The sequence below is a fragment of the Anolis carolinensis genome, chromosome 5 (assembly GCF_035594765.1).
Source record: "Anolis carolinensis isolate JA03-04 chromosome 5, rAnoCar3.1.pri, whole genome shotgun sequence".
Taxonomy (NCBI): domain Eukaryota; kingdom Metazoa; phylum Chordata; class Lepidosauria; order Squamata; family Dactyloidae; genus Anolis; species Anolis carolinensis.
The window spans coordinates 995,254-1,127,959 of NC_085845.1; the positions used below are offsets into that span (position 1 = coordinate 995,254).

General features: G+C 45.4%; 2 protein-coding genes across 2 annotated transcripts; one reads left to right on the plus strand and one right to left on the minus strand.

Moving 5' to 3' along the window:
* Nucleotides 1–578: 578 nt before the first annotated feature.
* hspa12b (heat shock protein family A (Hsp70) member 12B) lies at nucleotides 579–57,033 on the plus strand. The gene is made up of 13 exons (XM_062983550.1): nucleotides 579–890; nucleotides 10,223–10,284; nucleotides 17,835–17,935; nucleotides 19,198–19,322; nucleotides 21,446–21,632; nucleotides 22,932–23,036; nucleotides 24,509–24,625; nucleotides 28,913–29,090; nucleotides 33,829–33,915; nucleotides 41,475–41,579; nucleotides 45,988–46,246; nucleotides 48,433–48,536; nucleotides 52,672–57,033. Exons 2-13 carry the CDS (start codon nucleotides 10,242–10,244, stop codon nucleotides 53,322–53,324), a joined length of 2,064 nt encoding a protein of 687 aa, XP_062839620.1. The 5' UTR covers nucleotides 579–890; nucleotides 10,223–10,241; the 3' UTR covers nucleotides 53,325–57,033.
* Nucleotides 57,034–59,129: 2,096 nt separating this feature from the next.
* adissp (adipose secreted signaling protein) lies at nucleotides 59,130–119,541 on the minus strand. Its single transcript, XM_062983551.1, has 6 exons — nucleotides 119,402–119,541; nucleotides 92,458–92,536; nucleotides 86,725–86,867; nucleotides 74,046–74,184; nucleotides 65,344–65,466; nucleotides 59,130–61,073 (listed from the first exon to the last, which is right to left on the minus strand). The coding sequence occupies exons 2-6, from the start codon at nucleotides 92,474–92,476 to the stop codon at nucleotides 60,973–60,975; spliced, it is 525 nt and encodes a 174-aa protein (XP_062839621.1). The 5' UTR covers nucleotides 92,477–92,536; nucleotides 119,402–119,541; the 3' UTR covers nucleotides 59,130–60,972.
* Nucleotides 119,542–132,706: the final 13,165 nt, after the last annotated feature.

Sequence of the window (132,706 nt, forward strand, 5' to 3'; positions counted from 1 at the left end):
TGTTGTAATTAATCGCCTTTGTTAGCATTAAATGGCCTTCCCAGCCTCGCATCCTGGCCTGGGGTTAAGGTTAGGGTTCAGAGTTCAGAGTCGTTAGCTGCCCCTGATTGATTCCTGTCTGGAATTCTTCTGTTTTCAGAGTGCTGCTCCTTATTTACTGTTCTGATTTTGGATTTTTTTTAATACAGGTAGCCAGATTTTGTTCATTTTCAGGGTTTACACCTTTCTGTTGAAGTTGTCCACATGCTTGTGGATTTCTGTGGCTTCTCTGTGGAGTCTGACATGGTAGTCGTTGGAGTGCTCGAGCATTTCTGTCTTCTCAAATATAGTGCAAGTGTGTACAAACTAATGGTGATGGCTATGTCGAATGATAGTTTTGTGTAGAGGATAGTTCGGGCGATGATGATCTGGAGCAACTTCTGCTGTTCTAGGTTTTTGATGACACAGGAGGCAAAGCTTTTTGGCCCACCCACATATATCTGTGTGTGTGTGGAAGGGAAGGGGGGTTGCAGGCGCTCCTGGAGAAAGTCTCCTTCCTTCTGGAGTGTGTCTGCCTGCCCCAGAGCCGGGCCCCTTCCTCCTCCTCCTCCTCCTCCTCCTCCTCCTCGCATTCCCCTTCCCCAACCCCGGCACATCTGCAGCTGAGCTTGCAAAGGTTTGACAAAGAGCCAGGGCTGGGCCGGGCCGGGCCGAAGGGGTGGGTGGGCCGCGGAGAGAAGGCAGGCGCCGGAGGAAGAGGCCGAGGGGAAAGGCAGGGGCACGGCCGGGCTGGCCGGACAACGGACGGCCGCGGGACAAGAGGAGGAAGGCCCACCGCAGAGCCCTTGCCTCGCCCCAGGCCCCCGAGCTGAGCCCATTCCTTGACCCAACAAGAAGGTGGGCACAGAGAGGTAGGTACGAAGAAGGACAAGGCTCCGGCCAAAGGAGGTTCTTCTTGCGGCCACCTAGAGCAGGCATGGGCAAACCTCGGCCCTCCCTCCAGGTGTTTGGGACTCCAACTCCCACCATTCCTAGCAGCCAGTAGGATGGCTTACTGTGAATTTTCCAGGCTCACAGCAATCAGTAGGCTGTTAGGAATGGTGGACGTTGGAGTCCAAAACACCTGGAAGGCCCAAGTTGACCCATGCCTGCACTAGAGCATAAGGTAAAGGTCAAGGTTTTCCTCTGACGTTAATCCAGTCGTGACCGACTCTGGGGGTTGGTGCTCATCTCCATTTCTAAGCTGAAGAGCCAGCATTGTCCATAGACACCTCCAAGGTCACTGGCATGACTGCATGGAGCACCGTTACCTTCCTGCCAGAGCAGTACCTATTCATCTACTCACACTCTGGGGGTTGGTGCTCATCTCCATTTCTAAGCCAAAGAGCCGGCGTTGTCTGTAGACACCTCCAAGGTCACTGGCATGACTTCATGGAGCACCGTTACCTTCCTGCCAGAGCAGTACCTATTCATCTACTCACACTCTGGGGGTTGGTGCTCATCTCCATTTCTAAGCTGAAGAGCCGGCGTTGTCCATAGACACCTCCAAGGTCACTGGCATGACTGCATGGAGCACCGTTACCTTCCTGCCAGAGCAGTACCTATTCATCTACTCACACTCTGGGGGTTGGTGCTCATCTCCATTTCTAAGCTGAAGAGCCAGCGTTGTCCATAGACACCTCCAAGGTCACTGGCATGACTGCATGGAGCGCCGTTACCTTCCTGCCAGAGCAGTACCTATTCATCTACCCACACTCTGGGGGTTGGTGCTCATCTCCATTTCTAAGCCAAAGAGCCGGCGTTGTCTGTAGACACCTCCAAGGTCACTGGCATGACTTCATGGAGCGCCGTTACCTTCTTGCCAGAGCGGTGCCTATTGATCTACTCACATTTGCATGTTTTCGAACTGCTAGGTTGGCAGAAGCTGGGACTAACAGCGGGCGTTCATTCCACTCCCAAGATTTGAACCTGGGACCTTTTGGTCCACAAGTTCAGCAGCTCAGCACTTTAACACACTGCGCCACCAGGGACCCCGCACTAGAGCATAGGCACACTTTAAATCCAGTTTCTGCCTCCTACAGAATTCTGGGGTTTGTAGTTTAGTGAGGTCCTTGTCCTGAAAGTGGATTTATGCTCTATGTGATGATGCTGTTTTGGGCAAACAAAGGTGGACATTGCATTGAGAAATGTGCCATTGCTGATGGGGAAATCCAGACAGTGTCTAGAGGCAGGTCCACTAAAACCAAGGGAGTTTTTCTTTGGAAAATGGAGGAGGAAATAGCATCAGAAAAGTCCCATTGGAGTTATTATTATTGTCCTCATATTTATTTATATCCCGCCTTCCTGTCTCAAAGGTGAAAGGCTGAGGGATGCCACAGAGCAGTGGTCCTGAACTTGTGGGTTCCTTCCAGATGTTTCTGGCCTTCAGCTCCCAGAAATCCTAACAGCTAAACTGGCTGGGATGTTTGGGAGTTGTAAACCAAAAACATCTGGGGGTCCCATGTTGAGAACCACTTTCATAGAGGAACGTTGTGCTCTTCTCCGATGGGTAGCCACAGCCAAGGCATTCAAGTCCTCCTCTCTCTGTACTTGAGCCTCTCCAGCTGTTAGGAATTGTGGGAGTTGGAGTCCAAGCCTCCTGGAGGGAGGGCCGAAGTTGGCCCATGCCTGCTGTTGTTGAGAAGGCAAGAGGAAGCCTCGGTGACCCATAATTTCTATGAAAAGAGGGGAACCTGAAGCGAGGCCAGAGTGTTGGGGAGATGAAGGGCAGCGGATGTGAGCAAATCTGGATTGGGCGGATAAAGACGGATCCAGATTCCCAGGGGTTGGTGCAAACGGCCTCGCTTGTTTCCCTTTGCAGCCGGAATCCCAGCGACAGGGAATTTCCTGCGTTCGGGGCGGAGGTGCGAGGAAACAATGGGGAATCTGGGTTGTGTCTTTGTGTTCTGCGAGAGGCAACTCCGGGCTTGGAGGAGGGAGGGCAGCAAGGGTTAACCGCGGCCTTTGGGCGCTTCTCCTCCAGACACCGTCCGGCACCGTCTCCATAAGAGTCATTGGGCCGGACTTTGTCTCCAGGTCCAGAAAGGAAGCGGGATCTAATTCTGGGGTCTGATGTTACATGCATGTGGCCTTTGGTTTGCGGCCTGGCAATGGCGCTTCGTTCTGCAAAGTGAGGGAAGGCTTCCTAGGGCGTGTCTGCACTGCAGAACTAATGCAGTTCGGTGGCAGCCCCTTGAACTGTGATGGCTCCATCATGCTATGTTGTTGTTTTCCAAGGGCCTGAGCCTTCTCTGCCAAAGAGGGCTGCTCTCTTACCAAACTACAACTCCCAGGATCCCATCTTGTGTTAATTCCACAATGCAGATGCAGCCCCCGTTGCTGCTCTTATGGCGTTTTCACCTCTCAGGGTCTTTAGCCAGGTCCACAGATCCGCTTTTGGGAATCCAGGCCAAACATGGCTGCCTGGTCTTTCTGCTCCCAAAGCAACTGGCCACGATCCTAGGCTGTGCTTGCATGGCTAACGTTTACGCTTGAGTCTTATGCTTCTCGCCCCATAAGAGTTCAATGGGGAATGCGGCATGGCTGTGTCTGCTCTCCTGCAGCAAAGCGGTTGCGCGCCATCCAAGGACACGGAGCTTCATGTGCAACACATTATACTTCTAGTGCTCTGCTTACAAGGCTGTCAATTCAATACAGATGTTGCAATCGTGCGCTAATAGTACAATCGCACGAATAACGGACTTGTGTCTGTGTGTGTGTCACTACATGCCTCCAAGTTGCCTGGCAACTAAGGTCACCCTATAGATTACATAGGGGTGGTTTTGCCAGTTCCGTCCTTTGAAACATTACCTGGTCTGTGATATTCATGGGTGGTCTCCCACCAAAAGTCCTAACTGGGGTGGACGCTGCTTAGCTTCCAAGGTCAGGCAGGATCCAACGCCTTTTGGGCATTTAGGCCTGATCCATAGAAAGGATTATTATTGCAAAGGCTGGGGGGGCATCTGTTAGGGGGGCTTTGGTTGTGCTTTGCCTGCATGGCAGAAAGAAGGGAGTTGGACAAGATGGCCCCTGGGGTTGCTTCTATTTATTCCTATTATTATTATCATCATCATTATTATTATCATTATTGTTGTTATTGTTGTTATTGTTGTTGTTGTTGTTGTTGCCAAAGCTGGGTGGCCATCTGTTGGGCTGCTTTGATTGTGCTTTCCCTGCATGGCAGAATAAAAGAGGTTGGACTGGCTTGTCCCTGGGGTCTTCCACCAAAATACTGTTCATGTTGGTCCTAAAGGTTACCCATGCCTGATATATATACATTATATATACATACTAGCTGTGCCCAGCCACGCGTGGTGGTGGTATTGGTTAAAAATTGTTGTGTAATTTTTATTTGACTTTATTTGCATTTTTTTTATTAATTTTATTGTAAGTTATATTTTTATTTATTATATTTTATTATTTTCTTGTATTATTTTTAGTTATTTTCTGTTATTATAGTATTTTATTGTATCAATTTTTAGTGTTTTTTATTTTTTTTTATTGGGTTGCTAGGAGACCAAGTTGGAGGAGCTTAGCCTTCTAACTGGCAGCAATTGGATAAAAGCAATTATTCCTCTCTCTCTAATTAGGACTTTATTTTTCTTTTCTTTTTGTTGTATCAACCTAGAGGCGTGGATGATGGGTTGTGTTGTCAAATTTCGAGGTTGGGGGGCCTGTAGTTTTGTTGTTTTGTGGGTCGCCATGATGCCATCACTCTTTTATATATATAGATAACATATAAAGATTTATTGGGTCTCCACAAGTAACTTTTGCTTCAAGAAGGGCTCTGCGGCTGAAAAAGTGTGAGAACCCCTGTTCTAGATGATGGAACAGAGGACATAATTATCATAGAACCATAGAAGAAAGAGTTGGAGGAGTCCACATGGGCCGTCCAGTCCAACCCCCTTCTTCCATGCAAGAAAATCACAATCAAAGCACCCCTGACAGATGGCCATCCAGCCTCTGAGGAAAAGCTTCCACTGAACTTCGAGGTAAAGAGTTCCACCGTTGAACAGCTGGAGTTCCACCTCAAGTTCATGTGGGATCTCCTTTCTGTCATTTGAACCCATGGCTCCATTGAGTCCCAGTCTCCAGGGCAGCAGAGGGAAGCCCTACTCGCACTTCCTTATGGCGTCCAATCCGATTTGCAGATCACAACATTGCTGGTCACCTTTGCTGATCTCTGGAGAGCTCCTGGACACCTCCAGGCACCTGGTGCCCATGGATGGCCTCAGGTTCTCCAGAGCTGGCTGCTCTGGGTGCAAAGAAAGGGCAGCAAAGGCCAGGATGGCCATCCAGGGGGTCAAACTGGGTTCAGCAGGACATTGGTGGACAGTGCCAGGCCAGAGTGTTCTTAGTCCAGACCATTTAATGCAGGGATCCCCAAACTAAGGCCCGGGGGCCAGATGCGGCGCTCCAAGGCCATTTACCTGGCCCCACCCTCAGTTTTAGACTTAAGGTAAAGGTAAACAAGTCCAGTCATGTCTGACTCTGGGGGTTGGTGCTCATCTCTATTTCTAAGCCTAAGAGCCGGCGTTGTCCAGATACACCTCCAAGATCATGTGGTCAGCATGACTGCATGGAGTGCCATTACCTTCCCGCCGGAGCGGTGCCTACTGATCTACTCACATTTGCATGTTTTCAAACGGCTAGGTTGGCAGAAGCTAGGGCTAACAGAGGGAGCTCACTCTGCTCCCCGGATTTGAACCTGCAACTATTCGGTCAGCAAGCTCAGCCGCTCAGCACTTTTAACACACTGTGCCCCAAAAGTCTGAAATGATTTGAAGGCACACAACAACAATCTTAATTAACTTGACTATCTCATTGGCCCACACTTCCCAGTGAAATCCTGACAGGTTTATGTTACGTTAAAATTAGTTTTATTTTTAAATATCGTATTGTTCTTTCATTGTTGTTGGATATTTTTTTGCACTACAAATAAGGCATGTGCAGTGTGCATAGGAATTTGTTCGTGTTTTTTTTTTTTAATGATAATTCGGCCCCTCAGCAGTCTCAAGGATTGTGGACCGGCCCTCTGCTTTAAAAGGTTGAGGACCCCTGATTTAATGGCTTGTGTTGCTGAGTTGTGGGCTTACTTATTGCCAGGGGTCATGGACATTAAGGGAAGGTTGGCATCCTCTGGGCAATGTGCGCATGTGCAACTTCACTTCGGCAAGATACTTCACTTTGGCAGAAAAAATGGAAATCAAAGATACAGAATGGGGGACGATGCCTGGCTTGACAGCAGTGTGTGCGAAAAAGACCTTGGATTCCTCGTGGGGAACAAGTTAAACATGAGCCAACAATGTGATGCAGCAGCTAAAAAAGCCAACGGGATTCTGTCCTGCATCAAGAGGGGAATAGCGTCTAGATCCAGGGAAGTCCTGCTCCCCCTTATTCTATTCTGCCTTGGTCAGACCACGTTACCTGGAATCACACTGTGTCCAACTCTGGGCACCACAGTTGAAGGGAGATGTTGACAATCTGGAAAGCGTCCAGAGGAGGGCGACTAAAATGATGAAGGGTCTGGAGAACAAGCCCTATGAGGAGCGGCTTAAAGAGCTGGGCATGTTTAGCCTGCAGAAGAGAAGGCTGAAAGGAGACATGATAGCCATGTACAAATATGTGAAGGGAAGTCATAGGGAAGAGGGAGGGAGCTTGTTTTCTGCTGCCCTGAAGACTAGGACGCAAGGGAACAATGGCTTCAAACTACAGGAAAGGAGATTCCACCAGAACATCAGGAAGAACTTTCTCACTGTGAGAAGGGCTGTTCAGCAGTGGAACTCTCTGCCCCGGACTGTGGTGGAGGCTCCTTCTTTGGAGGCTTTGGAGCAGAGGCTGGATGGCCATCTGTCGGGGGTGCTTTGAATGCGATTTCCTGCTTCTTGGCAGAATGGGGTTGGACTGGATGGCCCATGAGGTCTCTTCCAACTCTACTATTCTATGATTCTATGATTCCTCAGCAGGGAGACCGACCACTCACTCTCCGAGTTTGAGCAAGCCCAGGCAAACTTCGGCCCTCCAGGATGGAGAGCGAATACCCCAAAGGAGAGGATCAGGATCCAAAAGGACCTTCAGAGACGAGGCAGCTGGTTGGCCAAAATGAACAAAACAATGCGAAAGGCACAGACGTGGGATTGGTGGCACCTGGCTTGGAAAGAGGCCGTGGGAGCGGGACCCAGGCACCTTCAGGACCACGAGCTGAGCATGAGTCAACAATGCGACTCTAGGCTGCACCAAGAGGAGTCAAGGGAAGCCGTGCTCCCTCCCTCTTCTGCTTTGGTCAAATCTCACCTGGAATAATACCCCGGTGTCCAGTTCTGGGCAAAGCAATCCTAGACATGGATACTGACCAGCCGAAAAGTGTCCTGGGAAGGGGGACTGAAATGGGCAAAGGTCTGGAAGCCATGATCCCTCTGAGGAGCGGGAGAGTAGGCTTAGCTTGGGGAAAAGAAGAGTTTTGGCTCTCTGAAAGGAGGTCCCATTGAGGAGGGAAGAAGGTGGTTTCCTGCTGGTCTGGAGACTGGGACACAATGCCGCAATGTTTGTTGTGTGTTTTCCAGGCTGTATGGCCATGTTCGCTCCTGACGTTTCGCCCACATCTAGGGCAGGCATCCTCAGAGGTTGTGAGGTATATGGAGAAAACTAAGCAAGGAAGGTTTATATATCTGTGGAATAATGTCCAGGATGGGAGAAGGAACTCTTGTCTTTTGTAGGCCAGTATGAATGTTGTGAATAATCACCTTGATTAGCATGAATGGCCTTGCCAGCTTCATGTCCTAGCTGCTTTTTGCCTGGGGGAATCTTTTGTTGGGAGGTATTGGCTGGTCCTGATAGTTTCCTTTCTGGAATTCCACAGTTTTCTGAGTGCTGTTTTTTATTTACTGTCCTGATTTTAGAGTTTTTAAATACTGGGAGCCAGATTGTGTTCATTTTCATGGTTTACTCCTTTCTGTTGAAATTGCTCACATGCTTGTGGATCTCAATGATTTTTCTGTGTTGTCTGACATGGCGGTTGTGAGAGTGGCCCAGCCTTTCCCTGTCCTTCAGTAATAATCTGCTGTGTCCAGGCTGGTTCCTCAAGGGCTCGGCCATGGCTGACTTCTCTGGCTGAGTGAGTCTGCAGTGCCTTCCGTGTTCCTTGGTTCATGTCCGGGCAATGCTGCTGACTTTGGGGTTCCCTCCATAGACGTGTCCACAGCTGTATACGGTATACGGTAGACTCCTGCGGAACTGAGAGGATCCCTCTGGTCCTTCGCAGAACATAGCATTTGTTGGATCTGACAATGCCGCAATGGATTCAAATGGCAGGAAAAGACAATTGCACCTAAATGGGAGGAAGAACCGCCTGATGACAAAAGCTGTCCTGCATTGCAATGTGTTCCTTATCTTGGTGGAATTCCCTCCCTTGGGGGCTTTTACTGAATGGACATCTGTTTGGGGTGCTTTGATTGGGCTTTTCCCGCATGACAGAAAGGGGGTTGGACTGGATGACCTTTGGGGGTCTCTTACAACGTTATGATTCTGGTCTTCAGCCTTTGGTTGAGTCAGTCTGCAGGACCTTCCATGTGCCTTGATTTGTGTCTGTGCAATGCTGCTGCGTTGGGGGTCCCTATGTAAACTTCTTGTCCACAGCTGCATGGTGGACGGTAGACTCCTGCAGAGGCGAGAGGTGAGATTCCCCCGGGCAGGAGGCAGCCAAGCTTTGAAGCTGCAAGGCCATTCAATGTTAATCAAGGTGGCCAATTGCAACATTCACACTTGCCTCTAACAGCAAGAGTTCTTTCTTTCTCCCATCCTGGAAATTATTCCACAGATATATAAACCCCACTTGCCTAGTTTCCAATATATCTCACAACCTCTGAGGATGCCTGTGGGCAAAATGTCAGGGGAAAATGCTTCTGGAAAATGGCCAGACAGCCCAAAAAACTCACAGCAAATAATAATAATAATAATAATAATAATAATAATAATAATAATAATAATTTTATTCTTGTATCCCGCCCCATCTCCCCGTAGGGACTCGGGGCGGCTCACATGGGGCCTTGCCCAACATCACAATATAAAAACAAATCAAAACGCATAAATTTACAACAATAAATCAACAATATCAGTAAAACCATCATAAAAACAATATTGCAGGAAAAAGCGTTAAACCAGTGATTCTGGCAATGAAAGGCTTTGACAACACACAAAACTATAACTACTACCCTTATTCTGTCGCCTTGCGCCATTGCAGCTCAGATTGGTCCAAACTGTGTTATTCAAAGAGTATAGACACGGCTCTTGATTTCCTTGGGAAAAACCTTGGAATATTTAGCAACTCTGAGGGATCTGCGAGATTTAGCATCCACAGCAGTGTGTGTGTTTAACTACGACAGTGTGTGTTTTTAATTGTCTCCCAAAGTTGAGTTGCTCCCTTTGCTGGCCTCTTCCCAGCCCTTGAATGCAGACCACAAATAATTTTATGTTTTGGGAAGTCTTATCAGCCAGTTTCTCAGGAGGAAAGGCAACAATAAGTGAGGCGTGCAAAGCACTTTGCCTGCTGCAAATTGCAACAGAAAGAAAAAGGCGGCCAGAGATGGAAGGCTGCTCTCTCTTTCTTTCTTTCCTTCTTTCCTTCTTTCTTTCTTTCCTTCTTTCTCTCTCTTTTTGCAGAGCTGGACAAGGGGGGAGTTTGGGGCGAAAGAAACCCAGTCCTCCTCCTCCTCCTCCTCCTCTTGCTGTGGTTCTGTCTGGAGCCCTGCCCTTTCATCCCACAGATGGAAATTATAATCTAGGCTCGCTTTTGCCTTTTCTTTTTTTACATCATCAGAAACAAAATACTTTCACTTCCAGGGAGTGAGGAGGGAGAGGAAGGAAACCCTCTGCAAGGGAGAGAAATTGAGAGAGGGAGAAACCCAAAATATGGAAGAAGGGGAAACATTGTGAGGAAGGCTTCCCAGGCTAGAATCGCTGGGTTGCTTTGAGTTTTTTGGGCTGCCTGGCCATGTTCCAGAAGCACTCTCTCCTGACGTTTCGCCCACATCTATGGCAGGCATCCTCTGCCTTCCTTTTCCCCCTCAGCCCCCATGGCTCCGTAGCAGTGGGCCATAGCAGTTGAAGTGGTGTCAAACTGTGTTAACCTTATAGAGTAGACGTAGCTGATGTGGTGCTTCTAGTGAGGCACAAACAATGTTGACGAAGTGTTTTCCCTGCCTTTCAGCTCCAGAGGGAATGTGAAGATGTCGACGCTTCTCGTTCCTCCGATGCAGACGCTCCAAATCGGTAAGGACTGGGATTCTTGGATTCCTGCACCAGCAGGTTGGAAAATACTAGTCATTGGTGCAGGAAACTGGCTTTCAGAGAGGAATCAAGTAGCAGGCAATCCATACTCTCCATAGACCACTTATACCATATACCAAAGGAAGAGACGGACAGCAGATTTGGATTTCAGCACTTTACTATTTGCAAAATAGTGGTGACAGTGTCAGCTCATGCTGAGTAAGGAACTACCACACTCCTATTGGGGTGGACTTCCATTATAGCATTTTACAAGCATGCGCAGGAGGCTAATTAACAATGGAATTTTACCGACTAATGCAATCCCTTAACACGTGTAGTTGCCTCCAACTTATATTAATCATTAAGCATTAAATCAGGTGAGATGTCCATGGTCCACGTCATGTAAGTACTATCTAGTAAGCCGAATGTCATAGCTGTTTGCAGAAGCTGTCTCAACGGGTTCACGACTATTTGCATAATCTAGCCTTGTAGTTTTGTCCTAGTCATCTTACGTTGAGCAAATGTCAAGGAGACCCATGTCTGAGTCACCGGTAGGCTGTTAGGAATTGTGGGATTTGAAATCCAAAACACCTGGAAGGCCTGTTGCACTCTAGCCCTGAAACACCTTTCCACCCAGCACCACACCTGAGTCTAGTGATTCTATCTAAAAAGGTTTATTTAAAAAGCAGATTAAAAAGGGGGAAAGGACCATTCCAAAAGGGTCAGTAGACTAGAAAGTACAAAAGAGAAGTAATCCAAAAATGCCAAAGAGCATAAAGTCAAAAGAACCAAAATCCACAGCAGTCCTTCACACATACATCCATAAACATGAAATCAGGAACTTTTCCAGGGGAAACCCTTTCAGAAAACAAAGACATGAACCAGAACACGATACTTGATTCGAGAACTTGAGCAAAAACAAGAAAGCCATCCCTTATGGCAATGTTGTCTCCTCTGAGAGGCCTGAATCCCAAACCACCCATGAAATCATGTCCAAGACACCTGGCCTTCAAGGTCTTGTCTCAGATTCTCTGAGAATATCTCATTTGTCTGTTTTTCACTCCTTGTGTTCTCAGGCCTAATCCCGTTTCTGGAGAACACTTCCCATTGACTCAAGGCCTTTTCTCAAGGGAACTGGAACTTTCCCTTTCCCCTGTTTCCTGGGAATGAGCACAGGAACCCACAAAATTGCTCTCATCTGCTTGCAACTCTCTCTGATCACTTTGAAGCCCATCATCCCCCTCAGACTCAGAAAAATCCTCTGACGCTTGCAGAGCTACAACAGGGCCAAAGTTTCCCCATGCCTGGCTTAGAGTGTATTTATTGACCTGTACCTTTAAACCCTTTAGAGACCTTGGAGCAGGATAAGCGCCATCAAGCAGGTTGGAGGCACCTGTTTCCCATCAACTGCAATGCACTTCTGATTCCTTGCCATCCCACTTTTTGGGTTGGTTTTAAAATGGCCCAGTTTCCCTCTGCGCCTCCCACTTTCCCCATTAGTCCTGTGCTTACTTTGTTTGCTGCAAACTCCGTGAAGCCTTGCCCTTGGGAGGAGGCTCAGGCCAAAGCAAACTGCTGCTTGTTCTTTAGCGGTGTTGTGGTTCAGTCCGATGATGAAGGGGGATTTGAAAGGGGATTTGGGTTTGAGCAGTCTGTTCCAGGAAATGTGGAACAGCAGTTTGTCCCTGGGAATAATAATAATAATAATAATAATAATAATAATAATAATAATAATAATAACTTTATTTTTATACCCCGCCCCATCTCCCCGAAGGGACTCGGGGCGGCTTACATGGGGCCTTGCCCGATAAAACAATCAAATATCAAAACACAGCAATAAAACAGTTATCCAATAAAAACATCAATTACAGTAAAAACAATCGTTAAAATCAACATAAAACATACAATATTAACACTGGAGACTAATTCATAGAACCCAGGCAACGTGCAACATGTGCCGAAATGGGCCGAAATGGGGAATGTTGACATTTCTGAAATGCAGGTGGATTCGGAAAGTGCTGATGGCTTAGAAAGACAGACAAAACAGGGGAATGTGGAAACCTCTGCGTTTAGCAGAGATGCTGCTGAAGTTTGCGATAAGGATGACCTTTCACGGGAATCTGAGAACTGTCAATATCAACAAAGCCCAGATGGGAATGAGGGGGATGAATTTGTGTTATTCAAGGATTCCAGGTTGAAACTGAGATCGGGCACCAGACGCTCTGTGAGAATTGGAGGCAAGCGTGGGGGCTAGAGCTCAGAGGAATGTGTTTCTAGCTTGCAAGGAGGATTTAAAGGAGATGTCATTGGGAAAGATTTCAGTCAGAGCAACATCGCTGTTGGAGATTCAGCTCTTGCTTAGTTTTGGTTCATGCCTCGTCTCATGTTTGGAATCTGTGTTTGGATTATACTTTTGAAGCTCATGTTTTCTGGTTTCTTCGGAATCGCCTTGCTGTTCTTGGGACTCTGTACTTTTATCTACGAACATTCAGAACTGTGTTTTATGGATTGCACTCTCAATTGGATTATTGCTTTCTTTACTGCTTTTCATTAAGGTGAACCAGTGCTAAGGTGCGATAAGCGGCTTTGGCCACCTTGACCACATGGCCTCTATGAAACCTTGGTGGGGATGCAACGTACGCCTTGCCCGGGAATTAGCACCATGCACGCAAGCATGCCCTTGCAATTTGCAGTGCCTTGGCTCCGTGGTGCAACGTTGCCACGCCGGGTGCCTAGAACCATTAATTCACAGCTCGACACGGAACGGTTTACATTCCAGCGCTGTCGGATCTCAGCCAAACCCTTGTCGTCCGATGTATTATTTACACACGCAACGGCCTTGTTTGCTTAGCATGCAAGCATCGTTTTCGTGTTGCGCTTTGTTTGCTCATTTTGCCTTTGTTTCCCTGCTAGAGCCACTATTTGTTCCTTAAAGAGCGACCCTCCTTCCTTCGCCTCCTTCCCTCCCTCGATGATGAAGAGGATGAGGATCGCAGAGGAGCAAGGAATGGCTCTTCCGTGTCGCTTTCCCTTCCGCCTCTTGATCCCCTTTTCTCTCTTTGTCGGCCATGAAATATTCAGGCGACAACCGTCAGAGACAGGGAAACCCTCTCAGGGCGCATGATGCCTTGTCCTTCCGGCCATTGAGCGCCTCTCCGACTAATCCCAGGACACGGAGCCCATTCTCGGGTGGGCTCGTCACCAAAGAAACCTTTTAGCCGGCGCTCACTCACTCGGCCCTGCGATAAAGCCATTAACTCCTCCAAAAGTTGTCTCCTCCTAAAAGTGTTGGGAGTCCAGGCAGGCCTCCCTCCGCCCAAGGGTTCCGCCCGGCCAAGGGTGGGTTTAATGCACGTAACCGGCACAAGGCAGTTTAGTTTGTGGAGTTTGATGCTAATAGAGGTGCAGTGGCAACATGGGGTTGCTGTGAGTTTTTGGGGCTGTGCTCCGGTAGCATTCTCTTCTGACATTTCACCTGCACCTGTGGCTAATGGCATCTTCAGAGGTTCTGTAGGCAGTGAAGCGAGTGGAGTGTCTATATCCCTGTGGAATGATGTACAGGGTGGGAGAAAGAACCCTTGCCTGTTTAAACAAGTGTGAATGTTGCAATGAGCAAGCTTGAATAGCCATGAAGTATGCAATGTCAATCAATGAAGGTATCTGCATAGAGGTAGTGGGGCAAGTGGAGTGTCTATATCCGTGTGGAATGATGTGCAGGGTGGGAGAAAGAACCCTTGCCTGTTTAAACAAGTTTAAACAGTGTGAATGTTGCAATGAGCAAGCTTGAATAGCATTGAGTAGCCATGAAGTTTGCAAAGTCAATCAATGAAGGTATCTGCATAGGGGTAGAGAAGTAAGTAAGTAAGTAACTTTGTTTTTCCATCCCGCCACCATCTCCCGGCTGGGACTCAGGGCAGCTAACACGGGACAAAGGCCCGAAAACAACAACCAAAGTACAAGTAAAACATTACAAAGAGTAAAAACACAATAAAACGACATTATGCAGAACAATACATCAATCCATAAAGCAAGTGGAGTGTCTATATCCGTGTGGAATGATGCCCTTCTCTATGTAAAGCAAGTGTGGATGCTACAATTAGCAAGCTTGAATAGCATTGAATAGCCATGAAACTGCGAAGTCAATCAGTGAGGGTCTCTGCATAGAGATAGCCTGGCCTCTGTTGCCTGGAGGCATCCTGTGCCAGTGTCAACTGGCATTTGATTGTTTGCTGTCTCCTGTTTGATTGTTTGGACTTCTCCTGTTTCTGAAGTCCAAAACACCAGGAGCACCAAAGTTGGCCCATGCCTGATAGAGAGGGAATATCTTTTCCTGCAACGTAAACCTATTTCTCTGGAGCAGGGGGAAACAAGCTGGCTCCATCCTCAATCTGATCTCCCTTCATATCCTTAAACCTGGCTCTCTCGTCCCCATCTCTCAGGCTTCTCTTCTCCAGTTTGCAGACTTTCCCAAAAGGCTCAGGCAAAAGCAAGATGCTGCAGCCCTTCTTCTCTTTGCCATCCCCTGGACACACAGGCCTTTCTTTTAAATGGTCTCCCCCCCCCCCCACCCTACCCCCCAAGGACTGACCAGGGCTGGCCCTGATTGGCTTCCAAAATGGGACCGCTTTGTCCCTCCTTTGCCCCAAATGTGGAGAGTGGAAGCCAGGCCCCCCCCCCTCCTCCTCGTCCTCACTTCAGGAGCCATATGTGGGCTTTCTGGGGGGCTGGGAGGGGGCAAGCAAGGAACTCACGCCCCTTAATGGGGACCAGGTGTGGTCCTGGGAGGCTGTGGGGCTGGAGCTGGAGCGCCGTCCACCACAGAAGGAGGGAAGGGAATGAAAGGGAAGGGAAGAAAGACGGAAAGGAAGGCAAACGAAGGAGGAGGCGGTTCAGGTCCTGAACCGGTGCCTGGCAGCTGTGACGGTCTGGAAGAGGACAAACGGATTGAAATTGAATCCAATGTTATAGAGCAATTTGGAGCAGCATTGGACAGTGAGATCCAAGCTGTGTGTGAAGCCTGGTGAGAATAGGTTAAAGGTCAAGGTTTCCCCTGACGTTAAGTCCAGTCGTGACCGACTCTGGGGTTGGTGCTCACCTCCATTTCTAAGCCAAAGAGCCGGCGTTGTCCATAGACACCTCCAAGGTCATGTGGCCACTGGCATGACTGCATGGAGCGCCGTTACCTTCCTATTGATCTACTCACATTGGCATGTTTTCGAACTGCTAGGTTGGCAGGAGCTGGGGCTAACAGCGGGCGCTCATTCCACTCCCAGGATTTGAACCTGGGACCTTTCGGTCTGCAAGTTCAGCAGCTCAGCCCTTTAACACACTGCGTCACCACCGGGGGCCCAAGTGAGAATAGAAGCCAATAATTTCCAGAATAGAACTCACCAGGTTGAAGCAGACAAGACAGAGGTCCTCCTGGTCAGTCGCAAGGCCAGACAGGGGTTACAGCCTGTGCTGGATGGGGTCACTCTGCCCCGAAGATGCAAGTTCACAGTTTGGGAGTGATCCTGGATTCATCGCTGAGCCTGGAACCTCAAGTTTCAGCAGTGGTCAGAGGAGCTTTTGCACAATTAAAACTTGTGCGCCAGCTGCGCCTGTACCTTGGGAAGTCCGACTTGGCCACAGTGGTCCACGCTCTCGTCACATCTAGGATAGACTACTGCAATGCGCTCTATGTGGGGCTGCCTTTGAAGACTGTTCGGAAGCTTCAAATAGTCCAGCAAAAAGCAGCCAGGTTAATAACTGGGGCGACGTACAGGGAGCACACAACTCCCATGCTGCATCAGCTCCACTGGCTGCCAGTCTGCTACCAAGCATAATCCAAAGTGCTGGCTTTACCCTATGACGCCTAAATGGTTCCAGCTCAGTTTACCTGTCTGAACATATCTCTCCCTATGAACCAGTGAGAGCATGAAGATCTGCCAGGGAGACCCTGCTCTCAGTCCAACCACCTTCGAAAGCACGACAGGTTGGGACAAGAGGCAGGGCCTTCTCAGTGGTGGCCCCTCGTCTGTGGCACTCCCTCCTCAGTGACGCCAGACTGCCCCTCCCTCCTGGTTTTCAGGAAAAAAAGTGGAGACCTGGAGATGGGATCAGGCGTTTGGAGAGTGCAATAGAGAACTAGCATAATTGAAACGGAAGAGATAAAAAACTCAATGATGCAATGGGCAAAAAATATAGGGAGACATATAAAAGGAAGAGAGACGCTTTTGAAGGAAAATCCTGAGCGTGCCTTGGACCTTGGCAAGAAGGTCCACCCAGTCCATCCTCCAGGAAACAATGCCCAATGGCTGCTCACTGGAGGGAAGGAGATGAGAGGCCGAGATGAAGTATTTTGGCCACATCATGAGGAGACAGGAAAGCTTGGAGAAGATGACGATGCTGGGGAAAATGGAAGGAAAAAGGAAGAGAGGCCGACCAAGGGCGAGATGGATGGACGGTATCCTTGAAGGGACTGGCTTGGCCTTGAAGAAACTGGGAGTGGCCACAGCCGACAGGGAGCTCTGGCCTGGACTGGGCCATGTGGTCACAAAGAGTCAGAAACGACTCTGTGATTGAAGAAGAATAAGATAAAAATGGATGAATGGAAGTTAATCTGCAAGAAGAAAATGAAATATACCTATGCCAGTGATCTTAAAGAAAACTGGCTTAAATTAATACACAGATGGTATTTGACCCCAAAAAAGTTAGCTCTAATGTATAAAAATAGTAAAAATAAGTGTTGGAGATGTAAAGAACAAGTGGGCTCATACCTACATATGTGGTGGAGCTGTAAAAAATTAATGAAATATTGGAAAGAGATCCATGTAGAGTGCAACAAAATATTAGAAATTAATTTGGAATTTAAACCAGAAACCCTCCTGTTAGGGCTATATGAACCTCTGGATAAAATGGATCAAAATAAGGATAAGGTTTTTACCCTCTTTATAACAACAGCGAGGATTGTGGTAGCGAAACTATGGAAGACAGAAGAAGTACCAACTAAAGAACAATGGATAGATAAAGTTTTGGAGATTAGAAACATGGACAAATTAACTTTTTTGACCAAGAAATGTACAGGAAGAGTGATGAAAGAAACGGACTGGTCAGCTTTTGAAGCTTTTTTAAAGAAATAAAAAAGCCGGATCGAAGAACTAGCATAATTGTAGCCACTCAGGTGACGACTTCTGGACTAGGTATCATGGTTTGCAAGACTTTTATAACAGAGACCAGGCCACCTCTATGCAGAGACCCTCACTGATTGACTTTGCAGCTGCAAGGCTACTCACTGCTATTCACGCTTGCTCATTGCAACACTCACATTTCAAACACACAAGGTTCCTTTCTCCCACCCTGGCCATCATTCCACAGATCTACTTGCTTCACTGCCAAAGGAAACTCTGAAGATGCCATGAGCCACAAATGCAGGCAAAATGTCAGGAGAGAATGCTGCTGGAACATGGCCACACAGCCTGGGAAACCTACAGCAACGCCAGTGATTCCGGCCAGGAAAGCCTTCGGCAACACAAGCCCCTGAATGTCTCTGCCTTTCTTCTTCTTTTTTCCAGGTGCGAATGGGGAGCGGTCCCACACTCCGTCTCCCCCAAACTCGCCAGGGCTTCACAACGAAAGCTGCAACATCGCTCCTCTCACTCCCTCTCCATCACCGGTGAGTAAAATTATTATTATTTTATTATGACACAGCAAACAAGATAGATATGCTGGATTTCATATCACAAAATCACAAGTCGAACACTTCCCAAGTGTCTAGGACTGTGTGATGTATTTTCAGATGATGCGCGCAGATCCCAGTAGGGTGGCCTTTTGCAGTTGACAGATCGTAATTTTGTCAATGTCTATTGTTTCCAAATGCCAGCTGAGATCTTTTGGCACAGCACCCAGTGTGCCCATCACCACCGGGACCAGCTGCACTGGTCCCTGCCAGAGTCTTTGAGGTTCAATCTTGAGGTCCTGAGAGCAGCTGAGTTTTTCCTGTTGTTTTTCATCAATGTGACTGTCACCTGGGATGGCGACATCATTATTATTATTATTATTATTATTATTATTATTATTATTATTGTGGGGTACAACATCGTTCAGACACATCACCATAAAATATATACAATGCATGGGTTGAAACACATTACCATAAGATACATATATTTAAAAACATGGTGCAAAGATTAAAACACAGTGGAATAGATTTAAAATGTAAAAGCGCTCAAGACTTGGCTGTTTGGTTGTGCATTTAAGTAAATCAGATCTAATTTGCCAAATAGTCACTGTTGAATGTTTTTATGTTGAATGTTTTTATATTGTGGAATGATATTTTAAATTGTATGTCGCTCGGAGCACTCTGGTGCAGAGAGACTAATTAAGAAATGAAGTGAAGTGAAGTGAAGTGAAGTGAAGTGAAGAAATGGCTTTGTGGCTCAAGGAATGGAAGCTGGGTATAATTCAGACAAATGCAGGAGTAGGAGTGTTAGGAGGAGGATGCCATGATAATGGTTGCTGGCCTCTAAAGAGGTCTGGCACCTTGAGAAGCTCCTCTGAAAGTTCGGACTACAACCCGGAGCAGATGAATTGCTCCCTTGCTTAGTGTGCCAGTTCACCCACTCTGGCATCCTTGGCATTTGGTTTGGCTGAGATTTATTTAGCCTCTAGTTAGTCCCAACCAGGGTAGACCCATTGGACCAATGGGATTCGCATACATATATTATTTTGAAATGACATTAATAACCTAGGAACAACAAGCATGTTACGTAGTGATATTCAATCACTGCTGTTTAATCCAGATTTAATGTTAACTGTTTTGTAATTTAAAAGAAAATGTATCCTAGGACTTTGAGCCCTGGTTTGTTTCTGCACCCCTTGGGCTTGGAGAGGCCTCCGTCCATCCACAACCGGACTTTCTGTGCTTTCCGTCCACAGAGGAACGAAGTCCGGACACGCCGACACGCCACCTTCTCTGTGGTGGTGGCCATTGACTTTGGGACCACGTCCAGCGGCTACGCCTTCAGCTTTGCCAGCGACCCAGAGGCCATCCACATGATGAGGTATCTGCTCCCTTTGAAGTGTGGACACAGAGCCAGGATGAGCATCCGTCGGGAGGGCTTGGCTTGTGTCCTTCTGCCCTTGGAGTCTCTTTTGGCTCTATCTATCTATCTATCTATCTATCTATCTATCTATATCTATCTATCTATCTATATCTATCTCCTCTTATAGGATGTCCTGGATGGCCCTTGGGGTCTCTGTGTTGTTGCTCTGCAAGTGGCAGAGGATTTTTCTGACATTTCAGAGGACGAGGGGTTTGATGGGTTTCAAAGTGAGGCGTCTATCAGTGTTAGGAGAGAACTGCAAGCAGATGAGGCCGATGATTTGTGATCATTCCCTGGCAGAAGTAAAGGGTCCGTTTCTCTTGAAAAATGGTCTTCAGTTGATGGGGAGTTTTCTCAAGAAGCCAGATTAGGTTTGAGGACGGAGGGAGTGAAAAATAAACTAATTAGACATTCTGAGAGAATCCGTGATAACACCTTGAAGAACAGGTGCATCCGGCATGATTTTATGGCTACTTGGAAGGGTTTAAATTAAGTGGTGTTGGCTTCACGCCTCTCAGAGGAGACAACGTTGCCACATGGGGTGGATTTCCTGGCTGTCACTGCTCTCAAGTTCATGGTTCAAGTATCCTCGAGTTTCCTGTTCTGGTCCCTGCCTTTGTTTCCTTGAAGCGTTTACCTTGAAAAAGCTCCTGTTGCCGTGTTCATGGATTTATGTTTTAAGTACTGCAGTGGATTTTGGCTCTCTTGACTTTATGTACTTTGTCCTTCTTGGATTATTGCTGTTTTGGAATTGCCCTTTCCTCCCCTTTTACCTGCTTTCTTCAATAAACATTTTTTAGATAGGACGACTGGACTCTGGTGCGGGGTGAAAAGGGGTTTCAGCGCCAGAGTGCAACACTCTAGGACTGACTGTGTGTGTGTGTGTGTGTGTCTTGTAGGGTGGACTAGATGGCCATTGGGGTCCCTTCCAGTCTAGGACTGATTAGATATATGTGTGTGTGTCTGTCTGGCTAGCCATCTCTTAAAGGTTGGACTGGATGGCCCTTGGGGTCTCGTCTGACTGTAGCATTCTATCTCTCTCCCTCTCCCTTTCTCTCTCTCTCTCTCTCTCTCTTTCTCTTTGTGGGTAGGGCTCTTCCAACTCGCTCTCTTCTATGATTCCTTCTCTGGAGGTTATTAAGCAGAACCTGGGTGGCCGTCTGTCAGGAGGCTTGAATGGTTGAACTGGAAGACCCTTGAGATCGCCAGCATTCTATGAGTGTATCTATATGTCAATCTGGAGGTGGTGAAGTGTGTTAAAGCTCTGAGCTGCTGAACTTGTGGACCAAAAGGTCCCAGGTTCAAATCCTAGGAGCGGAGTGAGCGCCCGCTGTTGCTCCAGCTCCTGCCAACCTAGCAGTTCGAAAACATGCCAATGTGAGTAGATCAATAGGTACCGCTCCAGCGGGAAGCTGATGGCACTCCATGCAGTCATGCCAGTGGCCACATGACCTTGGAGGTGTCTACGGACAACGCTGGCTCTTTGGCTTAGAAATGGAGGTGAGCACCAACCCCCAGGGTCGGACACGACTGGACTTAACGTCAGGGGAAACCTTTACCTTTACCTATATGTCTATCTAGCAACATCCATTCTCTCTCTCTCTCTCTCTCTCTCTCTCTCTCTCTCTCTCTCTCTCAGGGTCAGACTGGATGGTCCTTGGGATCTCTTCCAACTGTACAACTTGCCTATGATTCCTTTTCTGGAGGTGTTTAAATAGAGGCGGGATGGCCATCTGTCGGGAGGGGTTGAATTGGTGCCTTTCTGCTTAGCAGAATGGAGATGGATGGATGGCCCCTGGGAGTCCCGTCTTCCAAGTTCTATGAGTCTGTCACTTCTGTCTCTCTCTCTCTGCCTCTGTCTCTCCCGGAGGGGTAAGACTAGATGGCCTTTGGGGCTTCTTCCAACTCCAGGATTTCTCTGTGACCCCTTCTCAGGCCGGGTGGGCATCTTCCGGGAGGGCTCGTCTGGTGCCTTCCGGCCGGGCGGAAGGAAGGGCTTGTTCTGGATGTCCCTTGGGTGCCCCTTGCTGACGGCGCTTCTCCCTCCCTCCCTCCCTCCCTCCCTCCCTCCGTCCCTGCAGGAAGTGGGAAGGGGGGGACCCGGGGGTGGCGCACCAGAAGACCCCCACCTGCCTGCTGCTGACCCCCGAGGGCGCCTTCCACAGCTTCGGCTACACGGCCAGGGACTCCTTCCACGACCTGGACCCCGAGGAGGCGCGCGAGTGGCTCTACTTCGAGAAGTTCAAGATGAAGATCCACAGCGCCAGCGTGAGTCCCTGCGGAGGAGGGCTGCAGGGCCCATCGTCCTCAGGCAGCCAGGCCGACTGCAGAGGGCTCTCTCCCAAACGAGTCTCCTTGTCTAGTTGTCAGATTGCAAGGCCCATCACCCACAGACAGCATGGCTGTAGAGGGGTCTCTTCCAAATTAACCACCTTCTCTCGTGTCAAACGGCATGACCCATCATCCATAGACAGCCAGGCTAACCATAGACGGGTCTCTCCCAAATGAAACCCCTTCTCTACTGTTGGACTGCAAGGCCTATCATCCACAGATAGCCAGGTTGACCATAGAGGGGTCCCAACTGAACCCCCTTCCATAGTGTTGGACTGCAAACCCATCATCCACAGATAGCCAGGCTGACCATAGAGGGATCCCAACTGAACCCCCTTCCATAGTGTTGGACTGCAAGCCCATCATCCACAGATAGCCAGGCTGACCATAGAGGGATCCCAACTGAACCCCCTTCCATAGTGTTGGACTGCAAACCCATCATCCACAGATAGCCAGGCTAACTGTACAGGGGTCTCTCCCAAATAGACCCCCTTCTATCGTGTCGGACTGCAAGACCCATCATCCATAGACAACCATGCTGACCGTAGACTATAAGGGTTGCCTCCAACACATCCAAGGACCAGCCTTTCCCAACCTGGACCCTTCCTGTAGGTGTTGGACTGCAAGACCCATCATCCACAGAAAGCCATGCTGGTTGAGGGTTGCATCATCCAACACATGCAGGTTGGGTCGACCAGCCTTTCCCAACCAAAACCCCTTCTGTAGGTGGCAGACTGCAAAGCCCATCATCACTGGGCAGTTGTGCTGATTGGGGATGATGGGGGTTGCATACAATCCATCCAGGGGACACAGGTCAGGTCAGCCAGTCTTGACCAAACTAAACCCTTTCTGTAGAGGTGGGACTGCAAATCCCATCATCCAGACAAAGCCATGCTAACTGAGGATGATGGGGTGTATCTGAAGAAGCTGCTTTAAGTCTCCTTGTGGAGAGAAAAAGAGAAAAGCGCACGGCCTCCACTTCTTCAAGCAGCAAGTTGTGCAGGTAAATGGGTGCGCATGGGTGCATGCATTGCAATGGGCATCCTATGGGTCATAAGTGAACATATGGAACATAATCGTGGTATTTCCTGCCTCGCAGGCTGCAGAAGGACTTTGTCTTGACCCTCGTCATCTAGCACCCAAGGCTGATTGGCTTTTCTCTTTTTCTAATTACGGTAATATTTTTTTGTCCATTTCTCCCTCTTCCGGTTCTTTCTTTGGCTTCCCGCTTCCAAGGACCTGACCATGAAAACCGAACTGGAAGCCGTCAATGGGAAGAAGGTGCAGGCGCTGGAAGTCTTTGCGCACGCCCTCCGCTTCTTCAAGCAGCAAGCCGTGCAGGTAAACGGGTGCGCACGGGTGCGTGCTTTGCAATGGGTATCCCATGGAGACCTGGGATACGTCGCTCACCAAGCACTAGTTCTCTGTGTTGGAGAATTCTTTACATGTAGTTTAATTTATCAATGTTAGGTTTAATTTGCTGACGTTTGGCTTTCATTTGATGTTAGGTTTTAATACTGTTTTCTTAGGCGGGGTTTCTCTGGGATTTTATGGCAATATTTGTTTGATCATGGAGGCATTGAATATTTGCCATTGTATGTTGGAATCCACCCTGAGTCCCCTTGGGGGGATAGGGTGGAATACAAATGAAGTTATTATTATTATTATTATTATTATTATTATTATTATTATTATTATTAAAAAGCCTCTTTGGAATGCTATGATGCCATAGGAGGGACTCAGGGCAGGGAAAGGAGCATCATTGGGATTATAATTGTGTGGACCTTCTTCTCTGGTTTGTCCTGCAATACTAATACTTATTATTATTATTATTATTATTATTATTATTATTATTATTATTGATACCCCACTTTTTCTCTCCACAAGCAGGAGCAAATGATAGTACTGTTGATGCTCCAGATTGGCAGGTTTACCTTTTGCAAGTCTGATTGTTCACCCATTTGGCAACCTGTGGCATCCAGCCATGCACCACACCTTTGAGCTTTGCATTGAGTAGTGCATGCACATCATGGCCCGGCTCACTGTGCAATGGGGAGAGCATCATATTGTTGGAGGCAGCATGATCTAGCATTGAGCCATGACTCTGGAGACCTGGGTTCAAAGCCATGGAAATTGTTGGGTGACACTCTCTCAGCTCCAGAAGAGCCCTTGACAGGGTCGCCGTAAGTCAAAAATGACTCAAAGGCGCACAACTATCTTGCCATTCCGTTGGGGATTTGCACGTCATTTATGCCTGGAATTCTGCCTGGAATTTGCATGGTGCGCATTAGGGATGTGCAAATCTTTGAAGGTCGTATCTAATTCGTAAGTTTTGTATATTCAAACTGATATTAGTAAACGCCAGATGTTAGGAATTGTGGGACTTGAAGTCCTAAACACCTGGAGGGCTGAAGTTTGCCCATACCTGCTTTAGAAACTATTAAACCCCCTAATTTCGTAATGGGTATGGAAACATTTTTTTTATTGATTGCACAGGCCTAGTGCACATGTAATTTATGCCATGCCACCTCCAATGACATTATGTTTTTCTGTGGCACATGGAAGAACAAAGGGGTATTTCCAATGTATTGTGGACTTTGCAACTGGTGAAACTTGTAAGCTGCCTTGAGTTCCGATCTTGGGGTAAGAGCAGGGATATGAATGAAGTTACCAATAGAAATGTGTGTAGAGACTGATCTTCCGCAGCCTCAGTGTCAGATCCTGTTGTAAAGTGAAAGGCACTTTTCTAACCAACGGTGCCTGTGCTGGCTTTGCTCCGGCCTGCAGTCCGATCTCTCCGTCTCTTCTTGCAGGAGCTGAAGGACCAGTGTCCCGCTTTGCCCGAGAGGGATGCCATCCGGTGGGTCATCACCGTCCCAGCCATCTGGAAGCAGCCGGCCAAGCAGTTCATGCGGGAGGCCGCCTACTTGGTGAGCATCAAGCCATGGGTCAGACCTCCCAATGGGTGACTACACTCCTTGCAGCAGGGCGCCTTCCAAGTCCCTTTTAGAATTGGTGCAATGGAGGAGGAGGAGGAGGTGGAATACCACACGGTTCCTGTGCTGGCTCACAGCCTTCATGGTAGAAAGAAGTCTGTGGGTTGGTTCTGGGTTTTAGTCTGAACTTAGTTCATGGTTTGGAAGTGTTATTTGCTTTTTAATTGTCTGGCCCTTACTTTGAAAGTAGTTGTCTACTCCATAATCTTCATTTTTGTGCCACAAACTCTATTGAATGGGTTAGGTGCTGCAGCAGGATGATGTCCCTCCCACATTATTGTCAGGGTAGGAGCAGAGGAGAGATGAAATCCGACCTTTGCCCTGACTTGTTGATGAGTCTCACCTTCCACTCATCAGTCAGACCACATGTGCTTCTGCACAGTAGCACTGACAAACGACACCACAGCTGTAGATTATCTGCTGATCTCAGCAGTACTCGGCTTTATTTATATACAAGACTATTTACAACTCCAAACACCATAACTCTCCAAACACATGTTCCCAGCAAAAGGAAAACACAGCACGTCAGAGTCCATTATCAGAACAAGTCCTCCCAACATTCCACAGTCTATGAGGAAAGTTCCCTCCGAGCAGTTGAAACAGAAGTCTTGACCCATTGGCCCTGCAAGCTATCAATCAGGGCTGGCATACAGTTAACTCCTCTGCTGCTGGAAAGCTTGCTGGAACACAGATGCACAATCCAACAGCAAACATTTGATCTAACATTTCCCTCTATAATAAACAAGCCACACTGACAATTATTAATCATAAATGATTATTTATTTATTTATATCCTGCTTTTTCTCTCCATGCGGAGACTCAGAGTGGTTCACCACTAAAAGCATTCCAATACAACTTCAAATATACAAATATTAAAACAGTATTAAACAACATTAGTATTAAAACATATTAATAAGTTCCTGCAGTTTAATAAACTTTTCCCTTAATTTTATTGCAGAACCAATTAGGAAATTACATTTATCACCCAGAAACAAAAATCATAGTGTTGCTAAATAGTGTAATATATTATAATAATATATAATTACAATAATTTAGTACAACTCTAATACAATTAAATAAATATAATTACAATATAATGTCATAATATAATGTCCCTCCTGCACAAAGGTTTTGCCATGTTTTGATGATAGAACCAATTAGGAAATACAGTAGAGTCTCACTTATCCAACACTCGCTTATCCAACGTACTGGATTATCCAACGCATTTTTGTAGTCAATGTTTTCAATGCATCATGATATTTTGGTGCTAAATTCGTAAATACAGTAATTACTACATGGCATTACTATGTATTGAACTACTTTTTCTGACAAGTCTGTTGTATAACATGATGTTTTGGTGCTTCATTTGTAAAATCATAACCTAATTTGATGTTTAATAGGCTTTTCCTTAATCCCTCCTTATTATCCAACATATTTGCTTATCCAACGTTCTGCCGGCCCGTTTATGTTGGATAAGTGAGACTCTACTGTAATGGCATTTGTAACCCAGGAGCCAGGTTTGTCCATGCCTGGTTTAGTCCAACCCCTTTCTTTCTACTAGGCAAGAAAAGCACAAATCCCCCCCAGCAGATGGCCATCTAGCCTCTGTTGAAAAGCCACCAAGGAAGGGGCTTCCTCCTCACTCTTTGCACCTCTGAGGCCCGTGGAGTGACAAAACGGCCTGGGTTTTGCTCCGAACTTGAGAGGGAGTGGCCCTTGGTCCTGAACTCATGGCTCTGATGCCTGTGGGGTGCTGAACCGATCCGGGTTTTAGTCTGAACTTGAAAAGAACGACCCCCAGTTCTGACTTGCAGTTCTGAGTCCGCTTGGACCATACGGGACTGCAAGGTATTGCCTACGGAAAGCCAGGCTAACTGCAGATGATAAGAGTTGCCTCCAACACATCAGTTCAGTTGCAGTTCAGAGAAGGATCTCCTCCACCTTCCGATCCGGAACAAGGAAGGCAGCTGGAATCCGCATGGACGGGACCCAAGAAGGTTTGTCCATGGTCCAGAGCCGGGCCTTCCCCACTATTAACCCAGGCGCCTGCGAGGCAGTAGCAGCTGCCGCCTCCGAATTAGTGGTTTTGGCTGCTCTTTGCCTGCGTCCGTCCTTCCTTCCTCCTCCTCCTCCTCCTCCTCCCTTGCTTCTCTTTCTCTCTTTTTGGAGGGGAGACTCCTCTTAGAAGGGCTGACATCCAACAGTGCTTGAAAAATTTCCTGTTCCTGGTTTGAAAGTGCCGTTTCCTGTTTAATTGTGCGGTACTTACTGTGAAAGTAGCTGTTCTGCTCCAGAAACTTTGTTTTCGTGCCACAGGCTATATGTTGAATTGGTTGAGACTCATTGAAAAGCTAGAGCCAAAGGTGCTATAGCAGGATGTCCCTCCCTCCCTCCCTCCCACAGAAACACAGTTTGGGCAATGTGTTGTCGAAGGCTTTCATGGCCGGGATCACAGGGTTGTTGTATGTCTTTCGGGCTGTGTGGCCATGTTCCAGAAGCATTCTCTCCTGACGTTTCGCCCACATCTATGGCAGGCATCCTCAGAGGTGGTGAGGTACAACCTCTGAGGATGCCTGCCATAGATGTGGGCGAAACGTCAGGAGAGAATGCTTCTGGAACATGGCCACACAGCCCGAAAGACATACAACAACACAGTTTGGGCACTTTAATAAACTTTCCCCGTGTTTTTATGACTGAACCGAATCAATTAGGAAATAACAAACATTGATAACCCAGGAACAAACATCATAGTGTTACATTGTTGGAAATAGCAAACTGAGTAATGAGTAAATGAGTAATGAGTTTAATGAGTAAATGTCAAAGTCTTGGACAAATGGAATTAATTATATATGTGTGTGTGTTTTTAAGGTGTTTATAATGTATTTTAATAATGTTATTAACGGATCTATATGTATTGTTTTGATTTTATGATTGTATTTTTTGGGCATTAAATTTTGCTAATTTCTGTAAGCCGCCCTGAGTCCCCTCAGGTGAGAAGGGCAGGGTATAAATGTTGTAAATAAATAAATAACCTTATACAAACCTCTTGGAGCCCCCGGTGGTGGGTTAAACTGCTGAGCTGCTGACCGAAAGGTTAGTGGTTTGAATCCAGGGAGTGGAGTGAGCTCCTGCTGTTAGCCCCAGCTTCTGCCAACCTAGCAGTTCGAAAACATGAAAATGTGAGTAGATCAATAGGTACTGCTCCGGCAGAAAGGTAGTGGTGCTCCATGCACTCATGCCAGTGGCCACATGACCTTGGAGGTGTCTACGAACAACACCAGAGTGAGCTCCCGCTGTTAGCTCCAGCTTCTGCCAACCTAGCAGTTCGAAAACATGCCAATATGAGTAGATCAATAGGTACCACTCCAGCAGAAAGGTAGTAGCGCTCCATGCAGTCATGCCAGTGGCCACATGACCCTGGAGGTGTCTATGGACAACACCAGAGTGAGCTCCTGCTGTTAGCCCCAGCTTCTGCCAACCTAGCAGTTTGAAAACATGCTAATGTGAGTAGATCATTAGGTACTGCTCTGGCGGGAAGGTAACGGCATTCCATGCAGTCATGCCTACGGCCACATGACCTTGGAGGTGTCTATGGACAACACTAGAGTGAGCTCCCACTCTTAGCTCCAGTTTCTGCCAACCTGACAGTTCAAAAACATGCAAATGTGAGTAGATCAATAGGTACTGCTCCTATTGGCGGGAAGGTAAGGGCGCTCCATGCAGTCATGCCAGTGGCCACATGATCTTGGAGGTGTCTACGGACAACGCCGGCTCTTTGGCTTAGAAATGGAGATGAGCTCCAACCCCCAGAGTCGGACACGACTGCACTTAATGTCAGGGGGAAACCTTGACCTTTTTTATAGATGCTAGATATGACACAGAATCCTAGAATTGGAGGAGACACAAGAATCATCCAGTCCAAACAAAGTTTGTGCACTTTATTAGATGTTTCCCCTGTTTTCATGACAGAGTCTACTAGGAAATGACCCCCCAGGAACAAAACTGGTGTGACCTAGTGTGATAGCCAGCCAACCCTAGGGGAACGAAGGGCTTCCAGCCCAAGAATGCCATAGATGAGCCCTGGGGGGGCTAGACAATGCTTAGAGGGGAGGTTCTGCGTTGGAGGTGGATACGTGAAGCCACGAGGCCTGGCCCCGTGGATACGGGAGCCTTACTGCACTCCTCGGGAGCCCCTTCTCCCTTGTCCTGTCCCCGTTGCAGGCCGGCCTGGTCCCCCCGGAGAGCCCGGAGCAGCTGCTGATCGCCCTGGAGCCGGAGGCGGCCTCCATCTACTGCCGGAAGCTGCGCCTGAACCAGCTCATGGACCTCAGCGAGGGGCCCCGCGGACCCCACGGCCGGCGCGCCCCAGACCTCCCCATCGACTCCAGCTTCCGGCAGGGTGAGGCCCCGGCACACCGCCACGCAAGGAGCCGCCTCCCTGGCCAAGGGTCCCGGATTCCGGGAACACCTGAAAGAGCCCCGTTTATTCATTCATTCATTTATATTCAGTATTTATATCCCGCCCTTCTTTCTCACCCCGAAGGGGAACCAGGGCAGATCGCAATGTACATCCACATGGCAAACATTCAATGCCATATGGACATAGAGACAGACACAGAGGCAATTGTAACATTTTCCAGCTTCCGGCTTCATGCGGGTACGCTCAATTCCAGACACATGGGGGAGCTGCCGCTTGATCGCCCACTTGTAACACCGAGTCCTTGATGGTAGTACTTCCTCATTCCTTTCTGCACACTGCTGGAAGGTTTTATGGTGTCGTAAATTTGTTAAATTAGCCTCCCCGCTTAAAGCGGTACCTAAATTTTCTACTTGACTGATGCAACTGTCTTTTGGGCTGCATAGGTCAACAATGAGATAGGCTATTAGTGGTCAGGAGCTCAGTCCGACCCGGGCTGGCTTCGAACTCATGACCTCTCGGTCAGTAATAATTTATTGCAGCTGGCTACTAACCAGCTGAGCCACAACCTGGTTTGGGAATCATAGAATCATGGAGCTGGAAGAGAGCCCCAAAGGTCATCCAGTCCACCCTATTCTTCTAGGCAGGAAGCCTAGTCTCTAATAATAATAATAATAATAACTTTATTTTTATACCCCGCCTCTATCTCCCCGAAGGGGACTCAGGGCGGCTTACATGGGGCCAAGCCCGAATAAAAACAGTAGCAGTATAAAACACAGCAATAGACTTAAAGACCTTCAGAGACGGAGATAGATCAGGCCTGGGCAAACTTTGGCCCTCCCTCCAGGGCTTTGGGACTCCAATTCCCATAATTCCCAACAACCAGTAGGAGACTCAAAGCAGCTTAACATGAAAGCATCGGCATACAATTTAAAATATACAAACATGCAAACATTCAAATAGGATTAAATATAAACAGTATTTAAAAGAATTCCCAGTTAAAAGCCATTAAGTTAAAAGTTTAAAGTGAGGTGGGATGCTCAGATTTTGGAGGGAGCTCCACCCTATCCATGGGGGGAACCTATGAGGTATTCATTGCAAAACTAGAGCTGTTGCAGGATGGGGCACAAAAAACAAAGTCTGTGCAGTGGAATAAAACTTCCCCATGTTTTTAGGATAGATCCCATTAGGAAATGACATTGATCACCCAGGCACAGAAATCAGAGTATGACATCTTGCAGAAAAGCCCTCCCGTCCAACTCCGTCCAGATTTTCCCTCTTGCTCTGGACGAAGGAGGCTTTGTTTAGGTTTCTAATTTTTTGGTTTTCTGAGCCAGGAAAAGCAGTGTTTCAAATTAAGGCCCCTCCATGTGCCCTTCGTTTGGTTTTTATTAGCAGAACAAACCGCAGCTCGTAAAGAAAGGTCTGGGCGACGACGCAGAGGAGGAGGAGGAGGAGGAGGCTGTGAGCCAAGGGTTGCTCAGGGAATAATGGCAACAAAGACATAGATTTCCCGAGATTTGGCCAAGATTTCCAAGGCAGAACATTGCAGCCAGCTCCTCCTCCTCCTCCTCTTCAGTGTGGGAAACATGCATGCGCTCAGTGTCGGGCCTTTCTCCAAGGACTCTTATGCGCATTGATTATGCAAAACACTTTTGCTTTCAGATACTTCAGATCCGGGAGACTCAGGATGTGTTTTGCATTCTAATAAACAATTCTGAATTCTATGTACAGTAGAGTCTCACTTATCCAACATTTGCTTATCCAACATTCTGGATTATCCAACGCAGTTTGCCTTTTAGTAGTCAACTAGCTGTGCCCGGCCACGCGTTGCTGTGGCGAAGTATGGTGGTATGGGAAATAAAGTACTGAGGAATTGGTGGTAGTTAAGGTAAAGGGTCCCCTGGGCTGAGTGGGTTGCTAGGAGACCAAGTGAGCAGAGCTTAGCCTTCTAACTGGCAGCAATTGGATAAAAACAATTATTCCTCTCCCTCTAATTAGGACTTCATTTTTCTTTTCTTTTTGTTGTATCAACCTAGAGGCATGGATAAGGGGTTATGCTGTCAATTTTCGAAGTTGTGGGGTGTTTACTTTTGTTGTTTTGTCCGCTGCCGTGATGCCATCACTCTTTTATATATATAGATGTTTTTGTAGTCAATGTTTTCAATACATTGCGATGTTTTGGTGCTAAATTTGTAAATACAGTAATAGCATTACTGCGCATTAAACTAGTTTTTCTGACAAATTTGTTGTAAAACATGATGGTTTGGTGCTTAATTTGTAAAATCATAATCTAATTTGATGTTTAATAGGCTTGTCCTTAATTCCTCCTTATTATCCAATATATATTCACTTATCTAAGGTTCTGCTGGCCCGTTTAGCTTGGATAAGTGAGACTCTACTGTATATTTTAAATTGTATGCTAATGCTGCTTATATGTCAAGACACTGTGAGTCCCCGTTGGGGAGATAAAGCAGGGTATAAATATAATCATCATCTATCTTGTTTGCTGTGTCATACTATCTTGTTGTGTCAATAATAATGATGATGATGATAATAAATCATCATCATCATCATCATCATTGGGCCTGACGAAAGGGAATGGGAAGTGATATATTTTCCCTTGAGCATGTGCAAAGCGATCTTGAGCATATGCAGAACAGTGACAGAGGCTGGGGTCCGCTTTGGGTTTTACTCCGAACTGCAACCAGGCTCAGAAAGAAAGACTTTGTTTGTCTCCCCGAGTTTGTACAAATGCACAAACCAAAGCACCCTGAGTGCCACAGTGAGGACCATCCCATGCCTGAGGCCAGGAATGATGGAAGTTGCAGTCCAAAACACCTGGAGGGAAACCCCAAGTTGGCCCATGCCTGCTCTATGGAGATGGTGACAGGATATAAATAAAATTATTATTATTATTATTATTATTATTATTATTATTATTATTATTATTATTAACACAACGACGTTGTATGACACAGCAAACAAGATAGATATGCTGGATTTCGTTTCACAAAATCCCAAGTCGAACACTTCCCAAGTGTCTAGGACTGTGTGATGTATTTTCGGATGATGCGTGCAGATCCCAGTAAGGTGGCCTTTTGCAGTTGGCAGATCGTAATTTTGTCAATGTCTATTGTTTCCAAATGCCGGCTGAGATCTTTTGGCACGGCACCCAGTGTGCCCATCACCACTGGGACCACCTGCACTGGTTTCTGCCAGAGTCTTTGAAGTTCAATCTTGAGGTCCTGAGAGCGGCTGAGTTTTTCCTGTTGTTTTTCTTCAATGCGACTGTCACCTGGGATGGCAACATCAATGATCCAAACCTTTTTCTTTTCCACAACTGTGATGTCTGGTGTGTTGTGTTCCAGAACTTTGTCAGTCTGGATTCGGAAGTCCCACAGTATCTTTGCGTGTTCATTTTCCACAACCTTTGCAGGTTTGTGATCCCACCAGTTCTTAACTGCAGGGAGGTGATACTTGAGGCATAGGTTCCAATGAATCATTTGGGCCACATAGTTGTGCCTCTGTTTGTAGTCTGTCTGTGCAATTTTCTTACAGCAGCTGAGGATATGATCAATGGTTTCATCGGTTTCCTTGCACAGTCTGCATTTTGGGTCATCAGCTGATTTTTCAATCTTGGCCTTAACTGCCTTTGTCCTGATGTCTTGCTCCTGGGCTGCAAGGATCAGGCCTTCTGTCTCCTTCTTCAGGGTCCCATTCGTGAGCCAGAGCCAGGTCTTCTATTATTATTATTATTATTATTATTATTATTATTATTATTATTATTACTTGTTCTGATGTCTTGCTCCTGGGCTGCAAGGATCAGGCCTTCTGTCTCCTTCTTCAGGGTCCCATTCGTGAGCCAGAGCCAGGTCTTCTCCTTATCAGCTTTTCCTTCAATTTTGTCAAGGAACTTTCCATGCAGTGTTTTGTTGTGCCAGCTGTCAGCTCTAGTTTGTAGTGCGGTTTTCTTGTACTGGTTTTTTGTCTGCTGTGCTTTGAGGAGTTTCTGATTTTTGACTTCAATCAAAGCAGGTTCTTCACTTTGCTTTACATCTTCTGCCAGGGCATGTTCTTCTTCTTTGGCTGCTTGTTTTACTTGCAAGAGTCCTCTGCCCCCTGATCTTCGAGGCAGATAGAGCCGGTCAACATCACTGCGAGGGTGCAGGGAATGATGAATGGTCATGAGTTTTCTTGTTTTTCTGTCCAAATTGTCCAGTTCCATCTGTGTCCAGTTTATAATGTTTATTATTATTATTATTATTGAGCCCCCAGTGATGCAGTGGGTTAAACCACTGAGCTGCTGAACCCACTGACTGAAAAGTTGGTGGTTTGAATCCAGGAAGCAGAGTGAGCTCCCGCTGCTAGCCCCAGCTTCTGCCAACCTAGCAGTTCGAAAGCATGCAAATGTGAGTAGAGCGAGACGGTAACGGTGTTCCATGCAATCATGCCTATGGCCACATGACCGCAGAGGTGTCTACGGACAACCCCGGCTCTTCAGCTTAGTCATGGAGATGAGCACCAACCCACAGACTTGACATCAGGAGATAACCTTTGCCTTGACCTTATTATTATTATTATCCCTAATGGACCCACTGCCAAGGATCTTCCCTTGGAAGACAATCAGGCTCACAGGCTGCATGAGGATGATGGTGGTGGTGGTGGTGGTCCTATCCCTTGCTCCCGCTCACTTTCCTGCCTTGTTTCCTCCTTGCAGCCCGAGAGCAGCTCCGCCGTTCCCGGCACAGCAGGACCTTCTTGGTGGAGTCCGGGGTGGGAGAGCTCTGGTCCGAAATGCAAACAGGTAGTGTTGGGGAACAAACACTCACCCATGCGCCTTAAATGCCTTGACTATATGTCCTGCCTTTGCTCTCTTCCTTCTTGTCGGTTTTAGGATCCCCTCCACAATTAACATTTGCATGGATCTTTGAGCATCTTCGTTGCACTAGAGCCCTGAAGCCTCTTTTCACCACAAACCACACACTGTGCAGAGAATCCAGTGTAAGGATTTATTAAAACCAGAGCATAATACAGAAACAGTTGACACTTGATGACATGAATTGCACACAGAACCGGCCCTAGGTAATTTTGAGGAGTAGGCGAACCGAATTTTGGCACACCCACCCCCCAAACCATTAGCTGAGAAATAAACCCCACTTGCCTTGGTAGAGACTTCGGCAAAAAGGAAAAAAGGAAAAGTATGGTATATAATCTATATATATAAAAGGGTAATGAAATTTCGGCCCAGGACAAAACAACAAAACTACACAGCCCAGAAACAATAAACTTGGCAGCGCAACCCCTCATCCATGCCTCTACGTTCAGACAACAAAAAGAAAAGAAAAACAAAGTCCTAATTAGAGGGAGAGGAATAATTGTTTTTATCCAATTGCTGCCAGTTAGAAGGTTAAGCTCCACCCACTTGGTCTCCTAGCAACCCACTCAGCCCAGGGGACAGGCAGAGTTAGGCCTCACTTAGGCCTCTTCCACACTGCCTATAAAATACAGATTATCTTATTTTAACTGGATTATATGGCAGTGTAGACTCAAGGCCCTTCCACACAGCTATATAACCCATTTATAACCTTATATTATTTATTTATTTATTTATTTCAATTATTTATACCCCGCCCTTCTCACCCGAGGGGACTCAGGGCGGCTTACAAGTGGCAATTGATGCCGTTACACTGACATACAATAAACTAAAATGATTAAAACAGTTAAAACAATCATAAAATAGTCATAAAATAGTCATAAAATACAATATACAAAATTTAAAACAATGCAAAGTGCTTATGCCATTCATCCACCAGATGTTATCCAAGAGCCGTAATTCAGACCGCGTCGAAGCCAACACATGCTTATTCTTCAAATGCCTGCGTACATAGCCAGGTCTTCAGGTTTTTTCTGAACCCCAAAAGGGATGGGGCCTGCCGGATGTCACTGGGGAGGGAGTTCCACAGCCGGGGAGCCACCACCGAGAAGGAAGGCCCTGTCCCTCGTCCCCACCAGCCGTGCCTGTGAGGCGGGTGGGACCGAGAGCAGAGCCTCTCCAGAAGATCTTAAGGCTCTTGTGGGCTCATAGGGCAAGATACGTTCGGACAGGTAAATTGGACCAGAACCGTTTAGGGCTTTGTAGGTCAAGACCAGCACTTTGAATTGGGCTCGGTAGCATATCGGCAACCAGTGGAGCTGGCTTAACAAGGGAGTAGTACGCTCCCTGTAAGCCGCCCCAGTTAACAATCTGGGTGCCGCCCATTGTACTAATTGGAGCTTCCGGGCCGTCTTCAAAGGCGTTGCAGTAATCCAGCCGGGATGTGACCAGAGCGTGGACCACCGTGGCCAAGTCAGACTTCCCAAGGAACGGGCGCAGCTGGCGCACGAGGCAGAGTTGTGCGAAGGCTCCCCTGACCACCGCCCAGACCTGTGGCTCCAGGCTCAGCGATGAGTCCAGGAGAAGAACCCCCAGACTGCGAACCTGTGTCTTCAGGGGGAGTGCGACCCCGTCCAGCACAGGCTGTAACCCTATTCCTGTTCATTATCTGTTTTGAACTGAATTATCTTGACTCCACACTGCCGTATAATCCACTTCAGTGTGCAGTTGGACACAACTGGACTTAATGTCAGGAGAAAATGTCATAGACAGAACGCCACCAAATAGAGTACAACACAGTTTATTAAAGTTACAGAACTGAGAAATGCCCGTAGGAAGCAAAGGACTAGGCAAACACTTGTCTTCAGTGTGAAAAGTAACAGAAACAGCTCCGTTTGAATTAAAACGGTTCCAAAGGATAAACCGGATTAAACAGGAGTTTAATCCGGATTAAAGCAAAAGTGCTTACTTCAGCCTGACAATTTAAACAAACAAAAGTTGGAAAACAGAGGTCAAAATGAACACAAAAAACTGGCAGCAGATTCCTCTCTGCTACTCAAAAGCTACAGATGAGTAACTCAAGCTGTTTACTCCTCCGTGCAACGAGCGAAATCCGGGTTCAGGCACATCAATCAGGGTAACGACGGTCAGCATGGGTCTCAATCCGGTCCAAGGTCGAAAGCCAAGTGCAGACGTCCACAGGTTCCACCGATAGCCACAGAAGGGATAGTCCAGGGTCGTAGTCAGTCAGTCAATCCAGTGTCAATCCAGAGTAGGTAATTAATGTCCGTCAAAAAGACGACGGAGGTCCAAGCTATCAAGATTAAACACAAGTTGCACAGAGAAAAACCCCACACAGTTCCTCCCGCCGTCTATGCCCAGTGTCCTTGGTAACTTACGTATTCAGCAACGAATCACACCCGTCTTCAGGAAGTTCCCCAACAAGAGCCCAAGCGTTCGTCCAGATTACCTTGCCCAACGCAATTAGCCATTGATCCTAAACCCCATTTTATCCCAGTTCATAACTCCTCATCGCTGTCAGCTGCTATCCTAATTCCAGGTGCCTCATCATCATCCTCCTCATCAGAGCTAAAACACCTTTGACTACGCCCCACAGCATCCCCAGCTGCGGATCCTGCTCCATCTCTCCAGCCCGTCCATGGGTCCGATCCTGCAACCCACCAGTCACCTCCCATACTATCAGTGCCGGTGACACCCAAATCCTCCCTCACACGAGTCCACTCCATGTCATCCTCCTCTGAGCTAACCATCTCTTCCTCCATTCCCTCGGTAAAACCCTCAAAGGAGTCTTCATCTGTTGGTTCTGCAAATAAGTCCCGGAGCCGTTTCCTTTCACGCTCCTCAAAAGAGTCTGACTCTCAAGGAGTCTTACGACCACGTCTCCTAGTACCGGAGCCAGAAGGCTCAACCATAACAGAAAACCTTTACCCTTTGCCTTAACTACCACCAATTCCTCAATACTTTATTTCCCAGACCACCATATACTTCGCCACAGCAACGCGTGGCCGGGCACAGCTAGTATAATATAAAGTAAGTTATGTTATAGTTATATACTTCTATAGTGATATAGTCACTTACATATTATGATTGTAGTATCAGTTTGTATATTCCAACTGTACAGGTAAATACATATAATTCAAAATTGTCTCGAATCTAAATTGGGTTTGAATAAACCTGATGATTGACTGTGACTCCGTTCCTGTCGTTTACACAATGAATAATGGTAGACTTATGTATAGTATCAATATCAATATAACAAGCCACGTATAATCCAGTGTCCAATTCTAACAAATATAATTATTGGTACACAAAGTAGTCTTATTAAAGTCTTGATAATATTCTCAAGGTTTGTAACACTCTTCTTCAAAATCAATCATTCAAAGTAAATCAAAGCTCCATGTCAATAGTAACAAAGAAGGATAACTCCCTGGTTAAAGGAGTATATTGGTGGATTCCAGAGTCTATACTGTATACAGCAGGGGTCCCCAAACTAAGGCCCGGGGGCCGGATGCAGCCCATTGAAGCCATTTATCCGGCCCCCACGGCACAAGGGCAGAAGGGGGTTGGGCTAAATGACCCAAGGGGTCTCTTCTCTTACAACCATTATTATTATTATTATTATTATTATTATTATTATTATTATTATTATTATTATTATTTTATTATGACACAGCAAACAAGATAGATATGCTGGATTTCATAAAATAATAATAATAATAATAATAATATTATGTCTCCTTCTTCAGGGTCCCATTCGTGAGCCAGAGCCAGGTCTTCTCTTTATCAGCTTTTTCTTCAATTTTGTCAAGGAACTTTCCATGCAATGTTTTGTTGTGCCAGCAGTCAGCTCTAGTTTGTAGTGCGGTTTTCTTGTACTGGTGTTTTGTCTGCTGTGCTTTGAGGAGTTTCTGACTTTTGACTCCAACCAAAGCAGGTTCTTCACTTTGCTTTACATATTCTGCCAGGGCATGTTTTTGTTGTTGTTGTTGTTGTTGTTGTTGTTATTATTATTAACTTTGAGGCTGGGTGGCCATCTGTCAGGGGTGCTGTGCTTGTGCTTTTGGTGCACAAAGGAAGAAGGGGATTGGATTCAATGGCCCAAAGGGTTTCTGCCAACCCTCTTTTTATTATTATTGTTGTTATTATTATTATTATTATTAATTATTATTATTATTATTATTGCTCGGTGGCCAACCATAGTCCGGCCCTCAAATGGTCCGAAGGATTGTGAACTGGCCCCCTCTTTAAAAAGTTTGGGCACCCCTGGTATACAGTATATGGACCCCGGAGATAATGTAGTCAATCAAATCTGGTTGATAGGATTGGTCTCCCAGGTATGCATCCAATTTAAATTCAAGAAAATTTTGAATTATATGTATTTACCTGTACAGTTGGAATACTACAATCATAATATATAAGTGACTATATAGGCAAGCCCCCACCTTGATGGCGTTTTGGAAGAGCCTGAAAACCGGGCTTTTCACCCAGGCCTTTGGTTAAGATCACCTATTCCCATCATAATTATGATTGTGCTCCTCGACCTTTTTATACTGGTCGCTCTTTTCCTGATTCCTGATTGCTTGATATTAGATCCCTACCTAATGCAACCTTAAATGGATCTAATGCACTTTATCTATTTACGAATTTGTTACTCATAATGTGCACTTTGCTTATCCACTATTGCAACCTCATTGTTTTTAATTCGATGTTTTAATACCGTGTTGTGTTTTTTCGCCTATTGTGTATATTTTGTTATTGGTTTCTGTTTTGTCCTTTGATGTTTCATATTGTTTTGTATCTGATTTTGCTGTAAGCCGCCCCGAGTTCCCTTCGGGGGAGATGGAGGCGGGATATAAATCATAGAATCATAGAATAGTAGAGTTGGAAGAGACCTCACGGGCCATCCAGTCCAACCCCATTCTGCCAAGAAGCAGGAAATCGCATTCAAAGCACCCCCGACAGATGGCCATCCAGCCTCTGCTTAAAAGCCTCCAAAGAAGGAGCCTCCACCACGGCCCCGGGGAGAGAGTTCCACTGCCGAACAGCCCTTCTCACTGTGAGGAAGTTCTTCCTGATGTTCAGGTGGAATCTCCTTCCTTTCCTGTAGTTTGAAGCCATTGCTCCATTGTGTCCTAGTCTGCAGGGCAGCAGAAAACAAGCTCCCTCCCTCCTCCCTAGGACTTCCCTTCACGTATTTGTACATGGCTATCATGTCTCCTCTCAGCCTTCTCTTCTGCAGGCTAAACATGCCCAGCTCTTTAAGCCGCTCCTCATAGGGATTCTTGTTCTCCAGACCCTTAATCATTTGAGTCGCCCTCCTCTGGACGCTTTCCAGCTTGTCAACATCTCCCTTCATCTGCGGTGCCCAGAATGGGACACAGTGTGATTCCAGGTGTGATCTGACCAAGGCAGAATAGAATAAGGGGGAGCAGGACTTCCCTGGATCTAGACGCTATTCCCCTATTGACGCAGGACAGAATCCCATTGGCTTTTTTAGCAGCCGCATCACATTCCTGGCTCATGTTCCCCTTCCTCCCCACGAGGACTCCAAGGTCTTTTTCGCACACACTGCTGTCAAGCCAGGCATCGTCCCCCATTCTGTATCTTTGATTTCCATTTTTTCTGCCGAAGTGAAGTATCTTGCATTTGTCCCTGTTGAACTTCATTTTGTTAAATAAACTTATAATAATAATAATAATAATATCACTATAGATGTATATAACTATAACATAACTTACTTTATATTATATTACTAGCTATGCCCGGCCACGCGTTGCTGTTGCGAAGTATGGTGGTTTGGGAAATAAAGTATTGAGGAATTGGTGGTAGTTAAGGTAAAGGGTCCCCTGGGCTGAGTGGGTTGGTAGGAGACCAAGTGAGCGGAGCTTAGCCTTCTAACTGGCAGCAATTGGATAAAAACAATTATTCCTCTCCCTCTAATTAGGACTTTATTTTTCTTTTCTTTTTGTTGTATCAACCTAGAGGCATGGATGAGGGGTTGTGATGTCAATTTTCGAGGTTGTGGGGTGTTTAGTTTAGTTGTTTTGTCCGCTGCCATGATGCCATCACTCTTTTATATATATAGATATACCATACTTTTCCTTTTTTTTCCTTTTTGCTGTATATAATAGATATCTGTGCATATAGTTGCTAGAGACTTCGGCAGCGGGGCTGCCGGTGAGGCCGCGGCGCATGCAGGGCGGGCGATCGAAACCCTGCGCATGCGCACAGGACCATTGGCCATTTTGGGCGATGGGCCTGTGCGCATGCGCAGAACTCCATTCGGCCGTGCTGACATGGAATACATGCCAGCCACCCGTCCGTGCGGGCGAGTGGAAGCCCTGCGCATGCGCACAGGCCCATTGCCTGTAGGAAAAAAGCAGGGGCGATGGGTCTGGGCCTGCCGCCTGCCTTTGGGCCTTCCTTCGGCCTGGCCTAGCCAACAAATACTGTGGCAACACCAGCGGCACCGTGCACACGTGGGGGCTCCTCGACTGCGCCCCCGGTTGTTTTGTGCCACAGGCGAGTGCTTAATTCGCCTCGCCGGTGGACCGCCTCTGATTCCACAGCTCTTCCCGTGAGGTCTGTACCTGAATGCAGTGTTGCTCTCACAACGGTTGTATCAACGTGAACCATTTTTAAAACCCCAAAACCCCTCCCATGAGATCACTCCATGTGCACCTGGTCTCCTTATCTCTGAGTATATGAAAAGAAAGCAAATATTAAAAAAGGAATTAAAGTTCACCCAGTTATGTCCACAATAGTCGAGAGTCCCCAAAAATCCCTTCAGAGAAAGCATCCAATATAATTCCAGCAAAATATGCAAGAACAGAGCACATAGATCCAAGGCAGGCAAAACAATGCCATTCCAAGACAAGGTACACGAGTCTCAAACAGGCAAAACGATGCCTTGCAAAATCAGAACACAGAAACAGCCTGACACTTGAGGACATGAATTCCACGGCTCTTCCCGTGAGGTCTGTACCTAACTAAACGCAGCGTTGCTCTCACAACGGTTGTATCAACGTGAACCACTTTTAAAACCCCAAAACCCCTCCCATGAGATCACTTCATGTGCACCTGGTCTCCTTATCTCTGAGCCAACAGGAGAAGCGAGTCTTTAATTGCCGGCCCTGTGGACGTAGCTCTAATCCAGTGGTTCTCAACCTGTGGGTTCCTCCCCAGGTGTTTTGGCCTACAGTTCCCAGAAATCCCAGCCAGTTTATCAGCGGTTGGGATTTCTGGGAGTTGAAGGCCAAACATCTGGGGAGGGACCCACAGGTTGAGAACCACTGCTCTGATCTCTCCGACTTTGATGAACTTTCATCTTCCCCAATTTCCATGGACAGCACTTTGGGTAGGTTCCCATGGGAACGGCCTTCAGCATTCCGTGAGACTAACACGTGGCTTCTGTGTGTAATTATTATTATTCTACTGATTTCTGGCTGCTTTACCTTCTTCTCCTTCAGGGGACCGCTACATCGTGGCCGACTGCGGCGGGGGGACCGTGGACCTGACGGTGCACCAGATCGAGCAGCCCCAGGGCACCCTCAAGGAGCTGCACAAGGCCTCCGGTGGGTGAGCCTCCCCGGCCATAGGAGGGACCCCCAAAGGCCATCCAGTCCAACCCCTTCTAAGGCACAATCCAAACCCTCCTGACAGATAACCATCCAGTCTCAGAGACATTCACAGATTCGTAGAGAAGTAGGGTATCAAATCCTAGAAGGGACCCCCAAAGGCCATCCAGTCCAACCCCTTCTAAGGCACAATCCAAACCCTCCTGACAGATAACCATCCAGTCTCAGAGACATTCACAGATTCGTAGAGAAGTAGGGTATCAAATCCTAGAAGGGAGTCCAAGGGCCATCCAGTCCAACCCCTTCTGCCATAAAGCTCAATCCAAACCCTCCTGACAGATAACCATCCAGTCTCGGAGACATTCACAGATTCGTGGAGAAGTAAAGTTATCAAATCCTAAAAGGGACCCCAAGGGCCATCCAGTCCAACACTCCTTATTCTACCATGCATGAAAAGCACAATCAAAGCCCTCCTGACAGATGGCCACCCAGCATTTGTAGTAATAATAATAATAGTAATAACAACAACAACAATCCAGGGACCACCTAGTCCAACTCCTTCTGCTATGCAGGAAAAGTTTCCACTCCAAGGCAGAGAGTTCCACTGCTGAACAACTCTTCTTACAGTCAGGAAGTCCTTCCTCATGTTCAGGTGGGATTTATTTATTTATTTATTTCCGGTATTTCTGCCCCATCCTTCTCCCCGGGGGGGACTCAGGGCGGCTTACAAATTGGCAACACAGTGCCATCACTTTTTAAGTGGAGGGCCGATTCACAGTCCCTCAGACTATTAGGGGGCCGGACTAGGATGAAATAGTCCAAAATTAAGATTGTTGTTGTTGTGTGCCTTCAAGTCATTTCAGACTTAGGTCAACCCTAAGTCTAAAGTTTAGGACAGAGGCCAGGTCAATCACCTTGGAAGCCCATGGGCCTTAGTTTGGGGACCCCTGATCTAGATGATCATAAGACCATAGGTAAGGAAAGGGGCCCCCAAAGGCCATCTAGATAATCTCATAAAACCATAGGTAAGGAAAAGGACCCTCAAAGGCCATCTACATGGTCTCATAGGACCATAGGTAAGGAAAGTGACCTCTAGATCACTTCTAGATGGTTTCATAAGGCCATAGCTAAGCAAAGAGACCTTTAAAGACCATCTAGACGATCTCATAAGACCATAGGTAAGCAAAAAGACCTCCAAAGACCAGGTAGACTTAGGTCAACCCTAAGTCTAAGGTTTAGGGCAGGGGCCAGGTCAATGACCTTGGAGGGCCGCATCCGGCCCCCGGGCCTTAGTTTGGGGACCCCTGCACTAGACCTTTGTTAATCCAGAATCTTAAAAACCGACTGATCTCCTTCCCTGTCATGTGAACCCGTGGCTCCACTGAGTCCTAGTCTCCAGGGCAGCAGAAAGCAAGCCGGTTCCCTCTTCCTTAGGACATCCTTACATATTTACACATGGCTCTCCACAGGCAATGCTTTTGACACGAAATAAATAAATAAACATGTCTCTTGTCCACCTTCTCTTCTGAGACTGAACAGACGCAGCTCCTTGAACTCAGTGTCCGGGTTGCAAGAAATTTGCCCACAGCAAGAGGCTTCGAGAGCCACCTACTCGCTGTTGTAGGCATTGACACCACACAGTGTTTGCAGTGGATTCTGCAGAAACACAGCAAAAGCATCTTCAAAAAAAAAGGAACACCAGCCTGTTTAGCAAGCCTTGCAAATTTATTTGAGAAATGCTGGTTTGTTATCAGTCAATGCTTGGTTTTTACACCTACAGTAGAATCTCACTTATCCAAGCTAAACGATACAGCAGAAGCTTGGAAAAGTGAATATCTTGGATAATAAGGAGGGATTAAGGAAAAGCCTGTTAAACATCAAATTAGGTGATGATTTTACAAATTGAGCACCAAAACATCATGTAATACAAGAAATTTGACAGAAAAAGTAGTTCAATACGTAGAAATGTTATGTTGTAATTACTGTATTTACGAATTTAACACCAAAATTTCATGATATATTGAAAACATTGACTACAAAAATTGCTTGGATAATCCAGAAGCTTGGATAAGCGAGGCTTGGATAAGTGAGACTCTACTGTATTTTATATACCTGGCTCCCATAAACATTTCCCAAGCAGAAAGGGGATCCAAATGGAAATAAATTTAAGAAGCACTGCTCTCTCTCTATATGTGAGAGAGAGCAGGGCATCTTAAATACATAGTTGCATATATGTGTATGCAAATGTCTATATACACATATGTGCAATTATTATTATTATTATTATTATTATTATTATTATTATTATTATTATTATTATTTCTTACCTGCCTCTCCTCACAGCTTGAGGTGGGTCACAGCCCAATCAAAACACACAAACCTTGCAAAAATTCCATAACCACGCATACTGACATGTAGTTCTATAAGAGATACATATGAAAGTGCATTTCTATGCAATACATATTAAATAATAAATTTTAAAAATAAGCATAATAGACATAAAGGTTAAGCAAAGGGGCATATAAGCTTGCAGAGTCCATATTTATTTCATTTTATACAGCCCACTAATGAGCAAACCAACCATAAATAAGAGGATGGCTTGAAGCAATGCATCAGCTTCAGCAGTTTCGGTGTTTTGGCGCCATCTAGTGACGGTGATTGAAATAGCAAGCATTATCCCCAGGAGGAAGGCAAGGCCATGGATGTCTTTGCTTGATTTGTTGGTTTGTGTAATTAATTGCAGGGAGACATGATGTTCACTCCCTTCTTCAGATTGAGAGGGACTACGTCTCCCAGAATCTCCTACTATTGCCTACTGTTGCTTTCTGCAGCTGATGGGAATTGCAGTTCAGCTACATGGACAAAGAATGGCAAACCCCATTGAAATGAAGGGCTTGTGATGGAAGCAGGGGGTCAGCTGGATGGCCTTTGCGGGGGCCTTCAAAGTCTAGGGTGCAAAAAACCAGACTAGAGCCAACAGTATGATGCAGCAGCTAAAAATGCCAATGTGATTGTGTCTTCTTGAATGGCAAAATAGGGTTGGACTGGATGGCCTTTGGGGTCCCTTCCAACTCTAGGATTATCCTATAAGCTGAACTGAAGCCAATGTGATTGTGTCTTCCTGCCTGGTAGAACAGGGTCAGCTGGATGGCCTTTGGGGTCCCTTCCAACTAGGATTATCCTATAAGCTGAACTAGAGCCAATATAGGGTCGACTGGATGGTCTTTGGGGCCCTTCCAACTCTTGGATTCTACACTCTGGTATGATGCGGCAGTTTAGAGTCAACTGGATGGCCCTTTGGGGTCGCCTCCAGCCCTAGATTCCTACTATAAGCTGAACGAGAGCCAACGTGACTGTGTTCCTGCCTGGAAGAATAGTGCCAACTGGATGGCCTTTGGGGACCCTTCCAACCCTAGGGTTCCATGAGCTGAACTAGATCCAACAGTATGATGCAGATGCTAAAAAGGCCTTCCTGAATGGCAGATTAGGGTTGGACTGGATGGCCTTCGACGGTCCCTTCCAGCTCTGGGATTCTACAAACTGAACTGGGGCCAACAGCATGATGCACATGCCTGGCAGAAAATAGAGTCAATTGGATGTCCCTTTGGGGTCCCTTCCAACTGTAAGGTTATACGATAAGCTGAACTAGAGCCAACGTGATTGTGTTCCTACCTGGTAGAATATGGCCAACGGGATGGCCTTTGGGGTCCCTTTCCAACTCTAGGGTTTGTGTTCCTACCTGGCAAAATAGGGTCGACTGATGGCCTTTGGGGTCCCTTCCAACTCTAGGGTTATACTATAAGCTGCACTGGAGCCAATGTGGTTGTGTTCCTGCCTGGGTTGGCTGGGTGGCCTTTGGGGTCCCTTCCAGCCCTAGAGGTCCACCTGGCTGGGGGCTGTGTGGCCCTATGTGCCCTTGGTTGGTCTGCCAGGAAAGGGTCAAATTGAGACACATTCACCTTCCGTCTCAATTTCCCTTCTTCTCGGGTGATCTAGCAATCTGCTTAGACGCACAGACATATATCCACACTTCTCATCTGTCTGAAGCCGGCTGAAGTAATTACAATATTTACATAGTTCTGCCAGAGCATAACATCTAGCATCTGACGAAATTGATGGCCACGAGTGAAGCTCACTATCTCTCCGCTGTCTCCACCCACATTCCAGAGCAGTGATGAATGTCCTGTTACGTATCCGGAAACTGCACACTGTTCCCCTCTAGCAATAACTCTCTCTCTCTATGCATTTAACGCCTACACTACTAGAATTACAGGCACACACACAGCCAGTTTGCTTTAAACCATAAGTGAAATTTCGCAATCTACACAATACAAAGCTCCAACATGCTCCCCTGATTTCCCCTTCCTTCCTTCCTTTCCTTCCTTCCTTCCTTCCCTCCCGGCAGGCGGCCCGTACGGGGCGGTGGGGGTGGACCTGGCCTTTGAACGCCTGCTGTGCCAGATCTTTGGGGCGGACTTCCTGTCGGCCTTCAAGGCCAAGCGCCCGGCGGCCTGGGTGGACCTGACCATCGCCTTCGAGGCCCGCAAGCGGACGGCGGCCCCGCACCGGTCCAGCCCGCTCAACGTCTCCCTGCCCTTCTCCTTCATCGACTTCTACCGCAAGCACCGCGGGCACAACGTGGAGACCGCCCTCAAGAGGAGCAGGTAGCCCAGGACCCTCCCGCCAGGTCTCGTCATCGAGAGGGAAGCAAAATGATAATGATGGGGATGGCGATGAATAGCGTATTTACTCGTATCTAATGCTCACCTTTCCTGGCTTAATTACCTTGCCAAAATTAGAGTGCACATTATTCGTTTATTTATATTTACAGCCTTTATATTCCGCCCTCCTCATCCCGAAGGGAACTCAGGGTGGATCACAGAACATATACACGGCAAACATTCAATGCCATTAGACATACAGGACAAACAACAGGTAGAGATGTGGTAGAGTCTCGCTTATCTGACATAAACGGGCTGGCAGAACGTCGGATAAACTAAAACGTCGGATAATACAGATAATACCTTCTGTATCCTCTCTCCTTTGTCTGGTCTCTTGATTGCCTTAAGTTTCTGTTCCATTGATACAATGACCTTCCTTATTTTCGTCACCATACTTGCGACTGCACAGCAACATGCAGCAAACTGTTCTGCGTACTATGTATAACGGATGAGATGGAATGTCAGATAAGCGAGACTCTACGGCAGTGATTCCCAAAGTGGGCGCTACTGCCCCCTGGTGGGCACTGCAGTGATCCAGGGGGGCGGTGATGGCACCCATTAGGACACGAGGGGCAGGGCCAGGGGAGGGGCGGGGCCTCTTCCCAAGCGCCAGAGACAGGGCTGAGCCCCTGAGGCGCCTGTTAGGACACACAGGGGGCGGAGCTAGGGAAGGGGGCGGGGCCTCCTTGCAAGAGCCTGAGACAGGGCTGAGCCTCTATACCTCTCCTGAGGGGCCTTTTAGGACTAATGGGTGGGGCTGGGGCAGGGTCTCTTCCTAAGAGTCTCTGTATACCTCCCCTTAGGTGCTTGTTAGAACATGGGGGCGGGGTATAGAGGCCCCGCCCCCTCCTCTAGCCCCGCCCCCTGTGTCCTGGCAGGCGCCGTAGCACAGGGATAGAAGCTCAGCCCTGCCTCAGAGCTCGTAACTCCGCCCATTCCAGTCCTGGCCCCCCATTGGTGGCCCCGCCCACCTTCCCCTCCCCCTCCCAGCCCTGCATCTTGGACTGGGGAGAGGCTCAGCCCCGCCCTCTTGAGCAGGAGCCACGCCCCCTCCCAGCCCTACATCTTAGACTGGGGAGAGGCTCAGCCCCGCCCTCTTGAGCAGGAGCCACGCCCCCCTTTCCAGGGGTCGCTGAGTCATATTTTTTCTGGAAAGGGGGCGGCAGGTCAAATAAGTTTGGGAACCACTGCTCTACTGTATATAGCATTTTTCCAACTTTGGCGTCCTGGAGGTTGTGCTCGATTCCGGCCACAGGGGGGTGCTGTCGCTCTGTATTAGTGCTGAGCCAAAGCCAAATGTGACGCTGCCCCAGGAGTTGCGCCTGGAGCTCCTCTTTGAAGGACATCATCTTTAATCGCCTCACTCAGTGCTATGCGATGCTGGGATTTGTAGTTTGGTGAGGCATCAGTCCCCATGGCCCCACACTACAATTCCCATGATTCCATAGCATTGCTCCAAGGCAAGTTAAAGTGGGTTCATTCCACCGCATAGATGCACCCCAAGACTTTCTTTTCCATTGCTGAAAGCTTTGGTGTTCTAACACATTTGTTTGCAAAGAAGGGATTCCAAATGTGCAGCCACTGCAATGCACACCTTTTTTGGTCCCATTGCAAAGAGGGCACCTTTGGCCTCTGCGCATTACATTCACCAGCATTTTTTATTTTTTGGTTTAAGCGTTTTGGAAATGGAGGTGCGCATTAGATTCAATGGCGCATTAGATGCGAGTAAATGTGGGTTATTATTTTTTTTAGCGTCGCAATGAAACCTCATTTGAGCATTTCGAGATACAGCTTGAGCACCCAATGAAAAAAGGGGAAGGTAAAGGGACAAACTGAAGTATGGTCATGTTCCAGAAGCAGCATTCTCTCCTGATGTTTCGCCCTCATCTATGGCAGGCATCCTCAGCCTCAGGCCCTTTCCTTTTCCTCCTCAGCCGCTTAAGCGGCTGAGGAGGAAAAGGAAGGGGCCTGAGGCTGAGGATGCCTGCCATAGATGGGGGAGAAATGTCAGGAGAGAGTGCTGCTGCTGGAACATAGTCGTACAGCCCAGAAACATGCAACAACCCTGCGTTCCTTCTGCTTCGCAACCTTCCTAATGTCCATGTCTTTCCTTCTGCCCGTTTCTCCAGCGTGAACCTGGTGAAGTGGTCCTCGCAGGGGATGCTGCGCATGTCTCCGGAGGCCATGAACGAGCTCTTCCAGCCCACCATCAGCCAAATCGTCCAGCACATCGGTGAGCGAAGCCATACATTGGGCAATCCCATTGACCCCCTTGAGATGTAGGCAAGTCCCATGGACACGTAGGTCAATCCCATTGAGATAAGAGGCCTGGCCCACTGAGATCTAAGCCCGTCCCATTGAGACAGATGGCAATCCCATTGTCACAGGGGCAAATCCCACTGAGGTATAAGTGAATCCCATTGGCATGTAGGTAAATCCCATTGAGATAGAACCCATCCCCTTGAGCAGGGGTCCTCAAACTTTTTAAGTAGGGGGCCGGTCCACAATCCTTCAGACTGTTGAGGGGCCGAATGATCATTTGAAAAAGAAATACGAGCAAATCCTTATGCACACTTTACATGTCTTATTTGTAGTGCAAAACAATGAAAGAACAATAAAATATTCAAAAATGAAAACAATATTAACCAACATAAACCTATCAGGATTTCAATAGGAAGTGTGGGCCTGCTTCTGGCCAATGAGATAGTCAAGTTAATTAGGATTGTTGTTGTTGTGCCTTCAAGTCATTTCAGACTTTGGGCGAGCCTAAGTCTACAATTATTTATTTATTCATTTACTACATTTATATCCCGCCCTTCTCACTCCGAAGGGGATTCAGAGCAGCTGTATGTACATACAATATATTATATTATTAGCATAGCACAATATTAGCATTATATATTACTATATTGAACTATACCACTATACTGTAATATTATACGTAATATATAACATGTAATTAATATTGTTATATGGTATTATTATTAGTATTACACTGTATAACATAATATTATCAATATCATATGTATATATATTATATTATTAAAACTGATATAAAAATATTATATTATAAATGAGGGCGGGGGCCAGGTAAATGACCTTGGAGGGCCGCATCCGGCCCCCGGGCCTTAGTTTGGGGATCCCTGCCCTTGAGACATAAGACAATCCCACTGGCACTTGGGCAATTCCCATTGACACACAGGTAGACACCATTGGCACCTAGTGTTGCACCTCAGGATAGCTTCACCTTGCTATATACACCAAACTGCACACAGGATAAAGGCTTTTCAGTTTATTAGAAAATAAAAGATAAAAAAGTTCTTTAAAAGCAAAAGTAAAGTTCCAAAAGTTCATTACAAAATAAAGCTTTAGAGAATAATCCAAAAAATCACAAGGAATAAACAATGTCCCATTAGAGCATGACAAAGTCCCAACAACATGAACACAAAAGCTGCAAGGTAATCCAGGAAAACAAGAGCTTGCTTCTTGGTTGAACGAAAGTTGCTTTGACAAAGTTTTGTCTCCAAACACATTGCTTTAATACCCTTTGCAAAGCATGAAAGCATTTCTCTGGCCTCTAACCTCCCTCTTCTTAGCAACTCTCACACTCCTCCGAACTCTGATGGTCAGCTCGATCTAAAGATTCCGTTTCATCAAGGTCAGCCTGCTCGTTAGTTTGCTGAGCCTCATTATCAGACTGAGAACTGTCCTCCTTTTCCAAATCCATTTGCACCTGGCTAGTTTCAGTACCATCAACATCATTCCTTGCTGTGGGAAAATGAACTTGCACTCCCTGATCCTCATCTTCTACAACAGGGACATTTTGAACCTGACTTTGAACCTGAATCCCATCATCCTCATCAGAGTCAATCTGAGGTTCCAGCTGAGTCACAACACCTAGGCAAATCCCACTGACATATAGGCAAATCTCATTGGCACGTAGGCAAATCCCATTGCAATAAAGACCAATCCCTTTGACACAGAGGCAAATCCCATTAACACACAGGCCAGTCCTACTGAGGCATAGGCCCTTCCCATTGAAATAAAGACCAGTCCCATTGAGATGTAAACCAGTCCCATTGAAACATGAGCAAATCCCATCGGCATGTAGGCAAATCCCATTGAGACAAAAGGGCAATCCTATTGGCACAGAGGCAAATCCCATCGACACATGGGTAGACCCCATTGACATCAAGGCAAATCCCACTGAGATACAGGCAAATCCCATTGCAATACAGACCCATCCCATTGACACAGTGAAATCCAATTGAGGCATAAGTGAATCCCATTGGCACGTAGGTAAATCCCATTGAGATATAAGACTATCTCCTTTGAGACACAGGCCAATCCCATTCAGACAAAGGTCAATCCCATTGACACAGAGGCAAATCCCATTGACAGTTGGGTAGATCCCATTGACACCTAGGCAAATCCCACTGATATACAGTCCAGTCCTATTGACCCATAGATCGGTTCCGTTGAGATAAAAATTAATCTTGTTGAGTTGTAGGCCTGTCCTGTTGAAACAAGGGCCAATCAATTGAGACATAGGCAAATCCCATTCAGACAAAGGGCAATCCCATTGACACACAGTCCAGTCCTATTGAGACAAAGGCCCATCTCATTGAGACAGAGGGCAATCCCATTGGCACCGAGGCAAATCCCATTGACACGTGGGTAGATCCCATTGGCACAGAGTCAGTTCCCACTGAGGCATAAGTGAATCCCATTGGCACGTAGGTAAATCCCATTGAAATATAAGACTATCTCCTTTGAGACATAGGGCAATCCTATTCAGACAAAGGGCAATCCCATTGGCACAGAAGCAAATCCCATTGACACTTGGGCAATTCCCATCTACAGTTGGGTAGACCCCACTGACATTTAGTTAAATCCCATTGACAGGGCCAGATCCCATTGACACTTGGGCAATTCCCATCGACAGTTGGGTAGACCCCACTGACATTTAGTCAAATCCCATTGACACACAGGCTACTTCTATTGACACATAGAGCAATCCCATTGAGATAAAGACCAATCCCATTGTAACTAAGGCCAATCCCCTTGAGACATGAGTGCATCCCACTGGCACATGACTAAATCCCATTGAGAAAAAAGGGCAATCCCATCGACACAGGGGCAAATCCCATTGACACATGGGCAATTCCCATCAACAGTTGGGTAGACCCCATTGACATTTAGGCAAATCCCATTGACACTTGTGGAATTCCCATTGACACTTGTGGAATTCCCATTGACAATTGGGTAGACCCCATTGACATTTAGGCAAATCCCATTGACATTTAGGCCAATCCATTGACATTTAGGCAAATCCCATTGACATTTAGGCAAATCCCATTGACACTTGAGCAATTCCCATCAACAGTTGGGTAGACCCCATTGACATTGAGGCAAATCCCATTAACATTTAGGCAAATCCCATTGACACTTGGGCAATTGCCATCAACAGTTGGGTAGACTCCATTGACATTTAGGCAAATCCCATTGACAGGGCCAAATCCCATTGACACTTGGGAAATTCCCATTGATAGTTGGGTAGACCCCATTGACATTTAGGCAAATCCCATTGACACACAGGCTACTTCTATTGACACATAGAGCAATCCCATTGGGATAAAGACCAATCCCATTGTAACTAAGGCCAATCCCCTTGAGACATGAGTGCGTCCCACTGGCACATGACTAAATCCCATTGAGAAAAAAGGACAATCCCATCTACACAGGGGCAATTCCCATCATCAGTTGGGTAGACCCCATTGACATTTAGGCAAATCCTATTGACACTTGTGGAATTCCCAATGACAATTGGGTAGACCCCATTGACATTTAGGCAAATCCCATTGACACTTGAGCAATTCCCATCAACAGTTGGGTAGACCCCATTGACATTTAGTCAAATCCCATCGACACTTGGGCAATTCCCATTGACAGTTGGGTAGACCCCATTGACATTGAGGCAAATCCCATTGACATTTAGGCAAATCCCATTGACACTTGGGCAATTCCCATCAATAGTTGGGTAGACCCCATTGACATTTAGGCAAATCCCATTGACATTTAGGCAAATCCCATTGACACTTAGGCAAATCCCATTGACATTTAGGCAAATCCCATTGACACTTGGGCAATTCCCATCAACAGTTGGGTAGACCCCATTGACATTGAGGCAAATCCCATTGACACTTAAGTGGCTGAGGGGCAAAAGGAAAGGGCCTGAGGCTGTTAGGAATGGTGGGAGTTGGAGTCTGAAATACCTGGAGGGGGGCCCAAGTTGGCTCATGCCTGGTATGAAGGCCCAAGCCCGGATCGGTCCCTGACGTGGTGGTCTGTCTGCTTCCTTCCCGCAGCGGAGCTCCTGGGGCGCCCGGAGGTGCAGGGGGTGAAGTTCCTGTTCCTGGTGGGGGGCTTTGCGGAGTCGGCGGTGCTGCAGCAGGCGGTCCAGTCGTCCTTCGGGGGCCTGTGCCGGGTGATCGTCCCGCAGGACGTGGGGCTGACCATCCTGAAGGGGGCGGTGCTCTTCGGGCTGGACCCCACCATCGTGCGGGTGCGGCGCTCCCCGCTGACCTACGGCGTGGGGGTCCTGAACAAGTTCGTGGAGGGCAAGCACCCCAAGGAGAAGCTGCTGGTCAAGGAGGGCAAGCACTGGTGCACCGACGTGCTGGAGAAGTTTGTCTCGGTGGACCAGTCGGTGGCCCTGGGGGAGGTGGTGCGGCGCAGCTACTGCCCGGCCCGCTCCGGCCAGCGCAAGATCATCATCAACGTCTACTGCTGTGCCACCGACGACGCCGTCTACATCACCGACCCCGGCGTGCGCAAGTGCGGCACCATCAGCCTCGACCTGGACGACGTGGACGTGGGGGGCTCCCACTCGCCCAAGAGGGCCGGCCGGAGGGAGATCCGGGCCAGCATGCAGTTCGGGGACACCGAGATCAAGGTCACCGCCCTGGACGTCCAGACCGCCAAGAGCGTCAAGGCCTCCATCGACTTCCTCTCCAACTGAGGACCACCACACGGAGGTCCGGCTGAGATGCAAAGCTCCTCCGAGACCTCCTTCTCCATAAACATGTGGTTCTTTGAGCCAACAGCATGAAGGAAGAAGGGGGTTGGACTAGGTGGGCTCAAGAGGTCCCTTCCATCTATTATTATATTATTCTTTGCTCAGAAGGAAGCCAAGCTCCGCTTAAGACTGTCTTCTCCATAAACATATGTGGTGGTTTGAGCCAACAGTATGAAGGAAGGAGGAGGTTGGACTAGGTGGGCTCAAGAGGTCTCTTCTAACTCTATTATTCTATGATTCTGTGCCTAGATGGAAGCCAAGCTCCACCTGAGACCCTCTTCTCCATAAACATATGTGGTTCTTCTCCATAAACATGTGGTTCCTTGAGTCAACTGGATGGCCTTTGAGGGACCTTCCCCACCTTTATGGAGACCTCCTTCTCCATAAACATGTGGTTCTTTGAGCCAACAGCATGAAGGAAGAAGGGGGTTGGACTAGATGGGATCAAGAGGTCCCTTCCAACTGTTACTATATTCTTCTATGCCTAGAAGGAACCCAAGCTCCACTCGAGACCCGCTTCTCCATAACATGTGGTGCTTTGATTGTGCACTTCCTTCATCAAGGAAGGAGGAGGTTGGACTAGGACCACTAGGTGGACTCAAGAGATCCCTTCCAACTCTATTATTCTATGATTCTATGCACAGAAGGAAGCCAAGGTCCACTCGAGACCTCCTTCTCCATAAACATATGTGGTGCTTTGAGTGTGCTTTCCCTGCATGAAGGCAGAAAGAAGGGGGATGGACTAAGTGGACTCAAGAGGTCCCTTCCAACTATTATTATCTTAGTCTATGCCTAGATGGAAGCCCAGCTCCACTCGAGATCTCCTTCTCAATAAACATATGTAGTTCCTTGATCCCACATCATGAAGGGGGTTGGACTAGATGGGCTCAAGAGGTCACTTCCAACTGTTATTATTAATTTTTGCCCAGAAGGAAGCCAAGGTCCACTCGAGACCCCCTTCTCCATAAACATATGTGGTGCTTGACTGTGCTTTCCCTGCATGAAGGCAGAAAGAAGGGGGTTGGACTAGATGGGCTCAAGAAGTCTCTTCTACTATTCTATGTTTCTATGCCTGTAAGGAAGACAACCAACACTTCTGTTGGGTGTTCAAAGGACATCAAGCTGAGACCAAAGCTTAGGGAACAAAGCCCCACCCACCCCTACCCCGCCAATTCTGGAACGTTTGGACCTACTTAGCTTCCGTTATCCCTGCATTGAGCCATCTTCTGGGGACTCTTGCTGAATGCTGCACCTGTGGGTGGGTTGGCGCACTAATCACTCTCATGGACTTCTCAAGACGGGGCCAACATCATTCTGATCCGTTTGTGCCATTTGCGCCATGGCTCTCGGCCTGATGAAAGCACTTACTTTCCTTGGGTGCTGCAAGGACCAAACTGCCTTTGCAGAATCCGAGACGAAGCACTCCCTCCCTCAAAGCTCCCAAATGCCAAAGTTATTCCAACAGCTGGAGACATGAAACCCCAACAAGAAAGAAGGTGGAGGCCTTCCCATCTGGACAACTGTAGGGAAAGTGGAGCAACGGACGGAAGGAAGGAAGGAAGGAAGGAAGGAAGGAAGGAAGGAAGGAAGGAAGGAAGGAAGGAAGGAAGGAAGGAAGGAAGGAAGGGGAGCACTTGAGAACGAGCCTCTTTGAGGCAGCAGATCAGTGATTCCCAAAGTGGGCGCTACCGCCCCCTGGTGGGCGCTGCAGCAATCCAGGGGGGCGGTGATGGCACCTATTAGGACACGGGGGTGGGGCCAGAGGAAGGGCGGGGCCTCTTTCCAAGTGCCCAAGACAGGGCTGAGCCCGAGGCGCTTGTTGTGATGCAGGGGGCGGAGCTAGAGGAGGGGGCGTGGCTTCTTCCCCAGAGCCTGAGACAGGGCTGAGCCTCTATACCTCTCCTGAGAGGCCTTTTAGGACTAAAGGGTGGGGCTAGGGGCGGGGCCTCTTCCCAAGAGCCTCTATATACCTCCCCTGAGGCACTTGTTAGAACATGGGGGCAGGGTATGGAGGCCCCGCCCCCTCCTCTAGCCCCGCCCCCTGTGTCCTGGCAGGCACCGCAGGACAGGGATAGAAGCTCAGCCCTGCCTCAGAGCTCGTAATTCCGCCCATCCCAGTCCTGGCCGCCCATTTGTGGCCCCGCCCACCTTCCCTTCCCAGCCCTGCATCTTGGATTAGGGGAGAGGCTCCGCCCGCCCTCTTCAGCAGGAGCCACGCCCACCCCTCTAAGCCACACCCCTTTCCAGGGGGCACTGAGACATATTTTTTCTGGAAAGGGGGGGGGGGGTAGGTGAAATAAGTTTGGGAACCACTGCAGTAGATAGACGTGAAGGCCCTACACCTGAGTAAACCTCGTCCCAGCGTAACTCTGAGTCCACCCTTTGGACTCAACATGGGCTTCCATATTGGGCCTCAATGTCTTCCATGGTGGAGTTTGGAGGACATGACGCTCACTTCAGGCGTGGACAGGAGGATGTTTTCCCACTAGCGTCACAGAACGGATTCTATCATCCTGAGTTGCTTCTGCAGAATTCTGGGAAATGTAGTCCAGAGCAGAGCCTTTGAGTTCTCAGCTAGAGGTCCTCACCGTTCCTAAGCTTCTGCTGGAATGTGTTGTTGAAGGCTTTCATGGCCGGAATCCGTGGTTTTAGGGATCTTCAGGCAAGTGATGTCTCCAGGCATTGTTTGTGATCCCCGTGCCCTTTCCTTGTAACTTGAAGCAGAGGATGCACAACTCGGGGTCACTTTGGGCAGATTTCCCCAAGAGGAGGTTTAGCTATTGTCATCATCTGAGACCGAGAGTGTGTGACTGGGCCAGGGATGGGAACCAGAACCGGAACCCACCATCCTCCTTTTCCTCCGTCCAAAAACCTGGTCAGAACCTGGATCAAATCCGTGCAAACTCCCCTTTAATTCCCAAGAGAACCAAGGCGAAGAGGCAAAACTGGGGAGAAAGAAGCCTTGGGGCCACCAGAAGAAGAGAGTGACCTTTAAGAAATAACTTATTACGTATTCTCTTTATTATCTGCTGCAATGTTTGAGAATAGTAACTTCTTATATTCCTCGGGGTGTGTCGGTTGCTGGTTTTTCATTACATTATAATCTTGCCATTGGCTTCATGCTGAGATTGGTGAAGGGCCTGGCAGACGTAGACAACCATCTAGGACTCAATGGATCCCTTGGTTCAAATGGCAGGAAAGGAGATTCCTCCTGAACATCAGGAATCACATTCTGACCATAAGAAGAGCTGCTCAGCAGTGGAACTCTCTGCCTCAGGGAGTGGAGGCTCCTTCCTTGCAGGCTTTCAAACAAAGGCTGGGTGGCCATCTGTCAGGGGGGCTTTGGTTGTGCTTTTCCTGCATGGCAGAAAGAAGGGGTGCATTTTCCAGGCTGTATGGCCATGTTCCAGAAGCATTCTCTCCTGACGTTTCACCCACATCTATGGCAGGCATCCTCAGAGGGTGTGAGATATACTGTAGAGTCTCGCTTATCCAAGCTAAACGGGCTGGCAGAACCTTGGATAAGCGAAAATGTTGGATAATAAGGAGGGATTAACGAAAAGCCTATTAAACATCAAATTAGGTTATGATTTTACAAATTGCAGAACCAAAACATCATTCTTACAACAAATTAAAAGAAAAAGCAGTTCAATACATGGTAACGTTATGTAGTAATTACCACATTTACAACTTTAGCACTAAAACATTGCAATGTGTTGAGAACATTGACTACAAATACATTGACTACTAAAAGGCAGACTGCGTTGGATAATCCAGAACGTTGGATAAGCGAAGGTTGGATAAGTGAGACTAAGCAAGGAAGGTTTATATATCTGGAATGGTGTCCAGGGTGGGAGAAAGAAAGAACTCTTGTCTCTTGGAGGCCGGTGTGGATGTTGTAATTAATCACCTTTGATTAGCATTGAATAGCCTTGCAGCTTCAAAGCCTGGGGGAATGCTTGGTTCGGAGATGTTAGCTGGCCCTGATGGTTTCCTGTCTGGAATTTCTCCATTTTCAGAGTGTTGTTTTTTATTTACTGTCCTGATTTTAGAGGGGTTTTTTTAATACCAGGAGCCAGATTTTATTCATTTTCATGGTGGTCATGAGGGTTGTGTGTGCCAAGTTTGGTCCAATTCCATCTTTGGTGGAGTTCAGAGTGCTCTTGGATTGTAGGTGAACTATACATCCCAGTCTCTACAACTCCACAATGCCCAGGCCAATTCCCCTCCAAACCCGCCAGTATTCTCATGTGGGTTATGGGAGAGGCAGTGGGCGGGCTCATGCAAATTCCACACCATTGCAGAGAGTCATAAACACTGGGGTGTCTGTGGTGGAGGAAAAACAGGAAATCTAAAGTTGCTGTGAGTCTTTTGGGCTGTCTGGCTCCAGAAGCTTTCTCTCCTGACGTTTCGCCCACATCTGTGGCAGGCATCCTCAGAGGTTGGGAGGTATGTTCTTTCTCCCACCCTGGACATCATTCCACAAGGATATGTATCAACCCCACTTGCCTCATTTCCAACAGACCTCACCACCTCTGAGGATGCAACCACAGATGAGGGCGAAACGTCAGAAGAGAATGCTTCTGGTACATGGCCAGACAGCCCGGAAAACTCACCGCAACCCAGTGATTCCGGCCATCTTTCTCCTGCTCTCTTTGCAAGAATTCATATAATTCATATGAGTCTCCTTTGTCGAAAGAAGAGGGGTATACATAAACATAACAACAACACTATGTAACAAAATTGGAAAAAGGTGTATATGAAGCCTAAATGAATGTCATTCTTAGACTGCCATCATCATCATCATCATCATCATTGAAGTGGGAGCTTGTCTGTATAAGTGGACACATCCCAGCCAGATACACACACACACACATATGTTCACTTTCATTATGTGTATTAGGCATGTCCGATCGATGAAAAAAATGTTTCAATTCTCGTTTCTAAAGTAGGGGGCGCTGGTACTTCGATATAGAAAGTATTTCCGATTTTTTTCACCCAAAAATTTAGGATATTTCCGAAAATTTGTAATGATTCTAAATATTTCTAAATTGGCGGACGTGCATGCGCAATCGCCAAAAAAAAAAAAAAAAAGGAACCCGGGGAGGGGGGGGGACTTTCTTGAGCTATCCTCATCAACCCTAGCCCCCCCCCTTTGCGTCCATCGTGGAAGCTCCTGATTGGTTGTGGAGCGGCAGCCATATTAGGCTGCGCTAAGCTCCCATTCAAGGTAGGTTTCAGAAACAATTTTTTTTAAAAAAAATATTTTAAAAAATGTATTAAAAAAATTTTGGGGGGAAAGAAATTAACGAAACATTAACAGACAATTAGAGAATGGGCCAACAATGGTTCGAATTACATTGCTGGTTGCGCTGTGAGACAATGTCTCGGAATGTGTATCAAAAAGAGAGAACAATCCGAAATAATTCCGATATACGATTCAAAACGATTTTTTGGACATGTCTAATGTGTATAGATGAGGCGCAGTATCAGGCTCCTGCCTGTAGGTGGCAGGAGAGTGACTAATATCAGAAGCTGAGCCAATGCCTTCTAATGGGTCCAATTCCATGGGATCCTCTTTTTTCACATTATATAGCATGTCATAACATAATATTCAACCCTCCATTAGGGAAAAAAATCCCACATTTTATTGCCAAACTACACATCCCAGGATTCTGCAGGATGACACCATGGTGGCGAAAATCACAACAAAAAACTACACAGAAAAAGACAAAACACATGTATATATAAATTTTTCCTCCAACTGACATTTATTATTTCCCTTGAGAACCTTTTGCTTTAAAAAAAGAAACCCCAAAACACTTAACATCTCTTTTAAGATATCTATATATATATATACGTTTGCATGTCTGTCTGTGTGTGTGTTTGTGTATATAGGCACATAGAAAAACAGTCGCTCTTCTTGCAACAACAAGGAAGTCAACACATTCTTAATCTGTCTTTGTCATAAAAAGGAGAGAAAGAAAGAAAGAGAAGATCAGGCCTGGGCAAACGTGGGCCCTCCCTCCCTCCGGTGTTTTGGACTCCAACTCCCACCATTCCCACCCGCCTCAGGCCCCTTCCTTTTCTCCCTCAGCCGCTTAAGCAACAAAACTACATTTTTTTTAAATGAGAGCAACATCAAAACCCGAAACAAAAAGGTTTTCCAAGACACTGTTATGTTATATGGCTTTTAACGGAGAAGAGAGATAAGAAAGCCCATGTTTTGAACTCCAAACAAGGCAGCGAAAGGTCTTTTGCAAAGAAGCCCTTCCTTGCGCGAAATGAAGGGAAAGCGGAGACCGGGCTCGAAGGGGGTCTTTGGGGGGCTTTTTCCTCAGTGGGAAACCGGGGGCACCTTTGGGGCCAAGTTGTGGCCCGTTTCCTGCAAAAACAAGGCTCCAAAAAGCCTTTGTGTCGCATGCAGATCCTGTTGAGAAGTTTGGAAAAGCAGGCAAGAGGCAGCTCTTCTGTCATCCAATGCAATGTTGTGATAGTTCAGGACTACATTGCCTATCACTCCTTGGCTGGGACAGTGGTCATCGTAGTCCCAAATTATCGAAAAGATGTTCCGTTGAACCAGGCAGATTCAAGGAAAACACCGAAACGAAAACTCAACAACTCAACTCCATGCTGGCCTTGGAAATATTGGGGATCAATACATACTTATCAGCCTCTGATCAATATCGGTATTGTTTATAACTAAAGAGATGTCTTCCCAGCTTCAGCACAAAGTAAATATTCTCATTCCCATCATCCGCAGAAATGGCATAATATGGTTGGACTACAAAGCCCATCACTCCCTGTCTTGGATGATGAGCATTGCTGTCTCCGCACAATGGGAAAATGCACAGTTGAAGGAGGCCGATGCGCATGAAAAACACAGAAGAGAATGAAATTGTCCCAAGGCTGGAACATTGGGATCAATATCCCTGATCAGCAATTCTCTCTCATGGGTATTCTTAGGTTCAACGCAATGCAAATGACCCAAATTGCAAACTGGAAACTTTTACCAGTAGGTTCTTTGGATTATTTGCCCTGCTTTGAGCAGTGACTTATGCGCCAAAACGATCGCAAAGGCAGAAGATGCGCCCAAAGTAGATTCTTTTTTCCTTGGAACTTTCCCTTCGCATACGACAAAACGGCAAGAACGAAAACCCAGCGATGTGTCCCTCCCACTCCCACAATGCGCCCCCCCCCAAGCGATGCCATGCGCAGAAATCCGTCGCGCACTCACGGAGGCGGAAAAAGGAAGATTTTGGAAACAACAAGGAGGAGGAGCAACGTGGCTTTCCTTTGAAACCGGCGCCTGAAGCCAGAGTCTGTGGCTCCGAGCGCCATGGGTTCTGGGGCCGGAGCAAAGCGCATGGCGTCCCATCCCGAGTCCCACAAAAGACAAGCGCAGCTCAAGGGCGGCACACGGAGGCCGGTGGAGGGTCCAGGCGGGGGGCTCCTCTCCGGCAACAGTGGCGTGTTTTCAAGCTCAACCGGAACATAGAGATACGGGTTTCCATACATATACATAACTCATATACATGTATATATAGATATATATATGCGCCTCGGGGTTGGCAAGCGAGGCCGTCCAGGGTTAGTCGAACCCGTGCCACTCGCTCTGCTCCGAGTCGTACTCCAGCTCCGTCCCCACGCACTTCACCCCCTCCAGCAGCATCGGGGTCCCGTGGTGGCGGTCTGCAAGGGAAAGGGAAGAAGGGGGTGCCGTTAGAGGAAGGGGCCATGGGGGCAAGAGGGACCCCCAGAGAGCATCCAGCTTGTCCAAGAACAGCCTTAAGACACTATGGTAAGTAAATGAAAACTGCATTACTTCAGCAAAACCTAAAGTACAGCACACTCGGTGGAATAATGCAAAAGGAAGCAAGGAAGTCTTAGGGTAACACAGTTCTTAATCTCTGTTAAATTCCCAAATCAAATAGCAGTCTTACTTTAGACAAAGAAACAGCAATAAATCCTTAGGAGCAGTTTCCCAGATGCAGACTCGAAGCAGGCACAAGGTGAGCAAAGGCTTAGGCATTAGTTTTTTACCAGCAAGAGCTGGCTGCACCTGCTTCTGCTTTATAGTCCCGAGTCCCCTCACAGCTGCTAGGGCAGTTCCTAATTACTCAGCTGCATTTCTGGCAGCTATTCTAGCTGAACGACATCTCTGCTCTGTTTCCTTTCGCCTCTCCTGAAATGTGGGTACTTGCAAAATCTCCTCCTCAGATTCCAACTCACTCTCAGATTAATGAACACTTTCCTGCTCCCCTTCCTCTTCTGAAGAAGAGGAATCCCTAACACAGCCCAATCCTCACATGAGTGGATGGATGGATGGATGGATAGAATCATAGAACAGTTGGAAGGGACCCCAAGAGATCATCCAGTCCAGTCCTCGGATGGATGGATGGATGGATGATAGAATCCTAGAACCCTAGAGTTGTCTCCGAGACAGAGTGTGAAAGTGGAACTGTTCTGGAATCCAACAGGCAGGGAGAAGACCTTTCACCCACAAGGAGTTTAGCAACCCATGATAACATTAGCTCATCCAAGGGAGCAGCTGTCTTAGACAGAGATACCAGGCTGCTTCTGAGAAGAGAGGGGAGAGATTCAGGTGCAAGAAATCGGAAAGAATCTGTGAGAAAGAGAGGCAGAAGCAGGCCCCTCAAGGTCAAAGAAATGCGTTCATGTTTTGCAGTCCTTAAATCAGACAGAGTTCTGTTGGGATTTTATACCAGGCAACGTTGCTATCCAAGTGGAGAACTCCAGTCTCGTTCCCAGTTCAAGACCAAAGATTCATGTCATGTTTTGATGCTGGTTTTATGGATATACTTCGAGATTCATGTTCATGTTTTAATCCTTATTTCCTGGATTTACTCTCATGCTGGATTCTGAGGGTTCCTGTTCTTTGTCTCTGAAGCAGCTTGGAGCTGTTTGGATTATTGCCTTCAGATTGTTTTCCTATTACCAATTTGACCTGGCTTATTGCTTGTGTGACTTGTTTCCTTTATTTACTCTTGAATTTTACACTTCCAATTTCTTATGTTTCCCCCTTTTTAATGTGTTTTTATCAATAAATTGTTTTATTATCACATTTGGATTCTTGGTTGGTGCTGAGGGCAAGGGGAACTCCTGCTGAAGTGCAACACACCCAGAGGTGATCCAGCCCAATCCTCAGATGGATGGATGGAGGGATGGATAGATAGATAGAATCATAGAACTCTAGAGTTGGACGGAACCCCAGAAGTCATCCAGCCCAATCCTCAGATGGATGGATGGAGGGATGGATAGATAGATAGAATCATAGAACTCTAGAGTTGGACGGAACCCCAGAAGTCATCCAGCCCAATCCTCAGATGGATGGATGGAGGGATGGATAGATAGATAGAATCATAGAACTCTAGAGTTGGACGGAACCCCAGAAGTCATCCAGCCCAATCCTCAGATGGATGGATGGAGGGATGGATAGATAGATAGAATCATAGAACTCTAGAGTTGGACGGAACCCCAGAAGTCATCCAGGCCAATCCTCAGGTTGTTGGATAGATAAATGATAGATAGATAGATAGATAGATAGATAGATAGATAGATAGATAGATAGATAGAATTCTAAAACTTTAGAGTTGGAAGGGTCTCCCAAAGGTCATCCAGCCCAATCAGATAGATGGATGGATGGATGAAGGAGTCCCAGAACTCTAGAGTTGGATGGGACCCCAGAGGCCATCCAGCCCAATCCTCAGGTGGATGGATAGATAAATGTTAGATCGATAGATATAATTCTAGAACTCTAGTTGGACGGGATCCTCAGAGATTATCCAGCCCAATCCTAGAATGGATGGATAGATAAATGTTAGATAGATAGATAGATAGATAGATAGATAGATAGATAGATAGATAGATTCCTAGAACTCTAGGGTTGGAAGGGTCTCCTAGAGGTCATCAAGCCCAATTCTTGGATGGATAGTTGGATGGATGGATGGATGGATAGATGAAGGAGTCCCAGAACTCTAGAGTTGGAAGGGACACCCAGAGGTCATCCAGCCCAATCCTCAGATGGATGGATGGATGGATGGATGGATAGATGAAGGAGTCCCAGAACTCTAGAGTTGGAAGGGTCTCCCAGAGGTCATCCAGCCCAATCCTCAGATGGATGGATGGATGGATGGATGGATGGATGGATAGATGAAGGAGTCCCAGAACTCTAGAGTTGGAAGGGACACCCAGAGGTCATCCAGCCCAATCCTCAGATGGATGGATGGATGGATAGATGAAGGAGTCCCAGAACTCTAGAGTTGGAAGGGACACCCAGAGGTCATCCAGCCCAATCCTCAGATGGATGGATGGATGGATGGATGGATGGATGGATAGATGAAGGAGTCCCAGAACTCTAGAGTTGGAAGGGACACCCAGAGGTCATCCAGCCCAATCCTCAGATGGATGGATGGATGGATGGATGGATGGATGGATGGATAGATGAAGGAGTCCCAGAACTCTAGAGTTGGAAGGGACACCCAGAGGTCATCCAGCCCAATCCTCAGATGGATGGATGGATGGATGGATGGATAGATGAAGGAGTCCCAGAACTCTAGAGTTGGAAGGGTCTCCCAGAGGTCATCCAGCCCAATCCTCAGATGGATGGATGGATGGATGGATAGATGAAGGAGTCCCAGAACTCTAGAGTTGGAAGGGACACCCAGAGGTCATCCAGCCCAATCCTCAGATGGATGGATGGATGGATGGATGGATGGATGGATAGATGAAGGAGTCCCAGAACTCTAGAGTTGGAAGGGACACCCAGAGGTCATCCAGCCCAATCCTCAGATGGATGGATGGATGGATGGATGGATAGATGAAGGAGTCCCAGAACTCTAGAGTTGGAAGGGACACCCAGAGGTCATCCAGCCCAATCCTCAGATGGATGGATGGATGGATGGATGGATGGATAGATGAAGGAGTCCCAGAACTCTAGAGTTGGAAGGGACACCCAGAGGTCATCCAGCCCAATCCTCAGATGGATGGATGGATGGATGGATGGATAGATGAAGGAGTCCCAGAACTCTAGAGTTGGAAGGGACACCCAGAGGTCATCCAGCCCAATGCTAGAATGGATGGATGGATAGATAGAATCATAGAACCCTAGAGTTGAAAGGGTGCCCCAGAGGTCATCCAGCCCAATCTTTGTATGGATGGATAATTAGTTGATGATAGATAGATAGATAGAGAGAGAGAGAGAGAGAGAGAGAGATAGATAGATAGATATAGATAGATCACTAGAGTTGGAAGAGCTCCCCAGAGGTCATCCAGCCCAATCTTTGTATGGATGGATGGGTGGATAGATGGATGGATAGATGATAGAATGACAGAACCCTAGTTGGAAGGGCCCCCCAGAGGTCATCCAGCCCAATCTTCATATGAATGGATAGATAGAAAGATAGATAGACAGAGAGACAGAGCCCTAGAGTTGGGAGGGGCCCCCAGAGGCCATCCAGTCCAGGGATGGTGGACAACGCAGTCCAATACCTTCAAACATTATTCGGTTGGCGATAGTGCCAGACATGGCTGAGGGTGATGTGCTTGCAAAACCCCTTTTCTGTCCTTCCATGACCTTGGAGGGACCCGGGGGGGGGGGCACCCCAGACACTCTCTCAGCCCCGTGTTTGCTCTTCACCTTCGATATTTGCTTCCCTCTCCGGGGTTCAGAGAGAGACGCCGCTCTTATCGGGGGACGGAGACCTTCTGCGCCTCACTGAGAGCGAGGCTTAATTTCCTGGCCTTGGAAATATTTCCGCCAAGCAGGATATTAATCCAGTGTTTGCAGAAAGAGATAACATGGGTGACGGAGGCGGAAAAACAGCCCCATGGACTGTGAGCGACGGGCATTGCAGTCCCAAGGGCTCATTCCCAACAAGCTCTGCTTCCTGCCTCCGTCATGTTGGGGGGGGGGGGATTCTGGGAGTTGTAGTGCACTCACCCATGACCCGTGCCTGGACCACCACCTTGACCACGGCCCGCTCGTTGGTCTCGCTCTGGAGCACCATCTCCTCCCGCAGGACCCCCTCCTTGTGCGCCGTGTATTCGCACTTGATGCTGTAGCCTGGAGAGGGGGAGGGAGAAGAAGGGTCAGAAGGGCCCCCAAAGGCCATCCGGTCCAGCCCCACAATGCACAGGAAGACACGGCCAAAACCCTCCTGACAGATGGCCATCCGATCTCTACTTGGAGACCTCCAGAGAAGGAGACTCCACCGAACTCCTAGGTGGAAGAATATTCAACTACACTTATCTCACTTATCCAACATCAATGGGCCGGCAGAACGCTGGATAAGCGAATATGTTGGATAATAAGGAGGGATTAAGGAAAAGCCAATTAAACATCAAATTAGGTTACGATTTTACAAATTAAGCACCAAAACATCATGTTATACAACAAATTTGACAGAAAAAGGAGTTCAATACGCAGTCATGCTATGTAGCAATTACTGTATTTATGACTTTAGCACTAAAATATCACAATGTATTGAAAACATTGACTACAAAAATGCGTTGGATAATCCAGAACGTTGGATAAGCAAGTGTTGGATAAGTGAGACTCTACTGTATCAAACAGTTATTATGGATGGTAATAATTGAAAGGGGAGAAGAAGAGTCAGAAGGGGCCCCCAAAGGCCATCCAGTCCAGCCCCCATTGAACAGGAAAACACGACCAAAACCCTCCTGATAGACACCCATCCTGCTCAAAGACTTCCAGAGAAGGACACCACCAGACTCCCAGGTTGCAGCAGACTTAACCATTGAACAGATGTTATGGATGGTAATAATGTTAAAATGCCCTTGAACAACACCACCACCACGTAACACAATTTTTGTTCCTGGATTCTAAATGTCATGAATTCCTAATTGGTTCTATCATAAAAACATAGGAAAAGGTTTAATAAGGTGCCAAAACGTTGTCTTTTTGAGAGGGAGGGGCATCATCCTGCAGCAGCATATTTTGCAAGAGCTTCTCAATGAATGTCTCACCATCGAGTCTCAACCTATCCGAACCAGTTTGTGGCAGGCACAAAAACAAAGTTCCTGGGGTAGAACAACTGCAGACTATCTCAACCAGAGAAGTCAGCCATAGCAGAGCACGGGATGAACCCATCTGGACACAGCAGATTATTATTTGAGAACACAGAAATGCTGGACCACTCTCACAACCACCATATCAGACGACACAGAGAAGCCATTGAAATCCATAAGAAGCAAGTGGACAATGTCAACAAAAGAGAGGAAACCATGAAAATGAACACAATCTGGCCCTCATTATTAAAAAAAAAAAGCTCTAGAATCAGAACAGCAAATAAAGAACAACATGCTGAAAACAGAGGAATTCCAGACATGAAACAATCATGGCCAGCTAACACCTCCAAACAAAGGATTCCCCCAGGTAGGAAGAAGCCAGGCTTTGAGGCCACAGGGCCATCAAATGCTAATCAAGGTGATTAATTACAACACCCACACCTGCCTCCAACAGACAAGAGTTCTTTCTCTCTCCCACCTTGGACACCATTCCATAGGGATATATAATAATAATAATAATAATAATAATAATAATAATAATAATAATAATAATAATAATTTTATTTTTGTACCCCGCCACCATCTCCCCAGAGGGACTCGGGGTGGCTTACAGATATAAAACCAACATACAATAATATCAAATACAAAAACACACAAATAAATTTAAAAGGCATTAAAAATATATATAAACCCCAACAGACCTCCCAACCTCTGAGGATGCCTGCCAGAGATGTGGGCAAAACGTCAGGAGAGAATGCTTCTGGAACACGGCCATACAGCCCGGAAAACTCCCAGCAACCCAGTCATTCCGGCCATGAAAGCCTTCCTTCGACAATACAATCTGGATGATGTTCATTCTGTGCTTCAGTCTCATCTCTCAAACCCAGAGCGACTCCTGTTCCTGACTTTGGCGCATATGGAACTCAATCGGGGCTGGATCCGGATCCAGAAGGAAATTGCCGATATGCAAAGCAACCCACTTTCTCTCTCCCCAGAACAACTCTCAACCAGCCTGCCAATGCAATGTCTCAAAAGCCAAGCGGAATGATGCCATTCCTCATTTCGGTCCCATTGTCGCTCCATTTGAAGCAAAAAGCCCAGGGAGCGGTTTGTTTATTCCAAGCACAAAGGGCAGACGCATTCAGGGAGCAGCAACGGGGAAAGTGCCTCGTTTTTCTCCCTTCAAGAGGGACTCATTGGGGGAACAACCCCAAATTATTATTCCAATAATAATAATAATAATAATAATAATAATAATAATCAGCTGATGACCCAAAATGCAGACTGTGCAAGGAAGCCGACGAAACCATGGATCACATCCTCAGCTGCTGTAAGGAAATCGCACAGACAGACTACAAACAGAGGCACAACTATGTGGCCCAAATGATTCATTGGAACTTATGCCTCAAGTACCACCTCCCAGCAGTAAAGAACTGGTGGGATCACAAACCTGCAAAAGTATTGGAAAATGAGCACGCAAAGATACTGTGGGACTTCCGAATCCAGACTGACAAAGTTCTGGAACACAACACACCAGACATCACAGTTGTGGAAAAGAAAAAGGTTTGGATCATTGATGTCGCCATCCCAGGTGACAATCGCATTGACGAAAAACAACAGGAAAAACTCAGCCGCTCTCAGGACCTCAAGATTGAACTTCAAAGACTTTGGCAGAAACCAGTACAGGTGGTCCCGGTGGTGATGGGCACACTGGGTGCCGTGCCAAAAGATCTCAGCCGGCATTTGGAAACAACAGGCATTGACAAAATTACGATCTGCCAGCTGCAAAAGGCCACCCTACTGGGATCTGGGCGCATGATCCGAAAATACATCATACAGTCCTAGACACTTGGGAAGTGTTTGACTTGTGATTTTGTGATACGAAATCCAGCATATCTATCTTGTTTGCTGTGTCATAAGAAATAATAATAATAATAATAATAATAATAATAATAATAATAATAATAATAATAACAACAACAACAATTGACAAAATTACGATCTGCCAACTGCAAAAGGCCACCCTGCTGGGATCGGCGCGCATCATCCGAAAATACATCACACAGTCCTAGACACTTGGGAAGTGTTCGACTTGTGGTTTTGTGATATGAAATCCAGCATATCTATCTTGTTTGCTGTTTCATAATAAAATAATAATAATAATAATAATAATAATAATAATAATAATAATACATCACACAGTACTAGACACTTGGGAAGTGTTTGACTTGGGATTTTGTGATATGAAATCCAGCATGTCTATCTTGTTTGCTGTGTCATAAGAAATAATAATAATAATAATAATAATAATAATAATAATAATAATAATAATAATAATTGACAAAATTACGATCTGCCAGCTGCAAAAGGCCACCCTACTGGGATCTGCAGCATCGTCCGAAAATACATCATACAGTCCTAGACACTTGGGAAGAGTTCGACTTGTGATTTTGTGATACGAAATCCAGCATGTCTATCTTGTTTGCTGTGTCATACAATAATAATAATAATAATAATAATAATAATAATAATAATAATAATAATAATAATAATAATAATAAGCAAGAGAGTGCCTTCTTAGAATCATAGAATCATAGAATCATAGAATAGTAGAGTTGGAAGAGACCTCAAGGGCCATCCAGTCCAACCCCCCGCTAGGAAGCAGGAAATCGCATTCAAAGCACCCCCGACAGATGGCCATCCAGCCTCTGCTTAAAAGCCTCCAAAGAAGGAGCCTCCACCACGGCCCGGGGGAGAGAGTTCCACTGCCGAACAGCCCTCACAGTGAGGAAGTTCTTCCTGATGTTCAGGTGGAATCTCCTTTCCTGTAGTTTGAAGCCATTGTTCCCTTGTGTCCTAGTCTGCAGGGCAGCAGAAAATAAGCTTGCTCCCTCCTCCCTATGACTTCCCCTCACATATTTGTACATGGCTATCATGTCTCCTCTCAGCCTTCTCTTCTGCAGGCTAAACATGCCCAGCTCTTTAAGCCTCTCCTCATAGGGCTTGTTCTCCAGACCCTTAATCATTTTAGTCGCCCTCCTCTGGACGCTTTCCAGCTTGTCAGCATCTCCCTTCATCTGCGGTGCCCAAAACTGGACACAGTATTCCAGGTGTGGTCTGACCAAGGCAGAATAGAGGGGGAGCATGACTTCCCTGGATCTAGACGTTATTCCCCTATTGATGCAGGCCAGAATCCCATTGGCTTTTTTAGCTGCCGCATCACATTGTAGGCTCATGTTTAACTTGTTGTCCACGAGGACTCCAAGATCTTTTTCGCACACACTGCTGTCAAGCCAGGCGTCCCCCATTCTGTATCTTTGATTTCCATTTTTTCTGCCGAAGTGAAGTATCTTGCATTTGTCCCTGTTGAACTTCATTTTGTTAGTTTCGGCCCATCTCTCTAGTCTGTCAAGATCGTTTTGAATTCTTGACAGACTAGAGAGATGGGCCGAAACTAACAAAATGAAGTTCAACAGGGACAAATTCTTGGTAGTTGCTCCCACGTCAAACCTTTAGCATTTATAAAGAGATAAAAAGAGCCATGAGCATTTTGTAAACAATCCCAGATTATTCTTCCTCCTCCTCCATGAAAAACAGGGAGGACAGAACAGAACAGGTTTTGAATAACAGGAATACTAATACTAATAATTTTGCTGGAAATGGACACATGAAGCCCTGAGTGATGGGGTGCAGGGGGTCCGCTGGGCCCATAAGGACAACACTGGTTTTGTGTTGGAAATGGGGAATACTGGGAAATCCAGTCCTCCAAAGTCCCTCTGCCAAACACTGATAAAATTTTTCTAAACTTTGCGTAAGAGATGGAGAGATTTGCCAAAAAGATATGCTGCAGGTTGCGGGGATTCTTGGAGTCTGGTGCAGCTGGAGTCCAATGCAAGGCTTTCTGGAAGTTGTAATCTGATGCAATGGATTCTGGGAATTGTAGTCCAGTGCAAAGATTCTGGGAGTTGTAGTCCAATGCAATGGATTTCGGGACTTTCAGGCTGATGCATCTGGAGTCCAATGCAATGTATTCTGGAAGCTGTAGTTCAATGCAATGGATTCCAGGAGTCACAGTGCAATGCAATGGATTCCGGAAGTTGCAGTCTGATGCATCTGGAGTCCAATGCAATGGATTCTGGGAGTTGCAACATAATGCAATGGATCCTGGGAGTTGCAGTCTGGGGCATCTGGAGTAGAATGCAATGGATTCTGGGAGTTGTAGTCTGGTGCAGTGCATTCCGGGAGTTGTAGTCTGATGCAATGGATTCCATGACTTGCAGTTTGATGCATCTGAAGTCCAATGCAATGAATTATGGAAGCTGTACTCCGATGCAATGGATTCTGGGAGCTGTAGTCCAATGCAATAGATTCCAGGACTTGCAGTCTGATGCATCGGGAGTAGAATGCGATGGATTGTAGTCTGATGCAGAGCATTCTGGGAGTTGTGGTCCAATGCAATAGATTCTGGGAGTTGCAGTCTAGCTCATCTGGAGTAGAATGCAGTGTACTCTGGGAGTTGTAGTCCGATGCAATGGATTCTGGGAGTTGTAGTCTGATGCATCTGGAGTCCAATTCAATGGATTCTGGGAGTTGTAATCTGGTGTATCTGAAGTAGAAGGCAATGGATTCTGGGAGTTGTGGTCTGGTGCAGTGCATTTTGGGAGTTGTAGTCCATTGCAATGGATTCTGGGAGTTGCAGTGCATTTTGGGAGTTGTAGTCCATTGCAATGGATTCTGGGAGTTGCAGTCTGGTGCGGTGCATTTTGGGAGTTGTAGTCCATTGCAATGGATTCTGGGAGTTGCAGTCTGGTGCGTCTGGCACAGAATGCCAGGGATTCCGGGAGTTGTGGTCCAAAGCAATAGGTTCTGGGAGTTGTAGTCTGGTGCATCCTGAGTAGAATGCAATGTATGCTGAGCGGGTGGCTGTGCAAGGCTGCCAAGTGGCTCCTCTTTGGCCTCTCAAAGAAGAAAAGCAGGAGGAGGATTAAGGAGGGAGAGACGTGGGAGGAAGCACAGCCTGTTCTGCGCCGGAGACGCGGCACGTCCATGCGCTGCAGAGGGTGTTGCACATCGCGCACAGAAGAGGCGCACGCACAACCATCGGCAACAACAGCAAGCCCCAGGCGTGCAAGCCAGGCACTCAGCCGGCCTTGCAGAAACAAATGCATTGCGTACATTTGCTATGTATGGGACATCTAGAGTCCAAGACCTACAGGTGTTTTGGACTGCAACTCCCACCATTCCTCACAGCCTCAGGCCCCTTCCTTTTGCCCCTCAGCCGCTTAAGCGGCTGAGGGGCAAAAGGAAAGGGCCTGAGGCTGTGAGGAATGGTGGGAGTTGCAGTCCAAAACACACCTTGAAGGAAGACCCAAGTTGGCCCAGGCCTGGTCTTATTCTTATTATTCTCATCATGATCTTAAAGGAGACTCAAGGCAGAAGACAACTCTAAAAAGAACATTTTCCAAAACGTACAAGACGTAAACCCTAAAATAGAAACACAATTAAAATCACATAAAACTATGGAAACTATATGCTTTGTTGTGGAAACAAGGATTGGGGATAAATGTTGGAACAGCCCCACGTACAGTGCGTTACAGAATTCATTGCAATGGACGACAACTCCCAAAATGCACCGCGCCAGACTGCAACTCCCAGAATCCATTGCAATGGACTACAGCTCCCAAAATGCACCGCACCAGACTGCAACTCCCAGAATCCATTGCAATGGACTACAACTCCCAAAATGCACCGCACCAGACTGCAACTCCCAGAATCCTTTGCAATGGACTACAACTCCCAAAATGCACCGCACCAGACTGCAACTCCCAGAATCCATTGCAATGGACGTCAACTCCCAAAATGCACCGCACCAGACTGCAACTCCCAGAATCCATTGCAATGGACTACAACTCCCAAAATGCACCGCACCAGACTACAACTCCGAGAATCCATTGCAATGGACTACAACTCCCAAAATGCACCGCACCAGACTGCAACTCCCAGAATCCATTGCAATGGACTACAACTCCCAAAATGCACCGCACCAGACTACAACTCCGAGAATCCATTGCAATGGACTACAACTCCCAAAATGCACCGCACCAGACTGCAACTCCCAGAATCCATTGCAATGGACTACAACTCCCAAAATGCACCGCACCAGACTACAACTCCGAGAATCCATTGCAATGGACTACAACTCCCAAAATGCACCGCACCAGACTGCAACTCCCAGAATCCATTGCAATGGACTACAACTCCCAAAATGCACCGCACCAGACTGCAACTCCCAGAATCCATTGCAATGGACTACAACTCCCAAAATGCACTGCACCAGACTGCAACTCCCAGAATCCATTGCAATGGACTACAACTCCCAAAAGCCTGGATGTGACCAAGGCGTGTACGGCCATGGCCAGATGGCGCTTCTCAAGGCATGGCCGCAGCTGGCGCACTGCAAAATAGTTCCCCCAAGTCCCATTTCGGAGAGGTGGTCCAGAAGGATACCGTGGTCGATGGTATCGGACACTGCGGAGAGGTCTGAGAGAATTTATTTATTTTATTTACAGTATTTCTTTCCCGCCCTTCTTTCTCATCCCGAAGGGGACTCAGGGCGGATTACAATGAACACATATATGGCAAACATTCAATGCCAACAGACAAACAACATATATAGACAGACACAGAGGCATTTAAAAAATTTTTCCAGCTTCACGATTCCGGCCACAGGGGGAGCTGTTGCTTCACTGTCCACTAGTGGCTGTACTTCCTCATTCCTTTCCTCGTGTTTTGCTGGCAGTTTTATGATGTTGTAAATTAGTTAAATTAGCCTGCCACATAAAGCGTACCTAAATTTCCCTACTTGACAGATGCAACTGTCTTTCGGGGCTGCATAGGTCAACAGCAAGCCGGGCTATTTAATGGTCGGGGGCTTAACCCGACCCGGGCTTCGAACTCATGACCTCTCGGTCAGTAGTGATTTATTGCAGCTGGTTACTAGCCACCAGAGGAAGGCCTGATGCAGGGCCAAAACCGGTCGTGGCAGACTTATTCTTCTCGGCATTGGAATACACAACGCCGACTGCATTTCAATGTATACTGGACAACCCATTTGAGGTTGTTTGTTATTACTGTGAATTTAACGCCGACTGCATTTCAATGTATATTGGACAACCCATTTGATGTTGTTTGTTATTACTGTGAATTTAAATGGTATAACTAATTTGCCAAACATATTGTTTACTGAACTGGTTTATTTTCAATTGTATAAATAGTAGGTCATTTGTGTTTGAGAGTACTAGCCAGCTATGCCACAGAAGGAGGCTTTGAAGCAGAGGCTGGATGGCCATCTGTCGGGGGTGCTTTGAATGGGATTTCCCTGCTTCTTGCCAGAATGGGGTTGGACTGGGTGGCCCCACCAGGTCCCTTCCAACTCTAGGATTCCAAGTCGGATGTTTGTACCTCATAGCCTTGGAATGGACCCCAAAGGCCATCCAGTCCAGCCCAGTTCTTAACTGTGAGCTGTTTGCAAGGCAGATGTTTGTAACACAGGGACTACATGTCTATTGCCCCCCCCCCCCCCCCGGTGAAGCTATTCCAGGATGTGAGACTGACCTTCAGCGTGTGGGGCGATGCTGAGGACGCGGAGGTGGAGGCTGGCGAGGGGGGCGGCACAGACTTCCCGTCCCAGCAGCGGCACAAAGGGCAGCACAAAGGTGATCTCGTACTTGTGCAGGATCTTCAGGAAGCCCACCTGCAAGGAGGGAGGGAGGGAGGGAGGAAGGAAGGAAGGAAGGAAGGAAGCGGAGGATGAGGCCGAGCACCAACACAGGGAAGGAGACCCCAGAATATGTGACTCCGTGCCCAACGTACACACAGGCGCATTTGCAACACATGGGCATTTTTTATTTTTATTTTTAAACTTATATGCCGCCACTCCCCTAGGGCTCGGGGCGGCTTACAAGAAAGGCTAAAATCTAACAATTTAAAAACAGCTTTAAAATATATATTTTTTAAAAAAATCTCAAAAACACTCCCCCAGGGCTTGGAGTGACTTACAAAAACAGCTAAAATCTAAGCAATTTAAAAACAGCAATAGCGGAGATCAAAAGCCTGCCGAAATAGGTGTGTCTTACATGCCCTGCGGAAGGCCGACAAGTCCCGCAAGGCACGGACTTCAGGCGGCAGAGAGTTCCAGAGTGATGGGGCCACTGATGTAAAAGCTGTTGAAGTGGGAATGACTGTATATAGAGTTGTTTAAATGTAACTGAGTTATAGTGTTGCAATGTGAGCTGGAGATTGCATCATGCACCGTCTGCTGTCCACTATGCGAGTGTGTAAAGATTTAACTGTATATTGCATCAGACAGCAGAGGTGGTTATAAATAGCTCCCTGTGTTATCTGTTCTCTCTCTGCCCTCTGCTCTCTGCCTCTCTGCACTCTGTCTGCATATATTGTCTTGAGAGTTTTCCGTTTGTTAGTAAATCTTTTGTAGATAGCCAAACAGGCTTCAGCCTCTTTATTGGTGCCAGTGATTCTTCGTTGATCTTCCGCTGCATGTGTGTTTATCCAAACCGTGTGCTCTGAGAAAAGCTCTGCGTCTAGTTGCTGTTAGGCGCAAGGTCTTAAAACTGGGGACTGCCAACAGGTCTTGGTCCTCAGAACGGAGGGATCTCTGGGGTTGGTAGGGGGTGAGGCGGTCCCGCAGGTACATCGGCCCTAGACCATGTAAGGCCTTGAAGGTAAGTACAGTGGAGTCTCACTAATCCAAGCCTCGCTTATCCAAGCCTCTGGATAATCCAAGCCATTTTTGTAGTCAATGTTTTCAATATATTGTGATATTTTGGTGCTAAATTCGTAAATACAGTAATTACAACATAACATTACTGCGTATTGAACTACTTTTTCTGTCAAATTTGTTGTATAACATGATGTTTTGGTGCTTAATTTGTAAAATCATAACCTAATTTGATGTTTAATAGGCTTTTTCTTAATCCCTCCTTATTATCCAAAATATTCGCTTATCCAAGCTTTTGCCGGCCCGTTTAGCTTGGATAAGTGAGACTCTACTGTACCATCACTTTGAAAGTGATCCGGTGCTCAATTGGTAACCAGTGCAGCTCTAGTAGGATTGGTGTTATGTGGCATCTCATCGGGACTCCCGCAAGAAGTCGAGCAGCTGCATTTTGTACCAACTTGAGCTTCCGGATCACCGACAAAGGAAGGCCAAAGTAGAGGGCGTTACAGTAGTCCAGCCTTGAGACGACCATGGCCTGGCTCACCGTAGCCAGGTCGTCCCTTGACAGATGGGGGCCCAGCCGTCTAACCTGCCGCAGGTGAAAGAAGGCGGTTCTACTAATGGCGGAGACCTGGGCTTCCATTGTCAGTAAAGGGTCCAAGAGGACTCCCAGACTCTTTACCAATGATGACGGGCATAGCGCCTCGCCATCCAGGGTTGGCAACTGGATATCCCCACTGCCCAGTCGACCCAGCCATAGGATCTCCGTCTTTGCTGGATTCACCCTCAACCTGCTGGCACGCAGCCATCCAGTAACAGCCTCAAGGCATTGATGAAAGTTATCAGGTACAGAGTCCTGCAAAATATCCAAGCAAAACGGCCAGGCGGGCAGCTCCCACAACCCAGAGCTGCAGTAGTACAGTTGCACAACCCCCTCTCACAAGCGTATTGCCCTCGTTCCCCAATTGTTTTTCTACACTCATATCACATTAAGTAAAAGGAGAGCTGGAAAAGTAAGGCAAGTCCTGGGTGTGTTGGAGAAATCACCATCATGCATGTGTGATTCTATTTTCTTTTGGATTATCCTTTTCATATACTGCAGCCAAGTTGCCTGTACCTGTGTGATGCTTTTGCACAAGCTTTCGAGAGTAAACTATTTTGTTGTTGTTGTTATGTTAACCAGTTGATGTGGCATTTTGATTTGGTGTATTTATTTTCATTTTTGAGTTTTAGAAAAGCCTTAAAAACATAGCTATGTGCTCAGGCTTTTAACGAATAAACGACAAAGACGACCCAGACTGATGTATGGATAAAGTACGAGTATATTGGATGAATGGATTTTAAGCGTATGTTTTATATTTTATACTGTATTTAACTGTTTGTAATAGATTTTATATGCTGTTTGTTTTTAATGATGTGTCGGCATCGAATTGTTGCCAATTGTACGCCGCCCTGAGTCCCTTCGGGTGAGAAGGGCGGGATAGAAATATTGGAAATAATAAATAATAATAATCATTTATATCCTGCCCTTCTCACCCGAGGGGACTGTACAAAGTGAATTCAAAATGTACTGACTCCATTTTGTCAGTCTTTATTTCAGCCAATTCTTCTCTCATTTTTGCAAAATTGGAGGCGTTCCAGGATGGAAAGGAGAACGGATAATAATAAACGTTTCATTGCCCCGCGGGGAGCAGCACCGGGCAGATCTGCCCAAGAGATAGGAAAGGAACATGCTTTTTAACATCGACATTAGTTAATCCGGAGTTTTGGAGTCGGGTGCCATCTCTACGCAGGTGACACTCGCCTCTACTACTCTTTTCCACCTCATTCCTAGGAAGCCCCCCCGCATGATGGACCAGTGCTGTGATAGCCTGGATGTGGGCCAGCAAGCTGAGGTTTAATCCAGACAAGGCGGAGTCCTCCTGTCAGTCATGGGGCTGATCGTGGGGGGGTCTCAGGTGGCAACCTGTGCTTGATGGGGCTGCACTCCCCTTGAAGTCACAGGTCCATTGCAGCTTTGGGTGACAGGGTGGGTTTTAAAAACATCAGCTCCGCAGCACCCTGATTTATTGGTGATCCTTTGACTCTCACCAATTCATCCTTGGTCAGACTGCTTGCCCGTCTGGAGAAGCAGTACCGACAAACGACACCTCAGTCGCAAATCAGCTGAATGCAGCGGGTCTAAAGACTTTATTCCATATATTTATTTACAGGATTTATATTCCGCCCTTCTCACCCCGAAGGGGACTCAGGGCGGATCACATGACACATATAGGCAAACATTCAATGCCTTTTAACATAGAACAAAGACAAGACAAACATAGGCTACGAGCGGGCCTCGAACTCATGACCTCCTGGTCAGAGTGATTCATTGCAGCTGGTTGCAGCTGGCTTGCTCTCCAGCCTGCGCCACAGCCCAGAGCCCATATATACAAAGGTATATATATACAAAGGTATTTACAAGCAGCAAAGTCTATCGCTCATTGCAGACATGCTTTCTCCTTACCGATCAGCAAAGCATGCACACACTACTGATACCCTGTTCCCCCTAAAATAAGACATCCCCAAAAATAAGACCTAGTAGAGGTTTTGCTGAATTGCTAAATATAAGGCCTCCCCCAAAAGTAAGACCTAGCAAAGTTTTTGTTTGGAAGCATGCCCGCCAAACAGAACACCAGAGCATGCAGGATCGGTAAATGTACGTACCATAAACTGTTGAACATGGAAATAATGGTAGTAATAAGAAATTTTTGATAGGACTCACAGTTTGTCTGATTATGCTGGTTTATGATGACAACTACTGTACTGTATATAGTAAGTGTTCATTTTTTTGTTCAACAATAAATGTGAATTCTTCTTCACGGAAAAATAAGACATCCCCTGAAAATAAGACCTAGAGCATCTTTGGGAGCAAAAATTAATACAAGACACTGTCTTATTTTTGGGGAAACATGGTAAGAGTACATTCCACAGCAGAATGACAAACGTCCTGTCAGACTGGAAGTCACGACCTATTGGCTCTTGCAGGCCATCACTCAAACTGGCCTGCTGTTAACAGTTAAGTTGCTGGAACACATGTCCGGTGTACACAGTTGCAAACAGTAAAAAACACCTGATTCATCATTTCACCCTTACACCCAAAATAAACCAACGGGGGGGGGGGGGGGTCCTCCTGGACTCAGCAATGATGCTTGATGCTCAGGTGTCGGCGGTGACTGGGAGGGCCTTTACACAATTAAAACTTGTGCGCCAACTGCAACCGTAAGAAGCATGACCAGGGTGGTCCACGTCTTAAGTCACATCCGGAATGGACTACTGCAATGCACTCTACGTGGGGCTGCCTTTGAAGACGGCCCAGAAACTGCAATTGGTGCAAACGTTGGCAGCCAGGCTTCCAACTGAAGCTAACTATAGGTCCATGCCCGACCATCTCTAGTCTGACCATGCCCACCATATTCCTGGTGACTGGTTGTTGAGGTTGGATTTGATACATTTTTAACGTTGTTTTTTATACCCTGCTGTTTTGTAACTGTTATAATTGACTATTATATTTTATTATGTTTTAAACTGCGTTTTAGTTAGTTTGTATTATCTGGGCTTAGTCCCGCCTGTAAGCTGCCCCGAGTCTCTTCGGTGAGATGGTAGAGGGGTAGAAAAATAAAATTATTATTATTAAACATAATAATAATAATAATAATAATAATAATAATAATAATAATAATTTATGCGCCGGGCTGTGGCGCAGGCTGTTGAGCAACCAGCTGCAGCCAGCTGCAACAAATCACTCTGACCAAGAGGTCATGAGTTCAAGGCCAGCTCGGAGCCCCGTGTTTGTCTTGTCTTTGTTCTATGTTAAGGCATTGAATGTTTGCCTTATATGTGTAATGTGATCCGCCCTGAGTCCCCTTTGGGGTGAGAAAGAAGGGCGGAATATAAATGTTGTAAATAAATAAATAACTTAATAATAATGGTGACTGACAAAGTTCTGGAACACAACACACCAGACATCACAGTTGTGGAAAAGAAAAAGGTTTGGATCATTGATGTCACCATCCCAGGTGACAGTCGCATTGACGAAAAACAACTGGAAAAACTCAGCCGCTATCAGGACCTCAAGATTGAACTTCAAAGACTCTGGCAGAAACCAGTGCAGGTGGTCCCGGTGGTGATGGGCACACTGGGTGCCGTGCCGAAAGATCTCAGCCGGTATTTGGAAACCATAGACATTGACAGGATTACAATCTGCCAACTGCAAAAGGCCACCCGACTGGGATCTGTGCGCATCATCCGAAAATACATCTCACAGTCCTAGACACTTGGGAAGTGTTCGACTTGTGATTTTGTGATACGAAATCCAGCATATCTATCTTGTTTGCTGTGTCATAATAAAATAATAATAATAGTAGTAGTAGTAGTAGTACAGTAGAGTCTCACTTATCCAACACTCGCTTATCCAACGTTCTGGATTATCCAACACATTTTTGTAGTCAATGTTCTCAATATATCATGATATTTTGGTGCTAAATTCGTAAATACAGTAATTACTACATAACATTACTGTGTATTGAACTACTTTTTCTATCAAATTTGTTGTATAACATGATGTTTTGGTGCTTAATTTGTAAAATCATAACCTAATTTGATGTTTGATAGGCTTTTCCTTAATCTCTCCTTATTATCCAACATATTCGCTTATCCAACGTTCTGCCGGCCCGTTTACGTTGGATAAGTGAGACTCTACTGTAGTAGTAATAATAATATATTTTTCGTGTCAGGAGCAACCGGAGTTGCTTCTGGAGTGAGAGAATTGGCTGTCTGCAAGGACGTTGCCCAGGGGACGCTGCCCGGATGTTTGGATGTTTTTACCATACTTGTGGGAGGCTTCTCTCATGTCCCTGCATGGAGCTGGAGCTGACAGAGAGAGCTCATTCATGCTCTCCCCAGGTTGGATTCGAACCTTGCAGCCTTCAGGTCAGCAACCCAACCTTCAAGTCACGAGGCTTTTATCCCCTTGGCCACTGGAGGCTCCTAATAATAATAATAATAATAATAATAATAATAATAATAATAATAATAATGGTAATAAGTAAGAAGCAAACAGGGAAAAGTGAGACCAGATGGATGCACAACAAGGGAGGAAAGGGAGAGCAAGGGGAAGACTCTACCTGTCTTTCTCTCCCGTTGGTTCTGTTGCTTCTGCACTGAAGCAAAAGAGGTTTGTTCCCATAATCAGGCTGTTCCTGGAATGCGGCTCACATAATTGGTTTTTGCATCCAAAAAGTCATTAGGCTTCGCGTGAGCATCAACAGCAGGAGAGGAAGAAGAAGAAGGGGGGGAGGAAACCATTGTGCCGTGTTACACGCCAACAAGGAGGCTGAAACACATTGAAAAAAAGCCCTGCCGCCCTATGCGCCGGTTGCACGGAACCAGGGGCTGCCCAGCATTTTGGGGAACAAGGCTTCCTTCTGGGGAGCAAGTGAGCAAAACAATTGTTATGGTTGAGCCTTCGGGCTCCGATAATAGAAGAAGGGGGCATAAGACTCCTCGAGAGTCAGACTCTTTCGAGGAGAGTGAAAGAAAACGGCTCCGGGATTTGTTTACAGACCCGACAGATGAGGACTCATTTGAGGGTTTTTCTGAGGGTTTGGAGGAAGAGATGGCCAGCTCAGTGGAGGACGACATGGAATGGACTCGTGTGAGGGAGGATTTGGGTGTTGGTGAAACAGGCAATGAAAGCATGGGAGGTGATTGGCGGGTTGCAGGATCAGACCCATGGACTGGCTGGAGGGATGGAGCGGGATCCACAGCTGGGGATGCTGTGGGGCGTAGTCAAAGGTGCTTAAGCTCTGATGAGGATGATGAGTTTGGGGCGCCTGGAATTGGGATGGCAGCTGACAGCGATGATGAGCTTGATCTGGGATAAATTGGGGTTTGGGATCAATGTCTAATTGCGTTGGGCAAGGTAATCTGGACGGACGCTTGGGCTTTTGTTGGGGAACTTCCTGAAGACGGGTGTGATTCGTTGCTGGATACGTAAGTTTACCAAGGACACTGGGCATCGACGGCGGGAGGAACTGTGCGGGGTTTTTCTCTGTGCAACTTGTGTTTAAATCTCAATAGCTTGGACCTCCGTCGTCTTTTTGACAGACAATACCTACTCACACTGGATTGACGCTGGACTAACTGACTTCGATTCTGGATTATCCCTTCTGCTGGCTATCGGTGAGACCTTTGGATTCCTAGACGACTACGTTTGGCTATTGACCTCTGGACCGGATTGGGACCCTGCTGACTGCCGTTTCCCTGACTGCTGAGCCTGGACCTGGATATCGTTGGCTGTTGAACCTTAAATTGAATCCTGACTACGACCACGTTTTCCTTCGCTGCAGGGAGGAATAAACAAGCCTGGTTTAGTCTCCTGCTGTTTCTGAGTAGCAGAGAGGAATCTGCTACCAGTCTGTTGTTTACATTCTGACTCCTGTTGATCCTCCTTTGTTTGCATTGTTTGCCAGGCTGAAGTAAGCACTTTTGATTTAATCCGGATTATACTTCTGTTTAACCCGGTTTTTCCCTTTGAGTTGTTTAAGCTCAATCTGAGTTGTTTTTGTGTTACATATCACACTGAAGTCAAGTGTTTGCCCTGTTTTTTGTCTCCTACGGGCATTTTTAGTTCTGTAATCTCAATAAACTGAGTTTTGCTTTACTCACTGGCGTTCTGTCTATGACAACAATACTGTGCCATACTTAGGATATGATCGTGGGGATCTGCCCTACTCAATATTTAATATGTATTTTATAGAAATACGCTTTAATAAGTATCTTTTTCCAGAACTACTTTTTAATATGCGTGTTCATAGAAAGTTTGCAATGTTTTGACTGTGTTGTGACCCGCCTTAAGGCAAGGTGAGAAAGGTCCTTGTTCTGAATTACATACAAATTCAACTCGAGAACAAACGTACAGAACCAATCTTCTTCGCAACTTGGGGGCTGCCTCTACTTTGCATGATGTCAAAGGGGTGTGTGTGTGTGTGTGTGTATGTGTGAGCCCATGAATTGCAACAGGTTTTCTTAAGCAGAGGCTGGATGGCCATCTGTTAGGAGGGCTTGGGTGGTGCGTTCCTGCCTGAGAGGAGGAGGTCAGACTGGATGGCCCTTGGGATCCCTTCCAATTACAGTAGAGTCTCACTTATCCAACATTCTGGATTATCCAACACATTTTGTAGACAATGATTTCAAAATATTGTGATATTTTGGTGCTAAATTCGTAAATACAGTAATTACTGCATAGCATTACTGCATATTGAACTACTTTTTCTATCAAATGTGTTGTATAACATGATGTTTTGGTGCTTAATTTGTAAAATCATAACCTAATTTGATGTTTAATAGGCTTTTCCTTAATCCCTCCTTATTGTCCAACATATTCATATTATTATCCAACATTCTGCCGGCCCGTTTATGTTGGATAAGTGAGGCTCTACTGTATTATGATCCATTCCTCCATTCATTCCCTCTGCTTCTGAGTCCAGGAGAGTCTCCTTCTCGGGAGGTTTTGGCTGGGAAGGCCTGTGAAGAAGTGTATAATTATATTTTGTTTATAGATGATATGTGTATTTGATTTTGTTTAAACAGTCAGGTTTAGCTAAGTTTAAAATGGTGAGTATTTCAGTTGACCATATGTATGAGGGAAGGTAGCCATCTTAGAATGCTAGAACAGGTTACCATAGCAACAGGGGCGGAGCCAACCGCCGCTTGGAAAGGAAAAGGGGGAATATTTTAAAACCCAGCAGTTGGTGATTCTCTAGTCACAGAGAAGGATCTGATTCTTGTGTGGAGAATCAGACTGGCTTAAATAGAAAGATTTGAGTCAGATTTAGGTTGGACCAGACTAGGCAAGTTAGGTGATTTGTCTAGGGTCATCTATAGAATCTGTGGATTAGGGAACATTAATCCCAGGGGATCCAGTAGGATCAGGGTTTAGTGTAATCCAGAGAAAGAAGTATTTTTGAAAGTTTAACCACCTCATAACCGTTGTAACCATTAAGCGAAGTGCCTTTACCAAGTTATCTGAAACCATCAAGCTCTGTACCTGCAATAAACTTGTTTTGATTTTGGGGTTGTTGTATGTCTTTCGGGCTGTGTGGCCATGTTCCCGAAGATTCTCTCCTGACGTTTCGCCCACATCTATGGCAGGCATCCTCAGAGGCAACCTCTGAGGATGCCTGCCATAGATGTGGGCGAAACGTCAGGAGAGAATGCTTCGGGAACATGGCCACACAGCCCGAAAGACATACAACAACCCTGTGATCCCGGCCATGAAAGCCTTCGACAACACATTGTTTTGATTTTATTCAAATCAAGCCTCTGTCATACTCTCATATTAAGTTAAGTAACATCAACACCGGAAGTGGAACCAATAGAGAAAGCTTATAAGAACCAGTACCATCTGCCTGACGTCTCCATTGGTGGCAGCGAAGAAGAAGATAATCAAACAAATAATCAATTAACATCATCTCTCATAAAACATCTTTATTAAGTGGTGGTATCTGTGTGTGTGCGTGTGTGGGATCAAAAAAGGGTTCCATCCCGGCCTCACATTCCTATCAGACACCTCACCTCTGTACAATATTGGTGGCAAAGCTGAGGGATTCCAAAAGGGATTCCATTCTCTGCCACATCAGCTCCCCACAAGGCCACCGGTCGGGAGGGCTCGGATTGTGTCTGGATGGCCTTTGGAGGCCCCTTTGCATTGGCTGAGAGCCAGTTATTCCTGCTCCAAGGAGCCCGCAGCAGGCCCTCGGTGGGTGTGCCGCCGTCCTCCGTCCACGTGTGTTTGCTGCTCCGCTGAGCCTTTAATTCAGATTAATCTGCCCAGGCAGCCTTCACCTGGCAGGCGTGCCACACGTCCCGTCCTCACAAGGGACTGACCTGATTCCGACGCTCCTTCCTTCCTTCCTTCATCTCCGGCCCCTTCGGCCCTCCTCTCCGGCACATCCGTGCATTTCATGAGAATGTTGCCTCCGGGGGCCATCCATCCACACTGCGGAGTTAATGCGGTTTGGCACCACTTTGGCAAGTGCTTTTGCAAAGGCGTCTTCAGCCCCCCCCCCCCTTGCAAAGAGGGCGGACACCTTGCAAACTCCAACTCCCAGGATTCTGTTGCATTGAGACACAGCCATTGAAATGGTGTTGTTGTTGTTGTTGTTGTTGTTCTACAGTACAGATGCACCTATAGCTCCATTTTTATTCAACAGCCACATTCAAATGATAAAATCATAGATTTGGAAAAGGCCCCTAAAGGCCATCCAGTCCAACCCTTCTTTCTAGGCAGGAAAAGCACAATCAAAGCCCCACTGACAGATGGCCATCCAGCCTCTAAATAATAATAACAACAATAAAAATAATAATAATAGAATCCTAGTGTAGGAAGAAACCCCAAAGGCCATCCAGTCCAGCCGCCTTCTTTCTAACAGACAGGAAAGCACAATCAAAGCCCCACTGGCAGATAGCCATCCAGCCTCTTTGTAATAATAATAATAATAATAGTAATAGAATCCTAAAGTTGAAAGGAACCCCCAAAGGCCATCCAGTCCAGCCACCTTCTTTTTAACAGACAGGAAAGCACAATCAAAGCCCCAATGGCAGATAGCCCTCCAGCCTCTATGTAATAATAATAATAATAATAATAATAATAATAATAAAACCCTAAAAGTTGGAAGGGACCCCCAAAGGCCATTCAGTCTAACCCTCTTCTGCTTTCATATAGGAAAAGCACAATCAAAGCCTCACTGACAGATGGCCATCCACCCTCTACTTAATAATAGCAATAATAGAATCCTAATGTTAGAAGGGACTCCCAAAGGTCATCCAGTCCAGCCACCTTCTGCCTTCATACAGGAAAAGCACAATCATAGTCCCCTAACAGATAGCCATGTCTGTTTAACAACAACAACAACAACAGAATCCTCTGCTCAATAATAATAATAGAATAATAATAATATAATATTATTCATAATAATAATAACTTGTTTATATTCCGCCCTATCTATCTCCTCAAGGAGACTCAGGGCGGATCACAGGACACATACGCGGCAAATATTCAATGCCGTTTGGACAGACAGGACAGGACAGAGCAGACTGAAAGGAGGAATGTTGTGTCGAAGCCCAGCTTCGCTGCCTTGGAGGTTGTGCTCCGATTCAGCCACAGGGGGTGCTGTTGCTCCGTCCTCTATGATGGAGAGCCATCAGGACTTCCTCCTTCCTTTTGGTCACCGGCATTTCTGGTCTTGTTCTTTATGGTGTCGTAAAATACCTTCCCCACTAATTAGCGGTACCTAATTTCTCTACTTATAGCTCTAAGCTGTTTTCGAACTTCTTAGGTAAACAGTGAGCTGGGATTGACAGTCGGGTGCTCACCCCGACCGGGTTTCCAACTGGACACCTTTCGGTTGGTAGATCTTATTACTGCTGGTGATTTACCGGCTGTGCTAAAGCCCTAGAATTGGAAGGGACTCCCAAAGGCCATCTAGTCCAACCTCCTTCTTTCCAGGCAGGGAAAGCACAGGTGGCCATTCAGTTTCCACTTAATAAGCAAAATAAGACTACTACTAGAGTGGAAAGGCACCCCCAAAGGCCTTCTAGCCCACCCCCATGATGCCCGGCAGGAGAAGCACAACCAATGCATTCCTTACAGGTGTCCATTGTTGTGACTCAGCTGGAATCTCAGATTGACTCTGATGAGGACGATGGGATTCAGGTTCAAAATCAGGTTCTAAATGTTCCTGTTGTAGAAAATGAGGAACAGGGAGTGCAAGTTCATTTTCCCACAGCAAGGCATGATGTTGATGATACTAGCCAGGTGCAAATTGACTTAGAAAAGGAGGACAGTTCTCAGTCTGATAACGAGGCTCAGCAAACTAACGAGCAGGCTGACCTTGATGATACGGGCTCCTTAGATTGAGCTGACCGTTTGGAATTCAGGGTTCGGAGGAGTGTGAGAATCGTAAACAAGAGGGAGGTTAGAGGCCAGAGAAATGCCTTCCTGTTTTGCAAAGGGTATTAAAACAGGGTTGTTGTATGTCTTTCGGGCTGTGTGGCCATGTTCCAGAAATATTCTCTCCTGTGATCCCGGCCGTGAAAGCCTTCGACAACACGGTATTAAAACAATGTGTTTGGAGACAAATCTTTGTCAAAGCAACTTTCGTTCAACCAAGAAGCAACCTCTTGTTTTCCTGGATTATCTTGCAGCCTATGTGTTCATGTTCCGGGGACTTTGTCATGATCTAATGGGACTTGGTTTATTCCTTGTGAGTTCTTGAATTATTCTCTAAGGCTTTACTTTGTAAGTTTACTTTTGCTTTTTAAGAACTTTTTATCATCTATTTTCTAATAAACTAAGAAGACTTCAACCTGTGTGCAGTTTGGTGTATATAGCAAGGTGGATATAGCCTGAGGTGCAACATCCATCCCGCTTCCTCCGCTTCAAAGCCTCCGAATTAGGCGTTTCCGCCGGACTCCCCGGTCCCACTGAACAGGAAGCCCTTGCGCGTGGCTTACCTTGACGAGGAAGTGTCCGTCCTTCTCCCGGCTGACCATGACCACCGAGTCGTGGAGCTTCTCGTCGAAATGGACGTGGCTGGAGGAGCCCTCCACCGTCTGCGTCGGGGCAAAGCGCACCCCCGTGGCCTTGGCCTTCGTGCCTGCGGAGAGGGAGGGGCACACGCGTCACGGGGGGCGTCCGCACTGCAGGACAAACGTGGATTTGCACCGCTTTAGCCACCACCAAGCACTGGTGTCTCTCCAAATTACAGCTCCCGGGAGCCCGTCTGCATTGAGCCTTTGGTGGCTAAAGCGGCGCCACACTGCACCCGGTCCCCCTTCAAGAAACAATCCTTACATGATTATTATAACATGCAAACAATATTTTATTTTATGTCTTTATTTACGGCATTTCTACCCCGCCTTTCTCTCTCAACCCCGGTGGGGACTCATAGGCGACTATTCAGTGCCTCCAAACAATGAACCATTAGAATAAAACAATTAGAAAATACATTCAAACATTTAAAACAATACCAATACTATTAACCACACTATCCAAAATCGTAGTCTCGGCCGTTCCAATGTCCAGTGTACATACCGTATATACTCGAGTATAAGCCGACCCAAATATAAGCCAATGCACCTAATTTTACCACAAAAAAACTGGGAAAACATTGACTCCAGTATAAACCGAGGGTGGTAAATTTCAGAAATAAAAACAGATACCAATAAAATTACAATAGAGTCTCACTTATCCACCATAAATGGGCCGGCAGAACATTGGATAAGCAAATATTTTGAATAATAAGGAGAGATTAAGGAAAAGCCTATTAAACATCAAATTAGGTTATGATTTTACAAATTAAGCACCAAAACATCACGTTGTACAACAAATTTGACAGAAAACGTAGTTCAATACGCAGTAGCGTTATGTAGTAATTACTGTATTTACGAATTTAGCACCAAAATATCATGATGTATTGTAAACACTGACTACAAAAATGCCTTGGATTATCCAGAACGTTGGATAAGCGAGTGTTGGATAAGTGAGACTCTACTGTACATTAACTGAGGTATCAGTAGATTAAATGTTTTTGAATATTTACATAAAGCTCTAATTTAAGATAAGATTGTCCAACTCTGATTAAATCATTATTCTCATCTTCTTCAATGTAAATGTGCTTATGTATCCTTTAATAATAGAGTAAAATAATACATGTAATAATAATTATTATTAATATTATTATTATTACAGGAAAATAATACATGTAATAATAAATAGGGTAAAATAATAAATATAATAATAAGATCAGAGTGAAATAATAAATGTATTAATAATAATAATAAAAATAGAGTAAAATAAATGTAATAGTAGCAACAATAATAGAGAAAAATAATAAATGTATTACATTTACATTGTGATCCACCCTGAGTCCCCTTCCGGGTGAGAAGGAAGTGCTGAATATAAATACTGTAAATACTGTAAGTAAATAAATAATAAATAAAACGGCCCAGGAGGGAACCCTGCTGACGGCACTCCACTCGTCACTTCTTTCCAGGATGGAGAGAATCACCCTCTGGGTACTGTGTTGTCAAAGGCTTTCATGGTCGGGTTGTTGTGAGTTTTGCAGGCTCTCTGGCCATGTTCCAGAAGCATTCTCTCCTGACATTTCACCCACATCCATGGCAGGCATCCTCAGAGGTCGTGAGGGAAGCTGATGAGGAAACACAACCTACAAACTATCTACAGACACACTAAGAAAAATCCAACAAAGGCTACGTCCAGCAAAGGACAAGAGGGATCCTCTCACCTCCCAACACCTCCCAACAAAAGATTCCCCCAAGCAGGTAGCAGCCGGGCTTTGAAGCTGCAAGGCCATTCAACGCTGATCAAGGTGGCCATACAGCACGGAAAACTCACAACAACTCCCTCTGGGTTTGTTCGCTTCACCAATTCCAGATCCACCTCACTGTAGCCTTCCCTAATCCCACCACTTTGGACAATATAATAATAATAATAATAATAATAATAATAATAATAATAATAATAAACAACTCCTCAAAGCACAGCAGACAAAGAATCAGTACAAGAAAACTGCAAAAGGCCACCCTGCTGGGATCTGCGCGCATCATCCGAAAATACATCACACAGTCCTAAACACTTGGGATGTGTTCGACTTGTGATTTTGTGATATGAAATTCAGCATATCTATCTTGTTTGCTGTGTCATAATATAATAATAATAATAATAATAATACATCACACAGTCCTAGACACTTGGGAAGTGTTCGACTTGTGATTTTGTGATATGAAATTCAGCATATCTATCTTGTTTGCTGTGTCATAATAAAATAATAATAATAATAATAATAATAATAATAATAATAATAATAATAATACATCACAGAGTCCTAGACACTTGGGAAGTGTTCGACTTGTGATTTTGTGATACGAAATCCAGCATATCTATCTTGTTTGCTATGTCATAAAATAAAATAACAATAATTCTTTATTTTTATACCCCGCCTCCATCTCCCCGAGGGGACTCGGGGCAGCTTACATGGGGCCAAGCCCGGATAAAACAAACAAACCAAAATAAAATAACATCAGAAAATACAAAACACGAAAATTAAAATGAACATTTTAAAATATAAAAATAATAAACATCATAAAAACATGGATTTGGCACCCAAGTAAAGAGGATAAAAACAAACTGGGTATCCCACTTTGAAACACGATGGACACTGGAGCAGCGTCACCAGATTATTATTATTATTATTATTATTATTATTATTATTATTATTATTATTATTATTATTATTATTATTATTTAAATTAAGCAGCCTCAGCTTGATTCAGAAACCTGCCAGGTCACTTCACCCAAAGCGAATGAAGGGAGGAGGCAAGCAGACAGGACCAGCCTTGCCCTGTCCTGCAGAGGAAGCCCCGAGGGCCGGACTGCAAGGGGTCACTGGGCAGATGATGGGCAACAGGACGACACGCCAGGGCGGGGGCCCAGCAAGGAGCGGAAGGGAGGGGCCCACGGCTGTGCCACCGGGCCTTTGCCGCACTACAACTCCCCTTGGGTTGCACGGACACTTGCAAAACATCTGGCTCCTTCTGCAAAAATATAACAATGGAGAGCAGGCATGGGCCAACTTCAGCCTTCCCTCCAGCACTAATGGCCAAGCAATAAAGTGTCACCAGCCAGAGGCCTATAAATATCTGGGCATACTACAGCTGGACAACATCAAGCATGAACATGTGAAGACTGTGGTCAGTAAAGAATACACACAAACGGTCAGAAAAATTCTCAAAAGCAAGCTCAATGGAGGCAGCACCATCAAGGCCATAAACATTGGGCCATACCTGTCATAAGATATACTGCTGGCATTATAAATTGGACACAGGCGGAACTGGACAATTTGGACAGAAAGACAAGAAAACTCATGACCATTCATCATTCCCTGCACCCTCACAGTGATGTTGACCGGCTCTATCTGCCTCGAAGATCAGAGGGCAGAGGACTCTTACAAGTAAAACAAGCAGTCAAAGAAGAAGAACATGCCCTGGCAGAATATGGAAAGCAAAGTGAAGAACCTGCTTTGACTGAAGTCAAAAATCAGAAACTCCTCAAAGTACAGCAGACAAAAAACCAGTACAAGAAAACCGCACTACAAACTAGAGCTGACAGCTGGCACAACAAAACACTGCATGGAAAGTTCCTTGACAAAATTGAAGGAAAAGCTGATAAGGAGAAGACCTGGCTCTGGCTCACGAATGGGACCCTGAAGAAGGAGACAGAAGGCCTGATCCTTGCAGCCCAGGAGCAAGACATCAGAACAAAGGCAATTAATAATAATAATAATAATAATAATAATAATAATAATAATAATAGAAGACCTGGCTCTGGCTCACGAATGGGACCCTGAAGAAGGAGACAGAAGGCCTGATCCTTGCAGCCCAGGAGCAAGACATCAGGACAAAGGCAATTCAGGCCAAGATCAAAAAATCAGCTGATGACCCAAAATGCAGACTGTGCAAGGAAACCGACGAAACCGTTGATCATATCCTCAGCTGCTGTAAGAAAATCGCACAGACAGACTACAAACAGAGGCACAACTCTGTGGCCCAAATGATTCATTGGAACTTATGCCTCAAGTACCACCTCCCAGCAGCAAAGAACTGGTGGGATCACAAACCTGCAAAAGTATTCGAAAATGAGCACGCAAAGATACTGTGGGACTTCCGAATCCAGACTAACAAAGTTCTGGAACACAACACACCAGACATCACAGTTGTGGAAAAGAAAAAGGTTTGGATCATTGATGTCGCCATCCCAGGGGACAGTCGCATTGACGAAAAACAACAGGAAAAACTCAAGATTGAACTTCAAAGATTCTGGCAGAAACCAGTGCAGGTGGTCCCGGTGGTGATGGGCACACTGGGTGCCGTGCCAAAAGATCTCAGCCGGCATTTGGAAACAATAGACATTGACAAAATCACGATCTGCCAACTGCAAAAGGCCACCCTGCTGGGATCTGCACGCATCATCCGAAAATACATCACACAGTCCTAGACACTTGGGAAGTGTTTGACTTGTGGTTTTGTGAAACGAAATCCAGCATATCTATCTTGTTTGCTGTGTCATACAATAATAATAATAATAACAAAAATAATAATGTACTTTGTACCCGCCTCTCCTTGCCCTCCATATTTGCAGGTTTCACTTGGCCAGATTGTATTGTTTGCAGATTGGATTCCTATTTATCCTCTCTTAGAACATCAGCAGGAATCCAATTGGCATGCAAATGTTCACTGGGGCCTCATGAACATGCTCAGAATAGGGTTGAATGGTTTTCAACTGTACATTTTTAATACTGTTTATACTTAATTCTGTTTTAATGTTTATCTATCTGTATATTTTCTATTGTGTACTAAGGCTATTATATTAAGACGCTTTGAGTCCCCCTTGGTAGAAATAAAGTGGGGTATAAATAAATATAATAATATAAATATATATATGTGTGTGTGTATGTGTGTGTGTGTGTGTGTGTGTATATATATATATATATATTTGCTAGTTTTCAGGATATATATATATATATGGTGCACAGGCCGGGCTGTGGCGCAGGCTGGTTAGTGGCCAGCTGCAACAAATCACTCTGACCAAGAGGTCATGAGTTCAAGGCCAGCCCATGCCTGCGTCTGTCTCTGTTCTATGTTATGACATTGAATGTTTGCCTTATATGTGCAATGTGATCAGCCCTGAGTCCCCTTCGGAGTGAGAAACAAGGGAGGAATATAAATACTGTAAATACATACATACATACATACATACATACATATACACTGTGTGTGTGTGTGTGTGTGTATGCACACACACACACACACACACACACACACACAGAGAGAGTCCTGCAAGCTTATATCCCCTTTTACTTAACTTTATGTAATATATATATTGTATGTTTGTGCAGCTGCAGAAAGGCACAGAAGTACAGGCTTGGAAAACAGGCATGCGTTCATGAGTCTCAAGTATATATACACACCCGTATATGTGTATGTATATATATGTATATGTATATATGTATATGTATATATATATGTAGTTAAGTAAAAGGGGAGATAAGTTTGCAGAGTATATGTTTATTCATAACAAAATAAAAGAATAAACATAATATACAACAAATAAAAGAGGACGTAAGATTTCAGGGTCCATGTTTATTTCCCTTGTTTACCCTCGCTTACCCTTGTTTGCCGCAGCCATTGGGTCCGAGCCGAACGCCTCCCTTCCCGGGAAGGATCAGAAGGCAGCCATGGTTCTCCTCTGCAAAGGGAAGAAGGAGGCAAATCAATGCAAAGTCAAGTCTCCAGCCCTCAAGGAAAGGCCGGCCGGCCTCCCCCTGGGTCCTAAGGACTGACGGATCTGCAGGCACAACAAACATGTCGTTAAAACTTTGCACAAACTTTGTGACGCAAGAGGAACGGAGAACAGACACAATCCCAAGCAGCAGGTGGGTATCTTTGCTGATTGGGATTTATTTCTTTTTTCCTAGTCCACTCTGGGCTTTAGGCCAAACTTTAAAGAAACCATCCAAGGAACTATCCAGAAGAGAGGTCTCTTCAACAAACTATAAATCCCATAATGCTATCACACTGAGCTGTGGCAGTTCAAGTTGAGTGTCAAAGTGAATCCATTGAACAGTATATAGATGTGTCTTAGGAAAACTACAAATCCCAAGGCTCCCCGGCATTGAGTCCAAGTGCATCCATTGAACAGTACAAAGATGTGCCCTTAGTAAAACTACAAATCCCAGGGTTCCCCAACATTGAGTCCAAGTGCATCCATTTAACAGTACAAAGATGTGCCCTTAGTAAAACTGCAAATCCCAAGGTTCCCCAACATTGAGCCTAAGTGCATCCATTTGGACAGTATATAGATGTGCCCTTAGTAAAACTACAAATCCCTGGGTTCCCCGACATTGAGTCCAAGTGCATCCATTGATTTTAAATTTTGTCAATGATTCAATTTTATAATGGTTTTTATTAATGTGGAAGTTTTTAGCCTAGATTTTAAATTTTGTCAATGATTTAGTTTTATAGGAGTTTTATTAATTTTGAAGTATATAACCTCTTGGATTTCATATGGATGTACGGGACTGGGTACCCTTGATATGAGTTGGTCATAAAAGTTCACATTACATTACAGGTGCATCCATTGAACGGCATATAGATTCACCCCTTAGGAAAACTGCAAATCCCAGGGTTTTCCGGCATTGAGTCAGAGTGCATTCATTGAACAGTATAGAGATGTGCCTTTAGGAAAACTACAAATCCCAAGGTTCCCCGGCACTGAGTCAGAGTGTCCTCATTGAACAGTGTAGAGCAGGGGTCCCCAAACTCATTTACCTGGCCCCCGCCCTCAGTTTTATAATATAATATTTTTATATCAGTTTTAATAATATAATATATTGTATATACATATAATATTGATAATAATCTTATGTTATACAATATAATATTAATAGTAATACCATATAATAATATTAATTATATGTTATATATTACATATTATATAATAGTATAGTGGTATAGTTCAATATAGTAATATATAATGCTAATATTATATTATATTATTATATTATAATGCTAATATTATATTATAATATTATTAGCATAATATTGTGTTATGCTAATAATATAATATATTGTATGTACATACAGCTGCTCTGAGTTCCCTTCGGGGTGAGAAGGGTGGGATATAAATGTAGTAAATAAATGCAGTAAATAAATAATTAATTTTAGACTTAGGCTCGGCCAAAGTCTGACATGACTTGAAGGCACACAACAACAACAACAACAACAATCCTAATTAACTTGACTATCTGATTGGCCAGTAGCAGGCCCACACTTTCCATTGAAATCCTAATAGGTTTATGTTAGTTCAAATTGTTTTCATTTTTAAATATTGTATTGTTCTTTCGTTGTTGTTGTTGTTGTTGCACTACAAATAAGACATGTGCAATATGCATAGGAATTTGTTTGTATTTTTTTTCAAATGATAATTCGGCCCCTCAACAGTCTGAAGGATTGTGGACCGGCCCTCTGCTTAAAAAGTTTGGGGACCGCTGGTGTAGAGGATGCGCCCATCGAATCCCGGGCTTGAAGGCACACCACGGGCCGCGCATGTCAGTGCAGGGTGCTCCTCTGCACACAATACGGGAAGGATCACGAAGCCAGAAAGAAATAAACAAGGATTCAATGCGAGTGCGGAGCCCTCCCATTCCAACCCAGAGGACTCCTGGCCTAAAAAGGACACGGAGGGTTCGTGCTCACATTTGCAGGAATGTGCTCCAAAGTGTTTCTGCCCAGAACAGGTTCCACCAGATGCTAAAATCTCAGGGACTTGGTTGCAAAAATCCAGAGCATTTGCCTCTCCCTTGGATTCCTCCTGCCTATAGACATTTATTACACAAGGCTTTCACAGACACATATAGATAGATATAGGTATAGATGCAGATATAATAGTCTTGTGTGGTCCCATCACGAAATGGAACATTTCTGGAAATGTTGCTGCCACGAGGAAAGTCTCCTTCAGGAGAGATAAAGCAAGGTATGCATAAATATAATACTAATAATAATAATAAGGATCTGCACACATTAGTCGCCAATACATCACACAGTTCTAGACACTTGGGAAGTTGTTGTGCATCTGGCCATGTTCCAGAAGCATTCTCTCCTGATGTTTCACCCACATCTGTGGCAGGCATCCTCAGAGGTTGTGAGGTCTATTGGAAACTAGGCAAGTGGGGTTTATATATACCGGTATATCCCTGTGGAATGATGTCCAAGATGTGCACTTATCTTGTTGTGTATCTAAATAATAATAATAATAATAATAATATAATGGGCTGGAAGGGGTCAATATTTATTATTTATTTATTTATTTACAGTATTTATATTCCGCCCTTCTTTCTCACCCCGAAGGGGACTCAGGGCGGATCACATTACACATATAAGGCAAACATTCAATGCCTTAACATAGAACAAAGACAGAGACAAACACAGGGCTCCGAGCTGGTCTCGAACTCATGACCTCTTGGTGAAAAAACTAGGAGGAAAGCAATATTAGAAGTATTTACAGACTGGAGATCACATAAGAATTGTTATACGTATCTACTTAGGTAAAGGTAAAGGTTTCCCCTGACGTTAAGTCCAGTCGTGTCTGACTCTGGGGGTTGGTGCTCATTTCCATTTCTAAGCCAAAGAGCCGGCGTTGTCCGTAGACACCTCCAAGGCCATGTGGCCACTGGCATGACTGCATGGAGAGCAGTTACCTTCCCGCCGGAGCAGTACCTATTGTTCTGCTCACATTGGCATGTTTTCGAACTGCTGGGGCTAACAGCGGGCGCTCATTCTGCTTCCGAGATTTGAACCTGGGACCTTTCGGTCCGCAAGTTCAGCAGCTCAGCACTTTAACACACTGTGCCACCACATAAATATTATTATTTATATTAATATTATTATTGTTGTTGTTGTTGTTGTTATTTACACCCCGCTTTATCTCCTGAAAGCGGACTCAAAGCGGCTTGTCATAAAAGCATCTGCATATATTTTAAAATATACAAATATATTCTCGCATGCATGTACACTGCAGAGTTAAAGCAGTTCAACGCCACTTGAACGTCCGTCCCATGGCTCAGTGCGATGGGGTCCTGGGAGTTGTGGTTTCCCCAGAGCCACTTGGAAGAGAAGACTTGAGGCCTTGCAGAACTACAACTCCCAGGATGGAAGGATGGAAGGAAGGAAGGGAGGCTCCAATGCCAAAGTGTAACACTGAACATTTTCCTCCTGGTGAGTTTTGTGCCATTCATTCTCTAACCCATTAAGATCATTTTGGGCCCTGATCCGGTCCCTTGGGATCTGCACCCTCCCCAATCTGCAAACTTTACATCGGACAGAATGCAAATAATGCAAATGCAAATAATGCAAATGCAAATAATGCAAATGCAAATAATGCAAATGCAAAGCACAACAGGCTTTGCAACAGTCTAAACATGACATTCATTTATGTTTCGTATATACTTTTTCAAATTTTGTTGCATGGTATTGTTGATGTTGCTGTTGTAGTAATAATAATAATAATAATAATAATAATAATAATAATAATAAAAATTTATACCCCGCCACCATCTCCCTGCGGGGATTCGGGGCGGCTTACATGGAGCAGAGGCCCAAACAACATAAGGACAAAATAAAAGCAACATAATACAAATCACAATATAAAAAAGATAAAACAGTAATACAATATGAATCAAGAGTATTGTAACAGTTAAAGCCAATCAATTAAAACAACAATACAAGGATAAAAAGTTGCATTTAAAACACATAAATAGTAAGGCCATAATAAATACAGGATAGATTATTAAAAACCATCTGGGGCTGATTAGTTAATGATTGTCTCACCGAAGGCCTGTTATTGTTATTATTGTTGTTGTTGTTGTTGTTATGATGTTTATTTAGGAGACTCATATGGGTTATATGAATTCTTGCATATAGAACAGGAGACAGATCCTATGGATGGGACCCAAGTCTAGACATGAAATAAACACAACAACAACAACAACAATTAACTCCATGGCTGTTCCATATGTAACTGATGCACGTGGACTGAGGGTAATTCAACACATAAAATTTCTAATAACTTTGTGCATGAAACCACCCTCAGAAAGCAAGGATGCTGGACTTGTATGAATGTGTAGGATGGATGGATGGCTGGCTTCGTCCAGGTCAAGGCGCAGGGTCAGCCCAGGCCAGTGACCCCAAGGATAGAGCAAGCAGGGTCAAAAGCTCAAGGCAGCAACCGCTGATATTCTTTGGTCTCTTGAAGAAAAATTCTGAAAAACTGCTCACTCATTGTGTGCCAAAACCAGAACGGAATACCAATGCCCCTGGAAGCGTTTCCAAAAACAATGCGGAAAGAAAGGAAGGTTGCTCCGATTCGGAGAAGAGAAGAACAGCCACAGGGAGGAAGGAGTTATGGGATGCGCACGGAGAGCAAGGAAGGGCGGAGGAGAAAGAAAGCTCTGGCTCTGCAGAACCGGGTCCGAACCCACTTTGCGCAGGGGGGCAAAGTCGCTCTCTCTCAGCCTCAGAGGGAGGGAAAGGCAACACAGTGTTCCCTCGCTTATTTATTATTTTATTTATTGACAGTATTTATATTCCGCTCTTCTTTCTCACCCCGAAGGGGACTCGGGGCGGGTCACAATGTACATCTACATGGCAAGGATTCAATGCCATATGACATACAGACACAGAGGCAAATTAACATTTTCCAGCTTCATGAGGGCATGTTCGATTCCGGCCACAGGGAGAGCTGCCGCTTCACCATCCACTGTGACACCGAGTCCTTGATGGAGTACTTCCTCATTCTTTCCACACGCTGCTGGTATTGTACATTAGTTAAATTAGCCTCCCCACATAATAATAATACAGTAGAGTCTCACTTATCCAACATAAACGGGCCGGCAGAACGTTGGATAAGCGAATATGTTGGATAATAAGGACGCATTAAGGAAAAGCCTATTAAACATCAAAATAGGTTATGATTTTACAAATTAAGCACCAAAACATCATGTTATACAACAAATTTGACCGAAAAAGTAGTTCAATACACAGTAATGTTATGTAGTAATTACTGTATTTACTAATTTAGCACCAAAATATCACAATATATTGAAAACATTGACTACAAAAATGCGTTGGATAATCCAGAACGTTGGATAAGTGAGCGTTGGATAAGTGAGACTCTACTGTAATAATAATAATAATAATAATAATAATAATAATAATAATAAAACTTTATTTATACCCCGCCACCATCTCCCCAACGGGGACTCGGGGCGGCTCACATGGGGCCATGCCCAAGACAATACAATAAACAAAATATGAAAACAACATATCAAAATACAATTAAACAATACAAGAATAACACTACACAGTACAGAACAAAATCAAAGCAAAACGTAGCATAACATAACAAGGGCGGGCCGCATGGACACAAAGTTAAAAACTCGGGGTAAGAAGAGATAAGAATAAAACCATGGGGAACAGGGGTCTAAAGGATAGATGTTGGGGGAGAAACAAAGGAGGTATATACAGTTACTCTCCGAAAGCACACCGGAAGAGCCATGTTTTTAAATCTTTCCTAAAGGCTAAAAGAGTCGGGGCTTGCCTGATCTCAATGGGCAGTGAGTTCCATAAACGGGGAGTTCCTACTTGATAGATACTACTATCTTTAAGGTTGCTTAGGTCAATGACGAGCTAGGCTATTTAATGGTCAGATACTCAATCCGACCCAGGCTGGCTTCGAACTCATGACCTCTCGGTTAGTAGTGATTTATTGCAGCTGGCTACTAACCAGCTGCGCCACAGCCCGGGTGTAACGTTCCAGAACCACCCGCGAAAAGTGAACATCCGTGAAGTAGGGACGCTATATTTATTTTAATGTTTACACATTATTTTATTAGTTAAACACAATTTTAAGTCTTTATAAACCCTCCCCACACACTTATACACCACATAACCCTTTCCCATTCCCATTCCCAGAGAGAATACCTGCACACAAACGAAAGCAAACAAGGTGTGCCGGTGCCTGAGCCAATCAGCAACCGGGATCCAGAGCAGCCTTCTCTGGTTGGTCGCTTCCCATCAGTCAACCAATCGTGTGTTGTTTACAATCTCACCTCAGCAAATAGCGTCTCAAGCGACCGCTGCCCTATTTTTCTGAGTAAATACGCTATTTACTCTAAATCATAATTTTTTATGATTTGTAATATTCTTTTACTGTTAGAATTAATATTTTTAATTCATGAAACGGCGAAAATACTACCGCAATAAATATTATACATTAATATTTACAGTAGAGTCTCTCTTATCCAACATAAATGGGCCGGCAGAACGTTGGATAAGCGAAAATGTTGGATAATAAGGAGAGATTAAGGAAAAACTTATTAAATGTCAAATAATGCTATGATTTTACAAATTAAGCACCAAAACATCATTGACAGAAAAAAGCAGTTCAATACGCGGTAACGTTATGTAGCAATTACTGTATTTACGAATTTAGCACCAAAACATCACCAAGTAATGAAAACACTGACTACAAAAAACATTGACTACTAAAAGAAAAGCCCTGAAAACATGGTTATGTGCCCATGCTTTCGATGATTAAATAATAAAGACGACCCGTACTGACTTACGGCCACAGTACGAGGATATTGGATGAACGGACTTTAATCATATTGTCTATGTGTTGTAATTCGATTTTATTCATTGCTATGTTTTAACTATGTGTAAACATCGAATTGTTGGCAATTGTGTACGCCGCGCTGAGTCCCTTCGGGTGAGAAGGGCGGGATATAAATGTTGCAAATAAATAAATAAAAGGCAGACTGCGTTGGATAATCCAGAATGTTGGATAATCGAAGGTTGGATAAGCGAGACTGTACTGTATTGAAAAACCACGAAACAGCAAATCAGCAAAAAGTGAACCGCAAAGTAGCGAGGGAGCACTGCCAACCTGGCCACGGAAGCCCCACAATGGCTCACCTTATAGAACCATAGAGTTGGAAGAGACCCCATGGCCATCCAGTCTAACCCCTTCCCTACAGGAGAAGCACCCTCAAAGCATCCCTGACAGATGGCCATTCAGCCGCTGCTTAAAAGTTTCCAAGGAAGGAGCTTCCACCAGACTGAAAGGCAGAGAAGAATTCCACGGCTGAACGGCTCTCCTATGCAATCCCGGGAGTTGCAGTGTCGCAAGACTTCTTTGCAAAACAGCGCGTGCTCCCAGGATTCCACAGGTAGCGTTGTGCAAAAGGCGGTGAAAGTGTGTTTTGCAACCACACTCCTTCCGCTGTGTAGATGCACAATCCCACAGCAAGCAACCGCTCGCTCTGGATCAGCATCGCAATTCACAATTGCCGGAATGGTGGCTCCTTTTTTAACAAAATGCCCCGCACAAGAGGATGCACAAGGGAAGCGGAATGGGATGGCAAGGCAGAAAGCATGATATTATTACCGCTGTATTAACTCCTGTTTTATTGTCTTACTGTGCTTTATATTTGTATATTGTGCAATGTACTTATGCTGTTGTTTTTGTAAATTGTGCTGGTCGGGCCTTGCCCCATGTGAGCCACCCCGAGTCCCCACGGGGAGATGGTGGTGGGGTATAAATAAAGTATTATTATTACTTTATTATGACAGAGCAAACAAGATAGATATGCTGGATTTCGTATCACAAAACCACAAGTCGAACACTTCCCAAGTGTCTAGGACTGTGTGATGTATTTTCGGATGATGCGTGCAGATCCCAGCAGGGTGGCCTTTTGCAGTTAGCAGATCATGATTTTGTCAATGTCTATTGTTTCCAAATTCCGGCTGAGATCTTTTGGCACGGCACCCAATGTGCCCATCACCACCGGGACCACCTGCACTGGTTTCTGCCAGAGTCTTTGACGTTCAATCTTGAGGTCCTGATAGCAGCTGAGTTTTTCCTATTGTTTTTCGTCAATGCGACTGTCACCTGGGATGGCGACATCAATGATCCAAACCTTTTTCTTTCCCACAACTGTGATGTCTGGTGTGTTGTGTTCCATAACTTTGTCAGTCTGGATTCGGAAGTCCCACAGTATCTTTGCGTGCTCATTTTCCAAGCCTTTTGCAGGTTTGTGATCCCACCAGTTCTTTGCTGCTGGGAGGTGGTACTTGAGGCATATGTTCCAATGAATCATTTGGGCCACATAGTTGTGCCTCTGTTTGTAGTCTGTCTGTGCAATTTTCTTACAGCAGCTGAGGAGATGATCCATGGTTTCGTCTGTTTCCTTGCACAGTCTGCATTTTGGGTCATCAGCTGATTTTTCGATCTTGGCCTGAATTGCCTTTGTCCTGATGTCTTGCTCCTGGGCTGCAAGAATCAGGCCTTGTGTCTCCTTCTTCAGGGTCCCATTCGTGAGCCAGAGCCAGAGCCAGGTCTTCTCCTTATCAGCTTTTACTTTAATTTTGTCAAGGAACTTTCCATGCAATGTTTTGTTGTGCCAGCTGTCAGCTCTAGTTTGTAGTGCGGTTTTCTTGTACTGATTCTTTGTCTGATGTGTTTTGAGGAGTTTCTGATTATTATTATTATTATTATTATTATTATTATTAAAGCACCCCAGGAAGGAAAGAAGGAAGGAAGAAAGAAGGGAGTGAGGAAGGAAAGAAGGGAAGGGAAGGAAGGGAGAAGAGTGACCTGACCCACTTTTTGGGAAAAACCTCAAAAGGCTCTTCTTGGGAAGGAAAGGAGGACAAGGCCTGAAACGCTCCCTCCCTCCCTCTGCCAAAGTCACCTCCAGAAACGATATCTGCATTTTAACAAACCCTTTCCTTCCTTTTAAGGCAAACTTGCCCAATTATCACAACAGGTTCAGAAGAGACTTCCCAACCGTCTGCACTGCAGAATTAATGCAGTTTGATGCTGCTTTTAATGCTAAGGAATCAGCCTGACAACTCCTGAATATGTGTTAACAGAATTCTTTCATACTGTTTATGTTTAATCCTGTTTGAATGTTTGCATGTTTGTATATTTTACATTGTATGCTGATGCTTTGATGTCAAGCCGCTCTGAGTCTCCTTCGGGAAAGATAAAGCTGGGTATAAAGAAATATAACATAATAATAATAATAATAATAATAATAATACATTCCAATACTAATAATAGATACATAGCCCCTTTGAGTCCCCTCTGGAAGAGATAAAGTGGGGTATAAATAATAATAATAATAATAATAATAATAATAATAATAATAATAATAATAACAACAACAACCCTGTACCTTAGAGCCTCATCAAATTTCAAATCCAATCTGAAACTGTATTATAAGGCAGTGCAGATGGGACCTTACTGTGGTTTAAAGGCTGTCTTCCTGAAAAGGATTCTTTTATTGGGAAATCATCATGATCATCTACAGTAGAGTCTCACTTATCCAACATAAACGGGCCGGTAGAATGTTGGATAAGCGAATATGTTGGATAATAAGGAGACATTAAGGAAAAGCCTATTAAACGTCAAGTTAGGTTGTGATTTTACAAATTAAGCATCAAAACATCAGGTTATACAACAAATTTGGCAGAAAAAGAAGTTCAATACGCAGTAATGCTATGTAGTAATTACTGTATTTATGAATTTAGCACCAAAATATCATGATGTATTGAAAACATTGACTACAAAAATGCGTTGGATAATCCAGAACGTTGGATAAGCGAGTGTTGGATAAGTGAGACTCTACTGTATATAAATAAAAATGTAAATGTCAGTTTGTGAATGACCTCATGTCTCCCAAACTACTTCACCAATTGCTTCGAAATTTGGACACAACATAGCATTTGAACTAGCGAGTGTTTTAAGGTATTCACATACCTATTATTACAAACCTGTTGCACCTGAGACAGGTAAAACCATGCTTAGGTTCACAAACAGCGCCAACTGCTGGACAACAAAGCAACGGACGCTGTACTACATACACGACTGTTTAAGGAAAGAGGAGAAGGGCGCGCAGAGATGGCAGGGGCTGAGGCAAAACCGGAAGCGGCGGGGGAAAGGGAAGGGAGGACGGTGGCAGAGAAGAATAAGGGCATTTCCCTCCGCCTCAGAGATGGACCACAACGGTGAAGGCGGAAGAGGCCTTCAAGGAGGCCTGAGGGTGAGTGACTGAGAGGGAAGGGAGACATTTAGGAAGACCCTCCTTACGCTTAGGGAGGGGGGTATCTTTGGGGCCCCGCCCACCCACTGACAAGAACTAAAACAACAACAGGGAGTGTTGCACCCCCAGGCTGCAGAGACACCTTAAAACCACACTGGCGCCCCAGGCTATAAGTAATGCAAGTTGTTTATTGAAGATAATTTGTAAGCATTAGCAAATCAAAGTTTCGAGTCAATAAAACAATGTTTTAGTCCACAAGGTACGAGGCACTTGAGAATCTTGAAGCAAGGGTCCACAGGAATCCAAACACAAGAATAAACTTCAAACAAGGTGACCCAAATTAGTCCAAGGAACAGACTCATAAACTGGAACAAAAAACAGGATCTTGAACTGGAACAAGAGATTCAAAATGCAAGGTTTTGAAGAACATGACTTGATAATCCAAAATACCCACGAACAAGAACTGGAACAAAATTCAAGATACAAGGCTACAGGAACTTGGCATCAAAGTCCAAAGGAAACATGAAACAAGAGGCCATGAAACAGGATCAAACATCTCAATGAGTAAAGTTACCACCTCTGAACTTATTCTCAGAAGCAGCTCCACTTAAAGCTAGAATCAAGGCCTCTTTCTGTGGGAAGTTTCTCCAAAACCCTTTCTCATTAGTAACCGTTTGCTCCTTCTCAAAACCTCCCTTTCTTGCCTCTGTTGACATATTGCTTTCTTTCTGTCAGTCTCATTACTCTTATCACGACTGGAATGCCCATCTGCCAAGGGATAACTTGACCCTGACTCTCCCAAGGAATGCGGTTCAAGCTGCCTGCTTGAAACCATTGTAGGCCTGCTCCCAGAATCCTCAGGAACAGCAGACTCATCTAACTCTGGCCATACAGAATCATTTACCTCTGGCTGCATGGGGATCCCAAGCCCCGACTGTGATGCCTCATGGGCCTTGTAGTCCTGTTCCTAGTGCCATCGAGGCAGATGAAGACGAAAACATGGGGTTTTCGCCGGTTCAACAAGAGCTGGAGTCTTTTCACCTGCTGGATGTTGATGTTTGTACCCAAGAATTCAGTAAAACAGACCTTGGACATTCCTCGCCTCCGTTCCCTAGGAGAGAGTCCTATTGTGCAGACAGAGGAGTCAGGGAACAGAATCGCAGGAGTTTACGGATTGCAGCCAAACAACAGGATGATTAGACCTGCTTCCCTTGGGAAATTCTAAGGAGTCTTGCATCTGGACAAAGTTGGGTTTCGCTTCCCGTTCTCTAGGGAAAGAGGTTGTTGGCGGGAAAACGAGACCCAATATAGGTGCCTGACGCGGGAGAATCTTTGCGGAGTCAACAGAGCTGCTTCAGGAGTGAGATCGTGTGTGGACTTCGTAACCCCAGTTCCTTGCTTCCCGGATCAAGAATTCAAGTACTGCCTTGCCTTGCTGGTAACCACGGACCTTGTTCCAAGATTCACTGTTTGCCTTGTTTCTAGTCACGGACCTTGTTAAAGAACCAAGACTATTTCCAGCCTTGTTGTCAAGCTTCCTTGGTCTTCTAAGACTCTGGCATTTCCCCACACTATTGCTTGGCAATAGTGTGTGTTTCGGTATTGGATTTAAACTTTGAACTCTAATATCATTTATTGGACAATACATTTTTGGACTATATTTGACCTCATTTGAAAGGTCTGCTTCTGAACTATATCCTTCACTTGTTTTTATTACTTTTATATATTTCCTTAATAAAGATATTAGATAGAGATTGGCCTCCGTGTATGGTTCTTGGTGCCCTGCTGCCTGGGGTCTGACACCGACTCAGATTCATCTGACAGGTCAGGTGCAGGTACTATCAAAGGCTGAACAGGCTCAACCCCAGGTTCACCTGACAGCTCAGGTGCAGGCCGGGATACAACAGGGAGAAGGTGGCACTGGGAGGAGCTTATAAATAACATGGGGGCGTGGCCTATGAGGAAGCCACCCCCCCTGTCATTCTCCCCAAGGGGATGACAGAGAGAAAGATCTATATCCATCCATCTACCTATACATACACTCAAGGGCAATCTTTAGAACTCTGCGGTTGACATCTAGACACGAATTGCTTCTCACATGGACAATAATATGTTGCGTGTTCCAGAGTCGCCAAACCACACAATCTCTATATATCTGCACAGACAACGGAACAACCAAAAATACTGCCTACCCTCAAGCATTGTGAAGTCACAGATATCTGAAACTTGCTCTTTCTCTATCCTATCTTTCCCATTTATCCTGACTAGGCCACAGCAACACGTGGCCGGGTACAGTTAGTAATAATAACATAGTAATAATAGTGAAAGTATGACCCGCCTCTGAAGAGTTGCAAATGTTTTGAGAGCTCAGTACTATGGTTATTATGAGCTTCCTCTCACTATTAATGTCCCCAGGAGGGAAATGAATGGATTCACAAACTTTTGAGTGCTGTTACGTAATAATATACGGTAAAATGCACACAACATTGCAGCATTTTCTCCCTTTTTATTTTCCACCAAGCTGCAGTTCTCTCCCAGCCCATTTCAAACTATGGATTTAAACTGGGATTTGTCCTGTGTTTTAATCTCCTGCCCTGTCTTTTGATACATGCGTCTTAATGGCCTAATACTTTTTAATACCGTTTATATTTAATCCTGTTTCAATGTTTGCATATTTGTATATTTTCAATGGTATGCTGATGCTTTTACGTTAAGCCGCTTTGAGTCCCCTTTGGGAGAGATAAAGCGGGGTAAAAATAAATACAGTAGTAGTAATAATAATAATAATTGCAGCAAACTGCAGAATTTGCAAAGGCTGTGGTTCATATTTTGGGATGAAATTCTGTGCAAAATTCACAGACAAGTCCATGTTGTTTCCTGTGCTAAACAAGCAGGTGCACGCTTTGCATAGAATGAGTCCAATAATAATAATAATAACAACAACAACAACTACTTTATTTTTGTATCCCGCCTCCATCTCCCCAAAGGGACTTGGGGCGGCTCATATGGGGAAATTCAACGACATAGTTAAAATGAGCATATTAGTAGTCAATAAAGCACCAAAAAACAATATAAAACAAAAACATAACACAGTATAAAATAACAACAACAACCAGTGACCTAAAATAGTAAACAGTTTCTGGGCTGGGCAGGCGGGTAATAAGGGTCAGTTATGGGGCAGGGCTGATGGATAAAGTGCAGGGTCAGAAGGGAAAACTTAGGGATCGGGGCGACATAAGTAGAGCACGATAGTTCCGGGTAGTAATAGAATTCAAGGGCTAGAATTTGGATCATGGAATTTGGATCCTACGCTGTGAATATTCCCATCCACTCAGCCAAGGCATCGTCTGATGAGACCTGGACGGGGCCTAATTGGGCTGGGATTGGGATCCATTACGCGACTAATTAATATTTTATGAGAAGAGGGGGGGGGAATGTTCTGGAGGAAGACAGGGGGCTTGTTACTATTACGATGTTTATTTATACCCTTCTTCTCTCCGCAACGAGACTCAAAACTGCCGACATTAAAAGCATTTCTGTACAATTTAAAAGAGCTCCAAACGTCATCCGGAAAAGAGAAAAGGCACATCTACACTGTGGAATTATTGCAGTTTGGTACCACTTTTACCTCCTATGTTATTGTGGGATTTGTAGTTTGGGTGGTGCTCCAGCACACTTTGGATCAGGGCCTCGTGGGACTACTACTCCCAGGATCCCTGTGGCAGTTACAAGCAGTGCCAAACTGCATTAATTCCACAGTGTAGATGCCACCCTGCCAAAGGTGCTCCTCCCCAATGGATCCTCGTCTTCATCTGGGAAAGAACTGGCCATTTGGTTCCATAAAGAGGTCTCAGTCCTGGGCCCAGTTCTATTCAACGTCTTTATTAACGACCCAGATGAAGGTTTAGAAGGCATGCTGATCACTGTATTCCCAAAGGCCTTCGTGGCCAGAATCACTGGGTGGCTGTATTTCTGGAACGTGGCCATACAGCCCAAAAGACTCACAGCAACCCATGCTGACCACGTTTGCAGATGGGACCAAGTTGGGAGGGAGAGAAAATACTCCAGAGGACAGGATCGGGATGCAAAAGACCTCCACAGATGAGTGTCGCACCTCAGGTTAGTTTCACCTTGCTGGACACACCAGGCTGTACACAGGTTGAAGTCTTTTGCAGTTTATTAGGAAATAGGAAATAAATAGTCCTTAAAAAGCCAAAGATCCAAAAGATTGTTGCAATCTAAGGCTACAAAGAATAATCCAAGAAAGCACTAGGCATAAAACAAGGTTCCATTAATACATAACAAAGTCCCATGAACTTGAATACAAGATAATCTGAGAAAGCAAGAGCTGCTTCTTGCCCCAAACGAGATGTTGCTTTTGACAAAGGTTTCTCTCTCAGCACACCCTTTAATATTCCCTGCATAGCATGAATGCATTTCTTTGGCCTCTGACCTCTTTCTATTTCTTGTTTGCTATTCTAACACTGCTGTGCCGAAATTCCAAACGGCCAGCTCGATCCAGAGATTCTGTTCCATCAAGGCCAGAGAGCTCATTAACAGCAACCTCTGTCTGCACATTATCTAACCGGGAGCTGTCCTCCCTTTGCACCTGGCTAGCTTCAGTATCATCTCCGCCATTCCCTGCCATGGGAATGCCTCCCTGCTCCTCATGTCTCACAGCAGAAACACTCCGAACCTGAATCCCATAATTCCCATCAGAGTCATCTTGAACATGAATCCCATCATCTAGAACATCTGGAACTTGAATCCCACAATCCCCATCAGAGTCACTTTGAGACTCCAGCTGAGTCACAACAATGAGAGAGCTGATGGGCCAAAACTAACATAATCAATGTCAACAAGGACTAAGGTAAGATCCTACACTGAGGCAGAAAAAATGACATGCAAAGGATTCAGGATGAGGGACACTTGGCTCGACAGTGATCCATGCAAAAGAGATCTTGGAGTCTTCATGGACAGGAAGCCGAGCATGAGCCAAGAGTGTCATGCGGCAGCTCAAAAGGCCAATGGGATTTTGGCCTGCATCAGAAGGAGTCTCGTGTCTGGATCGAGGGAAGAAGTCATGGTGCCTTTGTATTCTGCTTTGGTTAGACCTCTTTACCTGGAATCACAAGTTCTGGTGCCTTTCTATTCCGCTTTGGTCAGATCTCTTGTGTCCAATTCTGGGCCCCACAGTTCAAGAGAGATATTGACCCTAAGCTGGAAGGGGTCTAGACGGAGAGGGTGACTAAAAGGAACAAAGATCTGGACACCAGGAATGATCCCTCTGAGGAACCTCTTGAAGAGCTGGGTCTGTTTCGCCTGCAGAAGAGAAGGCTGAGAAGAGACCTGAAAGCCAACTATGGTCTCCCAAAGCAGTGACTCTACTCCCAATTCAAGAACGGGAAATGGAATGAAAGAGATTGAAAGGTGGGCTTAAAGGTAACCTTAAAAACTGTGGCAAAGACACCGAAGCCCTGGACCTTGAGCGCTCTAGCTGGAGGTCAGCTGTGACCAGTAGTGTTGTGGGATCTGAAGAGGCACGGATGGAGGGTGAAGGGGGGAAACGTGCCGAAAGGAAGAAGGCGCGTCAAGCCAACCCTGACCGGGACCGCCTTCCGCCTGGAAACCAATGTCCTCACAGTGGAAGAAGGAACCTGCGGGATGTCTCCACGGTCACCTACGGACCCAACGTCAAGACCCGATGCTTAGAAAGCCACCCTACTTGGGCATGAGTGATCTCCAATTATGATGATGGTATTAATGTGTGAAAGGACGCCACAAGGAAGAGGGAGAGGCTTCCTTTCTGCTGCCCTGGAGACTAGGACTCAGTGGAGCCCTGGGTTCAAATGGCAGGAGAAGAGAGGAGAATCCATTGAACATGAGGAAGAACTTCTTAGAGCTGTTCAGCAGGGGAACTCTCTGCCTCGGAGTCTGGTGGAAGCTCCTTCCTTGGAAGTTTTTAAACAGAGGCTGGTTGTCCATCTGTCAGGGCTGCTTTGGTTGTGCTTGGAGAAGGGGGTTGGGCTGGATGGCCTTTAGAGGTCCCTTCCAATTCTATTCTAGGATGTGAATATTCCCATGCACCCAGGACTGTCTCATTTTGATGAATCGCCTTGAACAATCGCAATTTCTCCCCCGTTTTGGGGCTATTTGGGCAGAGCATTTGCAAGGCAACCTCTGGTGAGACCTGGAGCGCATGGCACAGCATGGCACAGTTGCAAGAGCGAGCAATGACAAGAAAGCCGCCCGAGAGAGAGAGAGAGAGAAGCCCATGACAAGGCTTGGCAAGGCCTAATTGGGCTGGGATTAGGATCCATTACGCAAATAATTAATATTTTATGGGAACGAGGGGCTTTTTTAAAAGGCACGGGGTTTGGAGCCACAGAGTTCAGCCCAGCCCTGAAGAACACCATCCGGAAATGGGACAAAGGCGCATCTGCACTGTGGAATTAACGCAGTTCAGGACCACGTTTAGCTGCTATGGAGCCCTGGGTCTTGTAGTTTGGTGGTGCCCTTGTGGAACTACAACTCTCACAATCCCCATGGCAGTGATGTCAAACTGTGTTAATTCCACAGTGCAGATGCCCCTTTAGTAGAGATGTACACGAAATTATTCCTTCGTTTTCTTCGTGCTATCGTTTTGACCATTCGTCTACACGAAACCTATGACATTTTCGTACGAAATGAGAGGCAACACAAATATGAAAGCTGTACAGTCCAAAAACCAAGCCGGGGGGGGGGGGGGGGGATGAGCATTGGAAGCCCTCCCATTGCCACAAAATGTTCGTGTTTTTCGTTAGCCAGACCAAAACTCATGTCGTACAGGCGGTCCATTTTCATTAACAGGAGCCAAATACGAAAATGAGACGACACGAATGAAACTACACAAAACAAACAGCAATTCCATACAAAAGCACAACACTACCCTTTAGCTACGTAAAGCTTTTCAGTGCTGGAATTGCAGCATCTTCTTCGCTCCGTTCAAAAGACATGGATGGACGTTTTGTGAAGGCAGCCAAGTCTTCTTTTTATTATGAAAGCTCCCGGGGAGCATTTATTCCAATTCAAGGTGTGAATATATAGATAGATAAGTAGATAGGTATGGATAGATGGCTTTAAGTGCATGCTGCAGCTCTCAAGGCTGCTTCCGCAAGTATTTTATTTTCCTTCCATTACTGAAGGCCTGGACCTGTAAATATGGCACATTTGTTTACGCTGCGCATCGACCGGGGATCCTCCGCAAGTGGCTTCACTGGAAGGAAGCCAAGGTGGTTCTTGGAAGGAAGAGAGAAGAATGCCTTGGGATGTTTTGGACTACAACCCCCAGAATCCCCAGCACGGGGGGGGGGGGGGCTCCCCTGTATATACATACACGGCTCATCTAAAACTCTCATGGATGCAGACACAAATATCTATATATATAAAAGAGTGATGGCATCACGGCGACCCACAAAACAACAAAACTACAGGCCCCCCAACCTCGAAATTTGACAACACAACCCATCATCCACGCCTCTAGGTCGATACAACAGAAAGAAAAGAAAAATTAAGTCCTAATTAGAGGGAGAGGAATAATTGCTTTTATCCAATTGCTGCCAGTTAGAAGGCTAAGCTCCTCCAACTTGGTCTCCTGGCAACCCAATAAAAATAATAAAAAACACTAAATTAATACAATAAAATACTATAATAACAGAAAATAACTAAAAATAATACAAGAAAATAATAAAATATAATAAATAAAAAGATAACTTACAATAAAATTAATTAAAAAATACAAATAACGTCAAATAAAAATTACACAACAATTTTTAACCAATACCACCACCACTTTGCCACAGTGTGTGTATATATATATATATAAAAATACAGAGAGAGAGAGTTACAAGCATTCAGCTTACAAATGTCTTAGTTCAGAACGAGGCTGACACAACAGGAAGTATATATTCTCCCATCCAGCCCCTCTTTCTTTCTGGAGCGCATTGCACATTGATGCGCCTCCATGCGATGCACACCGTGTGATGCCTAGGCTGTCCCCTCCACTGCTCCCAGCGGATGCTGCCTTTGTGTATGTTGGCGTTGCTTGAGGACGCATTTCCCCAAAGCTATAGTTTGGAGAAAAAAACACACACATACCAATTCCTATGCACATTGCAAATAAATAATTATGATGATAATGATGATAATTTTATTTCTGAGCTGCCTCTCCTTGTGGCAGGGCACAGCACCGTCAAATGCACAAACCTTGCAAAAACTCTAAAAACATACCGATTAAAACGTTTTTCTTTAAAGTACGAGGGTTGAATGAAAAGTAATGCCTCCACCTTCGTTACTTGGGTTTGGATGGGAGTATTTTAATAAATCAAACGCAGAAATAATCCTTAGAATGTGCTCTTTAAATACCATTATTCACTTTTTCGCATAACCACCAGAAAATTGTATACATTTCTGCCAACGACAAACAAGTTTTCTGAAGCCGTCACTGAAGAAGTCGACACTCTGTTTCTGCAACCGGCGTCTCACAGGACCCATCGTGCACAGATCTTCCGATAGCCAAGCAAAGCAATCATGTGACCCACACGTTCTTGTGAAATGCCGATGATGCTTGAAATTTCTCTCTGAGGGATACGACGATTGTCCTGAATCAATCTGTCCACCTTTTGCTTGTGAAACTCAGTGGCTGTTGTCCAGGACGCCCAACTCTTTGTTTGTCACATAAGTCAGATGTTTCCACCTCAACATCTTTAAACTTAATCGCCCAACGACGCACAGGACTGTTCAGGGTTCCATACTTTGCCCTTTAACAACACAACCGTTCAATGCTAAGGCTTCCCGCCTAATGGAACTGACTGTAGAGGAGAGTCTCCTGAACAAGCCAGGACCTGACGCAGACCACGACTGCCATCTCTTGAGGAGTTATGAAGGTGGAGGCATTACTTTTCATTTAACCCTCGTAAACAGGACAGAGATTAAAAGAGAGGACACAAGTTTAAAATTCATGCTGAAAACTGGCCCTCGTGCCCTTTCGTAGTTCAAAAAGACCCGAAAGAAGAGTGCATTTTCGTACCAGTGTTTCAGTGGGAAGAGTGGGCTTGCTTTGGCCTGATGAGAGAGTCAAGTGAATTAGGGTTGTTGTGGTTGTTGTGTGTCTTCAAGTTGTTCCAGACTCAGGGCAACCGTCAGCCTAAAGTTTCAGGTACGTAAAAGGCCGTTGGGGACTGTATCCGGACCGCGGGCCGGGGCTCATCCGGATAGAGCAGGACGGAGGTCGAGTTGCAGCAACCCCCCCGACTTAGTCTATAAGGGGACCCTGTCTTCCCTTGCTATATGTGCGTGTATTCACATAGGTATATAAAAAGTATAAGCCAGATAGATAGAAAAGCCACATATACACATATGTATGTGTGTGTGTAGATAATCCATATGTGTGCATGTGTGTATATAGGTATGCATGTAGATGAGATATGTATGTGTATATATATGTATAAATGTGTGTGTGTGTGTGTGCTTACGTGTGTATATGTGTATATGTAAGAGAGAGCTCTAGGGAAGCCATGTACAGTACATTTGTGTGTATGAGAGTGACTGTATATGTGTGTAAATACATATATGGGAGATTGATACAGTAGCATAGATTTGGAAGGGACACCCAAAGACGATCCAGTCCAGCCCTGTGTGTGTGCATGCATGTCTGTGTGCATGTGTGTGTGTATATATATATATATACACACACACACAGTCATAGAATTGAAAAGAACCCCCAAAGGCCATCTAGTCTAGCCCCCTTCTCCCAGGCAGGAAGGCACATGGGGAAGATTCCTCACACATCCTGTTGTCTCTCCCCCGTTCTTCACTAAGAGTCATTTGCAAGTCGGATGTTTTGCAACGAAGGGACTGTGTGTGTCTGTGCGTTTGTGTATATAACATAAGAATACTAATAATATATAAGATTCCTCTCACTTCCTATTGTCTCAGCCCTGTTCAAAGCTAGGAGCCAAATGTAAGTCGGATGTTTGTAACATAGGGACCACCTATATGTGTGTGTGTGCAAACACACACACACATATATATACAGTAGAGTCTCACTTATCCAACGTTCTGGATTATCCAACGCATTTTTGTAGTCAATGTTTTCAATATATCGTGATATTTTGGTGCTAAATTCATAAATACAGTAATTACTACATAGCATTACTGCGTATTGAACTACTTTTTATGCCAAATTTGTTGTCTAACATGATGTTTTGGTGCTTCATTTGTAAAATCATAACCTAATTTGATGTTTAATAGGCTTTTCCTTAATGCCTCCTTATTATCCAACATATTCGCTTATCCAACATTCTGCCGGCCCGTTTATGTTGGATAAGTGAGACTCTACTGTATATATAACAATGCAGCAATCCCTTCCTTCCCCTCCAGCTGAGGCCTTTCCCTTTAAGGGCACAAACTCTGAAAGGGAGAGGATGTTTTGAGTCTCTGAGGCAGGAAACCAGTCCATGCTCTATTCTATCTGCACCTGCGATCCTTCCTCCCGCATTGCAACACAAAAGGCACCGGGGAGCCTAATCCATTTACTAGGGGAGAAGCTTATGGGGCCGGCAGGAGCCCTTTATCTTGGGAAACGTGGCCTGATGCAACATGCAGCCGTGTTCCCATGCATTGCGCTTTTTTCCCCTTGCCCGGTCTATGCGCTTTGATGCTCCTCAGAAGGTGTGCTATTGATTCACAAGCACTGTTTTCCCCACAAACTGAGCCAACCCTTCGGAGATGTATTCATTGTGCACAGAATGCAAAACAAATCTGATTATTGATAAAAGAGCGAGTCATGCAAATAGTGCTAATAATAATCCTAAAGCTCATGCATTGTTATTATTGTTTTTGTTTTGTTGTTCTTGTTCTGTTTCCCACCTCAAGACTTGAGGCAGGGTAGCACATAGTGCAAAACGCGTGGATAAAAAACATAAGACCGTTAAGACACATCTATACGAAAAGACATAGATCAAAGAGTAAACATATTAGTATTGTTCCATGCCCATAAAATGCATGTTTGCATTCACAGGGCAATGCAAAGGAGTGGTCACATTTCAGAAGGGGAAAAGTAGCGCTTGCTTTCTCTTCAAACCTGGGCAGTCCATTATAAAATCCCATTTTCCTCACTAATAACAATGGGAGGGGAAAAACAAACATTTCTCCTTAATGCAAACAAATTGAAAACAAATGCACCCCCTTTTCTTTGCTTTAGCAATCACATTAATAATAATGATAATATGAGATATTTCTAAGACAGTGGCAGATAAATACAAGACAGGCAAAAGTACAACAACAAATAATAAGAAGAAGAAGACGACAATGACGACCTGGCTCTGGCTCACGAATGGGACCCTGAAGAAGGAGACAGAAGGCCTGATCCTTGCAGCCCAGGAGCAAGACATCAGGGCAAAGGCAATTAATAATAATAATAATAATAATAATAATAATAATAATAATAATAATAATAATAGAAGACCTGGCTCTGGCTCACGAATGGGACCCTGAAGAAGGAGACAGAAGGCCTGATCCTTGCAGCCCAGGAGCAAGACATCTGGACAAAGGCAATTAATAATAATAATAATAATAATAATAATAATAATAATAGAAGACCTGGCTCTGGCTCACGAATGGGACCCTGAAGAAGGAGACAGAAGGCCTGATCCTTGCAGCCCAGGAGCAAGACATCAGGACAAAGGCCATTAATAATAATAATAATAATAATAATAATAGAAGACCTGGCTCTGGCTCACGAATGGGACCCTGAAGAAGGAGACAGAAGGCCTGATCCTTGCAGCCCAGGAGCAAGACATCTGGACAAAGGCAATTAATAATAATAATAATAATAATAATAATAATAATAGAAGACCTGGCTCTGGCTCACGAATGGGACCCTGAAGAAGGAGACAGAAGGCCTGATCCTTGCAGCCCAGGAGCAAGACATCAGGGCAAAGGCAATTAATAATAATAATAATAATAATAATAATAATAATAATAATAATAATAATAGAAGACCTGGCTCTGGCTCACGAATGGGACCCTGAAGAAGGAGACAGAAGGCCTGATCCTTGCAGCCCAGGAGCAAGACATCAGGACAAAGGCAATTAATAATAATAATAATAATAATAATAATAGAAGACCTGGCTCTGGCTCACGAATGGGACCCTGAAGAAGGAGACAGAAGGCCTGATCCTTGCAGCCCAGGAGCAAGACATCTGGACAAAGGCAATTAATAATAATAATAATAATAATAATAATAATAATAGAAGACCTGGCTCTGGCTCACGAATGGGACCCTGAAGAAGGAGACAGAAGGCCTGATCCTTGCAGCCCAGGAGCAAGACATCAGGGCAAAGGCAATTAATAATAATAATAATAATAATAATAATAATAATAGAAGACCTGGCTCTGGCTCACGAATGGGACCCTGAAGAAGGAGACAGAAGGCCTGATCCTTGCAGCCCAGGAGCAAGACATCAGGACAAAGGCAATTAATAATAATAATAATAATAATAATAATAATAATAATAGAAGACCTGGCTCTGGCTCACGAATGGGACCCTGAAGAAGGAGACAGAAGGCCTGATCCTTGCAGCCCAGGAGCAAGACATCAGGACAAAGGCAATTCAGGCCAAGATCGAAAAATCAGCTGATGACCCAAAATGCAGACTCTGCAAGGAAACTGACAAAACCATGGATCATCTCCTCAGCTGCTGTAAGAAAATCGCACAGACAGACTACAAACAGAGGCACAACTATGTGGCCCCAAGGATTCATTGGAACTTATGCCTCAAGTAAGTACCACCTTCCAGCAGCAAAGAACTGAGTAATTGCATTGGACTACCACCGATTTCTGGGCCTGAATATATTGCACAAGATTTCCCTAGCCTAAAATGATACATTTTAATATATTGGTTTTATGGTTCCCGTCCCCTTGATCTGGTCATGTAAGTGTGATTTATTGTTATAACTGTATTATTTTACTTTGTTTAATAATGTGTATTATGTTGTTATGTAATGTTTGTGTTTGCTTTTATGACTGTAAACCGCCCTGAGTCCCATCTGGGAGATAGGGCAGTACATAAATAAAGTTTTATTATTATTATTATTATAACTGGTGGGATCACAAACCTGCAAAAGTGTTGGGAGAATGAGCACGCAAAGATACTATGGGACTTCCAAATCCAGACTGACAAAGTTCTGGAACACAACACACCAGACATCACAGTTGTGGAAAAGAAAAAGGTTTGGATCATTGATGTCGCCATCCCAGGTGACAGCCGCATTGACAAAAAACAACAGGAAAAACTCAGCCGCTCTCAGGACCTCAAGATTGAACTTCAAAGACTCTGGCAGAAACTAGTGCAGGTGGTCCCGGTGGTGATGGGCACATTGGGTGCCGTGCCAAAAGATCTCAGCCGGCATTTGGAAACAACAGACATTGACAAAATTACGATCTGCCAACTGCAAAAGGCCACCCGACTGAGACCTGTGCACATCATCAGAAAATACATCACACAGTCCTAGACACTTGGAAAGTGTTCGACTTGTGATTTTGTGATATGAAATCCAGCATATCTATCTTGTTTGCTGTGTCATACAATATAATAATAATAATAACAATAATATACATTCCAGGAGAGTGGGGGCTAAATACAAGACATGCAAAAGTACAACTGCAGGCTCCTGTTATTGATGATGATGACAATAATAGATATTTCTAAGAGAGAGGGTTAAGAGGCCACTTCATCTTTCAAAGAGAGGGGATTAAATACATTACAATGCAATTGTACTTTTTGCTTTTTTAAAGAGCGAAAGCAGTGCCGCAGCAATGGTAATCGCGTTACTGGTAATAATAATGCTAGCAGACTTTGCTAATGGTGCATCCATACTGATTGAATGCAGCTTGGCTCACTAGTTCTGCTCTGGCTCACGCAATCTGCTCTGGCTCAATGCTCTGGGGCCCTGGGAGTTGTAGTTCGAGGAGGTCCTGAGCACCCACCCGGAGGCCAAAGCACAGCTGCAATCCCTCAACAAATAAAAGCCAATAGAAGCCCAGCTGTAATAATGCCAGTGACACTATTATGATCAATGACGCCAGCAGAGCTTTCCCAGAGAGGAGATTAAGAATAGGACAAGCCAGCTATCATAATAACACTAATTGCATTATCATTAATGATAGACCTTTCCAAGAGAGGAGAACAAGTACAAAACAAGACAAAAGAGCAAATGCCGTCTCCTTCAAGCAGGGAAGGCTTCCTTGCAAAGCAAAACCAGAGCCATCACAACCAGGGTGGTGGTGGTGATAATCTATATATATAAAAGAGTGATGGCATCACGGCGACCCACAAAACAACAAAACTACAGGCCCCCCAACCTCGAAATTTGACGACACAATCCATCATCCACGCCTCTAGGTTGACACAACAAAAAGAAAAGAAAAATAAAGTCCTAATTACAGAGAGAGGAATAATTGCTTTTATCCAATTGCTGCCAGTTAGAAGGCTAAGCTCCTCCAACTTGATATCCTAGAAACCCAATAAAAAATAATAAAAAACACTAAAAAATAATTAAAAACGCTAAAAAAATCTATACAATAAAATACTATAATAACAGAAAATAACTAAAAATAATACAAGAAAATAATAAAATATATTAAATAAAAAAATAACTTACAGTAAATTAATTTAAAAAATACAAATAACGTCAAATAAAAATTACACAACAATTTTTAACCAATACCACCACCACTTTGCCACAGCAACGCGTGGCCAGGCACAGCTAGTAATATATAAAAATGATGAACATGGACAGGCTTACTTACTGGTTATCTCCAAGTCAAGGTCTGCCTAAGCAAGAAACTAACTGGGACCTGGTAAAGGACTATTTAAAACAAATGAAATTTAATCCTATCTGCTGAATAAATTCAATCTTAGAATCTGATGAGGACGAAGGGGATATGGTTTTGACTGACTTTCAGAATTTTTTGTAGAACCAGTCAAAGGAAGATGGAAGTCAACATTTTTTTTTCTTTTCCTTTTTTATAAAAATACTATTTTTATTTTTTTATTTTTTATTTTTTCTTCTTTTTCTTCTTTTTTTCTCTCCTCTTTACTCTTTTTTCCTACTTTCTAACAAAAACAAATGTTCTCCCACTTTCAATGTAAAAATATTATTTTCTAATTAAGATATATATATATATATATATATATATGTTTCTTTTCTTTCTTTTTAATATATAAAACTTTGAATCAAGATAATAACAAAAAAAATAATTTTATAGAATCCAACAGTTAGAAGGGGCCTCTAAAGGCCATCCAGTCCATAGCAAAAAGACACGATACGATCCCTCCCAACAGATGGACATTCAACCATAGATATGATAGAGCGATATAGGATCAACAAACAGGATGATGGTGGTGGTAATAACATAATATATTAATGTAATTATAATATGATTATAATAATTCCATAGAATCCTAGAGTTGGAAGGGACCTCTGCCAAGCAGTGGTCCCTTCTGCCAGGCAAAAAGTCACCATATAATCCCTCTCAACAGATGGCCATTCAGCCATAGATATGATAGAAAGCGATACAGGATCAATAACCAGGATGATGGTGGTGGTAATAATAATATAATTAATAAATTAATATAATTATAATATGATAATAATAGGGTTGTTGTATGTCTTTCGGGCTGTGTGGCGATGTTCCAGAAGCATTCTCTCCTGACGTTTCGCCCACATCCAGATGCTTCTGGAACATGGCCACACAGCCCGAAAGACATACAACAACCCTGTGATCCCGGCCATGAAAGCCTTCGAAAACACATGATAATAATAATTCCATATAATTCTAGAGTTGGAAGAGACCTGTAAAGGCCATCTAGTCCACCCCCTTCTGCCAGGCAAAAAGACACAATCTGATCCCTCCCGACAGATGGCCACCCAGCCACAGATATGATAGAGAGCGATATAGGACCAATATGACCACCAGGAAGATGATGGTAGTAGCAATAATAATAATAATAACAACAACAACAACAATATATCCATAGAACCCTAGAGTGGGAAGGGACCTCTAAAGGCCATCCAGTCTACCTCCCTTCTACCAGGCAGAAGGACATCATCTGATCCCTCCCTACAGATGGACATCCAGCGATAGGTATTAGAGAGCAATATAGGATCCACATCTCAACCAAGAAATGATGATAATAATAATAATAATAGTGAAGAACAATATTCTAAAACAGGCATGGGCCAACTTGGGCCCTCCAGGTGTTTTGGACTACAACTCCCACAATTCCTAACAGCCTACCGGCTGTTAGGAATTGTGGGAGTTGTAGTCCAAAACACCTGGAGGGCCCAAGTTGGCCCATGCCTGTTTTAGAATATTTCTAATGCAAATAGCGACAGCACAAGCTGACCTTTGCAAGGGCTGCGTCCACGAGCAGGAGCCCAACCACCGCGCCTTCCTCGCCTGCTCTCCGCCGGGTCCGCCTCTGGCGCCTCTTTTGTGCAGAAGACCCTTTTTTGCGCCCAGGGAGGAAGCCCCGCCCCACAAAGCCCCGCCCCCCCGCCACCATTGGCCTTCGCAACAAAGAGGCGGGCGCCTCCCTCGCTCTCTCGCCTCCCTATTGGCTGCAGAGCCGTTGCTCCTGGAAAGAGGGAGGTAACAAGGGCGTGGCTTCTGCGGGTGACGTAAAGAGGCGGGGCCAGAGAGAGAGAGACTACCCGGGAGGCTGTGGGCGTGGCCAAAGGCAGGCTCAGCCAATAGGAGAGCAGGAAAAGAGTCCGAAGGCTGGCAGGGAATCACGTGAAAGCTTGGGAAAGTTACTTTTTTCTTTTCTTTGTTTTTTTTTTTGGCTAACGGACCCAACCCTTTTCTCTGACCAAAAAAAGTAACTTCTCCAAGCTACTCTGCCTGAAAATTATGCTGTTTTGAATTTTCTTTTTTTTTTTAAATAATCTTTATTAAATTTTCCATTTACATATTAAAATATAGATATAAGATAATAAGCATGATTAATAATGAGATAGAAAAGGAAAAAGAAGAAAGAAGAAAGAAAGAGAAAAAAGAAAGAAAGAAAGAAAAAAGAAAGAAAAAAGAAAGAAAAAAGAGAATAGAGAATATATATAAAATAAATTGGACTTCTGGGCATCTTCCTGGAGATTCCCTTCCTTTTCATTCTTCAATCTTTTCCTTGTTTCATTTCGTTTCTCTGGAGTCCTTCCTTCCCGTCTTTCTTCCATTCATGATGGGGGGTTTCCTTTTTCATCTTCTGTTTTTTAATATTTCCCTTCTTAGTTTTCATTTTATCCTGACTTCCTTTGCTTCTTATATTATCTTTGTTTTTGTTTATTTATTTATCTATTTATTTATTTATTTCTTTTCTTTTATATATGTCTCTTGTCTTTCCATTTTTATTCTATGGTCTTGCTGTTTTATTTATTTTTATATTTATTTTGATTGATTTATCTTTCCTTCTAGGTATTTTGTTACATTGTCCCAATTTGTTTCTTTTATCGGATTTCCCTTACTTTTTGATAGAAGGAAAGTAAGCCTATCCATATTTTTTATATCTTGTATTTTTTTCAACCATTCTTCTTCTTTAGGGATTTCAGGATTCTTCCAAATCCTCGCATAGCATATCCTTGCTGCCGTCGTTAGCAGAAATAATAATTTGTCTTTATTTTTTTCTAGTTTTTGTTCCGTTATTCCTAGTAGCCATATTTCCGATTTCATTGGCAGTTTTGAATTTTCTTAAGTAACTTCTCCAAGTTACTCTGCCTGAAAATTATGCTGTTTTGAATTTTTTAAAGTAACTTCTCCAACTTACTCTGCCTGAAAATTATGCTGTTTTGACTTTTTTAAGTAACTTCTCCAAGTTACTCTGCCTGAAAATTATGGTTTGAATTTTTTAAAAAGTAATTTCTCCACGTTACTCTGCCTGAAAATGATGGTTTGAATTTTTTAAAAAGGAACTTTTCCAAGTGACTACCTGAAAATTATGCTCTTTGAATTTTTAAAAAGTAACTTTTTTTAAAAAAAAAGTTGTTCTGCCTGAAAATTATGCCATCTTGAATTCAATTCAAAAAAGTAACTTCTCTAAATTTCTCTGCTTGAAAATTATGCTGGTTTGAATTTAATTCCAAAAAAGTAACTTCTCCAAGTTACTCTGTTTTAAAATAGTACTGGCTTGTATGTAATCCAAAAAAGTAACATCTCCAAGTTGTTTTGCCTGAAAATTATGCTGGTTTGAATTTAATTTTTTAAAGTAACTTCTCCAAGTTACTCTGCCTGAAAATTGTACTGTCTTGAATTAAATCCCAAAAAGTTACTTCTCGAAATTACTCTGCTTGGAAATTATGCTGTATTGAATCCAATCCAAAAAAAGGAACTTCTCCAAGTTGCTCGGCCTGAAAATTGTGCTGTCTTGAATTCAGTCCCTATAAATAATTTCTTCAAATTACCGTGCTTGAAAATTATACTGGTTTGAATTCAATCCAAAAAAAGTAACTTCTCCAAATTACTCTTCTTGGAAATTACGCTGGTTTGAATTCAATCCAAAAAAGTCATTTTTCCAAGTTGCTCTGCCTGAAAATGATGTTGGTTTGCATTTAATTTTTTAAAATGAGGAACTTCTCCCTCCTCTTCTCCTCTCCTCTTTCCTTCCATCTACACTGAGCATTTAATGCAGTTTCAATCCTGTGTTTGCTGCGCAGGGGGTCCCAATGGAGGGAGGGCAGGCCTGGGTGGAGATTGCGCAATCCAGAGAGCGCATCACGGGCGCTTTTTTTTGTTTTTGCAGCTTCCCTGGGAATGCGTTGCCTGTCTGGCTTCAAACCGCATTAAATGACCAGTGTAGACGGGGCCCAAGTGCAAACCCCTTTTGCGTCTGAATAATAATAATAATAATAATAATAATAATAATAACTTTATTTTTATACCCTGCCCCATCTCCCCGAAGGGACTCGGGGCGGCTTACATGGGGCCTGGCCCGATAAAACAAACAAATAACAGTAACAAAGTAATAAAACAATTATCCCAGTAAAAAAAACATCAACATCAATAAAAACAATCATTAAAATCAACACGCAGGATACAGTGTTAAAAACAGGGGACTAATTCGTAGATCCCAGGCAAAGTGCAGAGTGTTATGAAATGGGAAAAGGAAATCTCAAGTTGAATGGACAATAAAGTGCGGTATAAAATGGCAAGACAACAACAATGGGACTATTATGGAATGGACAGATAGATCAATCCAGCAACAACTAAACGTCGAAGGCCTTTTGGAAGAGCCAGGTTTTAAGCTCTTCCAGAAGGAGAGGAGGGTAGGGGCCTGCCTGATCTCTCCAGGGAGCGAGTTCCAAAGCCGGGAGGGGGGCCACGACGGAGAAGGCCCTCTCTCTCTCTCTCTCTCTTGTCCCCACCAACCGTGACTGCGAGGGTGGTGGGAGCGAGAGGAGGGCCTCCCCCGACGAGCGGAGAGAACGTGCGGGTTCATAGAGGGAGATGCGGTCTCTAAGGTAGGTGGGTCCCAAACCGTTTAGGGCTTTGTGTAGGTGATAACCTGCACCTTGAATTGGGCCCGGAAAGTAAATGGCAGCCAGTGAAGCTCCTTAAACAGAAGCGTTGAACGCGCCCTGTAATTAGCTCCGGTTAGAAGCCTGGCTGCCGAACGTTGTTTCCAGGCCGTCTTCAAAGGCAGCCCCACGTAGAGCGCATTGCAATAGTCCAGTCTAGAGGTAACTAAGGCGTGGACCACCATAGTCAGATCAGACTTCTCGAGGTATGGTCACAGCTGGGGCACAAGTTTTAGTTGTGCAAAGGCCCTCCCGGCCACGGCCGACACCTGAGCCTCAAGCGTCAGCCCCGAATCCACGAGGACCCCCAAGCTGCAATGGACCTGCGCCTTCAGGGGGAGTGCGACCCCGTCAAGCACAGGTGGCCACCCAATACCCCGATCAGACTTACGACTGACCTGGAGGACCTCCGTCTTGTCGGGATTAAGTCTCAGTTTGTTCGCCCTCATCCAGGCCAACACAGCGGCCAGGCACTGGTCCAGAATCCGAGGGGCTTCCTTGGATTTAGGTGAATGTGCAAAACATTAGGAAAAACCTCCCGCGGGGAGTGGGATAGATCACCCTCCCGTCTCTGGAGGCTTGTGACCAGAGGATGGGTGGCCATCTGCCAGGGGTGGTTTGATTGTGGAAGAATGCAAGAAGGGGGTTGGACTGGGTGGCCTTTGGGGGTCCCTTTCCAGCCGTATGATTGTACGGAACCGGGCGTGAATGGGCCTCTCCCTCCCAAACTGGGACCATGGCCTTCCCATCGCGGTCAGGACAAACTGCGTGTCTGCACTGCGCAATCAATGCACTTTGATCCCTCTTGAACTGCCCATGGAATAGCACTACATAACACGATTGTTGTTCCTGGTTTATTAATTATTAATTTACTATTTATTATTAGACTGCACAAACGTTTTCTTTGTGGGAGGGAGGGAGGCGCATGCTGCCACGCATAGCACACTTTGCTCTAGTTTTCCATAAATATCTCCTCGAGTCTCATCCAATTTAATATAGTTTCTAGCAGTCACAAAAACAATGACGTTTCTGGAGCAGAACAACAACTTCCAACGTCAGGACCACACAATTAAACAGGAAATCCCACTTTCAAACTAGGATCAGGATTTCTTTTCAAATTTTTGCACCATAATGCAAAGAAGGTCAAAGACCTTGCAAAACTACGTCTCCCAACAGTCCATACCATTGAGCTGTGGCACTTCAAGTGGCGTGAAACTGCATTAATTCTGCTGTGTAGGCACACCTCTTTTGGAGAGAACTGCTCAACGTAGAAATTGATCTCTTTAGCCAGGGGCGAATCCCCTGGATATATTTTTTTATGAAACATTTCTGTCAACACAAAGAACCATGCAAAACAATAAGCACAACTAGTCTTTCTAGTTACGTTCCAAAAACAAACCAATATACAATCAATTTTGCAACAGGGTCAAAGACTGTATTATTATTGTTGTTGTTGTTGTTATTCCCTTTGCACAGAGCAATGCTAAACCTTACTTTGCAAAATGCAAGGCATCAAAAGATGCTGCGCCACATCTTTCCAATATTTATGCAGAGAGTTGACTTGTTTACGAAGCAGCGAGTGATTTTGTATGTCAACGAACAGGCCTGCCCTGGTTTCCCCTCCGAGAGCGTCTTCCCGGCCCAACTGGAACGCATTATGTGGCAGTGTAGACTCCTACAATGGATTTGAAACTGCTTTATATAGGGGTCTCCTTCTCTGGAGGATGGCCATCTGTCGGGAGGACTTGGATTGTGTTTTCATGGCAAAATGAGTTTGGACTGGATGATCCTCTTCCTCCTTTAGGATTGTACGATTCTACGGACTTTGCTTATCTGAACGTCCGAGGCAAGATATTCCGGAGGAAGCGTACGCAAGGCAGCCCGATAAACGAAGCCGCCTAATTGGGCCTTTGCGATCAAATATCCGCTCGTCCTGAAGCAAGACGAGCGTAGGAGGATTAATGAGGCCCAGGCAGCAAAGAGAGACAGAGAGAGAGAGAGAGAGAGATGGCCCCCGGCACCCGAGACTAAATGAGTCTTGTCTAGACGACGGAATGAAAAATTTACAAAGGATTTTTTTTCTCTCCTTTCTATCGATTGCTGTCAGAGAAGAAAGAAGTTGAGTCCCTTGCTTTGCCGGTGTCTCAGGAATGACTTGCAATTGAACAGACCCCAGCCGAGCGCCCGGTGGCGGCTGCTTCTCGTCTTAATCGCCTTGACGCCCGTGTCGCTTAAAGTCTTTCTCGGGCGATGGCTCCTAAATGAAATTATTCTGTCCCTGACGAAGCTCTGGAGAGATCCTAATCCAGCAAGAAAGGCCAGCCCTAGGTAATTTTCAAGTGTAAGCAAACAGTATTTTGGCACGCACCCCCCCCCCCCTTGCTGAACTGGGATGGTTGTCCCTGCCTGGGCCGGCTGCGCATCCTCCCTGTTGTGACTCAGCAACAGCATAGTCTGCAGAGCCAGAGTGAAGATGAGGAAGGGGATTCTGGGTTTCAGATGCAAGAGCCAGATGATGGGATGCAGGATGAATTTCAGGATGATGGCATGGGGATGGGAATTATACAGGCTGATTCAGAGGCTCAAGAAATGCAGCTTGTGGATGAACTCTTGAACCAGCCTGTCATAGATAACAGCCAGGATGACATTCCCATGGGAAATAATGAGCCGGAGATGTCTCAGGCCCCGGTTCAGGTGCGAGATAATGAGGTGGCCTCACTATCTAGAGCAGATCGCTTGCAATGGAAAGGAATGTCTCAGCCTCGCCGTAGTTTGAGATTGGCTGGAAAGCGGGAGGCCTCTGAAGGAAAGAGAAATGCATTTTTGGGTTGCTTTTAAAACTGTGTGTTGAGAGACAGATCTTTGTCAAAGCAAATTCTCGCTTCATCAGAGTGGATGTCCATGCTTTCCTGCCTTAGAGATTCTCCTGTTCCTGGACCTTTGTAACCTATGGATCTTTGTTCTTTTGGATTTACTGACTCTTGTTTTGACTATAGACTATTGGATTTTACTGACTCTTTTTACAACTACTTTGGGAACTTTATATCTGCCTGCTTTGATATATGAGGGCTATCCACAAAGTAGGTTACGTTTTGGATTTTTAAAAGGACGAAGTATAGGAGAAATCATTTACCATATGCAGCTGAAAGACACATTCCAATACTACACTCTCATGTAATCCCCACTGAAATTTAGGCACGTCTCATATAGATAAATGAGTTTGAAAAGTACTACTCCAGTAAATTCCCCGCTTGTGTCCTCAGCTCTTCCCTCTTCTCCCTTCCTGCAGCGTAGCCAAAATGCTGCGCTGCCAGCCACGCCCCCATTGTTGGAAACAGAGGAGAGAGGCAGCAAATTTACTGGGGCAGACCTTTTCAAACTCATTTATCTATATGAAACATGCCTAAATTTTCAATGGGGATTACATGAGATTGTAGTATTGGAATGTGCCTTTCAGCTGCATATGGTAATTGATTAATCCTATACTTTGTCCTTTTTAAAATCCCAAACGTAACCTACTTTGTGGATAGCCCTTGTATATATATATATATATATATATATATATATATATATATATATGCTTTTGCTCAATAAAATTGCAAAAGACTATCTTCTGTGTGTGACTTGGTGTCAACAGCAAAGTGAACAATTCTGAGGTGCGACACTCCCCCGCATCCCGGTCCAAACTGCTTTGGAGGGATGCAGTTTGTTCACAGGGGCAGCTGAAGCTATAAGCCGGGTAAGCAACTGTGGGGGGTGCAACATTCGCTAGGGGTGCGGTTGAGGCGCCGGGGCCTGGAGCGCCCAGGGAGGGTTGTGAGGGTGCCTCCCCGCATCCCAGTTCCGTGCCCAGGCCTGGCCATCGCCCCTGGGCTCAGAGCACTCAGCCGAGCCTGGAAGCTTGGGTGTTTTAACATTTTTGTTTTTAAAAAAGGAATTCTAAGCAGGTGCCAACGGTAATGAGCACATTTTGGGGGCAAATTACAAGGAGGGCAGTTTTTGCTGCTATGCTTTATATTCGGCAGCAAATACTTCTTTGGGTTTCAAGGTTTTGAAAATTCAGATGCGCATTACATTTGATGGTGCATTAGATTCGAGTTAATACGGGTATTTCTTGCTGGCGTTATTTTGGACCATCGCCTTGCTGAGTCCCTCCGGAGTCTGCCAAGGGCCCTGCGTGGCTTCTCCTTTGGTGCTGCCTTCTCTTCGTCCCTTCGGTCCTTGGTGCGCCTGATGCGCAGAGCGGGAGCGCTCCACTTCCCTTCCGCACAGGATGCTCCCGCTGACCTCATCAGTACCCCCAATTTACTAATGGGTGGGTGGATGGTGAGGGCGGTGGGCATTGGGGTCTCCTTCCTCCCCCACATGAGTCACTGGCCCTGCCCTTCTGCTTCCTCTGCCAAGGCATGCGCTCCTTGATTCCCAATGTGGGGGGAGGGAGGGCGAGAGAAGAGAGTGAGGAAGAAGAAGAGGAAAAGGAGGAGGAAGAAGAGGAGGGAGGAGCAGAAGAAGAAGGGTAGGAGGAGAAAAGAGGGAAAGGAAGAGAAAGAGGAGGATGAGGAAGGAGGAGGAGGAAGAAGGAGGAGGAGGAGGAGGATGAGAAAGAGAAGATGAAGACAGGTAGAAGAAAAAGAAGAGGAAGAGGAAAAGAGCAAGAGGAGGAGAGGAAGAAGAGTAGAAGGAGGAGGAAAGTGGAGGAAGAGGAGGAGGAGGAGGAAGAAGAGGTGGAAGAGGAGGGAGGAGCAGAAGAAGAAGGGTAGGAGGAGAAAAGAGGAAAAGGAAGAGAAAGAGGAGGAGGAGGAAGGAGGAGGAGGAAGGAGGAGGAAAGTGGAGGAGGAGGAGGAGGAAGAGGAGGAGGAAGAAGGGTAGAATGAGAAAAGAGGAAACGGAAGAGGAAGAGAAGAGGAGGAGAAGGAGGAGGAAGAGAAGATGAAGACAGAAGAAAAAGAAGTGGAGGAGAAGAGGAAGAGCAGGAAGAGAGGAAGAAGAAAGGTAGAAGAAGGAAAGAAGAAGAAGAGGAGGAGGAGGAGGAGAAAGTGAAGGGGCCAAGGTGCACCTGATTTAATTTGATGTAATCTGATTAATAGAAATAGTATGATGGTGTTAGAAGAATTCAGGCATGAGAAACACACACAGAACAAAGAAAACATGCAAGAAATGGCAGCTGAAAGGAGGGGAGCAAGGCAATGAAGAGCTCATCACCCCCTTCGAGGTGCAAAAAGGGATCCGTCGAAGGCCTGGGAATGTCAAGCCACAGGCAGGGCAAGAGATTGGAGACCTCATTTTGATGTAGTTTGATTTTGATTGATTGGGCCAAACTGAGTCTTTGAAAAGACCCAGATGGTGTATTGATATATTGAATGATTGTAATGGGGGAACGGTGGGGAATTTGCTTTCCTGAACTGATTTGATAAGCATATCTGATTAAATGGTGCCATGTTTAGAATGAAACAAGAAGTAAGGGGGGGGGGGGGGTATGAGAACAAAGATGTTGTTGGAAAGTGAATTGTACCTGCAGAACTATAAGAATCCCATGGGAAACCTCATTTGGGTGCCGCTTTCCTTTCAGAACGGTCACCCGCAGCTTTGTTTTAAAATGGCTATCTGTCGGGAGTGCTTTGAATGCGTTTTTCCTGCTTTTTGGCAGAAAGGGGCTGGACTGGATGGCCCATGAGGTCTTTTCCAACTCTAGGATTCTGTGATTCTAAAGACTGTTGCATCTCTATCTCCTCGCCTCTGAGCCTCTTTTGGGAAACCGGCTTCCGAGGTTAAAAGTGGCAAGAAAGAGAGGAGGAAGAAGAGGAGGAGGAGGAGGAGGGAAAAGAAGAAAAGGAGGAGAGGAAGAAGGAGGATAGAAGAGGAGGAGAGGAGGAGGAGAGGAAGAAAAGAAAAAGGTGAGGAGGAAAAATGGATGGGGAAGATGAAGAGGAGGAGGAGGAAAAGAAGAGAAGAAGGAGAAGAAGAGTAGAAAAAGGAGGAGGAGGAGGAGAGGAAGAAGAAGGATAGAAGAGGAGGAGGAGAGGAAGAAAAGAAGAAAAAGAGGAGGAGAAAAAATGGATGGAGAAGATGAAGAGGAGGAGGAGAAAGAAAAGAAGGAGGAGGAGGAGAAGAGTAGAAGAAGAAAAAGAGGAGGAGGAGGAGGAGGAGAGGAGAGTAAGAAAAGAAGAAAAAGAAGAGGAGGAAAAATGGATGGGGATGTTGAAGAGGAGGAGGAGGAGCAAGAAGAGAAGAAGGAGAAGAAGAAGAGTAGAATAAAAAGAGGAGAAGAGGAAGAAGAAGGATAGAAGAGGAGGAGGAGGAGGAGAGGAGGAGGAGAGGAAAAGAAGAAAGAGAAGTGGAGGAAAAATGGATGAGGAAGATGAAGAGGAGGAGGAGAAAGAAAAGAAGGAGAAGAGGAAGAATCAAAGAAGAGGAGGAGAGGCAGACAGGTCTCAAGAGACACTACACTGCTCCCCCAGAGTTGTTGAACAACAACAACAACAACAACAACAACAACAACGCCACCCAGTATCAAAGACCACATTTAAAGAAGAGAGCCTCAGCCTCTTTCCTTGCAAAAAGGAAATGGGATGAGAGCGAATCCCTCCTCCTCCTCCTCCTCCTCCTCCTCTTCCTCTGTTTCACAGTCTCCCAGGCATTGCTGCCCAAGGACGTGGCCGAGAGGGTCGTGCTCTTCTCGAACGACGGGAGCGAATGGGAATCTGCCCCCCTGAATGGCCCACGTCCACAGGAGGCCTGGAGGGAGCAGGAACATCCCACACCAAGGGGCAAGAGCGCAATCCCACTGGGAGACTGGGAAGAATGGGAGGATTCTGGGACAAGCGTGTCCTCTTCGGCCCCAGGAGACACGGCAAGCCCCAAGGCGGAGAGTTCGTGGGACAAGAGCCCTGAAAAACATCCAGAAGAACTCAAACGGGGAGCATCTGTTATCATTGGGAAGTTCTTCTCCATCCAACAGGCCTGGGGGGAGCGGGAACGGAGGATCAAGACACTGGGCTGGGGTTGGGCTAGATGGTCTTTGGGTTCCTCTTCCAACAAAAGAGTTGTTGCGACCGCCAAGGGAAGGCTTTGGGGAGGCAGGTCTGCCATGTTTTCCCTCCCATTGCAGGCAACAGAAAGTGTGCAAGCTCCAGGCAAAACAATGTTCTTGCAGGCACAAACAGGAGGGGAAAATGCTTTTTCTCCACCTATCATCATCATCATCATCAGATAAATAACAAGATGAGTGCACAGCAAACAAGATCCCTTTGCTGGCTGTTGCATTGGATCACATGTCGGACCCTTCCCATGTGTGTGATGTATTGGCTAATAATGCATGCAGAACCGAGTCGGGTGGCCTTTTGACGCTGACCAGTGGCGAGTTTGTGGGGAGGCTAATTTAACTAATTTATGACAACATGAACAAACTTCCAACAGCATGCAGGAAGGAATGAGGAAGTACTCCATCAAGGACTTGGTGTCACAAGTGAAGCGGCAGCAACCCCTGTGGCCGGAATCGAGCAGACCCTCATGAAGCCGGAAGCTGGACAATGTTAAATTGCCTATGTTGTATGTCTAATGGCATCGAATGTTTGCCATGTCGATGTGCATTGCGATCCGCCCCGAGTCCCCTTCGGGGTGAGAAAGAAGGGCGGAATATAAATACTGCAAATAGTATTCTTTCTGCACGGTCTGCCAGTGATGGAGTTTTCACGCGCGTATCTATCGTGTGGCACAAGTGTCGATTGGGTTTTAAGGCTGCTCTTCCTGGAAGCTCTTGCTGCCTCTGCTCCTCTTGGTTCCGGTCCAGCGGCGTCTCCTGGGTTCTTCTTCCCACTCGCCATCTGATGTTTGCATCCCAAGGGACTGGAAGTCTTGCCGTCTCTTCCATCTGGAAGCAGGGATTTTTAACAAGGAGGCAAAGAGGAGATAGATCTGCCTGCCTCTCAACAAAGCACCAGCCGCTTTCTGAATAGATCTAATTTTTGCAGCATGTGCTCCACGTCGTCGCCGGGAAGGAGCTTTGGCAGCATTAAGGCTTCAGCGGCTTTGGCACAGGAGCCGTTCTCTGCTTGGTGCAACGGCTGGAGCAAAATGCAGCATCGCCATAGCATTTGCAAGGCAAACTCCGGCCCTCCAGGTGTTTTGGACTCCAACTCCCACCATTCCTCACAGCCTCAGGCCCCTTCCCCAAAGGCCATCCAATCTGACCCTTTTATTCCATTCAGTAAAAGCACAATCAAAGCACTCCCAACAGAGGGCCAACCAAGCTTCCAAGGAAGGAGCTTCCACTGGACTCCGAGGCGGAGAGTTCCACTGCTGATCAGTTCTCCTTATGGTCAGGAAGTTCAGGTGGAATCTCCTCTACTGTCATTTGAACCCATGGCTCCCTCCAGGTGTTTTGGACTCCAACTCCCACCATTCCTCACAGCCTCAGGCCCCTTCCTTTCCCCCTCGGGCCCGACCAAGAACTCATGAAGTCATCCCTTTGACACCTGGGAAAACTTTGGCCCTCCCACCGGGTGTTTTGGACTCCAACTCCCACCATTCCTCACAGCCTCAGGCCCCTTCCTTTCCCCCTCGGGCCCGACCAAGAACTCATGAAGTCATCCCTTTGACACCTGGGAAAACTTTGGCCCTCCCACCGGGTGTTTTGGACTCCAATTCCCACCATTCCTAGCCTCATGTCAGACTACACAGAGAAGCCATTGAAACCCACAAGCATGTGGACAATTTCAACAGAAAGGAGGAAAATATGAAAATAAACAAAATCTGGATCCCAGTATTAAAAAACTCTAAAATCAAGACAGTAAATAAGAAACAACACTCGGAAAACAGAGGAATTCCAGAACAGAGGATTTCCAGACATGAATCAATCAGAGGCAGCTAACACCCCTGAACAAAAGATTCCCCCAGGCAGGAAGAAGCCTGGACATGAAGCTGGCAAGGCCATTAATGCTAATCTAGGTGATTAACTGCAACATTCACACTGGCCTCCAACTGACAAAGTTCTTTCTCCCCCCTTGGGCCTTCCACAGATATATAAACCTTCCTTTCTTAGTTTTCCCATATACCTCACAACTTCTTGAGGATGCCTGCCCTAGATGTGGGTGAAATGTCAGGAGAGAATGCTTCTGGAACAAGGCCATACAGCCCGGAAAACACACAACAACCGAATAATAATACACTTTATTTATAACCCGCCCGTATCTCCCCAAGGGGACTCGGGGCGGTTTCCAAACGAAAAAGTGGCAAACATTCAATGCTTTAATGAAAACAAACAAACCAAATCAAACCAAGGAATACAACAACATCAATATAAACTTATAATAGCTAACTAAAAGCAAATAAATTAAAAAAGGAATAAAACAATTAGCTAAAAATCATAATAAAATCTAATCAAGTACCCAGAATCTTCTATGGAGGTCTCTTGGTCCCTGCAGAGTGAAATGCATGCACACAGGTACAAAATGCACACAGAGACATGAATACATTCAAAAAGAATCCCTGGGGCTTTCTAGGAAAAGTGTCTATGCAGTTTTATGGGTGAGGCACTGAGGCAAGAAAAGGGGAGCGCAAAGGGTTCCTAGAGGGATGCCCAGAGGACAAGAGAGTTGCATCCAGCAAGGAGAAAAATCAATCGTCAGCAAATCCTGCTGGAAGGAAGAAATAGCTCAACAGATCAGCAACATTTGGTTTCGTCTGCAAGGAAATCACGGGGGACAAAGAAAGGCACATTCCTTCCATTTCCTTTCATGGCTTTCCATCTGCGAAGATGGGGCGTTTCTGAAGCCCCCGGGGTCCCCAAAATACTCCCAAAGGCCCCGGGAGAAGAGTGCGGAGGTGCGCATTGAGGTTCCCCGAGTCTTTGAAAAGGGGAAACTCATTAGAAGGAGACTCCTTGTGTCTTGTTCGCTCTCTTCTGGGTCCAAAAACAAAGGGGTTTGCGGGTGGGAAATGTTGTTTTTCTGGTGAGGACGGAGCAGCCCTCCCTAGCCTTGCACAGCTGCCCATTCTGTGCTCACACCCAATGCCAAAATTTAAAATAGGTAAAGCTGACACGACAACACGAGCCGAGCCAAGCTAGTGTTCCTAAACTCAGGCCCAATTTCTGTTGAGATTTCTAGCAATCATGCAGGCATTTAAAAGCACCATGGTTTGGGTAG

Coding starts and splice junctions, on each gene's coding strand:
- hspa12b (XM_062983550.1), top strand. CDS start 10,242: ATGTCGACGCTTCTCGTTCCTCCGATGCAGACGCTCCAAATCG. Junction 10,285..17,834: donor GATGCAGACGCTCCAAATCG/GTAAGGACTGGG, acceptor TCTTTTTTCCAG/GTGCGAATGGGGAGCGGTCC. Junction 41,580..45,987: donor GGAGCTGCACAAGGCCTCCG/GTGGGTGAGCCT, acceptor CCCTCCCGGCAG/GCGGCCCGTACGGGGCGGTG.
- adissp (XM_062983551.1), bottom strand. Junction 65,467..74,045: donor CATCGCCCCACACGCTGAAG/GTCAGTCTCACA, acceptor CCCCCTCTCCAG/GCTACAGCATCAAGTGCGAA. Junction 61,074..65,343: donor GGTCCAGGCACGGGTCATGG/GTGAGTGCACTA, acceptor TTTCCCTTGCAG/ACCGCCACCACGGGACCCCG.